The 142059-nt window shown below is 53.3% G+C and overlaps 3 protein-coding genes across 3 annotated transcripts; 2 read left to right on the top strand and 1 right to left on the bottom strand.

Moving 5' to 3' along the window:
* Nucleotides 1–41084: 41084 nt before the first annotated feature.
* BCOR (BCL6 corepressor) lies at nucleotides 41085–100334 on the bottom strand. The gene is given in 17 exon segments (XM_055701813.1): nucleotides 41085–42207; nucleotides 43378–43528; nucleotides 43738–43815; nucleotides 44984–45129; nucleotides 52072–52238; nucleotides 57921–58190; nucleotides 58520–58848; nucleotides 65087–65440; nucleotides 65840–66121; nucleotides 74189–74372; nucleotides 74821–74874; nucleotides 75573–76874; nucleotides 76876–77295; nucleotides 77297–78403; nucleotides 79330–79408; nucleotides 80953–81082; nucleotides 100256–100334. Coding segments are annotated over 16 exon segments (5304 nt in total). The 5' UTR covers nucleotides 81039–81082; nucleotides 100256–100334; the 3' UTR covers nucleotides 41085–41912.
* Nucleotides 100335–108804: 8470 nt separating this feature from the next.
* On the top strand, nucleotides 108805–110786 carry LOC129735347 (uncharacterized). The gene is made up of 2 exons (XM_055701814.1): nucleotides 108805–109638; nucleotides 110646–110786. Exons 1-2 carry the CDS (start codon nucleotides 108805–108807, stop codon nucleotides 110730–110732), a joined length of 921 nt encoding a protein of 306 aa, XP_055557789.1. The 3' UTR covers nucleotides 110733–110786.
* A 2612-nt stretch (nucleotides 110787–113398) lies between these two features.
* Nucleotides 113399–130988, top strand: LOC129735408 (translation initiation factor IF-2-like). The gene is made up of 3 exons (XM_055702752.1): nucleotides 113399–113723; nucleotides 127723–130571; nucleotides 130761–130988. Exons 1-2 carry the CDS (start codon nucleotides 113399–113401, stop codon nucleotides 129030–129032), a joined length of 1635 nt encoding a protein of 544 aa, XP_055558727.1. The 3' UTR covers nucleotides 129033–130571; nucleotides 130761–130988.
* The last annotated feature ends 11071 nt before the right edge of the window (nucleotides 130989–142059 follow it).

Here is a 142059-nt window from a genome sequence, read left to right as displayed (position 1 = left end):
ACATGAAATAGTGGGGGAGGGAAAGGGGTGAGAGAAATAAGAAGCTGAAATTGTGTCCTGACACTGCTAAGAGAAAAATATCATTTTTTTTTCCCACTAACCCCCTACAGCAATGCTTGATCCAGTATTACCCTCCTCCTCGGAAGCAAAGACTACAATGTCATGCACCACTCAGGGGTAATACTGGAGTAACACAGGAACTCATAATTGCAGAAGAACCACATCCTAAAGAAAGCCTCCCCTGCAAATGCCGAGTCATCAGAAATGCAATGCCCTTCTGCCATCATCTGCAAACAGCATCTGAAAGAGGTGTGCTAGGACCAAATTTGGAGTTGGGGCCATACAAATTCTGATGCTGATTCTAATACATCCCTCACATGCACCTGGGGAGTGTTTAATAGGGCTCAGATGTTCAGAGGTTCTTAACATCTGTCAGTCAAAGGTGTTCAAATGCACTGTGGGTACTTAAATCCTCAAAAAACTGATATGTAACCTTCGGAAAACAGGCAGAAGAGGAATTAAGGTTAGTATTTGTAATGTGTTTTTAAGAAGAAAAAGGACTGAGTAGTACTTTTAGTCCTTCATTACTTCACGCAGCAGAAAGCTGGAAGATACGAGAAGATGAACAGCAGGATAGAACTGATGTTAGTACTGGGAGTGTTGTTGGGTCATTTCTGGGGTTTTATGGCTACCTTTATCAAATAAATGGATGCATTATATGCACCATGAAGGAATAATTCTGGACAGGTGATGTTTGTTGCATCAAAGAGACACTCTCAAAGGACATGCAAAGTCCCCTAAACTTTCCAGGATTAGCGATGAGTGACCTAATTATCTCCTCCCACCACTGGTGCCTAACACTTTACAGAAATTTATGCACAGAATGTGACAACTTGTCATGAAATGCTCAACTTCATGTATCCCATTTTCCTGTAGAGTTCTCTGCATAATATATAAACAGAGGGGGGTGGGGGAAATCTCTCTGAAAGCTCCTGCCAACTCACATCTATTTCATTCTTTTCTTTTGAAAAGAAACCTATTCCAGATGGTTTATCATTAGAACTTTTTAAATCTCTGACATTATGAAAAAACAGGAAAAAAAATATGTAAGGTCAGTTCTAGCACGGCTTGAGAACTTTACATACTGAACCTGGGCCTGTACATGCATGTCCACTGCAGGAACCGGTGGACTGCCCTAGGTCGATGCAGCCAGCCATGGGATATTGCTGACAAGGCAGGATTTGGGCCAGCCTGTGACCGGGCAATCTGTTTTCCTGCCCTCAAAGATCTTACTCTTCCCAGGGCTTGGGCACCCACTGTACCACATAAGCAAATATGCTCAGACCAATGCCAGCAAGGTCATCCTTGCTGTGACCCGGTCAAGCTGTCCACGTTTATATCAGGGCTTCCATGACACTCTACAAACAATATAGTGAACAGGAGCTGCAGTATCTCCCCCTGAACTGCATGACCTCCTGGGTGTCAGGGCTGCAGCCGGGCAGACAGCCAGCATGCTGAGGGATGTCTCAAGCGAGGCCTCTGAGACAAACCTCTGCTTTCAATAAAGTGCCACAGGATTTTTAATGCCCATGCAGAGCAGGCAGCTGTTACCCAAAGGACATTCTCCACCCTAAAATTACATGGAAATTATTTGCCTCTGAACTATGTTTAGCCTACAGAGATTCAAACATATAATTCCAGGATATCTAGTTATTTGATTAAAATGCTAATATAGCCACCTAACTGCTAATGCTGCCAACCAGCCAGACTCCCTGGGGCAGCGCTGTATGTTTGCTTTTCGTGTCTCACTCTAAGCCAGAGTCTCACCCTAAATCGGGGGATCGTGATCACTGCTTTAAGCCCAGGGCTTCAACCTCCCCACCACAGTGACTCAGAAGAGCAGCCAGCTCAAAGGCTAGAGAGGATGCATGGAGATTTGCCCACTGCTTCATTCCAGGCAATTTCCCTCTCCTGCTATGAGCTCCCAAGCAGCAGGAGTTCTGAGCAGTGGTGAGTTCCTGAGGAAGGTACGCCTGGTGAGAAGGCACCCCTTCTACTGCGAAACTGTGATTTTTTAGAAGGACCAGCTAACTATGTGAATGGGTGCCATGAGCTTTCCCCCAGAACTTTTTTTAATCACCTTTTTCTCACTGTCACTACAAGACTGGAAATTGTGCCTTCCACAACCACAATTTTCCAGTGAACAACAGCTCTCATTTTATCCAAAATTACCCCTGTCCAACTTGATTTAAAATTCATAGTTTGTCATAGCTAATTATTTCCACGGAAAATCTAGGAACCAAGTTGCTCAAAACCAATAGGAAGGAACTCACTGCACATCATTTTAAGCTCCTGCTACAAACATTCTTTCATCCTACATCCTTTTCCTGCCTCAAGGTCTCAGCAAAGAACTATGCCCCAGCAATACTACGTGATTTATGATAAATAGATCTACGTTCTTCTAATGATTCCTGGGGTTTGTCACAGCTGTTATTCATTTTTTAATAGTCCCTTCTGCTGAGGGGGCACAGAAGTGATGACCATCCTGATGGTGCCAGTCTTAGTGCCCCAGCCTGACAGCAGGGACTGAGCACGAGGCTGGCAATGCTGTGCGTTTCACAGGGCCTGTGTCTGTAGAAGCTGCCTCACTGCTGGCTCCGCAGGAATGGGGAGAGAGTCTGAGAGGGTACTTTTTCAGAAGAACAAGGAAGGGAAGGATGAGTGTACATGCCTGATTAGTTACAGGCAATTAAACACGTCTAGCTTCCCCTTGCCTCTCATCCCTAACCTCCAGCCAGCGGAACAGCTCGCCTAGCAGAAATCCAGCACAGCCATCTCCCGATGCATGAATCCTATATCCCCTCTCCTTTATAACACGGTGCCTGAACTCTTTCAGCCCCTCAGCATCAAGGCATTTACATGCACTGCATACAGGAGAGTGAAGCACCTCAGGACTGTAAGGAAGGAGATCACCTCTTCTCTGATGACCGATTCTGCCTGCAGTCACAGAGCAACACCTAACCCACCCCCTGAAACTGCCACTGCTCGTCTTGAACCAGAACAGAGGTGGCTTTCAGAGATCCAGGGTTGCAAGAAATTTCTGTCACCCTCTGGTCTGCAGGCCCTTGGGGTGCCCTGGCTTCACACTGATTTGACCCAGGGCACTTCCCTTACAGAAACATTCTGTCTCAATCTAATTTAAAAACTGCTTTTGCTCCAGCACCTGCCCATCCTGACACTCTTCTTGACTAAAAGCAGCACAGTCTCGGGGGTTCTGCCATAAGCTCACTGCTGTCCTAGGTTGGGAAGGATCAGCTGCATGCCCCCTTCCTCCTGTCCTCCCCCAGGGACTGACATGTAGCCTCCTAGGACCCTATCATCCCCTCCTTCCCAGGGTTTTTAGTACTATGGCCAAGCTCTCCAACAAAAGTCTCACCAGGGCTGGGGATCATCCTCACCCACGTTCCCCATCCTGTTTCTTCTGCCACTTCTACCTCCGGGGAACAGGCTCTAGACTGCTTCTGCCAGCGAGGAACACAGCCTCTTGCTGTTTAAGGAAAGAGGTGGGTGGAGAGAGAGTCCCTTGAGCTAAGTGGAGAGGCAAAATCTGCAGTCAGAACTGCAAAAGCTGCTCCTCCCCAGCATACTTGTCCCTTCCAGGCCACAACCTTGGCCTTCTCCCCAGAATACATTTGACCCTGCTGTGTTAGACCCTTCCCACCCGAGACTCCCAGGGCATCTGGTCCATTAACACTAACAGAAGAAAAGGAAAGGTGTCCAGTACTTCACTGGCATTGCCCACCACCTGCTCTGTCCATTGAGCACCTTTCACATACAAACAGATCTGCAGAAGATGGTCACAGATCAGCCTCCCTCTGCCACTTGGGCTACTTTTTGCATCAGGAGCCCTCCCTAGTCTGACAGAAAATTCCATGTACCACAGATGATCTTTTCTGCCCTCCAGCTGCCACTGTTCCTACTACTGCCGAAGCTGTAGAGAGAGCTGGTAAGGCCAGTGCTTATTTCATTACAGCCTGTAACTCTTCCAAACAGGTTACAGGTACATGGATGGAAAAGACAGAAGAAAAAAGCCCATAGTATTAGTCTTACTACAGCACATAACTATATTTGAACATGGTCACCACCAAAAAATCACTACAACTGAACTCATTTTAGCTTTAAGTGCAGGCAAGAGCAAATCAGGATCAATTTTAACCTCCGTATTGCCAAGTCTTATCATTTTCCAAAGACCTTGTGATACCAAATACTCTTTAAAGCCTGTGTTCCAAGATTTGTGTTACATGCCTTACTTGTCAGTCTCTTTTCCACATATACTTCTGCATATTTTCTTTTTGCCTCCCTCATATAGCTTTCTGACTTTGTGAACCTCAGAGTTTCAAAAAGTAGACAGACACCTTCTTCCTCACCAAGATTTTTTATCTCTGGACTTCTGGTTTTACACTAGTTGGACTCAACAGCACTGTAAGCGCAGTGACTCAAATAAAGACAACAGGTAAACTTCCAAAATGTATTTTCCTTGCTGACTCTGATCCAAAAGCCATGTATACTGTTGTGTCAAGTAACACAGCAAATAATTGTGTTCAGATGTGAAAAAATACTGAACTCAAGGCAGAATTTAGCACACAGAAGAGGGTTAAAAAGAAAAGATAAGAAGCTGAAAGCATTCTTACCTTTTTCTAAGGTCTCTCTTGATGCCCAGCATCTCACGTCATGGCTCAGATATACCTCACACAGCCCAAACCTTCTGTCCGGCTCTCGCTGCATGTCTGTTTAGCCATCTGCTGTAAGTTACTTTTACTCAGAATAAACCCAAGTTTTACTCCAAGTTATGTGCTGTCAGTCCAAAGTATCAGCTCGCTGTGCTCAACTGTAGGCATGAGGAACATTAGAAACTATTTCCATAAAAGGGTACTAAGCTGTTATTTGATACAAGGGTCAGAGTAGAGGACATGGTCTAGATTTGACCAAGACAGAGTTTAAAAGTGGTCTGGATAAATGGAGTTTCACTGTAGAGTAGACAGGGTTAAAGGTCAGCCTTTGCAGAGAAAGAAGAAAAGAGTACTATTCCAACTAGGTAATTTCTGCAAAAAGCAGACTTATTTATCAAAAACTGAATTGATCTAGCTTGCACAACATTAAAGCCAAAGAATAAATAATAAACAGCACCTCCATTTGTCACATAGTAAAAAGAACAAAAGTGCACAACTGGGAAAATGTAATTTGGAGAAAAGTCCAATATGGAAAAAAATAAGGCAGAGTTGCACTAGCAAAATAAAACCAACCTGTGATTTATTAGCAACTATTGTGTGCTCTGTGCTGTATTTCTTTATTCAAATAAAGCCCTGTTCAAATTCCTCTGAGATGACTTTTCAGCAACATTTAGCACATTGCAAGGCAGGGCTTGAGGGTCATGAGTTCAGGAAAGGACTTGTGTTCCTCTGTCCTCCAGCCACCTGATCTGAGCTACAGACATGACTTATTCAGCTGTGGTGATGCTGCTGGTGGGAGGGAAGAGTCTGCCTTGTGCATTAGCGTCTCCTGTAAATTATCTTAGGAACAAGACCGATACAGCTACAGACTGAAACAGCATTTCAGCTGTCCTAGGCTGGAGGGAAGCTACAGCTGATGACAAGAAAGAAAAAAGCAAGGAAGAGAGAAAAATGTAATTTTGGAGGGCACGGTATGAAAATTTTAACTGCATTATTCGCACAGGCCAAACAGCAATAAAACACAAATGTGTTGGAATAACTTATTCTCCTCTGGCTTCAAGCAATGCAGGAAGAACTGCTGTCAGGTCTCCTGATGCCACTTTTTTTCCCCCCAGTTTTATTATTAGCCTCCTACATTTTCTCTGCCTTTAATGGCAAATTGCTTTCCAATCAGCATGCTGTGACAAGGCTAACCAGAGGCAGCCACAGCCCATGCAGTACAGGGCCCAGGCAGTCAGTGACAACTCCTATTCACAGCAGTGAAACCTCCGTGTTATTTTTCTTACCTTCCCTGACCCCTTGAGATCAGGGGGCCCTGACCATAATGCTCAGGCAGTGAAAAAACACAAATCCTGCTGGACTTGCAGCTGGGGGAGAAACAACCTCAGAAACTGGGAAAGGAGCTGTCAGCCTTCATTATTAATATCCAGCTGTTAATATTTAATGTCATAAAACCGCGGCTCCCTCCACAGCCTAGTCATCAGACATGCAGGGGTCACACCAGCCAAAATCCTTTAGACAGACGATTCAATGTCCCTCTGCTTTAGCTTCATGCCAGGACTGCTAAAGGTGTTCTAGACGTATCTGAGATGAAATGCTAGAAGCTTTAATAAAGACTGAGATTAAAAAAAAAAAAAGGGGGGGGGGAGGGTACGTTTCTGCCTTCCCAGCCAGATCTGCTCTTCAGTGCTGACCCCATCCACTAAGCCAAAAGGCACCTGCAGCTGGCAAAAAATGAATAGTGCTGGCCCAAGCAAGCACAAGTGTTAGTAACAGCACAGAGGGCACCTACTGCTGCAGCTGAATCTGCAGGGACAAATCACTGCCCTAGGCATGGTGTCCTGGCACAGAGGAAAAGTTTGAACACAAGGTAAAGAGAGGGACAAAATTTAAATCCTTTAAACTATTAAAGCCAGATTATGCTATGCTAGGGAAAAGACCGTCTAGTCCACCCCAGTCTGTGCTCCTGGGCACTGTGGCATGCACCGAGGGAGTGCAAGGCAAAGTGAGCTAGGATATCCTATTGTCTGATCTCTTAGCAGATGAAGGGAGACAGAGAGAAGGCCTCTGTCATGGGGGGCAGGCAAGGGGCATTTTAGTGGTTATTTTCAGAGCCTTCATCCTTAGAGCTCCCCAGACAGGTCAAACACCAATGTTGCTAGCAGGCAGGTTTCCTCTCAGTGGGAGCGGGAGTGCGTCACCTCTGCTGGCACAGAGCCATGGGTCCTGTTCCCCCCTGCAGATCCTGGGCTCTCCCTGCTAGCTGTTCCGCTTGCTCTGCCAACCTTGCCACTAAAGCTGCCTCGCAGTATTAATTTTTAAAGACTTCTTCCTCCTCCCGGGCATAGATTCAGAGACAGCTCCAAAAGCCCACACATACATACCAGCACAGCGTAGCAGCCAAACACGTCAAACGAGATTTTAAGGGAGAATGGGGGAATAAAAAGCACAGCCAGAATGTTTTGGCACGCAGTGCAAAGATAAGCGTGGCACCCCATGCTACATCTGCTACTCCTTGGCCTTCCCTGCCTCTCCTGTTTCCACCTGTAAGCTCAGAATTGATTTCTTTCTCTCTGTTTCTTTACAGAGTGGCATAGTCAGAGGGGCTGGAGCACCCAAGGCAATGAAGAAACATAAGTAATGAGAATCCTCCAAGTATGTTAGTCTGCATGACATGAAGACAGCTGAGACAGTCCACAAAGAATCAGTCAGATCCAGCAGAGCTCATTAGCTCTGGCTTGGGGCTACTTCTGCCAGACCTGGGGTAGCACAAGGTCCCAGGTGTCTTCAAGCTGTACTGTGGGCCCCAGGCCACTGCATCGGCCCAGCGCTGGGCTTTGCTGGCACTGTGGCTCAATACAGCACAGCCCCTTAGCTAGGTGAAGTGCTGCAGAGCACTGCAGAGTACAATGCAGAGATATCTGAGCGGCTTTTCAGGAAATAACCTGAATGCAGCAGTGCCCATACCGAGATGGAGCTATTAAACCTAGCTGGGACTGAGCTGACTTTATGCAGTGCCCTCAGGTGCCTCTATCCTCCAGTCCCAGCTTGTGCTTTTGGGAACACAGTGCAGAGACACCCCAATGGCCCTGCCTACAAAGCCCTCTCAGGTTTGCAGAGATTCGTAGTGCAGACGCAGCACTCTGGGAACACCCAGGGTCCAGGCCCATTTTGGTCTGGAAGCAGATAGCCATGCCCTTGCAGCACAGTGCCAGAGTCCAGCTCAGGTTGTTATGCACAAGGGCAGTTCCAGCTTCGTACCCTTGTTATGGATAATCCACAACCCAATTAAACTGCCTACAGACAGTGAGGAACTGACTGCAAGCGGATACTAAAACAGGGTGATTATGACTGTAGTGGTCAGATGTGACGAACAGGACAAGGCAAACCTCCCTTTCCACCACACTCGGTCATGGTAAAAGTGACTATTTACAGATAGTGTCTCCCTGTCTATGGATAACAGTAACTTCAGATAACTCTTGCAAACTAGGACAACAAGTGAACTCCAGGAGTTAATTATAGTAAATATTTACATAACGGCTGGGCCCTTCAAATTTAGAAGGAATAGTCAATGCAAGGACATGCCCTTTAACCATCCCATTTTATTACACAAACCACTAGGGAGGCCAGCACGGTAAGATTTGCAAATGAAGTGTTTGATATTGGCTGAGACATTAAACTACTTACCTAGTGCTATAAAATGCATAGGTACAGTGCATCATTCTTTTTGCAGAAATTTCAACCCCATTTACTTCAGTTAACTCTTCCTCTGCACTTAATGTTTTGTGTGCTACAAAGAAACACAGTACATAACCCTGAACAGACCTGATGCCACCGCTTAGCAAAATCTGACTTAAAATAAAGCTGTTTTCCCCTTTGCTGTTGCTAAATTTGGCATCACTTATGTAGATTCTATTGATGTGTCTAAACTACTTAACATCCTTGATGTTCTCCCGGTTGCTTGGGAATTGCACAAAAGATTCTGCTTCTATGCCCCATCCCCTGCTTAGTCCACACATGCACTGTGTAATTAAACCAGGTTCTGTAAGTGGTGTAATATTTTATTATCCAAAACAATTTGGTTCTCATGAGCGTTGTAGCAAGTCCTGTAATAGTAAATGCTGTGGATGCTAGAACTGAAGGTGCTGCTTGGTTTCCACCCAGGACATAATTTAAAAGGATCATGGTCTAAGTTTGGGAATCCAAGTCGGTCTCAAGCACCCTCGACGGGCAGAATTCAGATGTGCCTTGGGTAAGGTGCGATCTACACCAGAAGCAAGATGAGACACTTGGCAGCTCTCAGGAAACACCAGTTGTGGCTAGTGGCTGGAGTAACTCCAGAAATACCTGAAGACAAAGCACGAGCTGATCGTCTTCACAAGCTCAGAGTGAAAGAAAAAGGAAAGGGATGAAACACAAAAAATCCCAGAAGACATTTCCTTTTCCCCACTACAAAAAATTGCATTCCCATCTGCACAAATCAAATACAGGAAAGGGTTGCCCGTGGTTGCATTAGACATAGTTTTAGGTGGTCCATAAAAGAGCTCTTCTTACTGAAATGTTATCCCAGGTAGTATTTACTGCTCTATGACTTCCTTTCTAGAGGATTTTTGTGTTACCTTGGGGAGGAAAATGCTGAAAGGTATCATAAGTCAAAGTGCCAAAGTGTGCAGTGTAAAATTAGCTGAGAAGAGAGAATGAAGTGCCCAAGAAATGGTCAAGTTTAGCCAAGGGACAACCACTGCAAAACCAGGAACCCAAAGCACTTAATGAATGGGGGTTTGCATGCATCAGAACCTTCTGCCAGGCTGGCTGATTTATGTGACTGAGAAGGCACAGATGAACCCTCCCTCCTGAGCTTGCTCATAACATTATGGGGTAGGCTAAGAGGGTTACTCAATGTTATTACTGCTGTTGCTGTTGTTTATTTATTAATGCATCTGTATCAGAGACCGTGGCTGATCCTGGGAGTCTCACTGTGCTACGTGCACAGGATGCAGAGCAAGAAAGAACAGCCCCTGCCCAAGAGCACTCCAGGTGCTCCTTTTCCCCAGAACCGGAGCAAGATCCTGAAGCTGTCCCCAGGGACACAGATCCTCCTTTGCACTGCCATGTTAGCCACTTATTATTTCCCAGCATAAATATGTTTTATAGAGAAATAAAGTCTGCAATTCTGAAAAGGGAGTGCTTTCACACACCCGCTTCTCATCTATAAAGGCCCATGATTTGGCATCTCAGGTTAGAGTATGAAATTATGACACCAGAATTGACTTTAGGAGTTTCTGATGCTTCCTTGGATGATTGCTTCTATAACTTATAGAGACAGGGGAGCGTTTGTATTCTACTGAACACATAAATTAATATCCATACATGAAAACGATGTGGAGAGAGCAGGATTGGGGAAGGGATGAGTTTTCTATAGTATGTAACACCGAAGGAGGGCTTGTCAACAGCAGTTTCTGTTGTTTGGAGTGTTGTGGTGAGAGTCTGCAAGTGTAATGAAGTAAAATAAAAACATTTTGTACTTTACTTTTTAAAGCAGCTGAGAAATTTACAGTCTTCTCCATCATCATGCCATTTTGTGGAGGTGGGGGGGGGAATATTTACTAAACATAAATATATATTTTGATCCTGGCTGGCAGATACAAACCAGATTTTCATATTTTCACATGCACTCTGTATACTTCGAATCATGAGCAGGGCAGGTTATTTTGCAGACTAAAGAACAGACGTAAAGGTATCAGAGTCTGGCCTTATAATGCATAAGAGATTTCTACTGTTCATGCTTGCTAAAAGCTTTATTTTAGTCTGTCATGGCAGAGACAAAATTATTTGGTTTTTCTTCTTCCCTACATTTCTAACAGCAGCAATATTATATCTGTTGAAATGAAATTAGAGCAAAATAGGCAACAGAATACCCCATCCCTTGCAAATCCATGGATCTCAAAGCTTGTTAAATCCATGTTAGCAAAGCGTTAAAAGCAGAGGGGATGAAAACTCTAGCCCCACTAAAGTCAATGGGAAAGTCTCAGCAAGGGACAGGAAATGGGACATAGATTTCACCGCATCCACTGACACTGTCTTAGTTAGAAACAGCAACCAGGATGTTTCTGTTTCTCTCACCTCTGATGCAAATCTTTTTAAAATTTAAAATAAAATGTTATAGATGCAACATCAAAGAGTTGGAAACACAAAGGAAACCTTGGCCTGTTCCTGGCCCTATGCACTGGCGAAACTGTAACACTGCATGAGCAGACACAGCAGCTAAGACGCTCCCTTTGGTGCAGCACGCTGCTGTCGGATGCCGCTGCCGTTAGGAGCAAGAGAAGAACGATGTGACACGCTCCGGTGGCTGAACCAGATGGAGGCTTTGGACTCCACTGCCACATTCGAGTTCTCCCCAGATCTGATGGCAAAGTCATATGCCAATTTGTTAGTCTGGAGAGCTCAAAGCGATCCTGAGAGAAACCCTTATTCCACATAAGTCGTCTGGAGCTGATGGATGGCAGGAGCCTCAACTATAAAAATCTCAGCCAGAAACATGATAAATAGTTGCATCCTGTTAAAAATAGGCAGCAGAGCAGCAGTCACATACATTGGCTGAGTAGGAATGCCAGTCAATGACTGAACTGCCAAGGTATTTTGGCGTTCGGCTTCAGAACAGGATTTCAGGCTATTCTTGTAAGTGAACAACCTCTGTAGTAACCTGGTTTTCAGTCCACATTGAATTTCCTCTAAATACCTTAGGAGTTGGCAGAAGCAAACCCAGAGGAATGTTTTGGTTGACTCTGTTTTTTATACATAGCAGGTACTGAAGCCAGCTTCTCCTGGCCAAAACCAAGTTCTTCCCTGTGGGCATCATTTAAATTTGCTTGCTTTACCACCAAATCCTTATTTTGTATAAAGTACTCAAGGGAAAAAGTCACCTCCCTGCCTCCTCCACGAGTGTTTCTGCGTTTACTGTAACAGTAGCATATTTGCATGGCGCCTGCTGCATTGGAGGCTGAGACTCCCATAGTGCAGGTAATAAACAAATATTACTGTGAGCTTTCTGGAGCAATTCTCTCCCTCAAAAGAACTTCTATAAAACAACAGGCATTAGATTACAGACAGAACAGCAAACCTTTTAAAAAATTCTCTCAACATTTAAAACTGCAAACTAAGTACCTTGGTCACATGTGGTTTCCTCTGTATGCAGAGGAACTAATGAAAGCGTGCAAATTTGGGTCGTACACCCCAAAACTTCCTCCCTATGACACTTAAAAGTTTATCTCACTATGAAATTTCCACTTTAGCACCCCAAATCCTTCCCAAACCCATAGCCTCCACCCTGTTATAGCTTCAGGTCTCTTCCACGTTCCTTAAACAATCAAACTAGGTCATCTTTTCACCTCCACGGTGCCCTCCTCCTGTCCTGTGTGACTCCTACCATGCCCACATATGCCCTCACACCACTTTTCCAGCCTTTCAGCTTGGCAAGAGACAGCACATGCTGCAACTCAACCAGAAATATGTAGATTTGGACTGGGGAGCTGTCAGATGCCAAACAGCATGGGTAACGTCCCTCCAGCTTTTCTTTGGTGGGAGTACTAATTGGTGTCTCTCCTCTAAGTACTGCCATCGCCGCTGCCCTCTGCCAAGTTTGATTCCATGCTGACCACTGGAGCTCAAAAAGCTTATAGTTGTGGACTAACAGATAAACAGTGTGTTTGTGTAACTTTTGTGTCCCTAGGAAACAAGGCTGAGACGAGGAATATGAGCTATGTCCTGTTAGCATGTTTACAGATACCTTTCTTGCTAATATTTCTGTCGAACCTGTCCCTGACAGTCTGAGCAACTCAATGCTAGGCACTGTATAAACAGATACTAAGGCATGGTCTCTACTCCAAATAAAGAAGACGAGTATGAAAACCTATACTGTTCAGCTATTAAAAATAATGGCTCTTGTAAATATGCAGTGAGGAATAAATTGCACACAAGCATGGCACACAAACACAGGGACAGCTTCAGGCTGGGGTCATCCATATCTGATTAGCTGAAAACAATGATAGATCCAAACTTGTCCTATCTGAACTCAACTTTGAAAACACACATGGCTTGAAAAAGGTATTCACAGTAGTTCAAATGCTAAATCCAAAGCCCCATCCACTAGTCAGGAGGAAACACTAATGAAAGGGGTAAGACTTAAACCACATCCCTTGTACAGCATCAGCCTCCCAACTTCATACTTCCAACAGAAGTTTATCCTCTCTAGAGACTCACCACTCCACTGCCTCGTCATTAACCATCCATCATACTTTCCTTAATAGCCATGGGTTCAGGACACTCATTGGCAGTGTGAACACTTGTCTCAAAACTCCACTTGGTCCAGACTTGAACCTCTATGGGTACAGCCTCTCCTCATGCTGCTGTTTCACTTCACATTTCCTTGGAGCAGAGACTGGCATCTTGCTCAGCTGTAGTTCAGGAAGATGCCTTACCCGCAAGATCACAGAGATAGCAAACATCTTATCTCTAATATTTTATCAATCTATATAGTTGTGATAGGCTCTGACTGGGATAGTCAATAACTTGATGGTCAGGCCACTTTGCTAGAAGTGATCTAGGTCTGCCCAAATTAGGCAGGGTGAGGCTCTGGAAACAAGTCTTCCATCTGTTAAGAGATTGCTCTAACCAATGGATGGTGCGTGGAACTTGCCCGCAAGCTCAGGAAGTAGCTAAGTGGGGAACACGGGTCTCTCAGCCTACCTTACTAGATGCCTGAGTGCGTTAGCTGCTATGGGCCTTATTTTAAAACTCTGCTATGTGCGTGAACCAAATCAGACTGGAGTTGTTCTCCGTCAAGGCTCTGCAGATAAGCAGGACACTCAAACGCCACCTTTCTTTTTCTTTGCTGCGTCAAGGAGGGGTTATGTAACTTCAAACTGTGCTGATCAGGGCATACAAAACAGACCAAGCCCTTCCCACAGAGTGTGCCTTGGCCGTCCCGGGAAGCTCTAGCATGCGTGCTTGGCTCAGTGCCAAGCCCCTAAAAGAGCTCATGTCAGTTACCAACATGAGTAGAACATAGCTTCGGAACTAAGATTCCTGGTTTGCAAAATACTGCCATGATGCCATCCAGCAAGTAGCTAGAAGTTAACTACACACATTGCAACAAAATGGACATGTGAAGGTTCTCCTCACTGGTTAATATGGTTTGTGGTGTGGTTTTGGGGTTTTTTGAAGGAAATAGGTTTTGGGTGGGTGTAGAAGACTTGGCAGTGAAGTATCAGGAAAGCAAGTCAAATAAGAAGCAGTAAGGACTTTAGGTTTTACATCTCATCTTGAATCCCAGCTTTCCTGCAACTAAATTTATGGGGAGGGGTGTGGAGAGGAAAATCTGCACCTATTTATTTCTGGAAGTGAGGATGAAGTCGTTATGGCTTGCACGGCATGTTTGCTATTATGAAGCTGCAAACAGAGCTACAGAAAGGGCATTTAGTGGGAAATATTGTCAGCTGGCAGTCTCGGGCACTTGAGTACCCTCCATAACATGCATAACAGAATCAATTTAAACCTAGTGAAAGGGACATTGTCTGATAAAGTAATTCCTCTTTGAACACAAGATGGCAGCCTTAAATAAATGCAGCCCCGCACAGCTTTTAATCTTACACATCATTAAATTCCTAATTTACACATTATGTTTTCATGGGCCAACCCATAACTCATTAGTGTTGAACTCATGAGTTGTAAAGACCAACACACTAGACAAATGCTGGTTTCTTTACCAGCTTTTCTTTGGGAGGCAGTTCTCTTTTAATTCACCACAGAGCCAAACTTCAAATTCAACATTAAGAAAGCTTTCTGATCTTGTGTGCTTTGTGCATGCTCTACCCCAAAGAAAAACCTCTCTGATTACTGCTCTGTATCCACAGATTTTACTGACAGAGGGTGGAATAGGGAATGAGGAATACCAAGGTTTTTCTCCTTGTTCAAGATAGTCAAGTTCCTTGGAAGATACATCTTTTTGCGCAAGAATTTCAAACAGACCTTGAAGTCAAAAACAAAACAGACTGCAAAATGTGTAGGTTTTGGAGTTTGTCTTCCCACTTTCCCACAAAATTTAACACACCAAATAATGTTTTGATCTGTCTTTCCATTCTTTTGTCTAGGTGTTGCCTGAAAGAAGACAAGTCACAAGCACCATCTGAAGAGGAAGGGCTCCATGGTGCTCCAATACCACAACACTAGAAATAACTATACCAGAATGGGTGGTAATTGCAAGAGAAAGGCTACAATCACTTTCTCTGCCTTGGAAACTATGAGTCATAAAATGTCAAGCGTAGAAGAAGTCTTTGCAAGACACCTGGTACCACTGCTTTAATATTACATATAAGAACATAAATGGATATTGGAGCAGGTCAGGCCAAGGGCCCTTTCAAGCCAGCCCCTGGTCTTGATTTCCCTGTGCAGGCAGTGGCAGTGGGGAAGTGTGAGTCACCATGTGTGGCTATGGTGAGCAGAGCAGCAAGGCAAGGCTTGAGGCTGTTTGCTTTTCCTGGGCTGGGCTGCAGTTTATCATGGCCGTACGGTCATTGGTCTGCAAGAGCAAGCCAAGGTCCAGCAGCCCAGGGCCCTGTGTGCCCTGTTGGAACTGGGCTGAGTTTCACAGATGGCCAGGAACTGCTCATGACAAGGAGAAGTTCATGATCATCCCTTTCCACCACAGTTGAGCAAGTTGCTAGGGAAAGTCAATATTCCTTGGGGGAATGTTCTACTGTGCCCAAGAAAAACCACAAACCTAAGAGCAAGTAACATTGATGAGGAGAGAGGAGGAATATACCCACCTCAAGTGTAAACAGCTAACAGATCTCCTCCTCATCCTCCACTAAGCCAAGGGGAGGCTGTCCACAACACCAGCAGAAGAAATCTTCATGCAAGTCCTCATCTATTCTCTTGCTAGTCATGCCTCCAGCAGCTTGCAGCACTTGCACCGCTGGACACCTTACAGACCCTTCAACCCTTTTAGAGAATAATGGTGTTGACACAAGTCATCTGCTCGGCATCTCCTTGTAGCTAACTTCTTATTCTTGTAAGATGGATGTCTCGACCCTCACCCAGTCCCTTTTTCTATTTGTTTTATTACATAAGCGTTCATTTTCTCCAGTGTTCTTTATACCTCCTTTCTCTTTTATTTTGGTGGAGGCGAACATATAGTTTTGTTTATGATGAGTGAATGTCCAGCTAAAAGGGGGAGGTCTCTAGAGAAAGACATAACAACCAGGCAAAGTATCTTTCCACTGACACCACTTTCCCAATGGAACCTCCCAGTGAACTTGTGGATGGTGAAGGACAGCCAGTGAGTGGCAGATAAAGGGACTATGTCTCTTTACAGAGAGTAGACTACCTGTGGAAGAACATGAGCTTGTTCTCAACACCAGCATCAGTAGGTTTTGCTTTAATCTCTGGCACAGATTGTCAGTATGACTTAAAATCATACTGGGCTTCTCTATGCTTTAGTTTACTCCTAGGAGAAACGGGTCTAGCACTTGGAGCATTTATATGATGGTTCCACTTCATGCTCCTGCAAACACATTGAGACTTGGGGACCCAAGTTGCATTCTGTCCTTCCTCTACATCTTGTCCATTAGTGATCACTCTAGAGCTCTAATGCAACCCCCAGCAACATCTGTGCAACCTCATAAGGCCATAATTTTAAAACAATGGATTGCACAAGCATACCGGGGAGGGTTGGATTCCTTTTGTGGTTAAAGCATAGCAGGAGGCCCTCAGAGATTTAGGTTCCATTCTCAGCTCTGCCCGATAGTTTGAACAAATCACTCCATCTTGCCAAGCTTCCAGTTCCCCTTTATGAAAGGGGAGCAGCACTTAATGGGGACGGCTATGAGGATTAACGCATGTGACGTGAAGGAGGTGGGGGTTGTATTCTTAGATGTGTAACAGCGAGTACTCTCCTTGGCTTGCCAAGTCGCCTGTACTCCTGCCAGAGATGGGACACAGCCTCCAGAGGGTGGCAATTACAGCACCGTCAAGTACTGCAGTGATGTGTGGCACTGCGAATGGTCACCCCTCCTTGGCAGAGCACCTCTCCAAACAGGGCTGAACCACACAACTGCTCCTGGGTAGGGCAGTGCCCCTGCAGGCAGCCCAACCCTGCCCAGGCAGCTCTGGGCAGCTGCAGAGCCAGGGCGGCTGGCGGGCTCAGTGCCTGCTGCTGTGCTGCCACCTCTGCTGCCATAAGCACGGTGGTGGGGCTCAGTGCAGCCAGAACGGGCCAGCACCCTGCCTGCGCTGCCCCACTGCTTGGCCTGGCTGTACCCTGCCTCTGCCACCCACACCCTGCCTGGCCTGTCCTGCCTGTACCACACTGCTGCCCATGCTGCTTCGCTGCCTGCCCTGCTCAGGCTGCCCACACCCTGCTCACATTGCACTGCTCCTCATAACCTGCCTGTGGCACTGCTTGACCTGGCAGTGCTGCTCCCCCAGAGGCTCACAGAGAGCCCCTAACAGCCTTCTGTTCCCCTACACACACCCCAGTCCTGCACAGCCCCTGTCCAGCCAGCCCCCACCAACTCCTCCAGAGTCAGCACTTCCCAAGTGCCTGCCCCTGCCACTGATATCCACACACACAGAGTCAGCATTATAAACCTTTCCATGCACTCCATCACAGCTCACTCCTGTGGGCACACCCCACCTGGCCATATGGCCCAGTGGCCCTCACCTCTGCACACCCTTTCCCTCACCCACAGCCCCTCTGCAACCTCCCATGTGCCCTCTTCCCCTTGCACCCCGCCTCCCTCACACACAGGGCTTGGACAATCCTTTACACAAGGGCCAGCCTCTGCAAGCCTCACCAGAATATAAACAAGACATACCCTTCAGCTACACGCTGCCAAAGACAGCACCTCACAGCATGCAAAGTGCTCCTTCTCTTTTGGCCTCCTTTGCATACCAGAGTTACTCCACGCCCTACGTATACCCCTTCACTCCCAATATAGAGCTGAAGCATGCAAACACCTGTAGATCCAGAAGCACGAACAACAGAGATGCACATAATCCATCTCTTACAGGCAGGAAACTGACTGGAAACACAGCAAGGTAGTGTGATCAGGCCATTACTAGCAGGAGGCCTAAAAACCCAGTTACAAGCCAGCATGCTACCTTTTAGGAAATGTTACCACTCTTGCAACTGCATTCACCTCAGCCGCATACCAGCTCCGTTAGATGTTGTGTCACAGAGTCTTCATCTGTACTCACCAGCTGCTGGTACCCCATCAATGTTTACCATCCAGGCTGTTTGTAAACAGTGCTGTAGCGGACAAACCCTATGGCAGAAACAAATGCTCTGAATCAAATGTATCGGTCCACCAGTCTTGCTCTACATACACAAACACACAAGTCCTGGCTCCAGGGCTGGGCTGCATGTCTCCTATAGTTCTATACCTGTATATTTTACAGACAGTACATACTTGATAAGTATCCCAAATATAGCCCCTACACTTCCACAGGAATGACTTCCAAAGCTCTCTGTGCAGCTCAGGCACATCCCCAGGAGTACATCCACACATCCCATATGGATTTTCACATTATCCAAGTCAATAGTGCTCTACTGGCAGGGCATGTTACATTGCGGTTGCCAAATCAAGAAACAGATCCCTTAGATCCTATTGGAGGTAGATGGAGTTTGCCCAGAATGAAGACTCAGACTACTTAGAGTTTTACTCTGCTTAGTGATTTGTCCACCTGTATTTAACAAATTAACAAAAAAACATTGAAATATTTATTTTTATTTTTGCAGCAAAACATACATCAGGATCCCATTGTGTCTGACACTACTGAAAATAAAGAGCTGACCCTTGCACCACACAGAATATATCCTAAGTAAGCAAGAAGACACAACAACCAGTAAGTACTGGAGATGATGGCATTATGCAGAGCTGTTCTGTTCTTTCCTCCTGCCTTACCACATGAATTTACTCTCCAAATCTCTTACCATTGTTAACACTGCAGCGGGCTGCTTTATGCCTTCTTGCACTTTGGACACTAGGAAAAAACTTTTTTTTTTTTTTTGTCTGTCACACTGGTGGCATAAGCAGCTCTGCCTTGGTTTTTTCCCTTGCTTCTACCTCCAGCTTCAGGGCACAGATAGTGTCTTTGGTGGGATTTTACCCTACTTTATGCCCTCTCCGTTGTCACAAGGTCAGGTCACTTCCTTGCAAGTGACCTGCTGTGGTCAAGGTTGTTTTCCTTGACCTGGTTTATTGCCTTCTGAATGTTTCAGTGTTTTGACTGTTTCTCAGGTTGAGCACAGGATGTTTGTTGCGCTGGTAAGAGGTTAGTACTGTGAAGCCTAGAGAGTGATATATGGATGGTTCATGCTTTCTTTTGGATTTAATTTTTCATCCTCTAGTGCTCTGTGGTGAAAGAAGTGTTTGCTGCTTGCCTAGGGAGACACCTGACATTTAGACTTTATCTTCTTTAAAGGCTTGGGCCAAAATTCTCTTCTCTGACTTTGGGAGTGGCAGAAAAGGACACACAGTTGAAGTGAAGGAGGGGACAAAGTGGGGTTTAATGGCCTTCTGATCCCAGACTGCAATAAGGAACTGCACAGCCCTCTGCCAAAAATCAATAGCTCCAATATAAAGGGGGCTTTCATCCCCCAGGCACCTTGCAGAAACTCTTCAGTCCCATAGTACTCCTGGGCCTTGTGGTGGAAGAGAAGAAAAGAAAAGCAGCTTGGGCTGCTATGTGGTGTGCTGCTATGATGTCCTAGCCAGGGGAGTGCCCAGTGTCTGGTTTTGGAGCTTTCACAGTCCCTGCACACCCAAGTAGAATACGAGGGCTGAAGAAAAGGAAAATAATCTTCCCCTTGAATACTTTGTGCTTAAACTCAAAGCACTGAAATGCACAGGGTTTCCTTTTTTTTTCCTTTTTTTTTTTTTTTTTTTTTTTTGGCTGAGACCTAATTTTGCATTGTCCTAACCTGATTTGTCTGCCCCTGCCTCTGGCTGTAGCTTATGTCCTGAGACAGTAATGTTGATTTAACAGAGACAGATCTGACAGGAGCAGAAAGAACAGGGAAAGGAGACATTTCTGGAGACAACCCTCCAGTGTAAAATAGAGAGGTGTGTGAATCTTCCCATCTCCAGGGGCACTGGGGAGCAATGATCTCTCCCTCCAGAGCACTTCCAAGAACTAAACATGCTGGCTTTCAGCAACTCGCTCCTTAGCTGCTTATACCTGGTTTGCTAGATGGTTCTAACACCAAGAGATGCTATGGGTATAGCTGGTCTTCCCATAGCTCTTCATTCCTGACTTTCCCTATTCCAACCAACCACAGCAGTAGAGGACAGTTCTGAAGGGGAGGGCAGCTCTGTGGGGCATATGAATGGTTGAGGATGGGTCAAAGATGCCAGGAGAGGTTTCTTCTGTGAATGGAAGGTTGAAAGTTCACGTTCCCCACTCCTAAGGCACAACCATCATATAAAGTTACTTTGCACTGCCTGTGCCCACATCTGTGCCTTCCCAATCATTCAGATATCTGAGCTGCAATGGCTGATGGTCCATTAATAATTATAGCCCCCTTGGCACAGTTGCTAAAAGTTATGAACTTTCTGTAAATGGCACTGTTTTATAGTTGTTGGAATAAATGCTGCTTAGCTGGTTTCCCAGTTTTAGATAAGGATTTTGTGTCTTCCTTGATGTGCTCAGTGTGAAAAGGATCAGTATGGTTGCATTTTGTGGTTGCCACTGCTGGCCTCCCTGTGGATAAGTAGTAACTGCTTGCAGAACTTTAGGTGAAGATCTTCCGCATAAATCTTTTATTTCATCAAGTATGATAGGCTATAAAAGTTAGACCTGCAGCTTTTACTCCTATGCAAGAAGGACAGAGTTATGTTCGGTCCAATTCTCTTTTATTAGAAATTTCACTAATGGGTTCTATCTGTTGGGTGGCTTCTTCATAGTATGGAAAGGCTGGTGAGGTTCATGGTAGGGAAAGGCTGGCGAGTTTTCCTTGTCATGCTTTGAAAGGAGGCCTGAATGTCCTTGGTCTGATAGAATTTAGAGTGTGTTTAATTTCCATGTCGCTGAAATAAAATAGTATTTGTTTTAGAGATTTTGTGAAATACTGTTGTTGTTTTCTAGGCTGACCTTTAGAGGCTCTGTATTGCCGTGGCAGTATGTTGCTATGGGGATCAACTCACATGGGTGAAAGCACAAACCAGTACATAAAGATATACTGGTGCTTTATGCTGCACATATTCAATGGTGCTGTAAATTGGAAACTGCTCCCAGAAATCTGGTAGACTGACTCATAAACACATAGGGAGAGCCTGCTTCAACTTAAATCCTTTTTTTCCTATATTTTCCCGTATTGTTTGGTGAGGGCAACTTTTTCGTAAGTTAGTCACTTATTTTCAGTTTCCTCTAGCAAATCTAACTTGAAGCAAACTGAGGATGAGTCGTGGAGGAGTTAGATTAAGTCAAGGGTTTAAGCTATACATATCTACGATGCAATCAGTAGATATGTATAGAAGTTCTTCTCTTTTTTTTAATTTTTTTCTTGTTTTTTGTATTTTTATATCACCTGTAAGTTAAAAGTATGTCAGTGGTTAATTCCTCCTGGAGAAATCCAATACAAATTCAGAAATACTTTGCTGTCGGACAGATGGCTGAAAGGAAATGATTAATCTACTAACCTTGGATTTAGGAGATATGGATTTGAGTCCCTGCTTGCTGCAGATTTTCCATGTGACACTGATGCATAAATATCCTAGAATATGGCACTAGCCTCTGTGCCTGAGTTCGCAGACTGTAAAATAGCATCACCCTGTCTCTCAGGGCGAGGTGAGAAGAATGAAGGCACATGGCCTCAGCTGGGTAATCCTGGCTTCTTTACAAGGAAGGCTGCAGGTCAACAGCAGCAGGGTGAGCAGAAGATGCCTGGGGCAGTACCTGAAGTGTGCACGGGAGAGAAGCTGATGGCAAAATACTTGGTTACAGTTCTGGAGTGGTGTAGACATACATTACAAACCAGGGCTGTTGGATGCTGTGAGGATGGGTACCATACAAGCACCTGGCAAAAGCAAGGCTCTTTTCAGGAAGTTATAACATAATTTGCAATTGCTCATGCTGATGCAGATTTTTCTATAGTTTCACATCTTGAGGCCACGTCTGTTCTGTATGGGCATAGTCAGCACCAGTGACCATCTCCCAAGGGAGTGTCTGAACTGGAATGCAGCCATCCTGAAAGACAAAACATCATTAGAAGGTTATCTGAAGAAAACAGGCACGTGCTCCTAATACCCCTACCTGTTCTCTTTCTCCAGCCCATATCTCATATGCAAGCTCTTTTATACGGACCGAAATATTTATCAGTTCCTCAACTATTCTGAAGGACAGACCCAATATTTGCCAAAAAGCTGTCCCCTTCTTTGGTACCCTACATGCAACATGAGACACACCATAGGCTGGTTATAGGCACCACATCTACTCTTCCAACATCACCACACAACTCAAATTCACAAGTCCCACAGAAGGAGTCTTTGAATGTGGGGCATACTTGTTAAACACATGTAATGACCCCTCTAGTGACGCATCTATAGGGGAGAACAGTTCCTGTTTGTTGCTATGCATGCTGTCTTCAGACCAACCTAAAAAGCAGAGACAAAGGCACACAAACCCAGTATTCCACATAGTACCTCACATATCTTCCATGAAAGCACTCTCCCCCCTGAATCACGGCTTCTCTCTGCCTTTTTGATGAAAAATCCATCATCAAAAGTATTTATTTGTTTTAAGTGAATCCAGAAACCAAGTCTCCGAGCTGCTGTCTTTTGCAATTTCCTGAGCCAGCCCCACTTCTCTACACAATTCATCATCGCTTTCTTTGTGCTCTGCCTGCTCTACCCCCAATAAACATTCAAAGACACTGAGTACAGGCCTTAAAAGTACACAAGCCTGCACATGGCTGTCTCTACACATCCTGAGGCTGTATAGGCTGAATTCTCTAGGATTTGGAGCTTGGGGGAGGAATGCATCCAGCAGACATGTCACGGGAAGGGGCTGTGAGAGGTATTGGCAGGGTTGAATATAAAGGCTGATATGTTGGAGAGAAAAATCACAAACATTCCCCAGCAACTGGGATCATGGTCCATCTCCAAGAAGGGCTTCACATCTGGGAAGAAACTGCCTGTGGGTAATTGGGTTTGCTAGAGTTGCCTCTCTAATTAATAAGTGATTTGACTTGGAGATTGGAAATAATAGTTGAAATGATGGCATAAGCACAGGGGCATTGGGGCTGGTGCTGCTGTAGTATTAAGAAAGGACTTTACTGCACAGCCTAATGACACTATATGGCAGTTTGAGGAATGTGAAGTTGTTTGCCCAGGAGACCAACAATGTGATAATATTGGCATATAACCTTCTAGTATTTGAGTAATTAGTTGCTTAGCTACTTTGGATAGGTCATTATTTTGCAAACTGGAAACATTTGCAAGTGGTGATATTTTCCTCGGTATGGTGAAAGAGCTAAACCTATTCTGGCAGTGTTCAACTCCTAGAAATATATATGCATAAATTGTTTCTAATGAGACCATCTGCCTTTTATAGCCCCTTTGGAACTAAATAGTACCCAAAGACCACTCTGTCTTTTAGATATCTGTGGTCAGAAAGGCTGCTCCTGGCAATAACTGTATATAGTTTTTTGCAGAGAGGCTTTTTGATTCCTACATTTCAAGACGTGTTTGTGTGTGTATGTGTGTGCACACGTGCATGATACTGCTTATATTTGTTAAAATTATTAGAAATCACTGGCCCAGATGTCTTAACAGATAGCAGCTGGTAACTCATCTACTAACTTAGTATTTTCAAAGGTAACAGAAAGTCCGATCTTTCACTTACAGGGCTGGGGGGAGCTTTGCAAATCTTCTTCACCATGTCGGTATCTTCCTGTACGTGCAACTGCATAGTACTATTTTAAAGGAATAGCCTCAATTTAAAATCACTGCTGAGTCACCCAGACTCAGCATCTCAAGCTGAAGCACTCAAATTTTGACCCTCGTACAAAAACTGTGCGATGTGCAGGGCACTGTGTACTCACAGCTCCCACTGAACTCAGCCTGTCCCCCCGCAGGTGGGACACACACAGGGGCTCGGCACCTCTCCGTCTCCAAGCAGCAATCGTCCTGCTGCCCACATCAGGCCTAGGGAACAAGTTTCTTCTTTTACTTGTGTTTATAACCATACACCAATTACTACAAAAATAATATGGTAACCTGTAATTCAGCGCTTGCCTCCTCCTCACCTTCTCCTGGCTGGAGCACAGCAAGTGAGGATAGAGGAGTCAGGTGCTTTTCTTCACAACTAGTTTTCAGTTAAATCCCCTTTCAAGTCCTCCTGCAGCAACACAGACCTTTAAAAAGCTTCCACTGAATGTTTGTTTGTTTGTTGTTTCACTCTGTGACCACGTGGATGTATTGGCATTAGTCTGAGGCTTCATAAAGTCATACTGCCTGTGGTTTCTCTCTAAATAGTCCCTGTGGTTTCTGTCTGAGGAGACGGCCTTAGGTCTGCCCAGGGCAGAGCAAACCTGTCCCACAGCGTTACAGGCAGCACCAAGGAGCACTGGTACTGGTGCAACAGTGACACACCGCTGTCACCTGGGTGTGTAAAAATAGGCACTTTTGTCCTGGTGACTTGAACGTGTGCAGCATCGGCTCTGCTTGCCCCAGGGAGGTGTCTCCCTCCTCTCGCGCAGCCTCACGCCCACAGCATGTCGCCTGTACCACCTGTGTCCCTCGTCCCGCTCCCATCATGGCGGCAGGCCCTGCCACACGCACAGGCACCCGGTGGCACTGCCGTCCAATTGCAGCACCATGCTGCCCAGCCAGCCAGTCACAATACCACGCACACCTCAGAGCGGACCAGTCAGGGTCAGCAGCGGGCAGGGGAGGCAAGGCTGGCAGGCAGGTTATCATGGCACCTGCCCCAGTGTGGCAGGGACTGGGGGCTGGGTCCCCTGGCAACGCGTGAGGCCAGATGGAGGCCTGGCCTCTGGCCCTGCCCTGACTGCAGCTGGGCATACTGGGCGCGCTGGGTACACTGGACACACTGGTGAGCAAGCAGTGTTCGCTTAGTGAAATATCTGGTGAAGGAGGTGGCACACTGGGCCTGTGCAAGGGAGAGGAGGAGGCACATGGGCCGCAAGGCAGGGACACAGTGCTGCCACTGCCGGGGCACCCGGCTATTGAATGGGGAGGTCACCCAGGGACTGGCTGCCTTGAGGCAGGTCTGCAAACCTCTCCTCCCTGAGGAGGCCCTTCCCCGAAGTGAGCAGCTCCAGCCCCTCCAGAGCCCTCAGGCAGACGCGTAGCCTGGACAAGCCCACAGTCAGGCACACCGGGCTTGGAGGGGCCAGGGAGTGGCAGCAAGTGAAGCCAAGCAGCTAACCTTCACCTCACCCCAGGGAGAACAGTAGGAAAAGGGCAAAAGGAGCCAGAAAACCTAGTGTAGGCACAGCCTTGAGCCTGTTTCAAGATTAGCTCAACTAAAAGCCATCGGTGCCCCTAGGACAACTCACGGGAGGGGTTTTTCAGGGCATACCTGGTAGGTGACCAGCCCTGAGGCAGGCAGATGTTTCCGTGATACTCTGTCTTGAATTAAATATTATCTGCCAGGTCATGTTAATTAACATTCCATCTGTCATAACACAGCAGGGTAGTGAGCTGAGGGGGGGAGGATAAACACTTTCCTATTCGCTACCTGCTGTTAATTGGTGGAGGAATTAAATAATAAAAAAAGGCTGCACTCTTTTTAAGGGTTGGTGAATCAGTTCTTTGTGGTAACTCTGCTGCTTTGGGTGAATCTAGGGCCTCAACTATATCCAGCATTAATCCAGAACTTTAGTCAATGAACCTAGTCCATATTCTCGTCTTAATTACAGCCTGACAGTAGCCGTGCTTCGTACAGCTCAGGACAAATGCACATTCAGGAGGCTTAGGGTTGTTATTTTTTCAGTCATCATCTCTACACCCCAGGAAAAAAAATGTCTCCCTTTGAAATCTCACTTGCCCTATTTCCTCTCAGAGGAAAGTTTTTCTGGGAAGTTTGATAAAACTCCTTTGGTGTTTTTAGAGCTGTAGTGCTTTGAAATGTATCTGAACTTTCCTTTAGAGAACTTTTTCTTTTTTTTCCCTTTTGCCCTTCTCAGCTCAAACACACTGCACAATTGCTTGGCCTTGTTGTGTACCTGTCTGAGGTAGGTTAACTAGCATAATAAGAATATCGACAAGTTAGTGTCTTGTCCTATTTTTTTTAATATGGTGAAATCCTGTTTCCTTTTCTTATCTGAAGCATCCAGTAGTCACCACAGACTGTGATGTTTTAACTTACTTTACAGATAAGTATTTGTACACCCCATTGCAAGGGATAATATAACACATGGGAGTTCTTATAAGGTAAGTAGCTCTGCACCAAGTGTGTCCACCGCCACAGCCATGCCAGTTGTGAGAGAGAGTTAGTGTGATCCTGCCTCATGCAGGCATATTCACATCACGCTAACCAGTCATGGCTAACTGCTGAAGCTACTTGTTTTGCTCTTTAGCAGGGCTGTTTTTGTAGTTTTATCCAACAAGCTTTACCGCTACATCTGCATTCACACTGGAAGAGCTTTGCTGCTACAGAGCAGTGGTAGTACCCTACCTACAAAGCACCCCGATGCAGATACCATGTGACTTAGCACTAAGAGACAGCTCTGACAAAGAGCTTGGTCCCTGTTAGTCTTTGTTCCTGTGATAATGGGATTTTCAAGATACGGGGAGTGGGGAGACTGTTTACTTTTTTTTTTATTTAATGGCTGGACTTGGTTTTGGTATTGTTTCCAGTGAAACACACTTTAAAGCAGAACTTTGTTCTTTTCTTGATGAGTTTGTTTGCAAATATAGAGTCTCTATCAGCAGGCCAGGTCTTCTGCAAATATGTGACTTGGTGTGGTTAAAGACCATCCATACACAAATGTTACCATCTGGTTTGTAAACCACAGCCCTGGGATCAGAGGGGGACTTCCCTTGCAGCTTTTGTCAGAGCTCCAAGACACCTTCCTCTGGACTAGGTCACAGCTCTGAGCTGTAGTAATGTCATTACACATCTTTGTGCATTTCAGTAAAAACAAGCAGAAGTTCACATCTTGATCAAGGAAAGAAAGCAGCTGTTACATTAAATCAACATGAGCAAATTGCTTCTGTTGCATTGAGAATGATGTGGCCAGCATCACATGAATGAAATGCTATGTGCATGAAAGGACATTCAACCACAGGCAGGAAAAATAAAAGTTCAAAAGAAAATGCAAGGCATAGGCAGAGCAGGGTCTGCAGAACTGGGTGATCAGAGAAGGACAGCAGGTGAGGAGCAGGGATGAATCTGTGGGAAGTCCAAGAGCATGCGGGGTTTAGTCCCTTTCATTGTAATTGTAATTCACTCCTGTGACAGATCCCCTGGAGAAGCAGGAGAAGTGACAAGACAAATGGCTACATTCATTTTCATAGGTTTGGGCACTGAAGGGCAGAATCCGAATTTGCAGAGTAGTTGCTGTCTTGTGGTATTTTGCAGGGTAGGGGTACCAGTAGGAATTTTTCTCCTTATCACCTCCAACATGAGGTGGACTCACCAGAAAATACCAGAGTGTGACTAATATCAGAGGTGGACAAAGTGGTTACATTTTAGAAGACGTCTTCTTTGTGCTGCTGTGTATCATGTCCGTAATGAATCTGAGAGGTTGATTACAAATGCCCTTGACTAGCAGGTTGATTCTGGACATACACTTCTGGCCATGTTTGTGACACAGGCCCACCACTCCACCTGCAAGCAAGCACTGCATGCATCCTTGCCTCGTCAGCCTCACACTGGGCAACTGAACAGTGACAGGTGAATTTTTGTCATTGGACAGGGCAAGACCCTAAACCACTGGGCTGCCTTCAACACCTCTCTTAGCAAGACCTACATTTCAGGCAGAAAGAGAAGCAAAATGTTACACAGAGTGCGTGTACAGACTTCAGCTTTGCTTGATCAGCCGATTGCAGCTATCAAACAATGCAATCACAGTCCCACTAGTAGCATTAATGGGAAAACGTTCTTGCAATCAGCTTTCTGAAGGTTAAACTGGTAATATTCTATCTTCTACCTACCTATATGTAAGCTGTGAGATGGTGGGGGTCTATGTGTGCTGTGTGTATCTGCACATGGGGACAGGGTTTTTCTTTAGTTTTTCAGCCTCAGGTACCCTCTTTTGGACATTAGGAATGTAATTGGAAGTTTTTCCAGAGAAAAATTGTATTTATTTCTGGCGTCATAATGAAGTCATGAGGGAAAGTGTCTTCACCCCCACATGCCAGTGCAGACAACACACAGACTGCTAGAAATAGCAATCCCTCCAATAAGCCCTGGTGTTGAAATGTTACATAAAGCACAATGATTGGCAGGATCCTCTCTTTGTGTTCCCCTTCTGCCTTTTCTTCCTGGTCTTCAGTTTCAGATCTATCTCTGTAGTGCTGCTCCTTTCTGATTTTACCCTCTTTGCACAAAGACTGTTTTCTTTTAGAACTTGTTCCTGTTCCCTGAACTATTTTTACCAGTTCCACCTCAGTCTCTTCCCCCTCTGACTCATTGCTGGGAATCCTTGCTTGGATCATTCCTCCTTCCCTCGTCCCCACAGTGTCACTCCTCTGCTAGAGGTCAGAGCATGCGTCTCAACTCCTGACTATAAAAAAAAGGGATATCTGGGAAATCCAGTGCCTGGGGATGGATTGGCGGTTGCTCTTCCAAAGGCAGAGCAAACAGGCTTCCTTAGCTTTCACAGGGATTAGCCAAAGTTCCCATCACTCTCATGAGGGTTCTACACCAAAAGGGGAAGTGTTCTTAGTGTTTGTGTTTGGTCCCTTTGCATTGTCCTTTGGATGTTAGGTGTCTGCCAAAAAAGACTGGGCACTGTGTGGTAGGTAGTGTGTTTTTGACACCTGTGTGTTCAGAGACAGGCTACCTACCAGCTTGTCCCTGGAGCTGACCACCTTCAAAGCCAAAACTGTTTCTTGAACCTGCCTCCCAACATTGCTCCTGCAGAAAGTTGTTCTCGTCCTGTTAATACATTTTTTAAAGGTAATAAATTTCCACTTCTTTTAATAATTCATTTTCATCTGACCGGATCCCAGGTGGGTGTTTAGGCTCTCACTTTCTCCTGGGACTTTGTGGATGGCAAGGAGCCTGTAAACCACACCATATAAAAATACTCGTGCTCACACACCTGCCTTTAGCCTCCCTTGCTGCCCGGGAATTGCTCATTTGGCTGGCTGGCTCCAGCTGCCGGTCGGCAGAGGTGCTCAGTGAAGCTGTGTCTTTAAGAGCCGCATCCTTTCCCAATGCCATGCCTTTGGGGTTGTGCTCTCCCTCCCCCAGACCATAGATTCCCTCTCTGCAGGATGTCAGCTGTCCTCCTTGTCTCCTCCCTTCAGTGGGATGGCTTCCTCTGCTCTTGCTGTGATAAGAGTTTGTTTTCTTCTCCAATGTACCCTGGGCTAATACCACGCTCTGCATTTTTCTGCTTTGATACCTGCATTTATGTTCTGGTTTCTCTCCTGGGGCCATACTGCTTTTCTTTTCTCACCCAAAGCAGCTCTGCTGTGTAAGGACAGTTATAACTAATAGCACTGGGCTTCATCAATGAAGCAGAGTTCAATTTACCCTTTGCAGAGATCATAAGGAACTGGGCACAGGCAAGAAACGTCGGGCTAAGATTTATGTGGAACTGTTTGTCTAAACGGGTTCCCTACTTCCTGATTTCCATGGAGTGAGGAAACTGCTAACATCTGCTCTGTGCCTGATACTGCCTCTGATTCCACCGATAGAAACTTTTCCCAAGAGACAAGAGCAGGTAAATTCCCAGGCTGGTGGGTTGGGTCTTTTTTTATATCAAGGGCTCTTTTCCCACCAGGGACAGAGGTACAGGGTGTGGGTTTGCTCTGCAGCTCCTGGCCACACACAGCCTACATGAGCGGTGGAAATTCTTTGCTCCAGGCAGCTTGTACACCACTTGCTCTATGAAGGAAAGGGCAGACACACAGCTTGAGGTCTGCCCGTGGTGGGCATGAGGGCAGAGGAGCTCTTGCTTTGCTCAGGCACTGTGCATTTTAGCATGGTCTGTCCTCTCCAGAAACTCCACTGTGGTTTCCATTGCTGCTGTTGTGCAAGACTAATGTGAGATCTGATGCTTCCCTTGCCCGAGCTGAGGCAGCCCTGTCTCCTGGAGAACAAGCAGCATGCCCAGGGCAGGCTGCCTGCTGCTGGGCACTCCCTGGGTTTGGGGCTGAAGGAAGACTCCAGCAAGCTGCAGACCCACAGAGACTCCTACACCCAGGCTTCAATCAGAGAGAAATTCCGTGTTTTATGGCTTTCTAAATGTGTGATAAAGCACTTATGTATCACATGTGGCCCCCTACATGGCTGTGCAAGTGTCCCGAGATTTTACTGTGAGGATACTCTTGCCTTCAGATGGAAGAAGGAGGTTGAAACTGATGAAAATAGGCTGACTTTATACTAGCCCTGTAACAAAATAGATCGAGGAGAATGCGTTAACTTTTGTTTTATTTAACTTTGCCAACTTTCAAGTCAGCTCTCAAGCACCCAGAAGGTTTTAGAAAATGTTTAATCTAACTCAGACAATTTCCTGAACTCCCTAACTGGACCACCCCATTTTCTGAAACACTGCCAAAAGGCCGTAGTTACTCGTGGGCTCTGGCGTGCTGCTCTTTCACAACTTCTTGCTGTCCTCTCACCCCCACCCTCAAGCCGTTGTGCACGCCTTAATATAGTCCAGAAAGAGGAACCTCCTAGACCTCGCTGTCAGTGCCTGATGAAGTAAGCCCTGCTGATAGCCACTGACGTGTTGGCAAACAACGGCCCCAGTGCGCTTCAAGGCTCCACGCAGCGTGAGCATGAGCACACAGCCTGCCTGCGCTAGCCTGCCTGCTCCAGGTGTGCCTTGCCCACCCTCCCAGCATGAGCTGCTGATCTTGCCGCCTGTCCCTAGGCAGCCTGGGACACTCCCTGTCAAGGGTGTATGGGACAGTGGTGTAGTCTTTCTTTACTCTGGCTCATATGCCAGATTTGGTGTCCTGATGGCCCGTCCAGCAGCCTCTGCCTGTGTTTGGCAAAAAGCAACAGGGGCTGTATTTCAGGGTGATAGGGCAGATATGATGAAGAGTGTCACCTCTCTTCTCTCACCTTCCTCACCACTGCACACCGAGTCTATACAGCTGTCCCAGGGCAGAGAGCAAGGAGGGGCACACATGGCACACAAGGATGCATGCTGATGCCAGAGCCCTCAAAGACGCAGCTTTCAGATCTTAAAAATTATCTATTTTTCTGGCAGAGCTGGAGCATAGCACAGTTTTAAAAGAGCTGCAGCTCATTGGGATTTTTAGTCACTCTCCCACTGAGTGACGCTTGCTGTCTGGGGACTTACCACCATGTGATAAAACTTTCCTCCTGAAACTTAGTTTCCTGCTCTTCCCCTGTGCTTCCTCTGTTGTCCACCCACACCACTGACTCCAAGTAAGGGCAGCAAGCTCCCTAGAGCTCTCCACCACCTACTCATCACCCTGCCATCCTTCCTCCCCTGCCCGCTTTCCCTATCCCCTCCTGGTCACAGAGGAGGTGGGATGACGGGAAAACTGGCTCCGCTTTTCCAGGGATTTCTAGAGAGATTTGCTTTCTTTCCCTGGACCTGGACCTGACTGGCTCATCTTTAGGATTTTTACTGGAAGAAATGTCATTTATCCACAAACACAAGTGAAATAAGAAGTTGGGGGGGAAGAGGATAAAGACAGCAGTAAGAAAAGTGATGAATTAAACTGCTAGGGTCACACATCTGTCTGCAGCTTCTTGCTGGCTGAAACTGGCACAGAACTCGTCAGAAGCCATGTGAAGCCCACGGGGTCAGAGCTATCCCCGCAGCACAGCCCTGCCGTGGGATGCTCAGTCCCAGCATGTGCAGGAAGAGGGGTGGCATTCCCAGCTCCCCAGGCCGGGCTGAGGGGAGGCAATGAAACTTCTAGAGCATAGGGCTTTCCTCCCCTCTCCCCCGGAAAGCAGCTTTGCTGCAGAGGAAACACTGCCAGTAGGGAACAGCAATTTTCTCAAGGCAAACTTTTGCCAAGGGCGAGGGCCTTCCTGGGGACAGAGCCATCTGGGACTGGCAGGGTTGAGTTTTGCATAGATGGCTGGCTTTCCTTGAGTCTTGTCGGTGTCATGCAGCTCTTAGGAGGTTGAACCTCCTGCTTGCACATGCTGGAAGGCTCTGCTCTGAGCCTGATGGCATGCAGGGTCTTCCACAGCTTCAGAGTCAAGGAGTTATTGCTCAGATATAATTTCCCTGTCCTTCACAGAATTATTGCAGGAGGGAGAGGATTAACAGGTATGCAAATCACAGTGGGTGAGGGAGGAAGGGTGAGCTATGCTAAAAAATTAATAAATGCCACGGTGGTATTGCTGTTCAAGCTCTCCGGTGCCTTTTTAGAAAAACTAATGTGTTTACAGGGTGACTGCAGGCCTGATGGGAAGAGGGAGCCAACCTTCCCCCTCCTGGCTCCTGCTCTGGGTCAGGTAACAGGATCTCCTACACAGCTGGGGCTAGGAATAAGCAGCCAGCACACCCCTGCACATGCGCACACACACACACACACACACACGCACGCACACACGCACACACAGCACAAAACTGCAGGATCTCCTGCATCAGATGCTCAGGGCTGCTGCATGCTGAGGAGGGAAGACAGCAGATGATGGCAAGAGCACAGCAAACGCCCCCTGTTAGGGCAGCATCTGAGTGAGCAACCGAAGGGTCTCCCCAGCATGTCTGTCGCTACTGGGACTGACCGTGGTCCCTGACACACTGGGCTACATTGAGACATTATGTCATGCTGCAGCCACACTGCATGCCTGCTTCTGCCGTCTGGCTGTCATCTGTGAGTGGCCAGCACCAGGTAGCAACCTGGGGTGAGTGGGTAGCTGAGTCCCTCTACACTGGGTATCTCCCCAGTTGCCCCGTCCAAGCCCCCAACCCCCTGCCCAGGTCTGATTTAAATGGGAGGTAGCACATCTGCATCCCCATCTCACCTAACCCAAGAGAGTACTCACTGTTGAGGGGGGGCTAATGGCAAGCTAGAGTGATTTGAATAAGTCCCTTAGTGCCCGATTTCTAAATAAATCTGCTTTAAATTACATTGATTTATGATTCACGTATTTTTATTTGATCAGTCAGCAGTGCTGCAAAACCTTCAGGCACTTAAGGTGTTTCTAATCTCCCTGTCCTGTTGTATGGAGGTGCTGCTTGCAAAGGTTTGGTTTTAACCCCTGAATCCACCAGCCACTCAGCCAGGACCGGGCAGAAGCCTGTCTCCTGTCCTCTTACTGGGGCCATCTCTTTTCCTGGCTCTTGTACATCATGGTAGCCCAGTGTGATCATTGCATAGATTATCCAGCATCTCTGAGGTCCCCTGCTGTCATACCCGAACACTTAACATGAAACTGGGATGAGGATATTTTGGACACTGGCTGTGACAATACACATCTCTGGGTGTTTACATTTTAACATTTGTACCAGGAAATCAGCTCTCTCTGTGTCACAGGGTTAGACAAACACCTGATAAAGAAATAAACCTGTCAAATAAATTAACTTTACAAAAAGATCGAGCCCTGCATTAAGTCTCCATTGTGAATTTAAAAAAAATGCCTTACGCCTTCACAAACAGCCTGCCCGGGATACCACATTTCTCCACGCTTGGGAGCCCCCACAGCAGCAAAAGGACCGTCCTTGGGGCTGTTTTGCTGTGATTTGGCACCAGCTGCCGAGCGGACCGGCTCTCCTCCTCCTCCTCCTCCTCCTCCTCCTCCAGCACTGACTGTGTGAGGGATGGAGCTGGCTTACCTTGCTCTGCCTCCAAAGCAATGCCCAGGTCCCCGCCAAGCAGTGAGAGTTACTGCAGGTGAAGTTAAGGTTAACACTGAGCAGGAAAGACTGTAATGTTGTTAGAAACTTAGCCGGGTGTTTGAAGCCCTGGCAAGGCAAACACGAGCTGAGCACAAGGCTGTGTTTTCAAGATGATCTGTAGCTGTAGAAATAAGCCTGGGAAGGGGCTTTCTGGATTTCTCCAGCCTGCGCTGCCCCGGCCACAGCTCCTGCTGTGCTCAAAAGATAGCCCAAGCCCGAGTGCTTGGACAGCAATGGGTTGCTTTCCTCCTGACAGCATTTGTTTACTATTAAATAACCTTGAAGACAGAGACGCTGCTTTGTGTCCACAGAACCATGTGCACAGAACCAACCTGGTCTGAGCCACTGGCTCCTCCAGAATAACACACCCTCCCTGCGATAATGTTTCCCAACAGCCAGAGCGGTTGTTTGCCGCTACCCAGGGTTTTGGCTCCCAGACTCACAAGGCATCTTTTTTGCTGCAGTATATTTGCATCTCTTTGTTGACTTTGCTAATCAAGCTCACTCCTGAGCCTTTGAAAACTAGCAAAGGCACACTGGCTCTTCGGGCAAGGCAGCCATTTCAGGAGAGGTAACCCCTTGGGGACCAGGCACTTTTGGTCACTAGACTGTTAACGGCTGTGTGGGGAGCTGGTGGATGGGCTGAGCATCCAGGCTCCGGAGGCACTCACTCACCCAACAGAGCCAAGGTAATGCCACACTGCCACCAAAAGGGCAATGCTTCCTTGCCCATCTCTGACCCCTTGCCCTGCTGCCACAGCAAGGCAGCACCGCCTCCTTGCCTTGCAGGGGGCTGGGGTGCTCTCCCACCCTGTACCCCCGCCACCCCGAAGGTCTTCTGGGTCTGTCTTCTGCTGGTTTAGTGAGTGCAAGCAGCCCATGGCAGGAGCAAGGGACGTCCCCAGAGGGGCGCCCCCCACCCAGCAGCAGCGGTCCCTGAGGCAGGCCCAGCTCATCACGTAGCCACTGCCATTGCTGCCCTGCTGAGCTGGTCCTGCATCAAGGCGCCCCAAATCCCCTCGGTGCTCACAGCAGCCAGTGGGTAGCACAGGTAGGTCCCTGGGCTGGGGAAGCTGATTCGGTTAGGGCAGCTGGGCAGTGACAAAGCCACCCAGGGGGCAGAAGGATGAGCTCCACTCTGCACCCAGCTCCCATCCCATGCCTAACTCTGCCCACGGGTTGGCCCAGTTCAGAAAGGAGAAGTTTTATGTAGGCTGGAGCATCGCAAAGATACTTAAAGTTGATAATTTCCCTTAAGGTGTCACAGAGAGGGGATATATTATATCCAGCTTCAAACTATTTGTTTCAGCTCCCTTGGTGCTTTATGCCACCGGTTTCAGCATTTCAGCAAGGGAGCCCGAGCCTGGCCCCACGGAGCGGTCAGACACCAAACGCCCATTAGATTCCTGTGGTGGTGGAAGAACTTCTCCTAAACAAGCACCCGCAGACCACTGACATAACACGTGGCAGTTGCAGCCCAGGTCTCCCCACTCCCAGTGCTGGGCTCCGTGATTAACAGCAGTGGTTTGAGAGCAGCCAGGCCAGGCTGTTAGAGAAGAGTCCCTTCGGCGCATGTTGGCTCCAGTGCTAAATTTGCATACTGTATTTGCCAAGGGTTATTAGTGTTGATCAGCTGTTAAATAATCTGCCCTTTTCATTTCAGGAGGCCTGTCAGGACTTGCCTTCGCGTAGGCTTTACTTAAACAGGAGTTTTATGACATATTGGAAAAGGGTTTTCATTAGGGAGCCTTTTCCTTGAAATTTCAACAGCTACAAATACTAAACACTGTCTGACATCACAAGCGCCTGCCACATGTGTTGCCTAACCCTCTACATCCTTAGTGCATGGAAAAGGCTGAAGCCACAGAGCAGTGGAAATCAGGCTACAACCCTGTTGGCACCCCTTATTGTGCCAGGGAAGGACCTGAGAGAGGAGATGAAGATAAGGACAGATCCCACATCAGAAAATTAAATTATCCCCTGTTGGAGAAGGGCACTGGGAGGTTGCTGTATGCAGGTTTTTGAAATAGCCTCACCCGACTCTGTACCTGAGGGGATATAGTCTTTGGGGTGACTTATGGCTGTGTTTCACCATCCTTCCTTTTAGCTGTGTCTCTTCAGGGCTACACACCCTTTGCAATTAGCCAGCGACAGGAGCTCCTGAGCCTGGGGAGGCTGGGAGCATGGGCCAGCAGTTCAAAGGGGGTGGCTTGTGACTCATAAGGAAACAGAAGCATGGGGTAAGAACCGCATTTGGCCTCATGGTTAGGCAGCACCGTCAAAGACCTCTGCAAAGTCAAGCCAGGAAAAAAAATAACTTGAGGACTGAGGGGAACTTTGCAACAGCCAGCTGGTTCCCACACATGTAATTATGCCCAATACCCTACAAATTGTTAGAAGAGCCAGAAAGGAATGAAAAATACAGATGGAGCAGGGACCTGAAGAGAGGTTTGCTATGCACGCTGTCTAGCCTCAAATAGCCTGATAGAAAATATTGTGCTGCTTTGTGGACAGCCCCACACTCCACATCTCCCATTCCTCCTGCCTGCAGACTTTGAGTGGCTGTTGAGCTCCAAGGGCTCTTTGTCCTGGTTTCTTTGGCACAAGGGTCCGCCTTGCCCACCACTTCCAACCACCCAACTGCCCATGCTGGGGGCCAGAGCGCTGCTCTCCTCCTCCTGGGGCTGAGCCATAGCTGGTGTCAGGGCGGTACCTGCAGGGAGCTCCAGCCAGCAGAGATAAAAGGGAGTCGCTGGGGACCCTGCGGACCCTCGATGGCCACATTTCCCTCAGCCTTGCCAGAGAGGTGTGAGTAAGATGAGTGTGGCAGCTGGCAGCGGGTACGGCACCAGGCACAGTCCTCACTTTCTCTCCCACCACTCCTCTAGGGGGAAGAAACAAAAGCAACTATGAAACGCAAACAATTTGACTGTAACAAACCGTAAAACACAGGATCAGATCAGCTGTCTGCCCATTGCTCACCTCACTGGTAGTGACTTAGTTGTGCTTTGCTGGTACTGCCTGCATTGGTCATCAGGTGACAAAACCAGCAGTTAGAATTGATTAATTGATTTCTACATTAAACAGGTAATCCTGCTCAATTATTGGCAGGTTTGTTAATGGATTACTATTTAAATGATTCTGACTTTTTTAATTACATGTTATTTTATAGATGCACATTTACTTAAAAAAAAGAGCACCCCTTACATCTATTAACATATTAAAGAGAAAATAAAACATTCAGGCTGATATAATGCACAATGTGGCATTACTCTGGGTGCTTCCTAAGCTAGGGAAATCTTATTTGTTTAATAATAAGTTGGTCATGAATATGCAAATCTGTATCAGTGCAGTACCTCACTGCTGTCACTATTAATGAGTTGCAAATTAATGTGACAACAAAAGGAAAATCTATTTAGTGGCAGATTTGTGGTTCATACCTGGCTCAAGAGTGCAATCGTCTACAGTTGTGTTGGTCTGCTGGAGCAAAATCTGCACATGGTGTGGACAAGGTTTGCTTCAGGGCTGGCAAATCAGAAACAAACAACATACCGCCTTCACCCCCAAGGGTGGAAGGCAGCGCTGGTCCTAATGATCCATCACACTTAACTTGCAGCAAAATACAATCTCTTCACTCTGCAATCATGGTGAACCCATGCAAAGCACACTAACCAGTAAAATGCAGAACTAGCAAGACTGATGTAGGTGGGAAGACAGCGTGGACATCTAGACATGGTACTTAAAGAGAACTTAATTTTCTTCAGATCTGCTTGGGGATTTTTTCCCCTGACAACACTACAAGCTCACAAAGCAAAACTTGCTGGATTCCAGTCCCTTTGTTCTTCTGCCCCCGCTTCTAGCAGAAATGCAATAGTGAATAAGCACATTTAGAAAAGACCTAATATATATCTTCACAACTGTGGCAATCAACTCTTCTGTCTTGGGCAGTGATGCCAAGCCCTCTCCTACCAACACTGGACCATACTGAAATGAAAATATGATGCTCTGCAAACAATTTTAAACTATGATACTGTTTTTTCAGTTAGCTTGCATCTGTACAAACTGAAAGTAGCAATCTGTGCCTTTTTCCTATACAAACTGGAGAAATGATGCTGAACATTTACTAGCAGCCCCACCGAGCCTGGGAATGGCAGCTGCCTGCATTTACCACCCCTTGACACCTTGTTCATATTAATGCACAAACCATGGGTCTCATCTATAGTTTTGTTATTTAACACAGAAATGAAGGGAGGAGTCAGCTTCAAGCTCTTTGATTCATGGGGTGAGCTTGGCCCCTGGGAGCAGTTTTGAAGACAATTTCCATTCTGCTTCTGTGATCCTGCAAGCTAGAAGCTGGGTCAGGCTTCCAGTGGGCATCTGGGCTCTCTCCTTTTAGCAGACTGCTCCCCACAGAGCACACACAAGGGCCAAACACCTCTGGCCCTTGCTTGCCACTCACTGGTTCAATGTCTTTGGAGCAAGTCTCCATCTAGGCCACCAGAGCAAAAGGGGGGAGACAGCAAAGCAGAAGAAATGAGAAGTGTCCAGAGGGAGAAATAACACAACAGAAACTCCCAGGGCCAACCCTACTATGCAGAACCCAGTCCACTGCATAAGGCAAGGGAGGAGTTCAGTATTTTGCATCCTCAGCAGCACCGCTTACCTCAGGAGAAACTTCCCGGCACTGCTGATGCTGTGACCCCCCCCCTCCCTGCCAGGCAGCCAGCCTAGAGCCTCCTGTTTCCTGGGACTTCCCAGCCAGCACCAAGTAAAAGTTTGACGAAGGAAACTCCCTTCAGCGAGGCTCACCTGGCTGCTCTAGCTGGAAATGGGTTGTTTCCTATTGCAGCAGTGGTTCTTTAACACCTCCACAGGGCAGCACAACCTCCCAGCCAGAAAAATCCAAGTGATAAGCAGGGGAAATTCAAGAAAACGCTTTGGCTTGGGCCCCAACAGCATCAGCGCTGCACTTCCACCTTGCAGAAGGCAGGACACAGGATTGGCAGGGTTTTACTGTCCCCAAAGGCAGCGTTTCTGTTTCCTTTTTTTTTTATTAAGCTGGAGCAATGCCAGTGGTGTGAAGCAAGTATCTTTGGCCCAAGGAGGATGCACAGGAAAGCGCTTTAAAGGAGAGCAGCATGAATCCAGAAGCTGAAATGCTGAACATCAGCCCCAGCCCTGCCCTGCCATGCTGGCTGGAGCTAGCTCAGTCCCTGGCTCTGAGCCATGCACCACCCAGCCAGCCCCGGTGCTGGCAAGGCAGCCAGCATTTCGACTCCCCTGCCTATACTCGCTGTCACCAAGTTCACTCCCTGCCAGCACACCACCATCTCTCCTCTTCCCAAGGTAACATTCCCCCAGACTTGCCTACTGCTAAACTACATATGCAGCCAGCCTCTCCCATGACAGACTCCCCCAACCCATCCAGAACAGGGTCGGCCAAGCCAGCCTCATGCGCCCAGCAGCACAGGATGCTGCCCTACTCTGTGGAACCCTCCATGCTCTCTCAAGCACCCTCGCACATTAAAGTCTTTTAAGAAAAGTACATCCTAGAAGATAAAATGGTTATGTCAAGGGGCAGCACTGCGATCAGGTGTTCCCCGCCATGACCCTATTTTTAGAGCACAGACAGGCCTCAGGGCAGGCACACACTTGCGTTACAACAGCATGAGGCCGTTACTGTATTTGAGCACAGATGCGAGTGCCAGCATGGAGAAGGCCCAACTGTACTACTCAGTGGAGATAGTGGAAAACTGACTAAGCGGAGATGTTTGGGGAGCACGTGCTCAATGTCATTGGAGGAGGAGCTGGCCAAAAGAGGAAGCTGCGTCAATCTTCTATTTGCCTTCGGGGCACAGCGAGAAGTGAGGTGTCTGCCATGCACCCCTGGAAGCGGTATGCAGGTGATTTATGCTCAGCTCAAACCATCCAAGTGTTAGGCAATTGATCAGATAAAGGTGCCCGTAACAATTGTTTTTAACGTTCTTCCTTGTCTTAGTTTTTCTGCCCCACATCTGTTTTCTGGGAAAACCAGGTGGTAAAATCAGCTGCCACTGGAGAGCAGGGATGTCTGTGTTTCGGTTCCTTGCAAACCTGAAGGATGGCTTAAAAGGAAATCCAGGGTGTGCGTTAAGCCATACAGGAGAGACCATCATCACCCTTATCCAATGTCTGGAGAAAGAGGTCAGTGGTTGCATTAGGACTAAAAATTGTCCCGTGCAGAAAGGGGACTTCAGCTGCCAGCAGCAGACAGCTGTCAGATCCCTCTCTTGCCTCTTGGCTCAGCTACAAAACCACCTTACCCCCAAGAAGCAGTCCCGTGGTAAGCCACACAGTACAAACATTTCACAAAAGACTCGAAGGCAATGTGCCACAAGAGGCATCAGCTCTGTGTCTTTCCCTCTCAGGCACCTTCAGGAATGAGGCATCATTCTTCCTTACCTTCAGGATGAGGATAATTCACACCCTTTCTTAAGCTCCCCCAAGAGCAAAGATTGAACCCACAGTACGCTGTCCATTAAAATCAAGACCTCTGAGCCTCACTGCTCCAGATGGAAAAACTTTTTCCCAAATGCTTTTCTCAGATGGACCAGATGCTGAAGACCCTTTTGGTGGGTGTCCTGGCCCTCATCAGAAGAGCAGCACAATTTAAACATCTCAGCTTGAAGCATTTGGCTATCACAGGACATACTCCTGTTAAAAACAACCCCAAAGCAGAACTTAAAAAAAGAGTTTGGGTTCACAGCAAGAACATCTTTCCACAAGGGGAAGGGCAGACCCAGACCCTTAAGAGAGGGCCTGCCCAAGCCCAGGGAAACCAGCCTCTTAGGCACAAGTTCCTGAGTTGTGTAAAAGTGACATTCTGGTCACTGTCCCTTTAGATACGCCCCCGCAAAGTGTGCTCACAGCTTTAACGCTCCACATTAAAACTGAAGCATTTACCCTGGTACGATTTTCCTCTGCTCTGCACATACCACTGAAAAGAGAATTCAGTCAATTCAACTTACAGCAATGACAAAGGAGGAAAAATAATTGAACCTATTCACAATTCTTTAAGTAAAAGGCAATGCAGAAAGTATTGTGAATACCACTTTCAAACCTCTATCCCACAAAAGGCGCCCGCCCAATGTTTTCTTGTAACCTTGAATTTAGAAAGCCAACGCAGATTCTACCTCAGATTTCATCAGCTGCTCGCTGGCACCTGTGCCAGCTCTGCTCCGCTCAGAGAACCGCTCATGGAGCCTCATTTCATAAACATTAATGAGTTGGAGCTCATTTCGCATCCAAGCACAGAATTAATGGGAGTCACTTCAGCCTCTTCATTTCTCAACAGTTTTATTGCCTTTAAGAAAATTTTTGTAAAATATAAATACAAAGGCAGGAGATTTACTTACAAAGTTAAAACACAGATCTCAAACATAAACACACAATTCAGAAAATTTAGTTTATGTACAGTTTCAAGCAACTTCAACATATGTTAGTTTTTCAATATTTTACAAGGTACAGAAAAAATAGTTCAAAGTCTTCTTTAAATAAAGAGCATAAAATGTTTAAACATATATAAACAATCCGGTTTGATGTGTGAAAACTAAATTTCACAGCTTTTAAATTAGGATATAAAAGTTCTTACAATTAGTTGATGCGTATGGATATGGTTTAATTTATATTACAAACTATTGAATTATATTCAATAGTGCTTACCTGGCCAAAGCAGGTAATTCTGTAAACAAAAAAACAAAAATAATATCACCAAGTGCCTTACCGAATTCTATCTCCCAAACAAGCCACACGACTTTGATCACATCACCTAGAAAAAAGTATGTTCTGTGTAATCAGTGCTTTGTATGAAACAAAGTCAATGTGTGTGTGTTCTTTAAAAAAAAAAATGTGTTCCAAGTAATAACAAACTTATCCCAAAGCCTGTGTGCATTTAAAGAAACATTATATAACAATTTTGTAAAAACTGATTGAAGTTAAAAAAAAATTCTTCCAAAATCCATCCAACTGGAATTCAGATCTCTTATATAAAGGAAAGATATTTTCATATTTAATAGTGTCCTTTCTTTACAGAAACATTTTCATTTGAACACATATACATAAAGAAGTAACTGTATAGAGCACTGTACATTAAATGGCCTGATGGTTCACCAGAGGATGTCGAAGGGAGGGTCCTCATGCGGATGCAACCAGTGAAGCGAGGAGCCGAGCAAAGTCTTGAGTTCGCTTGTAAACTCTACCAAGTCCAACAGCTCTTTGCTCTCCGGGTTAAAAGCTTCAAGGTCCATAGCGCAAGAGAACAACTGGCTGAGGGAAGTCTGTTTGTAAAACTCTGCCTCTGTGATGGTGACAACTTCCAAATTGGGGAAGTTGCAGCGGAAGATGCGAGATGACATTTTTAGCCTCTTCACCACGTCTGAGAGCAAAAGCCAGTTCCGTGGTCTGTGGAAGCAAAGGAGAAAGAGGCTCCAATAACTGACATTCACTCATGGGCTTCTTGACTCTTCACCGTATTGCTGTGACAGACCCTCCCCGACTGTACCCACACAAACAACGCCCCTGAAATCAAGGCCATCACCCACAGGGTGGAATACAACAGATGTGCAGGCGTGTACATATTTACTCACAGTACCACTGCCTGCAGCTTTGGGGAAGGAGGGGGAGGTACTGGAGCCTATAAACCCAGGGTTCACGAGCACACGTGTGTGTCTGCAGCCATCCTGAGACGGCTGCTCATACAGTTAAAGGTTTGCCTGGCTGAGCCTGACTCTCATTTAGCAAGGTAGAAGATGGCTTAGAGTTATAACCAGAAATTTCAGCACCTCTGACTTCCAGAGATGCCGATCTTAAATATGCCAACAGAGGGTTGTTTTTCTCAGATTAAGAATACATTTTTTAAAATTCATTCTTCATACTTGTCCACTTCAGAGAACTCATTACATCCATCACTCAAATAATAAAAACACGTTAAAACCTGCACTCCTAAAAGATTAATATTTAAAACTATTTTTCCCACATCTGTCATCAAAATTGGTGCAAATGACAAATGGTAGCTATTTACAAAGCTAATTTATAACTTGAATACAACAGATAATAAAATTTTCCAGGTCTCTGCTTATTATTAAGTATCATAGCATCTTCTGTAAGATGCTCATTTGTTTGATCCTATTCAGAGCTTTAAACCAGTTTTGCTACAAAGACCAGAACACCAGTAACAATGTCATTGCGTCATCCACAAAAGCGCGCCCACTTAGCAAAACAGAAAAGCCTATTAACTAAAATTGAAAACACCTTACAAACAAATTTAAGTGCTGCAAGCACTTGTAGTTTGGGATGTTATACCAAGGTGCCTGCATGGGACAAGGGAAGGAATCTGTGTTCAAACGTCACTCATCCTGCTCAGGAGTATGGCACTCAAACCGCAGCCCTGACAAGTCAGCCTCTCCCCCTCTCACCTCCTATTCGCTTATTCTAAAAAAGCCTGGCAGGTAACGGAGTTGCGCTGTCATTCACATTACATAAACACAAACTTTCCCCCACAAACACAAACATCTACCATCCCAAGTAGACCATCTCCGCTTTTTTTACGCCAAAACCTGTATTTGTTCTTACCCCTGAGAGAGACACACTTGAATGTTGTAACACGGCAAGGGAGGCTCATCCGAAAATTCAAATTCAAACACATCGCTAAACCCATCTTCATCTTCATCACCTGGGCCGGGAGGATTTGCCAAGATGTCAAATCCAGATTCATCTTTTGGATCTAAATAAAATTGAATAAAGGTGCCAAGTCAGCATTGAAGAGACTGTTGCAGGTCTTGCTTTTTCTTCCAATAACGTGATCTGTAAATAAAATCAGTTTGCTTCCTTCCTAGCTTCCTCCGCCATAAAAACAAAACAGCCCCCACCCTCACATACTGCATGTTTTGAAAGTCTCCGCATACAAAGAAATAAAGGATAACATTTGCTCACCACACACAGAGCTGCCATAGAAATCCCAGTACAAACCAGGGTCATCAACACTTCGACCTTGCAGGTCAGTTAAATACTCTGGAGAGGAAAAAACAACAACAAAAACATACTGATGAGAACAAAAAGCTGGCAAGTGTAGCAGACCGTGTGTCATACAGTCTGACTATGCATCTTCCATACCTTCCATCAAAAATCCCCATACCATGTTCGTGATGCACATGCTATAAACAACAGCATATACATAACATTCTCACAAATATTCCTGGAATTTACTTTTCTCCTGCATCCTTTCTCCCATCTCAACAAATAATGACCCATCACATCAAATAACCACCCCAAGGTCTAATAGCGACAGACCCAACCTGAAGTTTCAGAAACCGAGAGTGGCAGTTTATTATTGTGAAAGATAGGATGTACCACACTTTTTAGCCTGCACAGTTAGTTATTCTGGACACCAGTTTGGGAGTTTTCCCACACAGATACACTCGGAAGATATAGTTCTTTTCTACAGACATAATTTGGGAGATTTGCTAGCTGAGTTGATGAAAAGATACTGGAATTCAAGATGCTACGAAGTCCAAGATACTGGACTTTACTAAAAGTCATGATACACCTATGCACTTTCTACACTGCACCATTTGAACAGGTAAGTAGATGAGTACTTAAACTCATCCACTGTGAGCACTGCAAACATTTTCAGAGCTAAGTTATTAGGGAATGCAAGTATCTTTATCCAAAACTAACAGGAAAAAAAAGTAAAACCACGTTAGAACATGGACATGTTTAAGCACAAGAGCCTTTAAGAGCATTTCAGACATGAGGCAGAACTTGCAAAAATACAAGTACTGAAAGGACAAAAAGCAAGACCACAGGAAACCAAAAAAAAAAAAGAGATTATGTTTAACAAACAGCTATTCAATTTGGCAAGTTTATTTTCATTTCAAGCAGAAAACTGAAGGCACTGAAACAGCCTGCTGACCGTCTACCTATCTATCAAATCTGATAGTGCCGTAATCCTTACGACTTATTAAGAGTTTCAATTAGAAGGAGCCTCCATGCATGGGGGCTGCATGCTTCCCACCTGCAGCCACTGCGTTTTCACAGGCAGAGAGGGAATTACTGCAGCCTACCCTAACACTACTCCTTGGCATGGAGCCGTCCCCACCAGGCAACAAGGACTATGGGACCAGGGAATGTCCCTCCACTTGCCACGACCAGCAAAGCCCCACATAATGTGGCCACATACCTGTGAGGAAGGTCTCCATGAGCTCACTGTGGGTCATTTTCACAATGGTCCTCCCAGAGTAGGTTGCAAGTGTTGGATCAGCACCATAAGACAGTAACAAGCGGACAATTTCCAAGTGATCATTTTCAACTGCATCATGGATTGGTCTAGGGGGAAATAAAAAAGATCATAGTGTTACGTTTTGACTCAATAGTATTATGCAAATGTGTCTGACAAGAAACTTCTGACTTCAGATCAAAGTTATTTATAGCAAATAACACTATTAATACAGCTGCCAATCACCTTATTGTCAGTTTTACTTGCACATCATCCCCTCCCCTCTTTGTCTTTTCAGAGTCAGACTGCTCAGGGCAGATATTGCTGTTACATCTATTCATTGCCATACATATTTCGAGGGCCAGTAAAATAATTACAGCGCTGTAACAGAAAGCAGGAGTTTGCATGAAGCCTCACAAACGTAATTTTGCTGCAAGTCACTCCACTGTTCCAAATCTCTGCCAATTCAACAGCGCGCTGTGGCATAAGGCCTCATCTAGCTTGCCTCTGGGCAAGCACGGAGATCAGTTACCCAAAGCTCTGAAATTATGTACACAGAAATAAGTTATGAAAATTTGCTAGGAATTACACTTCTGCGCTATACCCTCTTTAAACAGTACTTGTGAACATATTTGCAGCACAATCCAACCCTTCTACTCAGAGAACTGAAAAACGTGTTATTTTAAGTCCAGTCCACCCAGAAATTAACGCATTTTACACGGCATGAGCAATCTATACAAGCTCAGACATAGATTTTGTGAGCCTACAGAAGGATTATTCATTAATACACATGCCTGCAATTCCAGGTTTAGAATTCCTTATCGCTAATTATAAATCGCATTAACTTTTGCCTTTAAAATTGATTATACGTAACAGGGAGTTGTCTGGAAGTAGAACATATTACCCTTCAGACTAATGAAGACGTGTTAAAATCCCATCTTTTCCTTAGACAGTGATGAGCAGGGAACTGAAAGTGGAGTCAAATGCATGGCCCGTGATCATGCAGCTTGACTCTATACCCCTTCAGACTGCCACCACCACTGCCCCACAACAAGGCTTCCAAGCTCTCAAGCAGATGTATTAAAAGGCAAAAGAAGTAAGCGAGGACTGTAACTAGGACCGCATACTGCCTTCCTAGAAACCTTTCAGAATGACATTACAAGAATGTCATCTGGAAGCACAGACAAGCAAAACCCTCGGCTCCATCTACCAATCTGCCAAGCAACACTTGGGTAACAACCAGGGCTTAAACTCCCTCCTGCAAAGAGGCCAAATCCCACCGCTTCTGCTGCACGCAGCAACGGCCCCGCCATGTCACCACTGCTCTGGTACAGACTGCCATCCACGTGAGCTCAGGGCAGAGCTCCTTCCTCTGCAGGAGGAAGCAGGTCAAACCAGTCAGAAGAGGAAGGCACACGACCATATTCCTATCTATCACACAGCACTGCTGGTAGCAGGGGGGCTCTAATCCATCTCAGAAAGAATATTCCAACTGTGTTTACTCAAAGTACTTTCCAGTAGGCTGTGACTTAAGGTGATTAACATCTGTCACACGTGAGGCACTCTTGCTTGCCCCCATCTTGCTGGAAAGCTGCACGCAGTTTTGTTTTTAACATATGCATCCTATATTGACACAAGAAAGGTGCACTTGGGAGTTTGCAGCTTGATGGCTATGGAAAGAGGGCTTACCCCACACTGCCAGCCTCCTGCGCACCCCCAGGCAACCAACACAGTGAACAAGCAGGTGACCCCCAAGCTGCTGAGCGCAGTCCTCAACCCAGCTCGTGCCACCCCTCAGACCCCTGGCACCAGAGCATGCAACATGTGTACATGCACGTGCATGTCAAAGCCCAAAATGCTGCTCTTTGGAAAGCCACTTTCAAATTTTAAGACCAGAGAGGTCTATGAGGATCAGTTACACAGGGTCAGGATATCCCTTCTCAATTTCACAGGGAGTGCTCTTAACATAACACCAAAACTATGTGATGCCCTTGAAACAGAGTGCTGGACAAGCCAGCATCCCTGAGGTTCCCTGCAAGCCTCACCCTCCCACCTCCACCTACTGACTCGGTGCTTCCACACAAGGACTGCTGCAGCATCACGTGCCTATGCAGCACCCGGCACATCCAGGATCTGGCCAGGGCTAAACATCCCAAGTGATCACAAAAGGTAACGAACAACAGGGGTGCTGACACCAAGGCTGAAGAAGTATTGGGTGTTTCTGGCTGCCAGCAAGCATCTGAGGGCTGAGCTGTGGGGTCATGACATTTTGAGCATCTACAACAGGAAAGATCAGCCTTGCTGCAAACCCTCCAGTCCCCCACTGGGCATGAAGCATCCCTGGCTGAAAGTCTGGCAACAGGCAGCATGAACAGATGAGAGCTATGGCTGCCGCCAAATGCTGGGGACGCTTTTTCCCCCCCCACTCCTTTACTTTACTTGAGTCTTTAATTTTGAACTGTGTTCCATTTTATTTTAAATCCAGAATTAGGATTTTCTGGTTTGGGGGTGGGGGTGGAGAGTGTTGTTAGTTTACTGGTTTGTGGGATTTTTTGTGTGTTTTTTTTTTCTTGAACTGACTTACCTAAGTGGCTTTTGAAGCAGTAATGAATTCAAGATGATCCCTTAACTTATTAAAAACAGCATCTAAATCACCACGCAGTGTTTCAATCGATTTAACAACACCCGGATGAGTTTATTAAAGGGCGCCTGGGCATTCTGTGGGAAGGAAAAACGGCAGCGCCTGGGCTGTAACCCCGGGATGGGATTCCCTCTCCCTTTCTACGTGTCACCCAGCCTGGTTCAGTGGTGCAAACAGAGGCAGTGGTAGCAGGGCAGGCAGCAGGGCAGGCAGACCCAGCTTTGTCACCTGCCAGAGCACAGGGAGGCCACCCTGGGCATGAGGCAGGACTTTATAGAGGCAAGGGGGAGGAAAGGCGCAGTAAAGCCGCATGGAAGGAGGAAGAACAATAAACAGAAGGAAGAGACGAAAGGGAAGAAAACACTGGCAAGGAGCAGGGGGAAAAAAAAAGGAGATTCCCATAGATAAGGCAGGGGGAAAAAGGCAGTAACAGAGCACTGACAGACTCTTTTACAGGCTAGCACAGCTCCTTGGCAAGCTCAAGAGCAGGACCACGCAAAGGCACAGCTACTTGTTTGCTTCTCCCACCAGGGCTGGCAGAGGAGGGAGTATTTTTCAGTCTTGGAAGAGTTTAACCATCCTCTTTGTAGGATGCAAAAGTGACTATTGGAGTCGGCAACTCTTTCAGATGTGAAAAAAAAGAAGATCCCTGGGAGTCCTCTCCTGAGCTGCTTTGCCCATATAATCTTTTCTGCCCTCAGCATGGTGGAAATAAACGCTCTCTATCCCTAATGATATAGTTAATGGTAGAACAGCTCATTTCTAAAACAAATACTTCAAAAGGCCCCAGAACGATCTGGGGACATTCGAAAGCTGCAATATCCTACAGGAGACACACATCCCAACCCTCTCTTGTGTACTGTCAAATTCTTCCTACTATTTTTACCACTACTAGAGTTAGGAAAACATTTCACTGGGGGTTTATCATTCCACCACCAAAATTATAAACTATTTAAGCCAGTCAGGGTTTGCTCTCAGCCTTTCAGGCACCACCAGAATTTTCCTCATTGCAGTAAGAGGTCTCATAACTCGCTGAGCAATACCGTATCTTGGCATCTTATTTTTACCCCCATCTACTCTATCATGCAACGCTGCCCCATGGAAGAGGCAAGGCACAAGTTACAGGAGGGCAGCTATGCCGGCTGCCTCTTCTTTAACGCAATTAGCTGCTGGAGGGTATTGCTCTGCCAAGACCAGCTGAAAGGACACAGGAAGAGAGCCATCTTGGCATGGTCCTCCCAGGGAAAAAATAAAAAAGGCTGAGCTCATCAGCCGCCAGCAAGAAGGATAAAGCAAAACTGGCTACAGAGAATGAATCTAGCAAGCTAACTCTGAAGCAAAGGAGAGGCCTCACTAACAGGCAGGAGATGCCTGTATTTTTGGCATGCAGCTTTGTTTTTGAAGTGGTGCCGGTTCAGCTAGGGCATGCTGTGGAGGCAAGAGGAGAACAAGGAGATAAAGCCAAATACACTGGACGACCATCCTTGCTAATGTCAGGCACTGGTCATCGAACCCCCTTGTTGAGCTACTGCACTTACTGGGGTCCTGTCAGGGAAGGAAAGCCTCACCTCTTAAGCACAGTCTATTATTATTTATAGGTAAGACGATTAAGAGCCCTTAGTGGCTGTGGCACCTCTGAGACAGGTCTTAAAGATCTCGCCCTGTTCTACAATAATCTTTGATTAGCCACTAATTCAGCAGCAGAGTGCTTGTGTATTCAGGGTCTGCAGGCACTGCACTTGGAGAGCCACCATCAACACAGAGTTTAAGGGGAAAACCACAGAAGACGGCTGTACTTAACCTGACCAGATGTGCCCTTAACAGGGCAGAGAGGGACACTGTGCACTGCAGGCAGCAGTAGGCATGCAGGCAGAGCCCCAGCGCTGAGCTGAGGGTGAAGGGAAGGATTGCACCATACCTACACACACCCACCCCACCCCCACCCCGATGCCGTCACCTCCTTGCCCAGCCACTACAGTCTAGTGCTTTGTTTGGTTTTGGGTTCACCAAGGTTTCTGATAGTATCAGGAACCAGAGGCTGACAGCCTACCTGATCTACTGAACTCACAACAGACTGGCTGCATAGGTACATAAAAGGCAACACCAGAGCAAGAGGGTCGGGTCTTTGCTTCACTTTCAAAACTTGAACACACACATGCAAAACCACCACTTTGATCAGAGCACCCACAGCACTCCAGGTAGGACTGAAAGAAGAGATGCACACTTTGCAAAACTCTCCTACATCATTCACATTCACATGGACATTTTGTTCAGACTGAAGCCATATCCTCACTTGTCACAACTTTTCAGAGTGCCCTCCAAAAAGCTGACCACAGAGGCAGCTGGCATCCAAGTGACACCCCAGGCTGTCACATTAACAAAGGCAGCGTATGCAATTACATTACAGCTCGTGCAATTACATCACTCCTCTATGTGGATTTACACTAACTGGCTGAATCAAACTGAACATCCACTGTTACTGTCTCAAGACTTGAGAGCTTCCAGCGCTACCAGAAATACCTTTGGCTAGTGGGCTTGTGAGATGGTGGATGGAGGGGACAATAAGGCACATTCAGCGTAGTTAAAGAAGAAGGGGAGGGGAAAAAGGCTTTGATTTTTTTGGATTTAAGATTTCAGTATCTTACTTATTAAGAGAAAAATGGGATTTGTCTTATGAATGTCATGATTTGCTTTACAGAGACAGGGAAGTCTGGCCCTACCAAAAGGCAGTGGATAACACTCATCAGAAGTTCCTTACAGAAACTTCTGCTTTCCGTCCTCCCCAACTCAGGGCAGCTAGACCATCTTTCATCTGTGCATTAGATGCGTTTTGGATTCACACTGTCTGTTAGGCAGCTTTTCAAACAAAAAATAAGTCTGCCATCAAAAAGGAAAGGGAACCACAGGCTGAGTTCTGACATTACCGTCTATGATCAGATCATTACTATGTTCATTTCTAAAATGCATTTTCCCCCCCAAAACAACTTTTCAGGGCACACAAGCCAAGTTTCTTTCTTGAAGATCGGCTCCATCTGTGAATCGAAATCAAAGGTGGACTCTGAACTGGTGGGTGATTAGGACCGGTCTGAAACTTCCTGGGGTTAATTTTCTGTATAGCTTATTCCAGCAAGTGAGATAAAAATAATGTAGGGTTCTTTTTATGGCAACTTGCCACTGCTGCATAGGTCACGTATGAAAGCTGAAGACAGCACAAAATGTGGGGCTGTTTGTCAGTCTAGAGAGTTGAGACTTCTTACAAAGAAGTGGGAGACAGAAGGAATCTGGCAATCCAGCCAGAGCTTCAATGTTTCTCCAGAAACGTTTCCTTTGGGCCATGATGGGCCGGTAACGACTGACCATTACCACCATGAACTTCGAATGGACCACCCTAGCTGGCCCTCTTGGGACTTTTGTTTTCCTGACTCCTCCCTTCCCAAGTTAATAAATAAAGAGCTTAAAAACAAAAGAGGTAGACTCTTAGTCATGCTAATTTCACCTGCCTATTTGGATGGTGATTGTGAATGAGATAAACCATTTAAGATAACAAGCTGCAGGAGCTTCACAGAATACAAAGTGACCTGTCCCCAAAATGCATAGACTGGATAACATTCTGCATATGCTAAGGACAAGTGACCCCAAGGTCAGCCCCACAGAGGTGGTCAACGAGGTACTTCAGGAGATGTACATGCAGCATTTCTAGCTCCACAAAGCAAGAAAGAAAAGCTTACTATCTATTCTGCAAGCACAAGAACTCAGCACCCCTACTATTCTATGAAGAAAACTAAAAAAAGCTAATTCGGGATAAAAAAAAATCAACCCAAAATATCAAAAGAGCAGATAGTTTTAACAGTTCCACAAAACAACACTTTTATAGAGCATATATAGGACTTGCACACCCAATCACTGCAAGAGCCTGAAGTGCTCTTAAAAGCAACCCTGCTAACAAGGCAAAGCCCACTGTTGTGGCACAACTCGAAGGACTCGGAGAACACACAAGCAGGGTTGCACCTCAGGTAATGCTCCTTCCTGCCCTGTCGCTGGCAGTTTCACAAACTCTTGAAGAAAAATAAAGCACAACTTATTAAAATTCCCAGAACAACAAAAAAAAATTACACCAAACTCGAAACACAACAAAAGTGTGCCCCCACCGCTATATTAACTGGAGAGCACAGGAAGTCACCGAGTCCGGCACGCTTCTGCCCAAGGACCAGCAATAAGGAGGACACCATGCAAGAGGACCCTGGCAGCATCTGACCTGCTTTGGGGGTTTCATGCAGGACGGGGGATAAGGGGAGGATAAAGGAAAGACATAAAGAGAGAAGGAAGGGGCACTTCCTCTCACCGTCATGGCCTAAGAAACCACTGCCTGGTGGCTGTGGCCACCCAGTGCTGGGCCAGGGGTGCTACTAACCTGGTTCCATCCTGAGCACTGCAGTTGACGTCAGCCCCATACTCGAGGAGATGCCTCACGATGCTCAGCCAGCCTCTGGCACAGGCCTCATGCAGGGCACAGTAACCCGCGTTGTCGCGATGATTCACATCACACACCTTGTTTTCCAAACAATACAGAACCACTTCCTGGAAACAGGAGGAAAAACAGATACATCGAGTTATTTCTTGCTGCAGTGATGCACAGATTTCTCTTCTTAAAGAGCTGGGGAGCCTGGGTGGGTGGGTGTGGAAGGCAAAAAGGGGAAAACACAAAATCCCTGTGATATGCCTAAGTTACCCTCTTTGAGTCAGTCAAAAGGAAAACGGGAGCCATTGAAAGCCGTATTTATTCAGGACACAGAGCAGAGACCATGGCTTTCCATGAGCAGATTAGCTTGGACAAAGTGGCACCAAGAGCTGTGCACCCTGCAGGGACCTTCCCGCAGCCCCCAGTGTCAGCAATCGTCACAGAGAGGGAAGGCACAGATTTTTCAGACAAAACTTGCAGCTTTCCACTTCTCAAAACTTCCATGCATAAAGCTAGCAGGAAGGTTTTACTAGTACATCTGCATTTTTTAGCAGAAAATTCTGCAAGCACAACAGCAGCACAGCCGACGTCAGTTTGATTTTAAAAAGAAAAAGTGCATGACCCGAAACAAAACACATTTAAGACACACAAAGAACGGTTTGCTATTCACAAACAAAAAAAAGCCCGGCTCTATCAAGATCGGGGAAATCCCATTTTCACCCACCCTGGTTTTCTGCATGCAGAACTAAAGCCAGGCGCCAGGTTCCAATAACGAGCCCGGCGCCGTGGGAAGCCATGTGAATTTAACACAATTCATCTTGCAGTCAAATATACCACGGTCGAGAGCCTAGGCCAGACTCAGCTCTACGCTGTTGTGCAGCCTTGAAACAATGACTGCTCCATCACTCAACCAAAAATTTAGGATGGTGCGAGTCTTCCTTGATTTGTGTCAGATGCAAAAGAAAAAAACCTACCCATTTCTAAGTGACACTGTACATATAAAATAGCCCCTGCGTTCCCAGATTAGCAGCAAGCCATTAATTTTGCATTTGCTCCTCCTGAAGGCTGAGTGACATCTTCGCCAAGCCAGATAGGGCATGGAGAAGGCAAGTGTTTGCCTTGCCAATACAAGAGAATAAAACAACTGCTGGGTGTGATGCATTTATTCTTCCCGTTTTGAAATCTACCGGAAAGCCCGCAATAATCTGTTCTCTGGGTATACCTGACCTGAGAGCTGGTATCTAGGATACAGCATGAAGCTGCTCTTTTAGCAGGCCCTCACTAAACAAGCTGAAGTGGGGAGCTAATGAGCTGCCCCGTCCCAGGCACCAGAGCATCCCCCTCACCTGCCACCGGACCACCTACACCTGATGCACCCATCGGTTTAACCTGGGATCCCCACACACCCGCCTCCCAGCAAACAGGGGGCTCTTCATGTTCCTGCTTACCAGCCCGAAGCCCAAAAATCAGTCCAGAATGGATGCTTTTTACCCTGCACTTCCTCAATCCCATAAGAAAGGGCTGTGCAAAATTATACCCTGGAGGTATGAATTTTCCTTCAAAACCAGACCACCCCGCCAGGCAAATTAGCAGATGGATATAGGTAGCAGAAGCAGCTGCCATATTCAGTTCCACTTTTAGCATGCAGTTACCATTTAGAATAGATTCTGCAACTCAAAATAAAAGCCCTTTCATCTATTTTTGTAAAAAGGAAAGGCTCGTCGTAGGGCAGAATACCTACTACTGGACGAAAAGGACAATTTTGTCGGGCAATTCTGTGTTAAGAGGCTATAAGAAGAATGTCATTAACCACAAAATGTAACCATAAAGACCATAAAACTCTACATTGTTAATTAATTAAATGCCTCATTAACTTTTTTTAACATGATTTATTCAATTTTCAAAAAAAATTAAGCCATCGCTGCCGAATACAGGAACATGTGGTGCCACAAACACACTTTTGGTTTCATAAGCATCTCTCACTAACATTAGAGAAAGGCTGTGAAAGTGCCACAGGGCAATTTAATGTCTGTACAGGTGCTCTATTTAAACCAGCAGTGAAAATCACTCGCAGTTAATCCAAAGAGTCAAGCTAGCACATCACCAGGCAAGATATGTGCCACCACCGCTTCTGCTGCCTGCAGTTTGTTAGACAAATTGCAAACAGTAGCGTTAAAAGGTGCATGCAAATATGCATGCTCCATCCTCACCTAACAAAGAGATGCCCTTCCCTTTACTGTCTCCCACCCATGCCCTGCAGCAGCTCCTGCCCCTTTTCCAAGGGAAGGGGTCACCATCCCCCTGCGCATCCCCCATACCCTGGGCGCACACGCTGCCACTAAGAAGCACTATTGCCCTCCACTTAACCTCGAAACATGGCCCTTGGGCAAGGCATTATAAAGCTGAGCCATAACGCTTCACCACAGCCATGCCAAGTCCCAGAAATGATGCTCGAGGTGATGCTCATTCCCAGGCAGGGTGCAGGAGCTCCCTAGGGGAGCTATGCAAGGGCAGGATGACGCTCAGCTCCTGCTCCTGCAGCAGAGCCACTGGGGACCCAGCGCCAGACCCTCGTGTGAAGCATCCCCAGGGCCAGACATTCTTCCCCTGCCTAGGTAAGCCCTGTCTTCCTGAGCGTTTAAAACGCCTGTAAACAAACACCATCTTTCCCCAACCCCTATCACACACCACATATTCCTCTAATTTCACTGCCTTCCTAGGCAAGATTTAATCCCAAATTCACCAGAGAACTTTCCAAGTCCAGTCACACACCAAAAAGCAACAAACGGCACAAAGACAGCCAGTGTTTCCTCTCCCATCAAATTCATTACGCAAGCCTTTTGTAATTTTTTTCCCCAGAAGACTCTACGCTCCCTATAATTCCCCCTTCACAAAAAGTAAATTACAGTTTTAAGACTACTATTATCTCAAGTCATTTGTTTCAAATGGGGAAAACCAAATGGATTTGAGAGCGCCCATACACTGGGATGGGTTGTTAATACCCTGATGAAGCAAGGCTTGGCGCAGAAGCCTAGCGAAGGAAAGGCAAAGCTTCCCACCAGCTTCAGCAGGGTTTTGCTCAGACCCTATGGATTTCCAGAGCCAAAGACTGTTTGCCACACTGCCGTTAAGTAGCCTTGTTAGCTGCAGCCCTACAATTTATCTGACCAGACACATTTGTCCTTCGACATTTCACTCTCACATCAGTTTTCACATGCAAAATTCTAACAGCTTGCATCCTGCTCCTGCAACTATCCGGAGCACAACTGCACCATGCGACTGAGTAGGGCAGAGGTACCTGAGCTAGCAGCACTTGGATGCCCTGTGGGTCCAGGAGCGATATATACAGCTCGTCAGCACCTTTGCATGCTTAAGGTGCCAGCACTGCCTCTGGGTTTGGGGTGGGATCTCTGCATGGCCGCAGGGCCCTGTGCAAAGGCAGGCAGGCAGGCAGGCTGCCAAGGGCAGGCACAAGATCATCCAGTCTCAGGGCAGAGCTGTCAGGGCTGCTCTGTCCCATACAGCATTCCTGCCACTGTCAGGGCTCAGTGGTGCCCGTGGTGCCAGCCACTTCCAGCTCCCAAGTCCTGCATCAGCACTCAGCATCCCTCTATAAGCTGTGGCCCTGGTGATGCAAACTCGTCTGCCTCCTCTGCCACCAAGCTGGCAGGGGGCCACTGGGCTACCCACTGCCACCACAGCAGCTATGAGAAGCCTTCATGTGCCCGTGAGCATCCAACACTCCCACTTCAGCAACGACCCCTGGCCATGGCACCGCAACCACCAAAGGCTGCTGCCCCACTAACGAAGATGGCAGAAAACAGATGTGTGCAGCTACCACAGGTCACAGATCAGCAAATTACTTTGACCCATCAGTACATATTTATTTATTTATTTCTAATAGAGGAACCTGTAACTTTTTGACCATTATAATCTTTCTGGCAGCAGCGGAAATTCAGCTTTCTGCTAACTGCGGTAGTCTAGTCACTAGCAAGAGAAACACCACAGCTACACAGCTTCCATGACTGACCAAACTATCACAGCTCAACACAGGCCAAATAAAGCCATGACAGGGTGGCACAACCACCCACTGCTCTGGGCCTTGAAAGACACAGGCAATGCTGGATCCTAGCAGCAGCTCAGGCACATGGACTGGGCTCTCCTCTCTGCCCCATGCTCCGCCAACAACAGGACCCACTGTTGTGCTATCAATGCCAGCCAAACAATCAAGTCAAACCAATTGGAATATTTAAGCCTATGAAAAACGTGGTGTTCACTTGTACTTCTGGGTGAATTCAAATCAGAAAATCAAAATCCCCAATCAGCTGATGGTGGGAAGGCATGGTGAGCACACAAGGTTACCTCAGGGTCACAGGAACCCCACCTCAGTAAGCCCTGGCACCCCCAGCTTTCTGCAACCAGCCCACTCAGGGCCAATGCTGTAGAGAGCTCCCACCATCAGCAAACAGAGCACTCGGCCCCTGCTCGAGCAAGACCTCAGCCCATCACCAAGTTTCAGAGCTGCTCACGTTGAGCTGTGTTCAATGGAGCACACCAGGCACAGAAAGCAAAATGCCCAAGCGTACTCACCCTGACACACACCACGCAGGAAGAAAATACACACCAATAGCCTGGAGCACACGCTAGACCACATTTTGATTTTGGATCCATAGGAAATGTTAGGTCCATAGGAAATTAAATCATTTACATTACGGAGATTACCATAGCAACGTTGCAACAACCACTTCTCCTTTTCCTAGCTACAGCTGAAGTGCCCTGGGTTAGAAGAAGCCTTTGTCTAGGGTAAACACAACCCTTCCAACAAATACTGTCTTCCAGAGCTGGAGAAGGCCCCTCTTCACACAAAGCTCTCCAGCTCTACAAAGGCCTTTTCGAGGTTTCAACAAATCCCTGAGGCTGGGCAGGCCCCACCTGGGCCCGGGCTGATGCCACCTTCCAGCACAGGGCTCAAGCCCAACTCTGAGGTCCAAGCAGCCCTCCCACTGCCAAGGCAAATGCTGCAGCCATGCCGAAGCCAGAAATTGCTCTCTGCAATGAAATGCCTTCTTGCAAGATGTGAAGTTGAGCAACAATGACACTCATACCTACGTGCCCCTATTTCCCCAATAAAAGCGTGCTTCAAAACAGCAGAGCTAGGGGATTCACTGGTTTCTGATTTTTGTAGCAACAGGAGGGCTGTTTCATTAGACAACATTGTTCCAGCTACGCCAAGCAGCTCTAGACTCTGAGCACAAAGCATGCAGAGAACCAAGAAGCATATGATCATGCAAGAGGACAATCCAAGCACTACATCCCACGTCATGTACCAGACACTCCGTGGAGAAAAAAAGAGCAAAAGGAAAAACCCTTCCTCTAAACTACACTTCTTCACAAATAACAAAAGCAAAAATCGTACAGCTCAGTAAAGATCACCGTAAAGACTACTAAAAAAAACCACAAACAAACAACATTAATTCTGTTTGCAGATGGTTTATATTTAAACTGAGGCAAGGGTTACCAATAAAACTTTACCCTTTGCCCGTTCACACAGGATGCTGCTTACCCTGTGTCCCCACCAGCTGACCCAGCAGCGATGGGGACCCATTCCCACAGCAACCTGTCCCAGGCCCCACATGCTGGAGAAGGGAATGCACCAAGGGGGGCGTGGGGGCAAATGTCAATGACCAAATTCAAAGCTGCTGCTTTGCAAAATTTCCATCTATGAAACTGTAAAGAGGGTTTTAACTTTTGAGTTTTTTTTAAAAAAATCATCATCCTGCAGGGCGCCGAGGGACCCTTACCTCGTACCCAAGGCGTGCTGCCCGCTGCAGCAGCGTTTCCCCCGCGTTCTTATTGACAATAAGCCTCCGCGCTTCAGGCGGCATGGGCCGGCTCGGGGTGGTCTCCTGAGGGGGGCTTGCAATCGGCAGCTGTGAGGGCTGTGAGACGGGTAGTAATGAGGGAGTCTGCTGCAGGCGATCGTACAGCTTCTGCTCATATGATTTGGCTGGTGAGGAGTCGCAGTCTGAAGTAGGCTCTGGTCGCTTTCTGACTTTCCTCGTTACCGTGACCTGTCAAAACCATTATGTGGGGGTTTTTTATCCTCATTTTCACAATACAGCGATGGGATTATATTTTGCCAGCAGAGAATTACGCTTTCCTACTCATACTTCATTTTTTAAGAAAGACCTGCTACAGCTTTTAAATGCAAGATGCCTCACCCTCTACAATAGTGCCTTTAACTTGGGTTAAGAAAAGCAAATACAAAATGTGCAAAGCATCCACAGGCGAATCTAAATGCATTCCCCGCTACCCTGCATGCATGACAGCGCATTAGTTTTAAGCAGGCTGGCTCTGCCTTCTGAGAGGCTGGTGGACAATTAAGTCTAAATAAAGATACCTTATCTTCAGCATTTTCCATATCTGTGGTGTCATCCCCTGTCAGAGATGACCTCCTTCTCCTCTCCTGCAGTGCCAAGTGTTTTGTTTTACACTGACGTTTCCCTGATGGCTTCTCACACTCGCTGTATTTCTGCAGCAGAGATGCATGTTGGAAATCCTCCTCTTCGTCTGTGTACAGCCCATCTGTCTTCCGGCTTTCTTTAATTTTCTGCTGTTTGGCAGCCAACCTCGAGGCTGGAGTACAGCTTGGCTGAGCCTGCCTTTTGCTGTTTGCATTGGTGGATGAAAGGCTCTTCATGTGCGGAGACACTGGGAATACGGGCAAGCCTAAATAGGAAGGAAAGGCATTACACATTGCATGGTGTGTTAAAAGGAAAACACATTGCTAGCACTTAACACAAGCTCCTCAACTGCTTAAGAGATCTACCAATTACATTTCCAAATCATTAATATTTTAAGCGTTCCACACTCAAATTGTAAATACCATCTTGCCAGTTAACGTTACATCAACAGCTATAATGCCCTGATAAAAATCACTATGTGAAATGCCCTGCACCGGCTGCTGGGGCACAGCGAAAGCCCTACGGTGCCATGCCGTGCCGTGCCAGCTTGGTGCTGCTGCAGCCCAGCCACCACAGGCAGAGCGGAAAGCCGCTGCTGCACCGCCTCGCCAGAGGGAAAACAACTCGCCTCCTTACCTGGAACTGCTTTATCTGAAGGGGAACCAACTCCTCCGGCAGCCTGGGCCCGGCCGGGCTTGTCCGCCTTTGGCGAGGTGTGGTTGCAGGGCAGATAGAAGGATGGTGGGAGAGGAGGGGAAAGCAAGAGAGGTGGGAGCATGGATAAGGTCTTGGTGGGACAGCAGGTGGGGGGGAACGTTGAACTTAGCCCTAAGGTGGCAGTAAGATGGGGAACATCTCCTTGGGTAGCATTTTTACTTAGAAAACAAACCAAGAGAAGGAAGGCTACGCAAGGAGCTGTCCCCACAGAAGCCTGTGCAAAGTCTCTTACGAGAAGGGCGGGGATTCCGCAGGAAAAGCCATCGGCTGTGTTTTCCCAAGAACTCCGTCCAGAAGTGAATCCTTCTGTGAGACCAGGAAGCCCTGGGACATCGGGGAACTAAGACCAGGCCTCTGCCACCTGTGGCAGGACACCGGCAGCGCCAGGTTTCCTCTGGGGATTAGCTCTAACAAGCTGGATCCCACAATGTGGGCCACATGCAAAAAGCATGATGACTTTTTTTTTTTTTTTTTTTTTTTTTTTTCCAGAGTGCAAGCAGGTTTACAACAAAACAGGGACAGGAAAGTTGCCTTTTTATAGTCTGAATTTCCCTTGGGAAGAGAATTGAGGTGACCTCAGAACCAACTCCTCTGCAGAAAAATTAAAGGTTGCTGGAAAGGAAGGGACACTTCAGCCAAACAATACCATGCCACTGAAGGGAAGGTGTAGAAAAAACCCTGAGCACTTGAAAGAGGCTCCTTTGCTCCAAGAAGTCTCTGAAGCGATCCTACTTTCAGGACAGAAGAGATGGTAGGAGCAAATATGGCAGCTCCTCAGAGAAGAGAGACCTTTATTTAGAGAGACTCAATCCAGAGCCAGTCAGTAAAAAAGAAAATAAAATCTAGATTTCTCTTGGTGGGCAGCTTCACACTTTTGCCTTCCTTTAAATAGATCTGTGAAAGCAACTCGCAGAAGCCTTTCTAGATTAAAGATGAAAACAGAAATCCCTCAGTTCTTTCAAGTCACTTTCTAGAAAAAGATGCATACCATGGCTTGCCAAGCAGATGTCAGGGAATTTACGGGACACACGATGTTGCAGATTGTTCAACAAAAATCCAGTAAGTTTTTTAGCCTTTGCAATCCTGAAGGAAGGCGCCTAGTCGTAGGCTGAGCCTACAGATGCAAGGCTGTCTTTCCAACTCTGCAGACAGCATGAAGTAAGGAGTGTTTAATTCTCCTGTTCACAACTAACCTAATTGGAGTAGCACATGAAAAGCCCAATTCCAATACAGGAGTATCATCATTATCTACTTAGTCACTTACTAAAAAAAAACAGCAAAGATGAAAAGCAGCAGCAACGTAGTCTGGTGAGTGCAAAGGGAAGTAAGAAACTGCTGCATGTAGGAAAAACCGAATAGAAAGAAAAAAGCCTCACAGGTCTGGAGAAGGACAGAAATGTCAAAAGCGTGGAGGAAAAAAACACCGGAAGATAAGCCTGTCCCAAAGAACTGCAGGCTCTGCCACACAGGGATGCCAAGGCATTAAAAGCAGAAGTTTAATCACCACAAAAAAAGCATACTCCCAGCCTGCAAGCTCCACGTAAACTCTGTGCTCCGCTTTGATCCTCCAAAGTGGTGACAGCAAGCACTAGGCTAAACGTGTGCTGCAGCTAAGAGATGGAGAGTAGCAACACTATGCCCAGGAGCTTCAAGATCAGTGACATTGCAAGGGACCAGCACTATCCAGAAAAAGCCACGTGTCGGCCCGGGAAATGCAAGACAACACAGGCAGAAAAAAGGCAAGTGAATAATCCTGGAATCCCACCCCATCTTTCTGAGCACTACATATGTGAAGGGAGAAGATAAACAAGAGTGAGCAGGAATATCCCCAAATATCCATGCGGAAAAAAAATAAACCAAAAAAACCCCAACCCCCCCAAAAAACCCAAAACCCAGCCTCCGACTGATGTGGGTTGTGGCGAGTCTGACTCAGAGCAGGACCTCCCTGCCTTCCCACAGGAGCAGGCTGCAGAGAGGTCCACACGGAAAAGCAGCTGCTGCCGCGTCACCTGAATGCTTGCTTGTTCAGCTCCCACCCCAGCAGCTGCCTCCTCCTGCTTGCCAAGCCAGCGGCTGCCGTGCTGCCTGCAACCCGCAGCAGCTCCGAGGGACAGGCAGCGGCTTTCCCAGTGGGCAAGATCCTCCAAACTCCTCTCCTTGGGGCTTTTGTTTCCACGCTGCCTGGGTTTTCTCCTCGTGCCGGGTGAGTGGCTGCAGCTCCCTGGGGGACTGTCAGAACAGCTGGCTACCACACAGTTGGCAGCACCAGGAGGTTATTGCTCAGCTGGGACCCCAGCAGAGGCTGTGTCTCCCGCCTTGGCCACAGGTCCAGGCATGTGGCACAATGCCCTGAGGTTGCAGGCATCCCTATACTCACAAACCTGCTGCACCCCAGAGAGCTAGCACAGGCAACATCACCTAGCAGGCAGGCTCATAGAATGCTCTGAGTTGGAAGGAACTTTCCAGACCATCTGGTTCCAACCCCCTGCCACAAGCAGGGACACCTTCCACCAGACCAGGTTGCTGACAGCCCCATCCAGCCTGGCCTTGAGCGCTGCCAGGGATGGGGCACCCACAGCTGCTCTGGGCAGCCTGTGCCAGTGTCTCACCACCCTCACAGTGAAGAATATTTTCCCTATACCTAATCTACATCTACCCTCTTCCAGTTTAATGCCACCTCCCCTTGTCCTGTCACTACATGCCCTTGTACAAAGTCCCTCCCCAGCTTTCCTGTAGCCCCTTCAGGCACTGGGAGGCTGCTGTGAGGTGTCCCCGGAGCCCTCTCTTCTCCAGGCTGAACAACCCCAACTCTTTCAGCCTGTCTTCATAGGAGAGTTGCTCCAGTCCTCTGATCACCTTCCTGGCCCTCCTCTGAACTCATTCTAACAAGTCCATGTCCTTCTGATGTTGGGGGCCTCAGAGCTGAACACAGTACTCCAGGTGGGGGCTCATGAGAGCAGAGTAGAAGGGAAGAATCCCCTCCCTCGACCTGCTGGCCACGCTCTTTTGATGCAGACTAGGATACGGTTGCCTTTTTGGGTTGCAAATACACATTGCTAGATCATGCTGAGCTTCTCATCAAGGAACACCTACCTCCAAGTCCTTCTCCTCAAGGCTGCTCTCATTCCATTCTCTACCCTGAAATTATTTTGGGCAGGCAACATCCTGGCTCTTGTGGTTCTGACCTGCAAGTGAGACTACAAGGAGGCGACAGCTGAAAGTCACCAGGGGAACACTTCCAGCAGCCACTGCTTGGCCACCCAGACAGCAGACACTGACTGAGTGACAGAGGGGTGACAGCCCGGTGGCAGCTTGCAATGCATGATTCCTCCCACACTAAAATCCCAGGTTGAACACAACTGGAGCAACAAGCCCAGAAGTCAGTATCCTCTATCTTCCTGGAAATGTGCAGAAACAGATGGCAAATCACCCTGTAGTTAGACTAAGGCTTCACAGGCACAGGGGCAGACCTCGATGCCCTGCTATAGCCTGCTTCTTGGGAAACAACCAGCTTCCCAGCAGCAGACTGCCACGTTCACAATCAGTGCCTGGGCACCAGGAACAGCTGTTCCCAGCCCCAGAGCAAAAAAAAAAGCTGCAAGCAACAGGGTATGTTCTCATATTCACAGTATCTGATTGTTTAAGAAAAGTTTGTGAACTAGTCCTGGGCAAGAAAGACAAGCCAAAAGTCTCCATCCCCATGCAACTTTCATGCAGAAGATGCTCTGTTGCACAACAGGGGAAAATGTCCTCATCCTAGTGAACTAAGAAAAAGGAAATTCAAAAGTTTACACTTTAACAGGGCTGGAGAAGTGTCAGCAAAGTGATATGAATGATCTCCAGTGCTTCTGCGTAATGAATTGTGAAGCATAATTTAGTCAAGTTTATGGATTTACTGAGGCTTCCAAAAGCAAGAGGTTTTTCATAGCCATGGGACAACTGAATCTGAATGCCTTTGGGAACAGCGCATAAATCTGGCGCCAACTCTTTTTCTCTCCTGAGGTCACGCGTTAGAGAAGCCTGTCACTGCCACGGGAGGCATCGTAGGGTAAAGCTAGAGCATCCTTACACAATGCAGTTTCTTGTTAGTGACCCTCGTTTAATCTCGACAAGGTATCTCTTTCTGAAAAGTACAAAGGGGAGCAGGTTGTGGGCAGAGGTGTTTGAGCCAGTACCACGCTTGCCAAAGCAGCGCATAAAGCAAGGGAGTAAGAGTCAGAGCTCCTTTTAAACCAAGTTTTGATCCCCTGCTCCATGAATCCTTTGGGAGAACCTTCCCCAGCAATAAGCATCAAAAGTTGGGGTTTTCAGCCCCCAGATAATCCTACCACGGGGAAAGATGGGTGAGGAGTTTTAGGAGAGAAGTCGATACTTTTGCCTGTGACTGCTTCGGAGATGCTATCCAGGAAAACTCTCTCACTGATGCAGGACAACCTGGACTCAGTCCTTTCCATGGCTTTGGACAAGAGGATCTTCCCTCCTCATGCTCCTTTCTTTTGAGGAGATCTCAGCTAAGCGGCAGGTTAGGCCAGCTGGAGGGTGAATGTCTACCAGTTCGATGAAGCTCCCAGGTCTGCCAAGGAGAAAGGAGCCCAAACGTCCAACTTGCAGCTTCCCCTCCCAGAAACAGCCTTTCCTCAAAAGTAGGCAAAGGATTTGGAGAGGTAAGAGGAGGAGAGGAAGGAAGAAAATTTGAAACCTTTTACACCTGAGAAGCCGAAAGAGGAGACAAGGGTTCACTGCTGTGCCCAGGAGATGTGGATTCATGACAAGGTACAGGCAATGTGCAAGGTGAGGGGGACTGGCCACATGGGCTGTGTGCTGCCATTCCCCACCAGTTCTCCAACCAAGCTATGGCAGCAAACGTCGCAGGAAAGGGGAAAAGCAGCAGAGCAGACTGTGCTCAGGAGCTGAGGACAGTGGGGACAGGAGAGCAACTGGGCCATCCCAAAGGAAAATTTGACAGATTGCCTCCATGGGATCTCTTCCAGGATAGAGAACAGGCAGAAAAGGGGGAATAGGATGGGGAAAAGGAGGAAGCAGAGCAAGGGGGGAAAAAACAGCCAGAAACAAGCCAAGGAAAGTTTATGTGCTTTGAGGAAGCAACAGCTTAGGAGAGAGCCACTGGGAGGATCTCTGCCAAGGGGCTGGGGAGTGGGGGCAACAGGGGTTTAAAGGACATGCCTGTGACAAACCAGCAAGGCATCCTCTTCAAGAAGAGGATGAGCTTTGCTCTTAAGCATATGCACTGGGAAAGGCAGGGAAACCCAGCAGTGCTGAGGGTGCTGGAGGAGTTGGGTTCCCATGATCGAGAGCTGCTAGCTGTGCTGTGCTGACACTGTTTCAGAGGGTCACAGCCCCTCCAGTCCCATGTGTGGTTAAACACACTTACACCAACTAGCAGCCTGTTTGTTTCCCCTCACACCCAGAAGCATGACTGTGCTGTACGTCCCCCCAGCTCTCCTCTAGAGACATAAACTTCATCTTCACGTTATCTATGAAAGAGTATTTAAAGCCAAAACACACACACGCACACACACACAAACACATAGTTACACACACATACACAAACACATTTTCTTGTCTGCCAAATATCAGCTACAGGGCAGTTCTTAAAGAGGAGGTGTTAGTCCTTATACAAATGGACATCTATAGAAATATATATATATATATATAATTCTTAAAAAAAAATAAAAACAAACTCTCGACAATTCCTTAACATTGGTGGCAGCATGCGTCACTGTAAATGCTAAAGCCGGCTGGTTTCCCTAGTAGTCTCTGCATACCTTGTTCATTGTCACTTGTTTTGAGGGACTCTTCAGACCAACTTCTATTGCTTTTGGCCTCTGACCTTTTCTTGGTGTGCCTTTCTTCTGTGAAGTCTTTGACCTTTGCAGTGGCCTCTGGCTGAACAGCCTCAGCTAAATCTTTCCTGCTTTGCCGGCCCAACTTGCCGGACGGGGATCTCTCTGGTGACACCTGCTGCTCCCATAGTTCCCTAAGATGCTGCAGGTGACGCTGCTTTTTGGGATGGAGCCCTGTTAATTCAATGCACACCTTCAGGTTGGTCACCTCATTACAATTGGGCTCTTCTAAGTGGTTAGAGGAATTGTTTGTCATTTCCCTCTCAGGCCAGTCATCTAATGGAAAAATAACTAAAAATTAATCAAAAAGCCCCCTCAACTTAAAACAAAAGCTACATTTCACTTTCGGGGCATATAGTCTCAGCTTTACCACCACACTATGCATTTTAAAGGTTTGCTTATTAAGGGTTACATGCACTACAGTAACTTGCACTGCTGTGGCTACAAGCGTCCAACGACTAGTGCTTTACCCTTATATACCAAGTTTTTTATATATACATATATATACACACACATATATATACATGCATATATATACATATATATAATTTTAAGTGAAATGACAGTGCTCACATTAGTAACTATCAAGTTCAAAAATGGAAACACATTAAGCCAAAGGGACGTTCCTTTCACAAGACATTCCTTGAGACAGACCAAAGCAAAATGCTGACTTACCTTTGGAGTTCTTCTTCTTTTTTGCTTTTGATATAAGTTCATCCTGCAGTTCATCCACAAAGCTTTCATTTTGGCTGCCATCATTTTGCACTCTCTCACCAGAGTGTTTACGCTTCCTGTCCAGACGTGGACATGGATGTTGGCCAATATCTTCTGTTGGCTGATCTTCCGCCTTTTCATATATAGAATGTCTCTCTAAATAACATTTCTCATTTGAGAGATCTTTTTCCTCGGGAGTTTCAAGAAAGTGACCTTGGTTGTTTTCCGTACTAGTAAAGTTACCTAAAAATTAAAAAAAAACAAACACCACAAGACCTAATAAATACAAAACAATTAATTGTGAGAAAGTTATGCTCTCTGATCTCTTCAATGTCATCTCCATCATGACTTATGGCTCATGAGGCATGCAAATAAATACAACACTGTACTTTGAAACAATTTTCATCTGGTCAGCCTAGGGCAACAGTTTTCTCAACAGTTAAGTAGAAAACCCCCAAAAGCGTGAAGCTTTATGTTGGTTTTACATCAATTTAGTAAGTAAAATATTCACAATACTTGTATCCATAGGAACATCACAATGCACTTTTTAAAATAAAGAAATATCTTTAGATATCAAAAGCACGGACCCTTTTGAGAAAGCAACCTCACCCCCTAAAACCATGGCAATAACCCAAGCTCCACTTTGCAATGAATTTGTTTTCAAAAATACCTTCTGATGATAATAAAGTATTAGCTTTTCGCTAATTCCTAATCCTTCCCTAACTTCCCCCATCGAATTGCACAGTCTGACTTAAAAGCATTCATCCCTTCTTCTGGAGATATAAATGGGATACAGAGCACGCACACACACATACACGGGAATACCACTAAGAATAGCTGTGATATTTTGCAAAAAGCACTACTTGAATCCAAGGTTATAAAAAGGCTTCCTCACTGCAAGTAACCAGCCAGTCACTGTATGTCACATGATCTTCGTCACCTGCTTTTAAAAAAGGCCTCACTTTTTTCAGGGAGTATTTCCAGCAGCAGCGAGCAGGTGAGCTTTGAAAAGCTCACTAGAAACTACTCCGAACAAATCAGCCACAAAAACACCCACGTTGCCATACTCACCCTAACTTCAGCTTCCCCTCTCCAACAGTGCTCCCCTGAACTCAAGAGACAGCTTCAGCAATTTTAAATGGATGCCTGACTTAAAATTGCACTTCATCATCATCCTGAATAGGTATTTTTTCTTGGGCTTAACCAGACTAGCCGAGGCACAGTTAGGCAGCCATGCAGTACAAACGGCAACACAGGTTAATCAGCTTCCTATTTATACTTCTGACAAGCAAGTTGCTTTTCCCACATGTTTTAGCTCTCCTGGCTGACCGATACTCTTTCTGCACATCTGCCACTGTTCAGCGAACTGTCTGTATGCTCTGTCCTACTTCCGCGCAGCTCACTGTCCATTTTCCTCTTCCTCCCCCTTGCTCTTCCTCCTCCCACTTTCTTTCCTTCAAATACCTCTGCTGGTTTCCTACCTGAACCCCTGACAGCTCGTTTCCCTTCCCTCCCCTTGATCCTCCCTGTCCTTACTCAGCCTCCTCCCCGGTACAGCCTGGCCCTCAGTTTCTGCTCTTCCCCCTCGTCAGGGCAGACGTTGCTCCCCTGCCGCCCCCTCTCCCCTGCAAGACCAAACACAGCAGCATCCAGGCACTGGCAGCCCCTGGATGTAGATGTACGCCCAACTCTATCCCACCTTATCTTGAGAGTACCTTCCTACAGCTCTGCCAACACCTTCTGGTTTCACAACCATCCTTGAAATATCTGTTGTCAGCAATGGAAAGCTGAGGGGGAAGAAAAAAAACTCTCTGGAAAGGTTTTTCTTAGGCTGAGATTTTTCTTCATCGCAACTTGGAAATGGCTCCAAGTAGCACCTAGAGTTCTGGAGATGTTTGCAGGCACCAGAAGACACCCCAGCATCATTTTTACGCTGCTTGGGAAGCTGCCTGCAGGGCTGTTTTATAAAACAGCAGAAGATATCTGGCCAAGAAAAATCAAAACAAAAGTTGACTTTTTCCAGGCAAGTGGGACACTCCAGCCATTCTGCTATTTGGCGGTGCTCCCTCTCCACAAGACTGTCTGGCCAACACCTGTTTCCTTCAAGACTTTCAAATGCAGTTTGTCACGCTTCTTCCAGCCAGCAATGCTGACATGTTCCAAAAACCAGGTATCTCAGCTTACTATGCCTCTGAATCGCCAGTGTCCCCCTGAATCAGAATGAATCTGGCAACACCCCATGCTTGCACATCTGGTATGAAGATGCTGCCTAACAGCTGTACCCTATAACCACACCAACAGCACCAACAGTCCTGTTTCACACAGCAGAAAAGAAGCTAGACCAGCCACGTTGTAAGTATCACTTTAGAAATAGCTTCTATCAGATTTCATTTTACGTTTTTAATGCAATCTGCTATTTTTTCCCCTTTCATAAGGAAACATTACACATATATGGTCTGTTTCCCTGAACAGATCAGGTAAGGGCACCCTGCCACGCTCCCGCTGTTAATAGCCTTCGTGCCTCCAGCAGTACCAGCAGCTACACACTGTGGTTCACGCCGAGAGTTGCTAGATCAGGACAGCTTTCCTGCTCCCAACACTGTCTGGCCTGAGAAAAGGCAGGCACATCCTGACCAATTCCCAGAGAAGCTTTTGCAGGGTCAGAGGAAGAAGCAGGGGGTGGGGGGGAGGCACTGATGGGCTTAATCTTTGGGGCTTGCAAAACACAGCAAGCTAATTCCAGCCTGCCACCACTGAAAGCAACCCACCACAGATTAATTCCTTCTCTATCTGCAAGCACTAGGCACAGGGATGCCGAGTACCGCTCGCTCAGACCATCCGTGTTAAAAAATAAACAGGAAGGGAGATACATGTGCTGTAACCTTGCTAACAGCTTGTCACTGTTGGCATTTCTCCGGGGCTCCACATGCCAAGGAGAACAGCACACACCTACTGAAGTTTGTCCAAAAAGCCCTTGCTGCCAGTGGCTCTGCGACACCTTTGCCTCCACTCTCCAGTCACATCCAAGTGGGACCCCTCTGCCGACCAGAGCTAGGTCTCCTCGGCCGCCGAGCCAGAAATCCCTTCTCAAGAACTGCCCCGTTGCACAGACGTCTCTGGAATCCATCCTGCTAGATGCAGTTAAAACCATTAGAGGAGCGACATCTCCACACGTTAATCCAGGTTGTGTAATCATCCTGCATCGACACAGGAGGACAGACACGACGAAGCCAGGAGCTGCACGGGACGCGTCCTTGCCTATCTGCTCCACTGCCAATACTCTCCGTCTCTTCTACAGCCAGATTTTCACCACAAAAGAACAAAGGTCAGTTGCTGTTCGGGACACAGCATACCCCACAGGCTGTCAGGCTCCACGCAGCTTGCACAGACACATCACACGCTCAGAGGTTTTTCCCCTTGGCACAGTGGCAACTGCCTCACAGAGCACAGGCTCTACTTAATATTTTACCACCGGATTCCACTCTGTCCTCAAACTGTTTTGCAAGCAACCTGGATCAGACGCAGTGTCTCCCCAAATTAAGATATAAATGGCAACATGAAGCACAGCAACGTAAGCATATCGTGCAGGCCCAACAAGGACAAGGAGACTTTATTTGCTTTTGTTCCCTCCTGCCGTGTATCTACAACACCCTTTCCTCTGCCCAAGGAAGAAAACAGCAACAAAATACTTGGGAGTTTTCGTATCATCATTATTCAAACAGTGATGAGGTAGCCAGGAACACACGATAAATGCTGAGTTCTCATAGCAACACACCTCTATGAGTAAGGAGATTAAACTCTTAAACGTGCCTCTTCCTCAAGCCTCCAGCATCTGCCAGTCTCACACCAGTGGTGAGAACCAGCATCAACAGCTCTCCAAGTACTTCTCACTGTCCTACCAAACTAGAAACAAGGAAAAATTAAGAAGATGCTTCTTCACATAGTGTTTCTGCCTGAAGCAGTATCTTCTTAGTGCACAGGTTACAATCTCACAAGAAATAGTTGCACGCACAAACACGCTACCCAAAAAAACTTTCCTTCATTTTTCCATTTTCCTGTTGCTTTCAGCTGCTCGAGACCAGGCCCTCCCACGTGAGGCAAACAAGGAAACATATCTCAGTGTTTAAGCTGCGATTCTTTTGTTCAAATAACATGGCAGCTAAAAAACAGCCTTTCCTCTTCCCTGAAGCAACCTCTCATTGCACTCACTTACGCAAGGTACCCTTTATTCATCAGAGGACAGGAATGACAACCCAAATGCTAAAACCCAGTATTCGGCATGGAGATCACAACAGTAAGAAATGCCGTAAGTCACCTTCAACATCCGATCCTGAGTATCCCATATCGGGCAGAGGAAACACAGCTCATTTAATTTTTCTCTCCAACTACCTCTGCTTGGGAGCTTTCCACATTTGTGTGGAAATGCCAAGTTCTGCCTAAGCCTACCACACTGCACAAACAAACACCATTCTCCCTGCACAGACTTTTGGGGTTTCCCCCTTTTTTTTTGCCCTACGTCCCGTGGCAAGAAGGTAATAACTGACCAGGGCAAAGGACATGTTTACTGTTTCCATCTTTCATTTGTTCAGGTATACACACAGCCCAGTGAGAAAAGAAAAGCAGGGGATTACAATGCAAAGGGATGCCAGCACCTCACTCTGATGCTGAGTATCTGCTCCAAAGGCTTTGGCACATTACACACTTTACTTTCACACATGGAAACTACTTTAACTTTTTCCCCATTACTTCATGCTTTTAGATCAGGCTTTTAACATATCAGCTTTTATTTTTCCCAGCTAAGGCTTAAATGGACAGTGTCTTCCTCCTAGAAAATTACATAAACAGGTAAAATCACATTCCCTCATCAAGAAATTCACAGCTTGTAGAATATATTCAATCTTTCACACTCGGATATGATTTTCAGTACCACTACAAAAGCTTTGTTATGGAACGGACATGCGATCATCACATGCCCATATTGATGTGCATGTCCGTGCCAATAGCTTAAATCACTTGATCTCTGAACAATCCTATGACTCATGACATATGCATCCCATAATTTATGATGTTTGTGCTATGGAAATGCACCGGAGCAGCATCGCCTCAGCAACATTTACAAGTCACCTTGGCAACAAAGCAGCTTCACGGCTGCTCTCAGAATGCCCGGCAAAACCCAAACAAGATGGGAGAGAATTAAAGCACTTCTACTTCACTCCTTGGCTTTAATTGCTCATTAATTAGCTAACACGGCTACCTCTCTTAAATCAGATCTTTATAAAAAAACAAAAGCAAAACCAAAACCCCACATTTTACCCTTCTCCAGAAGGCACGACGAAGCTTAAGAAGACACCCGGTACGGCACTGCCAAGTCAGAGGAGAAGTTTAAGGAATCGGGTATCATGCCTCCGTTGTTTGCTTCCAAAAAAGCCCATACACATGCTACACAGCTAGGAAAATGATCAAGTCCCAGGGCAAGCTAAAAAAAGGGAGTTTACATCCTATCAGATGCCTCTGTAAGCATCACCCGCCTGTGCTATTTAGCCTTTTGTTGCTGTAGTCACACCGGTAGATTTAGAGGAGCCGGGGGGCAAGCAGCTGCTAGAGCCCCCATCAGCTCCTGTGCTCCACACCAGGCACGCCCAGGCACCAGCAGAGGAGCCCTGCCAGCCGGCTCCATGCCACAATCACAGTTTTGGTTGTGGTTTTCATCTTCCCTGCTGACACCGGGCAGGTGAAGTCCTCCCAGCCAGCGTCACATCTAACAGCTTGCCAGTTTTACTCCTAAATTCCCTGCTCACACATGGAAAGGTGTGCCATTTGCTTTTAGCCAGCACTGGACAAACTCTACATAAAACAAGGTAAAACATCTTTTCAGCAGCAAAATCTTTTCCAGGAGGCAGAAAGGAAAACAGAAGAGGTTGCAAACCATCAGCTAGTTCCCATTCGAGAGCTTTAAAGCCAGCACGGTGGTTAGAAATTGGAGGGAAAGGGAAGGCAAGAGATAAGTAGCCCTGGATCTTGCTGGTGATAAACAAAGGGGAAGAGCAGGCACAGCACACTGCCCCTTTGCTAGTCACTTGGCAAAAGATACACCAAGACCTCTGGCAGCTCAAGCCCCACCAGAGCCCAAGCCATGACAGCAGAGGCATTCAAGAAGTGTGAAACTCTTCTTCCTGATTTATCAGCTGCTATCCCAAGGGGCAGGAGGTGAACCACCATGATAAAAACCTTTTACTGAGACCTGAATCTGTACCAGTAAGTATTTGCTGCTGTAGAGGCAAGCATACAGAAGAGGAGCTCCCTCCACAGAACAGATCTGTGCTTTTAGGAGTTTAGACACTCAGCCAAACTCTGAAGTAGCCTGTTAAGTCAGCGCTAATTAGTAGAGGAGAGGAACGAACTAACATAAGACTGAACATACTTCCCCTGCTTCCAACAGTTATTTAATAGTCTCAAACACATTTTAACCAGCAGATGCAAGTGCCAGAGACCTCACTAAACAATGACTGTAAGGACGCATCGTTATCATCAGCCTCTGGCAAGGATGGGAGGGGGGGTGTTTCAGCAAACAAGGGTGCTCTAACGCTTACTTTTCCTCCCTCCCCGCAGCCCCCCACCCCGAGCAGCATGCCCCATGCCTCTTCTCCCTCTGTCCTGGTTTCAGTTAAACCAGGACACCAGGACACGCTCCCTCCCCTGTGCCCATGCCTGACCCTGCACACCACCACCACCCCTCCCCCCACTCCCCCACCCGCCCCACGGACTTGTCTTGCCCCGCAGCCAGAACAACCTGATGCTCTTTCCGCTGCTCTACGCTTTCCACTGCTCTTTATGCTTTCCGTTGCTCTTTAGGGCAGGATTAGCAGAGGGCATCACCAGGGCACCCTGAGCCCTCTGAAGAGCAAGGGGGGCTGCAAGGGGAGCGCCAGGGTGGCAGCCTGCCAAGCTCTCGGCTTCAGCATGGGGACCGCAAAGGCAGTGCCTTCCTCCCCAGAGCTGCTTCAGTACAACCTGGAGAAGGGAAAGCCCACTCAGCTTCCAAGGACTCAGCCTGCCTCTCCCTACCTCCTCCACTTTCACAATTAAAACTTCCCCTTGCTGTTTTGCCAGGCCGATTTCTGTTGAGGCTGTTATTTCAGTGACAGCAATACCACAGTAACTTGATTTAGGTGAGTAACCAAGCAAGTACAATTGACCAGCATGCTTTCTGCCCAAAAGCATTAACCAAAGACCAAAACAATAATTCAAAGTTATTACATTGCCCGAACAAAATTTTTTACTAGCCCTCCTCATGAATTTCCACCTACAGAAGAGCACACTTAACCACCCAGTTACACAGTGCATGCGCACGTGCACACACGCATGAATGCACTCTACAGTGTGTTTCTTCTTGTTTTGCAACACTTTCAGCACCATTTTTTTAAGTTGTTCAAAAGAAAGCAGCAGAAGGAGGAGCTGATCCAGTCCTTAATTATACAAGAAAAAAAATACTGGGAAATGGATGGAAGCTACATGCTTACCAAGAGTTTCAAAACAAAAAGTGACTTTTCTCACATACATTAAAAACACCCTAATACCATTTATTTATTTATCTTGTTTTTAGGACAATGTGGCTCGCATACATTTCCCATAGTCCTCTGACACCTTTTTGACACAGCCTAGCGGGAGCAGCCAGCCCCATGGGGAATTTCACAGCTCCCTGCCTGCCTGTGAGGACTGGTGCCAGCAAGCCTCACCCCCCACCCCCCAACCACTGCAGCAAGAAGTCATGCAGGCAAACTAGCTTCTCATCGTTTGGAGTTTGCAGCCAGCTTTTACAGATAAGCCAGACTGGCAGATCATGTCCTTTTCCACTCCCCATCACCCTTCTGTCCTCCACCCTTGCTTTGCCTGAAAGCTGCAATGTTGGCACCTGCCAGCGCTACAGCAACTTCAGGAAGCTGAACTCCTTGCCTCTCTCTCTTCCCCCACCTCCTTTCTGCATTTAAAATATAACCTTGGACTTTTGCTTTCACTGGTTGATGTGGTACCCCATCAATTAAAAGCATGATCCCTTTATTGCAGTAACTTCAGTGACAGTTAACTACCTCCTGCAAAGCAGGTACAACAGTAACCAGTAACTTGCAGACCCCAAAACAAGCACAAAGACCACCAGTCGTGGCAGCTCCATACATGCAGAGGCTGAGGCCAGTGACTTTAACCAGCAACACTGTGAGAACATGAAGATTATGGTGCCCGTGCAGCTTTGCTGCAAGCTACCGTGGCACAGAGACACACACGCACTTCAGAAAGCCATCTAAATTTGCTTACATCTGTCATTGTCATTTTGGTCAGCAATGGCATCTTCCAGAGCGACAGACTTTGGCTTCTTTTCACTGTTTCCTTTCAAGTTTTCCCAGTCTGCCTGGCTGAATCTGCAGACCTCTGAGTCTTTGGTAGCTGTTTGGCCTTCTCTCTCTTTCATCTCCAACTCTGAGAAGCGCATCATTGCACGCTAGAAAGAGAATTGATATGAAAAAAAAAGTCTTGCGATAAAAGCTACTTCATTTACCTTACCTTATATGAAAGCATTTCCAAAGAAAAATCGGCTCAAAACCAAGGTTTCAGATAGATAGCTAGGGTAGGAGTTTAACACACCTGACTTGTAAAACAGTGTTCTAGCATCTATACGCAAATAGCGACACAATTCTTGCATATATAAATGTGTGTGTATATATATATATATAAGATATATATAAATGTATACTGTATATAAAACAAAAACATTCCATTTTGGAGGTAAAAAGAGACAAAAACAAAAACAAAAAGAAAAAAACAAAACACAAAACCGTACAATGAATAAAGACGACCATGGCCCACAAACTTCCCTTTGTGTATTTGGAAATGAAATTTAACTCAAAGGTTTATGTAAGAGTCTAGTAATAAAAATTTGAAGAACTGACCTCACAGTAAGCAGCAGGTAGACATAAAATACTGTCCTCTTGTAATCCTTCCATCTATGTAATTAAAATGGGCACTCAATGGATCATTTAGATAATTTCATCCATTTTTATAAGCATAAACCAATTCTTTTCTTAACAATGCAAAACAATTTGGCTTAACTCATCCCTTCATTAAAAGTAAAATACCTTACGGATATTCCTATACAGTATCTGTCTGTCATCCCTCAGCATCAACCTCAATACCGCTCCTACTCTTTCCTACGCGTTCGCTTGGCGTAAACGTTGCCTGAGACCCGCTAATACATGGCTGCAACTCCTCTCCATCAAACGGCATGTTTGGCATACTAATCACAACTTCTGGGTACACTTTGCTAGCTGGCACTACAGGCCAGCTGAGAAATTACAGCCATTGCTAGCACCAAGGTAACATGCATGCCTGTCCGACTCCCCTCTGTAACTGCACAAACATTTCATATGTACATTAACATTTTTATCAATCTTAGTAAAAGCCCTTCAAAGCTTATACTACCGTGTACATACGTAAAAGCCATACATACTATTCTTTACATCGCCTCACTCGTTAATGAACTTACTTTGCTATTTAAAACCGTTTCTGGAGAGTACGCCCAAGCAAAAAAATTTCTGATCTCCCCACCTGCGTTGCTTCTCTCAACTTTTTAAAACTTGACTGCGACTTGCAACAGAGAAATAACGACAAAAAGCGCGGCAGTCGTTGGACCGCGCGGACTCACCTGCAATGCCCGCTGCTCCCGGCTGAGCTGGCTGGAGTCTGCATACAGTTCAGTCGTCACACACTTGAATCGATCACCTACGTAACCAGCAGAGTTTGCAATCCTCTTGGCCAACTTAGATGGCTTGGGTTTCAATATTTTACCATCAGCAGATTCTGTGTCGTCGGCTCCATCTTTGGTATAGGTCTGGCTGGCATCGATGCTTGGTGGCGCAGTCCCCATGCAGAATGGCTTCGCGTCCTCCTGCACCTTGCCAAAAGCCAGAGCCGGAGCATCACCCTCATGAGTGCTTTCCAAGAAAGCAGGAGAAGGCTGGACTGTCACTCTCTCTTTAGGCTGGCTCACAGATAAATCCTCTTTCCTTAAGCCGAACACCGATGAACTCTGGGCTTGCTTGAAATTATAGGTTTCGTGAAGATCATTATTTCTTCCAAACTCCTCTCTCATTACAATAAAATCTCTGTGCTGCGACGCCTGCTCTACCTTGTGCTTTGTAGGGTCATTAGCCTGATTACTACTTTCCGCAGCAAAGCTGGCTTTCGTTAAGTTTGCTTCGCTTTTAGCATCTTGCTCGTCTCGCAGAAGATCCGGGAAGAGGTGTTTGTCGCTTTTGGCTGCGTTTTTACCGTGGCCAGAGTTCTGGTGCAACTTCATGCTCTTGTCACTGGGTACTTCGAAAGGCATCTTCCCACTGCTCTCCAGGAGCTCTGGCAACCGGCCCCGCAGAGCTGGGTCCTCATAGCGGACCCTCTCATGAGACCGTGACCTCCTTTCCGCCTTCTCCTCCTTATTGATCTCCAAAGCCGAATGCTGCAGCAGCATGGGGTGCACCATCCCCATCCCCAGCGCGTCCTGGTAGGTCATGAACTCCCCCCGCCCCGCTGGCAGGCTGTAGGGGAGGCCAGGTTTGGGAGCGAGGTGGCCAGGGTAGAGGCTGCCGTTGGGCAGCAAGACGGGGTGCGGATACACATGTCCTTTCCCGTGGATGGAGAGAGGGCTGATAGCTATCCCCTCTGGCACCGGGTACGGGAGGTAACTCCTGGGATAGGGCAGAGGTGGGGAGCGAAACGCCTCATTGGGCGGCAGGAAGATGGGGCTGGAGGCCAGGGCGGTCTCGTTCGCCTTGAAGTTGGCTTCCTGGCCACATGATTTGGCCACCTTACTGCTGTGTTTTGCAGGGGTGGCAACGGGCTGCCCAACGTGCTGTATAACCGAGGCGGTGCTCTCCGCAGAGCTCCTGGCCATCTTGGCGCAATCCACATTGGCATTGGGAGCTGGCGACGCCGATGCAGGCCGCCCCCCCTGCTGACACCGTCCCTGAAACACTGCCAACAACCGCCTCCGTGCCGCCCATCCTGGGGCAGGAGGAGCTCCGCTGCTGCGGGATCACCCAGTCCAGTGCCTTGTTTTTCAGCTGGACACTCTTCCCGCTCTCCTCACTGGGGCTGGGACCAGGAACAATCCAGGAGGATGGTGCCGTGCTGATAATTTCAGGCCTGTAGATGGGGCAGCTGTTCCCAGGAGAAATGGTTTCTTTCTGAACGATGTCGCTGCTGGGCAAGTGCGGCCCCGCTCCTGCTCTGCCGTGCACCAGCACCGTTGGCGTCATTTTCTTACCGTGGTCCGACTTGCTGGCAGTTTCTGCATCAACAACTTTTGCTGACAAGTCCAGCGGTTTGTCGGTGACATCTTTGGTTGGGGTCTGCTTTTCCAGGAGCGGGGGGGGACCTGCCGTCTTTCCGGTCATGGCCAGCTTTCCGCGCATGGGGGGCAGCCGGCAGAGGTGCCTCCCCAGCGTCACTGCCCTTGGGAAGTTTCCCGTTGGAGAGGCGGGAGGGTGGAAATTCACCGCCGACGTTCACATAGGGCTTTGGGAGGGTAACGGCAGAGGAGGGCGAGGTGGTGATCCTGGGAAAGTGTTTATGGAAATCAGTGTAGGCATCCCCGACCTGCGCAGGCAGGGGGAGGCGGGGGGATGGCCGGGGTGAGTGTGGCAGTAGAAGCGTGGGGTCCGCCGGCATGTTGGTGGGGGCCGGCTTGGCAGAAGGGACCCGGGGCTGCTTGCTGCTCTGGATGTGGGGGTAGGCGTGCGCGTCGACGGGGTTGCCAGGGCTGACACCCATTTTCCACGACAAGCTCTTATCCGGACAGTGCACCAAAGGCGGGATTGCTGGTGAAGCAGAAGCAGTCGAGAGCCTCATGGGCGACGCCAGCGATGAAGGGATGTGAGGGGCAACATAGTGGGAGGGAGGCAGGTACAAAAAACGTTCACCATTTGTACATACGGGCGAGTAAGCCAGGTGCTGTGGTAAGCTGTAGGTGGACTGCTGAGGTAGCAATGCCTTGTACATGTTCAATGAATACTTATTTGGTGAATCAAGGAAAGGGTATATGGTGGGTGTCGCACCCTCCATATAGGGGTTTACCCAGGGGAGCCTTAGGTAACTAGCACCATTGACACCGAGAGGACTCTGCCTGTCACCCGCAGCTCGGTCCAAACCCAGTGTCTCCCCTGTTGGGACAGAGTTTTTTTGTATTCCAGGTGGTGTTTTGTATATAGCACTGAAGCCATTCGGGGCTTTTCCAGAGACAGCTGCATTTTCTACTGCTTCAGGGGGATTAGACTTAAACTGTATCTCTGGATTTCTTTCAGGAGTAAATCCAAGCCCTGCTATCGAACTTGTAGCATCCCGTGATTTTTCCGAGCCGAGTCCACACAAGCTGGAATAGACAATACTACTGGGGACTCTGAGTCCTTCTCGCATGAGTCCAGACCTGTCCATACTCAGAGCTGCGAGACTGTCAATGCGATGTGCTGTTGTTGCATCCACCTTTACAGAACAAGAAGTATGTTACTTTCACATTTCACTAACATGACTACCGCACAAGCTACAGATACATCGGCATTTTGGAAGAGAAATGGTACCAATGCAAACACACTGTTCATTGTGGAAACATACAGAGGCTGACTGCACTGGAAAATGGGAGAACAGGAACCTACAGAGCAATATGTATCACTGGAAACCACAATACAAATGTCTCTGCATCCAAAACTCATCAGCTAGAAACAAAGGCCTGAGGACACGCAGCCTAAGCAGAAGTGGCCCAGAGACGATGCTTGGTGGCACCACTCCCATGTGGGAACCAGCTCCTCAGCCCCAGCACTGCCAGACAAAGAAGATGTGGGCTGTGGCATGGAGAGCGGGAAGAGAAGGATGGAAAGCCTCTCCTCCTCTTCCTCTAAGACCTCGCCCTCCGCTGCAGCTCTGCTCCAGGGCTCGCCACTGTTACATGATTCATGGGGCAAAGCGTCCGAGGACGCAGCACGAAGAAAGGTCTGCCGACGAACTTCTTCCCCGCTTGCTGCTCCCCGCATATGCTCAAAGAAGGAGAAAACCACCAACTTTGCTGAAACATTGATGTACTTAACGCTCACATGAACTTTTTTTGCTACACATGCTGTTATGCTGTGTGACATCATTCATAACAGAGCAAAAGAAAGAATATGACATCATAAAAAACACACACCACAAAGTCAGCAACAAGATTATACAAGATTAACAAGATAAATAAAACAAAGCCCCATTTCACTGTTTCACAGCAACTACTCGCATGTGCCCAAGCCCAGCTACAGCTGCAACAAAAAGTGTTTTAATCATTTCTCCAAATGGATCATGTAATAAGACCCAGGGGTAGGAGTCAGGGTGGAGAGGACAGGCACGGTTTCAGCTACAGCATGAAGCTATTAACTTCTTACCACACTGTGATTCAGGTGATTTTCTTCCCTCAACTCCAGTCTGCTTTTCGGTGCATCACCATCATTAACGGGAATTTTCCTATGAAAAAACAGAAGCTTACTATTTGAAAACATCCTGCATATCTCAGATCAGTACAAAATTGTACCTCCTCAATATTTTGATTCCCCTAGAGAAGTCCCATATGATAGCATATTTACCCTTCTGCGTACCCATATATAGCAACTACTTTAGAAAGCAAGGACCATTTGAAAATAAGCATAAAAGGTTTTGACACCAAAAACACACCAAGCAAATCTTAGAGCAGCCTCTTCCCACACAAGTGATTTTTGTCAAGGTCTTCTCTTTTACCCCTTGCCGTTTTCTTTTTCCAAGGAGAGAATATCCCATTTTAACCATACCCTGCTCATGTACAATCCATAAACGCTGCTGAGGATAAACTTAAAACACACACGCTAATATCATACAAACGTCAGCTGTTCCATGCTAAAGAGGGAGCTGCACATCTGTGCTGTACCAGTGTTGCAGCACTGGGACTTGTTATCACAAAAAGCACCGATAAAGAATATACCTTAGTGCCAAATTTCAAATCCCAGGGATAAAACTCACTGACATGCAGCAGAAGGAAAGTTTCAGCATTACCCAAAAGAACTCCTTTCAATCAAAGTGTTTAAAGGCACATAATCACTTTAAAGCAGAAATGTGATTTTAATGTGTTTTTTTTAACATATTCACCTTTCCTGCAAGTAGCACGTAAAATTATTATCCCTAAATAACTGAGAGGAAAGTGGGGAGGGAGAGTGCAAAAGTGAAGTGAGACATTTGGCCATTTTCCTTCAGCTTATGTTTGCAAATAACGTTCCCTGCAAAGACCAAAAACTTTCCGCAGCTTCTCAGAGGCTTTTCACACAACAGGGAGAACACAGGCTCAAAGAGAAGACAGAAAAACACTAAAACCACACAAAATTGGCCCAGAGGACTGCAGGCGTACCTGCAGCTTCTGTTCAGTGTCATCTTGCTTTTTAAAAAAGCTGCGGTTTAAGGGAAGAGAACACCAGCCAGTGCCTGCGCCACCCCATCGAGAATTATTAAGGACTGAAATTTTAATCATCAAATGAATGATATTCAGCAGGAAAAAAACGTGGGAAGGAAAAGAAATTAACTTGTAGGAGACAGAAAGGCCACTGTTCCTATTTCACAGGACAAGCTGTTGGTCCGATGAAAGGGAACACCAAGTTGCAGGCAGGAGCCTCTCTGCCTCAGAGAGTCACCACAAGAACAAGTGCACTATTTGGTTTAATTCCCCTTCACAAATAGGAAATAATAAATTAATTGTAAAAGCGCATTTAAAGGCTGCTTTGGGGAGTAATCTCTTTAAAGGGCATCCCCACTTCACTGACCCAGGTTGCCTGTTAAATAGTAAATCAGCGGCTGCTCCACCACTCTCAGGCACATCTCGTTTCTTGCTCTCCCCCATCCCCCTGCCCAGCCCTCCCTCCAAGCTGGGCTGATCTCGATGCAAGGCGGCAGCTATCTGCTCCCGTACTAGGGAAGCGAGCAAACTTCAAGACCTCACACTGCAGAATCACAGTGTGGTTTAACTTGCCAGAAGCTTAAATATTTACCTGTCTTCATTAATTCCACACATGCGGACCCTTTCATTGCTCATCCAGCTATGAACGTTGCCATACAGGGGAGTTGCAGAAAGCATGACGTCTTCTTAAAAATCGTCACTTTTCTTCACAGTTTTATATTCTATTAAAAAAGAAAAAGGAAAAAAAAAAGTTGAGCAGATTTGTCTAGGAGGAAGTGCAAACAACACGGCGGAGCAGCCAGCCTCCCTCCGGGTAATTAATAATGAATGCAGGATTGGTGCGGGGAGTGAGCTGCCTACGTTAACCGCTAAGGGAGATACCCTGCAATAAAGGAGCAAATTGAGGGCATTTATAGGTCAGAGGAGATGAATCTTTTCCCCAGCGCGCATCCAGAAAATTAAGAATCATTCCAGGCTATCAACAAATAAAAGTTTCTTCACTGCGTATCATTTCTGCAAGAAATGACTCAGCCAGCCAAGTCCCCAAACCTTCATCTCACCTAGGCTGAACCAAGGAGAGACCCCATGGCTTGGGGGAACACTGAAAACTACCCACAGGCACTCACAAAAACCCTGCATTAGGAACACACAGGAGCAGGAGTGCATCTCAAGAACAGCCACATACCGTGTGTACTAGCTATGCTGCTGATAAAGCTTTCACTCGAGGACTTTAAACTGAAGAGACGCTGCTACAGAAGGGATCTAAATAAAAACCTCCCCTTTAGCATCTGCACATGACTAACTTAGAGAAAGGGGTTAAATATAGTAAGTGGGTTGGCGAGCTCCCCACCCCTTGATTTGATTAAGCTCGAAGCCCTGGTGGCTTCTGCATCGGAGCTGCTGCTGCTGCTGCTGCTGCGAGTGCTTTCAGTAATTCAATGATGCCTGCTCACTCCAGGGAAAGAAATCATTAGCGGGCTCGCTGGAGAAGTATTAGCAGTCCAAGAGGATCGGCGCCGTGTGCAGCCGGAGAGGCAGGTGAAAGGTAACTGCATTTTCGCGTCCAGCAGCGGAGAGGAAAAGGCTTTTCCTCCCCTCTACCTTGCCTAACGCCACCTCCGCTCACGTTAAATTCTAGTTTGCTGCATGAACGAAGTGTCAGGACAAGCTGCGTTTTATTAACAGGATTATCGCGGCGCATGATTTATTCCAGTGCAAGATTTTAATTGCTCTTCGGAGGTTGAGTCGTTTCTTTTGACTGAGCTTCAGCCTGCATCCTGCTGCTAAATGCTGGGTTAATAAGTAGGGGGAGCCTTTAATGCACAGGATATCCCTCAGCTCTTCCTCTCTCACAAAAATAGAAGCCTTTAAGCGGGAGGCATGATACTCCTTTTACACACACCAGCCAGTAACGGGCGACTGACCACTGGGAGTTTAATGCCTAACGTCTCCCAAAGCATCCATGCTTCCCCAGCAAACTCATTTCCTTTGTCAGGATACAAAATATGCAAATGATCACTTTGGCATTTAATGGGGAAGAAGCCCAGACTGGGCCTTTAACACAATACTTCACACACGTTCAGAGAGGTTTAAGAACTGAAATGGCAGGAAAGCCTTGTTCCCCAACACTTTTTTCACCCCTCAGAGAGGCCTTTTGTGCAAAACTCCACGTCTGGAACAAATGTATATTAATGAAACGGCATGTTGACCCTCCTCTCTCCAGAACAGTTAGCTTTCCCTAATGAAGTCCGCAAAAATCACTGCAAGAAAACAAAAATCCGCCGAGATTAGATACCGCGCTATCATTCAAAAGGAGTTATTTCACTGGAAAGACGGTTTCTGGACAGATTTACTGGTTTCCAGATGCGCCGCTCGTAATGTTTTCAATAGAGGCAGCAGCAGCATGGAGAGAGTGATTTAGGGTTTTACGTAAGGTTAGTAGCCACCCTGTGCGCTGCCTCATCACGGAGGGACGGGCACCGGCTTGGAGGAGACAGGCCCTGGCGGCACACGGCCCGCTCCCCATGCCCCTTCCCTCGGGGGTGCACGTGGCCGACCCACGCTGCTCCTCCAAGGGGCGGCCTGCGCCCGCCCGGCTTCCTCGGTGGAAGTGTATCATTAAGATAAGGCGCAGCGCCTGAATTAGAGCCGTCAATCCCCTGACATGTGCAGATAGCGAAACGCTGAAGTTGCACGGGGGGCCCCGAGAGCTTCCCCTGCGACAGCCACAGCTACACCGGGTAATCCGAAGGCCCCACGTCCCACCACCGCCGCCACTACCAGAGGCAGGGCAAAGCCCGCCAGGGCACAGGACACGGTAGGACGTCCCAGCGGCCGTCCGGGTGGGTCAGAGCCCACGCCCCCACGGCTGCCAGCCCCTTCCCCAAAGCTGCCCCTCGGCACCCACTGCCCCGGGTGCGCGCGTGTGTGCAGCTGTAATCACCGCCCTGATGAACTTCTTGTGAACTGTTTGAAAGTGGAGGTCTGCTGAACGAGCAGCGGCGCCACTGCCAGCCATAATTTCATTGCAGCAGCAGACTTTTTAACTCTTCGCATGCCCCTTCCGTCCTCGTCCTCCTCCTCCCCTCTCCCGGCAAGCGACCACCCGTCGGAGCCGGCGGCTCGCAGGGGACTCCTGCGGCTCGGCCAAACGCCAGCAGCTCCGCAAGCCCTCGGCACTGCCGGGGGGAACCCAGGGTGTGGGAGGGCACCGCTCCTATATTTATACCCAGCTTCCGCGGGGGCGGACGCAGCCGGCCCCGTTGTGCAACCCCGACGACGGGCTGAGCTCACGGAGGAAAACGAGGACACGTCTCCCCCCTTCTTGCTCCTCCTCCCCGCCCGTCACCCGCCGAGCCACCACGAGCCCCCCCAACCGTTGTCAGCGCGCCCCAGGGCGCCGCAGCCCCCCCGCCGCCCCCGCTGCTCTACGCGGAGCGGGGCTCGGCCGCCGGAGAGCGCACGGCATTTCCTCCGGGAGGTGTCTGGCCGATAAAGCCATTTGCGGCTAAATATAGACGGTGATGCACGGAGGGGGAGACGTGCAACGCACACGCGGCTCCGCAGCGATGCCGCCGTGTGAAACCAGTTGTGAAAAGCGCCTGCAAGCACTAACCTGCCTCCCGCCGTGCCGTGCCGCGCCGCGCCGTGCCGTGCCGGGAACACCCACCGCCCCGCTCTGCCCGCGCCGCGCCGCAGAGGCAGGCAGAGACACACACCGCGCCGCTCGGGCAGCTGATTAAAAAGGGAAACGTTTGGGTCTCCCTCGCAACGTCAACAGACTTTTGGCAGCCATTGACGCCAGCAGCAGCAAAGTTTTGTTAACACGCTCCTGGCGTGGAAACGAGAAAAACCCGATGCCCGCGGGGGGGGGGGGGGGGGGGGGGGGAGGAGAAGACGACGCCGTTTCTCCGTGCCTCCGGGGGAAAGAGGAGGGGAAGGCAGCGCTGGCCGGGCCGGGGGCACCCCTCTCTCGCACCCCCAACCCCCCGGCCCCAGGGTGCCCGGCGGCGGGTGTGCGAGGTGAAAGTCTCTGTGGGAGGGGGGCGGGGGGGTGTGTGTGGAGGAAGCCCGGCGGGGCCGGCGGCTGCAGCGAGCCAGGAAGCGGGGCGGGAGGAGAATTGCAGCGGCGCACGAGTTCCCTTTTGGCGCCTTTACTCTTTTCCACCTCCGAGCTCCGCCTGGCAGCCCGCCAGTTTCCACTGCACACAAGCCACAGCGCCAGCAGCAGCAGCGCGCAACGGCAGCCGGCGGGGAGGGCTGCGCGGGGTAAAAAAAAAAAAAAAAATCTGCGAGCGCCGGTGGCACCGAAGCGGAGGCAGGCGCTTCGGCAACAACCCGGCCTTTCGGCAAAAAACCGATGCAATAAATTACCCGCCTCTGATGCCCCCCCTGCCACCTCCATCACCCACCCACCTACCCACCCCCCGTCGCCGCCCGGTTCCAGGCCACTGAAAGGATCATTTCTAGATTTGTGAAAATCCCTGCGAGAGGAGTGAGAAGCAATCGAGGACTCGTAGCGATCTACTTCGATTAGCCCTCAAAGCGTTCATCTAGCGCTTGATTTAAAGGGCAGCGCTCATACGGTATTTATAAGCTTAAATACGGGCAGCTGCTTATGAATGTGTTTGGGTACCTCGTTTATCATATACCTCCGACTTACATATTTACGACTTATAAAAAACAACGACCTGTGCCACGGATAGAAAGGAGACCTTAAAGACACTACTGCTGCACCATTTACAATGCACCATATAAAGCTCTGGCAGCAGCCAGCGATCTAATATTAGACAAGTGTTTGAAGAACAGGGTTGGCTGCGCTTTTTAAAAGCAAAACAAAAAAACCAAAAAACACAACCCCATGAGTTATTTTTTGCAATCTCCACACGGCATCACCGCTAGTGACACGTTTTGTAAACCAGAGGAGGAAGCTGCAGACTAAGTAGCCGCCGCACGGATCCGCGGATTAGAGAAGAAGTTTGACCTTTACCCGGGACGTGTGGCATTTCATTTAACCATAAAGCTAAGCACAATGCGCCAGCGAGATCGCTAAACCGATTTAAAATACATATTGAGTCATGCACGGCAGTAGTGCGTTTCGGTTTAGGCAGCGCGCAGGCAGCGCAAGGGGGTCGGCGCCTATTTTAAGGCTCCTGCCGCAGCCACCCCCGTCGTCGTCGTCCCGTCCCCCGTCGTCCCCCCCATTCCGCGGCTCCCACCCCGTCACGTGCCAAACGGCGACCGGGACTTTGTGCCGTGTAAACACGGCGCGGCAAAGCTGACCGAGGGCAGCCGGGACCGCCAAGCCAGCACCAGCGCCGGCGGGGCATCCATCCTCCCGGCCGCCGGGCACCGCCGCCCCGGGCTGGCCGCCGCGCTGCGCCCGGAGCCGGGCGGAGAACCCCCCTCCGCCCGCAGCGGGGCTCCGGCTGGGGCGGCCCCCCGGCACAGGCGGCCCGAGGTGGAAGCGACCCCGGCCCCCGGCCCCCGGCCCCCGCTCCCGCTCCCGCCCCCCCCCCCCGTGCCGCCTGTCACGCCTTGGACCCTGCACAAACAGTCGCTGCGCCGTAGCGGCAGCGGAGCTTTGCCCCTTTCCCATATGCTGCGAGGCGAATCATTGCATCGCTCTCAGCGCCGGCGGCAGCCAAAAAGGGATAAAAAAAAAAAAGTTTTCAATTAATGATAAGCCTAGGAACTGGGGAAGGGGGCGGGGGAGGAGGCCAATAAGGGAAAGTTAAAATGGCTGGCGATCCTTCAAATAACCCTGGCCGCCTTCCCCGGAGCCCACACGGCACTGCCTGCCGCGGAGCCCCGTGGGAAGTCCCGGGGGCCCCGACACAGCCTCCTCAGGGCGGCCCGGGGGGGGGCAGGCTGCCCCGGCAACCAGCGATGCCCACACCTGAAGGTTTCGGAGCATCTGCAGGGCGGGGGCTCTCGCTCCCATTCCACCCTCCACCCACCCCCCATCCCCCTTAAAACGCATCGAAGGGGTGCGACAGAGGAGAGGTTGCAAAGGCTCACACACACACACACACACACGCCGTGGGGAGGCGAGGCGACTGGTACCCAACTTGAGGTATCGCCGCATGAAGGATTTCCCGGAGATTCGCGGGAAACACCGACCCCGTCCGCAGCACCGGCCGCCCCGCACCGCCGCCCGCCCCCCCGCCCGGCCGATGCCTCCGTGTGTCCCCCGCGCACGCCGCGGCGAGCAGGCTGCTCTCTTGGCCGGGGGCGGGGGTTTCCTCCCCTGCACGCCGCACCGGGCAGCCCGGCGGTCCAGCCTGCCGCCGCTCCGCCGTGTCGTGAACGCGGCTGCAGGAGGCGGTAGAGCAGGGAGCCGCAAACCGGCTCTGCCGCTGAAACCCCCGGGCCCCCGCGTAGACTGGGCCCCCCGGCGAGAGCGCGGCCTCCCTCCCTCGCCCACCCGCCGCGGCATCTCCCTCCCCAGGCCATCCGCGCCATTTTAGAGACACACACACACTCACCCACACACACACTCGCACACACACGCACAGGAGCGAGGTTTCCGCTGCTGCTGCCAGAGACAACAGGCAGCAGCCGAGCCCGGGCTGCGAAGGAGGAGCAGCGGCAGCAGCGGGAGAGGGACACACACACACACGCACGCACGCACGCACACCCACGCACCGCGGGCCGGGCAGAAATGTGCATTTCAGGTAATTTAAGGCCGCATTCCCGGCGCGGAGAAGGGAGAGCGCAGGCCTGCGCGCCCCCACCCCATTAACCCGCCTCGCACTCGGCATCCCGGGAGCACTTCATTGTTGCCTTTATTCCGTATGGCTTTTGCTTTTCAGGAGGGGGATAGAAAGAAAGGGGGGGGGGGGTGGAGAAAGGAAAAAAAAAAAAAAAAAAAGAAAAATACCACCAAGCCAGCCCCTTCCCCCCGCCCGTCCCCCATTGTTCGGCCGCGGGAGGCTGGGCGAGCACAGCGCCACGGGCTCGCCATTCACCGGGCTCCGCCGAGCCCTGCCGTGCTCCCTCCCCCTCTGATAGCTCGGGAGACTTGGGGACTAGGGGGGAGACACCCCACACACACATTGAATACATAAGTCCCTGCGCTCCTGCGAGAGTTGGGCGAAAGCCTGCGCTCACTTCCGCAGCGTTATCCTTGCAGAAATACCGGAGCACGGCCCCCGTTTCCTTCCCCCTGCGCCCGCCGCACCCCCGGGGGGTGGGGTGATTAATGGGACGTACGCCCTTGGTTTCCCTCCGGCCACCCCGGCGCACCGCTCCCCGGCGCGGAGCCGCCGCGGCACGCCGGGCGGGGGCGGCCCCCCCACACATCCGTCGGGGACGTTGGGAGATATTGATCACGGACGACTTCATTTTGCGTAATTGCGGCTGACAGGGCCTGTGGTTCCCTCATTTACGGAGCAACAGCTTCGAGGGGCTGATAGATGGGGAGCCGCTCCCCCCACCCGCTCCCCCCCCCGCCCCGTCGCAGCCCCGCAGCCCCAGCGGGGACGGCGTCTCCGTGCCTCATGCAGCAAATGGCCGGCGCACAACAGCGAAATATTAAACTTAGGTGCCTCCATCTCTCGTTTTACCTAGCGCGGCCGGCCTGAAAGCCTCCCGCTCCCCGCAGGGCTTTGTCTGCACGGCCGCGCAGGGGCCGGCCCCCGGTGCACGGGGACCGCCGGCGGCCTCATGCAAGAAAAAGTGCCTGGGAAGTTGGGGCTGATTTCTCCCCGGGTTTGGTTTTTTCCCCCCTCCTCCTCCCAACAACAAACAAATAAACAGCTCGGTTTCTGCTAAACAATGCATAAAAATTAGCCTCGCCCTAAAGTTTATGTTGGGCTTAAAGCACTAACGTTTCTCCTTGACGGGAAACGCTTTCCCGAGCACTTCTGGAAAGCGCTGGCGAGCCCTCGGTTACGAAAGCATTATTACAAGCACCTCGACAAACATCTCCACAAGCCAGTACCCCAGCCTCGCATCACCTTCCCCAGACCTTTAGAAGAAACGCACGTCCAGGGCGGACACAGCCTGCGCTGCGCACCGCCCGTCTCGGCGTGCGGAAAACACTGCGGGGGGAAAGGAAACGCAACAACAACGGTCGGTTTTCTTCCGTCAAGAATTTAAAAAGGAAAAAAGAAAAAGAAGGGAAAGGAAAGAGAAAGAAAAAGGAAATAAAGTTGCCGGTGGCGGCGATGCCCCGCCGGAGAGGGCAGCGCGGAGGCCCCCGCCGGCCCTGCCTTCCCATCCCGGCGCTCCGCACGGAAACAAAGCAGCGAATCAACTGCGATGCAGATGGGCGGCTATGAATTTTTTGCTGCTGCTTAGAGCTTTAATTACTCGTTCTTGATCCGTGGGACTACGACACGACACCGCCAAGGTTAAAATGCCCTGAACAGCTCTGAGCAGATGTGAACGAGTTGGCAGACGCGCAAATGAGGTCTGCCTCTAAGCATGATAACAAGTGACTAATACATTGCATATCGCTGAAAGAAAATTATTTTTCTCTAATTTGCATTAGCGCTTTTTTTTATTTTTTTAACGCCAGCGACATTCCCTCCTCAGAGGCAGCAGCATAATCCTGAAAATATTACTCCGTGACTTTAAAAGATTTGGAAGGAGGCTGAGATTGCCAGTGTTTTGGCTATGCGGGCTTGTTTATCTTTCCGCCTTTGCTCCAAGGCGAAACTAGTTTCGCAAGCAGTATTCTTGCAGGAAAATGGCACGTCATATAAAACACCAGTTTATAGGAATTGATGCTAAAATTGTTGAATGACTACTGGTGCACTTTTGCCACTAATAGCACAGCGTAATCCATAAAGGACCAAGGGGACCGTCAAGGCCAAAAGAGAAAAAGAATAGACTGGAGAGAAACAGATAAAGCCAACCCATCGACCAAAATGACAAGGGTGTGGGGGAGGAAATAAGCATCTCTCCCTCCTACCTGCTTTCCACCCCAGAGCCGCCTCGTCAAAAAGACAATAGTATGTGGAGGTCACTTACTATATAAAAGTGATTCTTGTAGGTAGCAAAACTATGTCAGGTACAAATATAGGCCGGAACCCAGTTCTCCAAGTTCCCTCGACTTTCCAGAGGCTCTTCTGAAAAGGCTGGGAGATCACTTTGGGTACCAGAGCAAACTTCAAGAACAGGCAGCATTTTATATTCTATGCTTAAAAGGCAAACCGAGGAGCTTAGATGCAGAAGCTTTGAGGAGAGAATAGCTACTCGGGCTATTTATGCAGGAGGAGATTTTCACCAAGGACCTATTCAAGGGGTCCCTGCACGTCCAGGTTATCTATCAGGGGCTGCCCGCTCCAGAGGCAGCAACTTCTCCGCTGCCAACACGTGCTCGGGAGGCAAACCCGCGCTGCCAGCCGCCGCACCGTGCCCTGCCCGAGGTCCGCAGCGGCTCGGACCGGGGCTGCCCTCTCCTCCCGCAGGGCTGCCGGGACTCCTCGCTCGCCGCTCCCTCAAGTCGCCGGGGCCGCCGCCGGGAGAATTTCCCAGCGCCGAAATTTCCCAACGCCGAAGCCTGCCGGGGTCGGGCGCGGAGCCGCCCGCTCTCCCCGTAGCCTCCCTGCGCTGTAAATCAAGAGGCTGGGGGGGGAAGGGGGGGGGGGGGGGGAAGGGGGTGGAGAAGTGGGGGAGCGGCTTCTCCCCGCCCAGCGGCGTTTGCTTTAGCGACGCCGGCGGCAGGGGAGCAAGGCTCGGCGCCCTGCTGCCGCCCGGGGTGCCCGTCGAGCCCCGCAGCGGCGGGCGGTGCCTCCGGGAGCGGCGGGGCGGCCCCGGGGCTGCTCCGGCCGCAGCGAGAGCTTTTGTGTGCGAGTGCCGGCAAGGCGCAGGCTCTTCGCGCTCCAACAGCTGTCACATTATTTGCACTGGCTGTAAACAGCCTTCGCCACCCCCCCACCCCACCCCCCGAACAGAGTTAAATCCAGACTAACAATCCCCAGTTAGAGATCAAACCAACAACAGCAGCATTGTGTCTGCCTTCATTGCTCTACCATCAACTACTGCAGCTGGTTTACTCGAAACAAGGAACACCCTCTACCCACCTCCCCCGCCCCCCGCCCAGAAACGTGCATGTTCCCGGCGGTTGGTCAGGCCGAGCCGCGCTGCTCTGGGGGGCTCCGCCGGGCCGGGCCGGGGGTGTTGCTCCGCCAGCCCGATGCTGGCGGGGTCCCGGGCTCTACGCCCCACAGCGGAGAGGGGCTTCCAGCCAGCACTCCCGCTCGACGAAAAGCCTTATCAGAAGTTGAGCTCCGCTCTCGGTTTGGCTTTTGGCAAGGGCGAGGGGGGAGCCCCGCAGCAGCGGGGGGGCCGCGCTCGCAGCGCCGCAGCGCTCCGCAGCACACGGCGAGCTCGCCCCCGCGGCGCGGCCCCGAGCAGCCCGGGCTCCCCGCCCCCCTGCCCCGCGCCCCGCCGGGCCGGCGGCACCGGCGCCCGACCTCTTATCGCAGCGAACCTCCCGCCGAGGGGCCCCTCGCCGCGGCTGGCCTTGCCCCGGCCGCTGACCCCGCCGCTGGCAGCCCGCGAGCAGCCGGCCGGCAGGGACGCGTTTCCAGCCTTCAGCCCTTTCCCCCCGTAAGGAAAGAAAAAGGAAGAAAAACCCCAATAACCTAAAACACGAGTCCGACTTCACTCGCTGTACAACCAGCTGGCAGCAAAGGAGTGTACTGCACACCCTCAGCCGGCCTTTTGTTGGGCACAGCTGGAATTTGGGTGTAAACCCCCGAACCCCCTTCCCTGCCCTTAATTATTTTTGTTTCAGCGGCAAACTTAAGAGATGTGGAATTTACTGAACAGAAGCAAGGGAAAAATAAATCAACTCGAGGAAACCTTTCCTTGCCCAGCATTACCCAAATAATGCCTAGCACCACCCAAATCATGCACCTCCAAGGGAAAGGCGCAACACAGCAACTTCCTCCAAGATCTGTGTACAAACGAACCCTTGAGGAGGCCACGGGAGCTGGAAGCGCACTTTCTAGGTGCTTAGATGCAGTCTGGGAGTCGGCACCAGCAAGGGGAAACAGTTGATTTTATTGGAAGCACATCTTGGCCTGCCTCCTGCCAACGGGCAGTGCTCCCCAGGCAGGTAAGGTGCTTCACACCATGATACGGCTCCAATCGACTTCCAAGTCGGATTCGCCGACAAATGATTCCAGTATGTACTCACAGGTCAGTATCATCGACTATTCATTGCCTTATACGTAGCTAGAAATCTGCTGGCCTGGTAAAAACCACCGTTAACACAACAATGTCAGCAAAGGCTGCAACACACTCTTGTGAGAGACCAGCGATTCGTGCCTACTGAGGCTCTTTCAGCACAAAGGCTTTTAGGAGGAAGAAGAGAGAGAAGGGGGGAAAAAAGGAGGGAGGGCTCTCGTGTTTCAGGGCTGCTGTCCCCTGGGAACCAAGAACCAAGTGTAGCTTCAATCAAATGCTGACTTCTCCTCCGGGAGCTCAGTAGGAAACCTGATCTCACTAGCTCATGCTTGCCTCTATGCATATATAGGCTGGGGTTTCTTTCATACCAGCAATTTGTATAAAGACAAGAGCCAATACAGTTTATTGCAAACGAGATCTTGCAGTAATGGATCTAGAGAGATATTTCTGTAGCTAAAATAAGACAACCTTCAGCCACCTGCTCAGGGCAGGCTGCGCTGCAGCCGCCCCCAGCTCTGCACGCATGGCTCCGCTGTGGGCGCCCCTGGCGCAGCACTGCACGGCACAGCCTCCCACGCATCTCCCTGAGCCCTGCATCCTCCCCAGCTGGCAGCAGCCGCCCTAGGTTGGGTTTTTGTGCAATGCCAGGTTACACTTCCATTAAAACGTTTACCCTGGGAGATCACTTCCTGCCTGCAAGTATTGTTCCGGCTTCCCCTGCTGCTCACAACTTTAGCCAGAGCTATTTCTTTCCTCGCCTACTGTGGTGTGCAGACCCCGGGAAGCATCCACCCCTGCCCGCTGGCCCTGGGCTGCCCTGGCAGGGCAAAGCATGGCACAGCATGGGAGGTCTGCGGGGGGGGGGGAAGGCAGGCGAGTCCTCCAGGCGGAGCTCAGCATAACTTCACACCGGGCTGCTTAATTCTGCACGGGGCTTTGCTAATACACTTTGTGCTTGACTACTGAAACGGGAGGAAAGGAAAACACTGCACGGGGAGCACGACCAGGCCAGAGCAAGGTGAGCCAGGAGGACTGCAGCCTGTAGGGAAGGGTTTCCCCCAACAACCAGCTCAGCCTCCTACTGCTATGGGCAAGCCAGAGAGGCTTAGAGCACAACCCAGCATGCCGAGGCGTGGGAGCAGAAGGGATTGCCCAGGGATCAGGGATCCCTGTAGGATCTCTCCATAGCCAAGAGCTTTTGCATGGAGAAAGTTTGGCCTAGGGAGGGAATTTACACCTAGAAAGAAGAGCTCAGCCCATCCCTTCTTCTGCCATTAGCAAGTTCCCTGTGAATTTCAAGGAGAGATGAGAATACGCCCCTCCAGCTTTGATTTCACTTTGCTGTCTCTACCTGCAGCCATGCACAAATGCCATACTCAAGCCATGGCTAAATGAGCCTGGCAAAGCTCTCCCACCACCTCCAGGAGATCCCAGGCCACAAAGCCACCCCACTCCCGGGGAGCATGGGGAGAAACACAGCAGTGGGGGCAGGACAGGCAGCCCCACAGCCCCTGTTCCTTGCAAGCACAAGGACAGCCATCAGGCTGCCCCAGGCATGGGACCTGCTGCCTGTGCAAGTACAGGCGTACTTCTCTCTACTATCAACTGTACCAGGCACTACTCCAATACTCCCATGGCGGAGAAGATTGGACTTTTATAACTGAGGATACAGGCCCAAATGTTTTGTAATACGCAAATACCGAAAGACGTACAAGGCCCCTAGGTGACGTATTCCTGAGCATTAAATGAACACCTGGGATAAAAGCAAGAGCTACTCCAGCTGAAAACAAGAAGCAAAGCATGCTCTGAGAAAGAACAGGCTAGCTGGCAGTGCTGGCAGACTGCAATCCACTATGGGCCATCTGGAGGTGCATGGGGAACAACCCTGCCGCAGAGGTGCGCCGGTGCAGCTCCCAGCCGTGGGAGATTGCTTCGAGGTCAGCGGGAGCTGCGGAAAGGAGAGCGCTTTTGGCTGGAAGTGCTCTCGCTCCTCCTGGCCGAGGAGGAGGCGGAGGAAGCACAATGCCAGGCTTTCCCGGTGTAGGCTCAGCCGCAAAGCGCAGCCCCAAGCCTCCCCCTTTCCCCAGTGCTCTATTGAACACACTCAGCTCTTTATACAAGCCATTCCCAGAGTGGCTGGTGGATTCTGCGCTTTCCACTTTAATTGTCTTATCCAAATAAAGCTTTGTTTTCCTTAGCACGACAATCCCAACATTCAGGCCGAGATTTCCATTGGACAGAGGAGATATTTTATTCTCCGATTGTTTAGAGAGTCGGGGCTTACACGGAACAGCCCCGGCTTGTGTGCCTCTGCTCACAATGGGGTCTTTGCAGCCCCGGTCTCCGTCATGTAGATTCATTTTCCAGAGCCATCAGGATAAGAATCATTTTTCTCTAGATTTCATAGCTTTCCAAGTCTACCTTAGACTTTAACAAGTCTTTTAGTTTGCACCAAGACAATAAATTTAGTTTAATTTAGCTTCCGGTCTTTAATTTTAGCAGGTCCTTTTTTTGCATGCAAATCAATATGGCAATTACCATCTAAAAGCTCGCCCAGCCCTAGGTCAATGTAAATTGATCATTGTCCGCCTTCTACAAAATAACACCGGGAGTCTGTGGTGCATAATGAGATTATACTGGAAACTGTCTTTCAGATCACAAATTATATTTCAAGCTGTCAGGATCTTCTCCAAGTGGACTTCCTTGCATGTCTAATCACACGGCACCAAATCTGTCAGCTCACAAGGTAGGTTTGGGGCGCAAGGAGTGCTTCCCTGCAGAGGGAGAGTCCCAAATAATTTAGACAACAGTTTCGGAAAACAGGTACTGAAGCATGTCCTCACTCGCTAACTTTTCCAGCAGTGGGAAAGAGGAGGGGAAAAAAAATCTCCACTCGGCCAAGAACTGCTGTCCAGCAAACAAGGAAAAATGAATTTGCTGCTGGAAAGCAGCAGCAGTTTCCTAAACCCACATTTGCAGCGCGTTCTTGGCCTCCTCCTTTCCATCCCCACCTCATCTGCTCGGCCATTCAAAGGATCGCTGGCTGCCTGCTCCGGACAAACTCCCACAAAAGATACACTCCCCCAGGAGAGACGCCCCTGCCCACCACAGCCTCGGGACCTGAGGGGGTCAGGTCGGAGGGAAAGGCTGCTGTGGAGCAGGGACCGCTGTAAGCCCGTTCCCTGAAAGGACAGGAGGATTAACGGGAGCTGCTCACGGCCAGGGGAACTCCCCCTGCCTGCAGCCCCGGCCTCCGCTGCCTCCTGCACGCACACGCAGCCAGCCGGAGCGGCTGGCGTAGCTACAAGGGGTTAGCCCAGCTCCCCCAGCCAGCCCCCGCCACTCGAATCATTGCAAAACCAAGACAGAAGGCAGCAGGCCCACTCTGGCCATCAATTATTTCTAAAACAACACCAGCCTAAGGAGGAAGTATTAAACTCAGCTTCATGCTGCTCTTTCTAAGCCTGCACTAAAACATGATCTATTGCGGTGTTCAGGGGAAAGATAGCATATCGCGTATCACCTGTGCAACCCAACTACGCTGCAGAGTCCCAGCAAGAGCCCACAGCTTTGTCAAGATGTCCAGAAATCAGAGCCTGCTTCTCCTCTGTACTGAGCACCAATTTACTCCAAGCCACATTTACTCTGAGGGCAATGTGGCTGCTAGAGCTATGACCTGAGCCGGAGCAGGCCTTTTGCCCACCTTTGCAGGGGCCACTCACCGGTCAAAAGTTGAGAGACCTTTTAAACGACAGCCGCAGATTGCTAAGACTACTTTGGTATGCATAGCACTCATTATTTTGGGCTGTGGTGGCCTGGGTCCATTTTATCCACAGAGACCTGAAAGCGTGTCAACAACTTTGCGCAGTCTCGCAGCTGCACAGATCCCCAAAGTTTGCTTGTGTGGACTGTACAGGAGCCCCTGGAGCTTAGCCACCTCACCTCTGGCATCCCTGTTAAGGGGACCCAGGCTTCCTTATCAACCTTTAAAAAAGTGAATTATCATGGGATGTGGGAAGAGGAGGGGAAAGGGACAATGACTTAGAACTGCCCAAGATGCTGCAGATCCTGGCACATTCTGGTGAAGTGTGTGACACAGCGCCCAGATTGTCCACCAGCACAGGAATAAAGCCAAGGCACCAGTATTGTTTCAAGACCCAGTCCATATTTGGGCATTTGGTTCACACATCCTAAGCATCACTTTAAATATCAGAATAGAGACATTGGCCAATGTGGTTCATAATGCACTCAAATGGGAGAAGTCATTTCTGTTTGGTCTCAGATTACCAGCTTGGTCTTGCTGGGGGGGGGGGGGGGGCGCGGGGGGGAGAGAGGGAAACCCTGCTGAGTCTGTTTGCACTGGTCTCTATTAGATATGCAACAAATCTGCCATTTCCGGCGTTGCTTCTATCTAATTAGAGATGTATTTAGATGTGACGTGTAAATAAGCGCTGAGCTGCCTGCTGCCCTGGCTACGCGGACTGCTCGGGAGCATTTCCAATAAGGCTGTAGCGCCCGGAACCAGGGCTCAGACAAAGAGGAATGGGAATGGTCTGCGCTGCAGGCGAATCCAACAAAACCAGCTTTTATCTATCGCTCTAAAGCCTTAACTGCTTTTAATCTGTACCGCCCAGGCTTGCACGCCACGATCACATCTCATCCACCGAGGCCGTCTCAGTACAAAAGGAAGCTCACACGCACGCAGGGGCTGCAAATCACCTCCGGCCCGCCCCAGCCCCAGCGCAGACCCCGCTCGCCGCCAGCCCCCGCGCTCCAGGAGCTGTGCGCGCCCCCGTGGGCTCCCCGACGCCCCGAGGCAGGTCCGCCCGGCTGCTGCGCGCAGGGACAGGAGCGGCCCCGCCGGGAGCGCACCGCGGCCAAGGGCGCGGGGAGCCGCCGACGGGGCCTGAAGGCGGCCGCGGGAACTTGCACACACACACCCCACGCCCCCCCAAGGCCGGGAACCTTCGCGGTGGGGCTTCCACTGCAATCCGCGGCGGGGGGGGGGGGGGGGGGGGGGCACGGCGGGGCCGGGGGAGGCGGAGAGCCGCCGGGGCCGCCCGGCCGGGCCACCCCCGGGGCCCCGCCGAGCCCGAGGGTCTGCGGTGGCTCCCCCGGCCCCGTGGCCGCCCGACCCCGGCTCCAGGCCCTCCTCGGAGCTTCCAGAGAGAGGAAACTCCTGGGAACGAAATAATCTGGCGCTCGCCTGGTGAACTCTTTTCCTGTTGTGGGAAACAGCTCTTACGAAGCTGTTAGATGGACGGGGCAGCGCCGGGGGCCCGAGGCGCGCTGCACCGGCCCCCCCCTGCTCCGGCAGCATCCCTGCGGCCGCTGCTGCTCCCGCATCTTTCCAGGCCGGAGCAGCCGGCCTCGATCCCCTCTCGGCTTTAAGGGTTAACAACCATCGCCACCATAGAAAAAAAAAAAAAAGAAAAAAAAAAGAAGAAAAAATATCGCGGTGACCTTTTCCTCTCCGACTCCCTCACTCTCCCTTTCAGGCTCCGGTTCCTGAGCTCGCAGGGAGCCTGAGCGGCTGTCTAGACCGATCTATCACAGACGGACAAACAATACCAGGAGAAGCCCCTGCCCGGTCCCTCAGCCTCCGCCACTCACCTTAGAAATGGCGAAGAACAGAAAAGTGACCGCGGTACCATCCTCCCTGGTATATTTATAGCCTTCCACACAGCCCACCTTCATGCCTGACAAATGAGATTTTGTCTGCTCTCTCAGCATACGCTCCAATAAACACACACACACACTTTTTTTTTTTTTTTTTGTGCCTGTTTGCTTTTGGTAACATTCCGGACTCGTCCCTCCGACCTCGGGGCGGGCGAGGGCTCACCACGCCCGTGCGCGGAGGCAGGTTAGATAGCCACGGCGGGAGGGGCTGGGGGGGCGGGGGGAGCAAGGGGCGACCCCGGCCGGTCATCCACACGCAACCTCCCAACCTGGAAACTTCAATGTCCGTATTCATCACGCCCTCTTCGCACCCAGCCCCCCTCACCCGAAGTGCTCCCTGGTCCCTGCCAGCCCTCCAGGTTGCGTATTAAAGAGGTATACGGGGTGAGGAGCCGGAGGTCCAACGCTGCAAAAGGCTGGGGAATAACTAATGAGCTGTGCAGCCCATTGATCCGGTGCATACTTCCTAATTAACTCTGAGTCACCTATTTGTGACAGCAATTCAAAGAACTGCACCAGGGATAAACTGCAACCCCGGCGCGCGAAGGCAACCCGGGGAGGGGGAGGCGGCCAGGCGGGGGGGCGGGGGGGGGGTGGAATTTGCTCCTAATCCTCCTAAAAGCAATTAGGGTGAGCGCTGCGCTGGCTACCTCTCGGGAAGGAAAAAAAAAAAAAAAAAAGGAAGGAAAAAAAACCCACCCAGAGGCTCCGACAGCAGAACCGAAAGGAAATGAATCGATGTGTCGCAAGCGCGACGGCACCGGGCTCCAGTCAGATAGGCAAGCACCAGCCTCGGGGACGAGAGTAGGCGAGAGCGGTGGCCCCGAGGAGCGGCGCGGCGGGCAGCGGCGCGCACAAAGCTGCGGGGGCAGCGCGGGCTGGGAGGGGGCAGCGCGGGCGGCGGCGACCCGGGTGCGGCGGAGCCACCGGCGGGGGGTTGCGGACGCAGCCACGGGGGCAGAGACCTCGCACCGCCCGCCCCCTCTCGCCCCCAGCTTTGTTCCCGAGCGACCCTGGCGGGGCACGGCTCTCCCCGGCCGCCCCCCGCGGTAGGGCCACGGGGAGGGGGCGGGGGAAAAAAAGTTAATAGAAACCTTTGGAAAATCCGAGCTTGGCTACGTTGTGCGGGCTGGGCTTCCCCCTCCCCCCCCCCTTTTTTTTTTAATACAAACACGGATACAAAAGCTGCAGGCTCCAAAGAGTAGATGAAAGCAATGAACGGAGTTTCTGGAAAAGATTCATTAGTGGGAATTAATGCTGCGAGGAGCTCCGAAGCGATACCATTAAAGCCAGTACCCACACTTTGTCAGTTTTACACAGCTCACTACGGTCTGGGCTTTTTTTTTTTTTTTTTTTCCCCTCAGGGGAGGTGCTCTTCGCCTCCCCCTCGCCCCCTCCGCGATCACCAAACCCAGGATCCGACAGACATCGCGGAAACGAGAGAGAGGGAGGGAAAAAAACACACACGCACACGCACACATCGAGAAAGAAAAGAGGAACGTGAACGCTCCGCAGCCCTCGCCCCCGGACTCGCTCCGCGAACATCAAATGCATGCCTCATATGCTGCGCAGAGCCGCCCCACTTGGCCCCGGCTTCACAAAGCAGCCTCCGCTGCCTCCCTGCCTGGCCGTCCCCCTCCGGCCGGCCCTTTGATGGCAAGTCCCAAGCCTCCCTCCGGGTCGGTCTCTCAACTCCAAACTACATTTTAGGGCTGACTAAACTTCCGTGTCACGCCGGACCTCACGCCAGCACAGCTCCGCGCACGGGAAAGCCCCGGGCCGCCCTGCCCCACGTGCGCGGCGGCGCCCGCCCCGCCGGGGCGGAGGGAAGGGGGGGAGCGGCACCCGGGCTCTCCCGGCCAGGGGAAGGCAGCCTGCAGCGGGCTCTCCCCGCCGCTCACCTGTCCGCCGCCCCCGCACCGCCCGCTGCTCTGGACGGGGAGCGCGGGGCCCGTCCCGCCCGGCGCGGGAGCCGTCCCCGCTCCGCGGGTCGCCAGCGTTTTTCCTCGCTCGCCCCGGCCCCCGGGAGCCCCGCACCGCCGCTGCCCCGGTGCCTTCCCGATCGCAAAGTAGGAGACGACGGGAACACCGCCACCACCCCACACACAGGCGCACCGGAGAGCCGACAGCGCTACCAGCAGCCGCCAACCCCCCGCCGCCGCCCGCCCCCCCCGCCGCCGCCCGCCCCCCCACTACCCCCACCACGCCGCCCCAAACAGGCATCTTTACAACCAACTGCCTTCCAAACTTCCCCTCCGCCGCCGCAGCCCCGGAGACGCACCGGGAGATCCCTCTCCCCCACGCCGCCGCCTGCCTGCCACTCCCGCCCGAGCCCCGCTGCCCCGCGCCGTAACTTTCGGCCGCCGCGGCGCCGTCCCCGCGGCGGGGCGAGGGGAGCCTCGCGGCCGCCCCGTCACCGCGGGACCCGGCGGCGGCGCTTCCTCACGGGAGCTGTTCGCGGAGCGGTGCACTGACCTTCCTGCCGCGCCGCGGGGCTGCGGCGTGCGCGGTCCGCGCCGCGGGTCTTACACCGTCGCCTCGCCCTGCTGCTCTCCCAGGAAGGGCAGCCCCGTCGGGGGTGGGGGGGGAGAGGCAAGAAAAGTTTCCCGAGCCCCCTCCCCCTCTCCGTGGGTGCGTGTGTCGCGGCTTGCCCCGGCGCGGGCGGGCCAGGGAAGGGGTGCGGGAACGCAGGGAGCTGCGGGGGGCGGGAGCGCGGCCGCCGCCTGCGCCGACGGGGCAGGTGCCCGCGGGAAGGGCTTTGCTTCTCGGCTGGGCTGCGCTCAGCAGCGGGAGCGGCAGCCCGCGATGCTCATTCCGGCTGCCGGCTCTGGTTTGGCAGCGCCATGTTGCTGGCTTGCTCCGGGCGAAGTTCCTGCGCTGGCGAGCGCGGCGCTCCCCACATCTCGCCCGCGCCGCCGTCTCCCGTGCCCTGGCCGCCGCGGCTTTGTGTGTGTGTGGCTGGGGATTTAATTCTCCTCCTCCTCTTCTCCTCCTCTCTCTCCCTCTCTCTTTTTCTTCCTCTCCCCCCCCCCTCCCCTCTTTAGTCCGCCGGGAAAGCCGCTCTTCCTCACCTTGCCGCTGGGAGACCGGGCTCCGTCTGCTGCACGCTGCGCTCCCCTCGCATCCCCCCTCCCTCTCTCCCTCCTCCTCCTCCTCCTCCTCCTCCTCCAGCCGCCGCCTCCCCTCCCTTCCCCTCCCCCCGGGCAGGCGCTGCACCGAGGGAGCCGCCGCCAGCAGCAGCGGCAACGGCAGCAGCAGCAGCAGCGCCGCCACCGCTTTTTCCCTCTGCAAGTTTCCCCCTCCCCTGGCTGCGTTTCCCTGACCAGCCAGGCAGGGCTCGCCCGGCCGCGCACCCGTTCTCCCCCCTTGCCCTGACTAATTGATTTGCGCCCCTCGCCAGCCCCTCGCCTCGCCCGCTCCCCGCGGCTGGCACAGGTCGCTGCCGAGCTGCGGTGCCCCGGGGGTACTCCGCGCTCCCCGGCCGGCGGGGTGAGGAAAGCCGCCCCCCCGCCCCGCTGATACTCCCCTCGCTCGCTACCCAGAAGGCCAGTGGAGATCCGCAATTACCATAAAGCTCCGCTCACTCCGCTCCACCAAGCTGTCAAAACCCCGGCGGCGGCGGCGCTGCCAGACACCGCTGCGAGGCTCCGCGGCGGGTTGCGCCGCGCTGCCACCCCCCGCCGCCCCGCTCGCCTCGGCCCCGCCGCCGGACGCCCCCGCGCCTCTCGCAGCGCTCTCCCCCGCGCGCCCCGCCGCACCGCGGCGCCCGGGATCACGCCCCCCGCAGTACAGCCCGCGCCCCCACCCCGACCTGCCGGCTCCGGGATCCCCCCGTCACGCAAGGGCATCCCCGCCGGCCCAGGACCCGCCGAGGGCTTGCAGCCGTCCTTACCCCCTGCAGGGGTCATGGCGCGCACGGACCCTTTCTCCCGCAGCCTCCCACCCGCAGAGGGGTTCCCCGGCCCCGGGGCCCCTCTCTAGGCCCACCCGCCGCCCCCAACTTCGCGTGATCCGCGGCACAGCCGCGCCGATATACGCGTTTTCCCCCGGTCCGCTTCTCCGAGCTCTGAATCGGGATGGAAAAAAAGCCACTCGTTTGTCAACGTCTGCATTGCGGGGGGGCCGGGGGGGGACCTTATTAAAGCGCGTTTTCGCCTGATCCGGCTTTGGCAGCCCTTAACGCGCTTTCTGCTACGTGTGAGCGGTGTGGCAACCCGGGGTGGGATGGCAGCCGAAGCGCCGTTTCCCTCTCTGGCATTTCTACGGCTGCTTTAAGATTTCTGCCCGGGTTGTGGAGCCCTTTAATCTCCGGGTTGATAGTTATCCGCTGCATCTATTTACTTTGGCAAGGCAACTTTTGGCTCGGCGAGCTCCACTCGTAAATTTCAGGTTCATAACGCCCATCCCCGCCGATATTCCCGGGTTTGGTCCCGCGGATGCCGCGGCGCGGAGGCTCCCGGGGCGGCCCCGGCCTCAGGGCCAGGCGGGCCCTTGGCTCCGCAGCTCCCCCGCACCGCCCGGCGCCTTCCCGGGGAAGCGGGAGTTTTGCCACCTCAGCGCCGCCGGCGCCGCATCCAGCCCTTCTCGCCGCCGCGCCGTGTGGGAGCGACTGCCAGCCAAACACCGGGCGATTAACACGGACAATTCGCCCCGGGGGGGATTTTTAATCGCCACGTTCAGGACCCTGCGCGTAAAAGGCTGCTGAGACGCTGCGAGCTGCAAAAGCTTTCCCCGCCGAGAGCGCGCAAGCAGCAAGGAGGGCGATGAGTGTTCAGCGCCAAAGCAGGACTGCCGGGGCTGCCTGCCTGCTCTCCGCCGCTACTGCTTGATAGAAGACCAGGAGATCCCGAAAGTTGTCCCTAACAAAGACATCCCACCCCCCCAATCCATAAGTTTATAATCGAGAATCTAAGCCTCGTCTGGAAAAAACGTGGGGGTCACCAGATGCTCGGGGAGGGGGACACGGTGTACACCCCACACACGCGCACACCCGGGTCGTGGCCAGAGGGTTAGCATTTCATTAAACTGCCATCACGAGGCTTTAGGTTTTCGCCACGTCTCTCTTAAAAAACTCGCCCGTCTCAAAGCAGAAGTGAAATATCCACCGCCTGAAACCCGAAACTCCAGCCGCACCGCTCGGCTTCCTCGCAGGGGAGCCCAGGGAGCCGCCGAGCGCGGCGGCCAGGCTGCGGTGCCGACGGGGCGTACGGCCCCGGGCAGCGTCCGGGTTTGATCCCGGCGCGGCGGGCCACGCATCTGAAAAGGCTCGCACAGGTTTTTTTAATCTCCGATAACAAGCAGAAGGACACCTGGCCTATTACGCTGTAAAGCTATTTTTTATAAAGATGTTTTAGGGCTAGACATTAAAAGTTATTAGACTGAACACACGTGAGTTACAGGCACACAGCTGGAGGAAAGGCCTCTGCTGGTTTGTTGGGGTTTTTTTTCCCTTTCCTAGGGAGAACCTCATTAAAATTGCTTCTTTCGGTAGGAAAGCAGAACTAGCGTGTCTCCCGGCGAGGTGGCCGTAGCCGCGGCTTCCTGGCTGCGTTGATCCGGGCTTTGTCTGTCCCCACAGGTCTGGAACCGCGATGCCATCGGCCCGCACTTGTATCACAGAAGTCGCACACTTCCCTTTTCCCGGGCTGCGAACTCCGGATCACATGTGTGCGCCTACAGCGTGTGGCTGGGTGGTTGGGGATGCGTTTTTATTTTTTTTTTAACTAATGACTTCAAGTTATCTCGGGGTAAACTCGCTCCACTTTTATTTTTAAGCGTAGTTAAACTTTCTTTCTTCGTGCACGCAGTTTCCTCCGTGGAGGGGAGGAACAGACCCGCGCTTGTTTGCCTCTGTGCCTTTTTTGTTCCCCGGGTCCCCGAGCTTTGCAGCAGGAGGCTGGCGGCTCCTGGCGAAGACATTGGGGCTTCAGTTCGCTCCTCCCGCGGCCTGGCTCGGCCCGGCTGCGCGCCGCGCCGCCTTCCCCTGCCGCGGGTGAGCCAGGCACCGCCGAGCTAACCTCGGAAAATTCAGAGCATGCTCTTGCCTTGCGGATTACACCACCACCACCACCACCCCCGCTCCGGAGGGAACTGACCCCCGGGTCAGGCCGCTGCACACTGCTTTCTCCCCGGGAGCGGAGGGGGGGCTCCGCGCACAGATGCTTGGGGCTCCGCGCTGCTGCCGCTGCTGCTGCTGCCGCCACGGAGCCGGGCGAGGATGCGCTCGCAAAAACGGCTGCTCCGATAATGCTAAGTACTTAACCTCCTCGTAAAGACAAATCCATTGTTAATGGCAGAATGGGCTTCTCGCAGGAGGCTTCCAAGTGGGATGGCTTTACGCCGGCTCTCATTTACCTCCAGCGCCGCCTCTAATTGGAACACACACACACACACACTGCCCCCGGCCCGCGCACCTCAGAAAGTTGGGGGTTAAACGGCAGGAGTAGCGAGGCCGGGCCCCGGCACCCTCCACGGCCGCTCCCCTGCCCGCCAAACGGCAACCGGAGCACGCGGGTCTCCCGAGCACGGGAAATGAGAGAGAGGGGAGACAGGCGCTGCGAAGGTAAAATGAATTAATGCGAGCGAGGTGCTCAGACAGCCTGGTGATGAGTGCTAGGAAAAGCCTATAAATAACAGATCACTGTCCTAAGCTCTGAATTGCCCTGCTTGAGTGTGTCTTAAATCAGACCTTTATCATTGCTTATTGTAAGGCAGTGGAATTTAATGGAAGTGTAGAAATCTGAATAACAAAACAAGACAAGCCTCAATTGGCGTTATACAGGGTCTGCACCGCTTTCAGACCTGACACGGTGCCAGCATATTGTTACACCGACATGCAAACTCCCCGTGCAATCAAGGGGGTTTTGCATAGCAGAAGTACTATAATTTTACTTCGTAGTTCATGGCTACTCTGTTGACAGGAGATCCATTATTTTCTCTCCCTCTCCCCAGAAGAGCCCGAGACGCGCTCGGTTCACGGACTAAGCGCCGCTATCTTTCTTACAAAGCCGAATGACAAATCTCTCCGGTTGTGTTTGCTTTGCTCCGCGCCTCTTCCCCGAACCACTGAAGAGCGGAGATGCCCGTGATCCTCCGGGCCCCGTTTGCCGCTCGGACCGGACAGCCCGGGAGGGACAAGCAGGCAAACAAACACACGCACGCCTCGGCCAGCCTCCAGCCGGGAAGCTCGGCCTGCCGCCCGCCGCCCGGGGCCGGCTGCCGCCGCGGCGGGGGAAGCGCTTGCCGGCCCGTGCAGAGCTCGGTGGGGAAGGCGCAGCGCCGAGCCCACCGGGGCGGCCGCGGGGGGACGGGCTGGAGGCACGGCCCCTGCCCGGGGTAAGAAAGGGGGGCGGCAGCCCGCTGCAGGATAAGGGCAAGCTAGCTGCGAGCTGCCCCCTCCACCTCTCCCACTTGCATACCTCGGCCATTTTGTCTGCTTGCGGCGCGCCTGTGTCCCGTCCCCCCCCACCCCCCCCACCCCGCCCCCGCCCCGTCCCCTCGGGCAGAGCGCTGCTGCGGGCCCCTGCCCCGGGCGCGGGGGCCGGGCGCTGCCGGCGGCGGGGCGGGCGGGCCGGCCGGCCAGGAGGAGGTGAAAGCAGGGCCGCCGGCAGCCCCGGCCGCTCCTGCCAGCGGGGAGATGCAGCCGCTAGGCAAGGCCCTGCAGGGGAGGGGGCGTGCGCCGCACAAGTCTGAAGAGGAGTAAAAATAGCGCCGGCGAGGTTGTCGCTCTCCTCGCCTCCCCCCAGCGCGGCGGGGGGCAGCGGGCGGCGCGGGGGGGGGCTCGGCGGGGGGGCGCAGACCGAGGACAAGGGCTGAAGCCAGACAAAACCCCTGGCCCGGCCGGAGAGCAGTGTGGGAGAGGTTGAGCCTTCGACTCTGAAGGCGATGCGCGGGAGCCGGGGGCTGCGCCCCCTTTTCCCGGTGGGGTCCCTCAGCCCCGGGGGGCGCCGGCTGCGCCCCGTCTCCGTCCCTCGGCGGCCTGGGAAGGAGCGGCAGCGAGCGGCGGCTCGGCGGAGGCACGGCAGTCAGCACGCTCCTGGGTTTAAATATAATACGGCGGCCGGGGGAACCGCCATGGTTTGAAGGTGTGTTTGTGCAGACTACAGCTTGTATGTTAATAATTGGATACAGTCGATGAATCACCTCCGTCCTCCTTCTGGTTTTGTTTTTGTGTTGTGTTTTGTTTCGGAGGGGGTGGGGAGAGAATGCGAGGAGACGATGCCGTGGCTCGGCGCTGAATACCAATTCTGCACCCGGGTTCATAAACACTGGGGTTATTCACTCGCCCCAGAGGTGACAGCGGAGGCCTCCGCCGGCCTCCGAGCCCGCGCCCCGCGGCGCGGCCCCCGGGCTCGCCGCCGTGCCGAGCGGGATTTGCGCCCCGGCTGGAAGCCCGCAGCAGCGGGTGGCTCGCCGGGGTGCATACATATGAAATTGGAGCCTGCAACATCAAAGCGGCAGTGGAGCGGGGGCAGGGAGAGGCTCTCGGTGTGTACACGTGTGTACTTTTCCAGAGAAAAGTCCCTAATTTTTCAATTCGGATCCCCCCCCCCCCCCCCCCCATCACTCGCATGGCAGACACGCGGAGACATTCTTTAGTCCTGTACTTAACACTTCACAGTGTTTTTAGCAATTAAGGCGAGAGGGGGGTGGGTATAAAGATAAGCCACTTTTTCGCCCTGCAAGTGTGAAAGATAAGATAACAGTAAGCTGGGGCAAAACGTCTGCTTACAGCCTCCCCCCAGCGATTCTGATCGGTCACCTCTTATCGCAGAAAATGTTCATTTCGAAAGCAGCTTCAAAAAACCAAGGGAAAATAAAAGTATTTTCCGTACAGAAATGCCATTTAAAACCCCGTTCCCACTTCATCTCCCAACGTCGCGTCCCTGTCCCCCCCCGCCGTCCCCCCCTGCCATCGCGGTACCCAAACCAGGGCAGCAGCCGCCTCCCAGCGCGCCTCTCGGAAATTGCCAAACACGCAGGTAATCTGAGGACTGAAACCTGCCAGGCTCGGAGATTAGCAGCGCGCCCCGCTCCGCGGCGCTCCCCGGCCCTGCCCGCCCGCCTCCCCCGTCGCAGGCGGGGGATGCGGCCCGCCTTACTGGCCCCTCGCTGCCCGTAAAGCCGGCAGGGAGCTGCGCTGGGGGGAAGCCCCACGCCGGCCAGCACACGCGGCGGCGGGTGAGGCAGAACGACAGCCGGGCTGCCTTTTCCAGGTCGTTTCGCTGCAGCACCCCCGACGGCATCGGGACGGCGATGCTCCCCCGCCTGCCTGCCCCCAGCCAAGCTGCAGGATCTGTTGGCGGCGGCCGCGCTCGGCGTCGACTCGCTTATGCTTCCCCCCCGCAGCCCCCCCAGCCGCTTCCCTACCCAGCGGCCGCCCCCACGCCCCACCGCCCGGCAGGCACACTCGGAGGCCGCGGGCGGGCACGGCGCCCGACGCTACACGGCGGCGGGCCTGCCCTCCGCGGCACCGGGCAGGGCCCCACCGCGCCCGCCCCGCGGGCAGGATGCGGGCACTGCTCCTCCCCGGCCGCCGGGCAGCGGGGCTCAGTGCGCCCACGCCTGCCGCCGCCGCGGCCACGGCCGGGCCTACGCGCTGCCTCTCCGTCCCCGGGGGCTTCCCCCCGGGCCCGGAGTTCCCCCCTCCCGTCCTCGAGCCGTCGCCACCTGAGATAAGCCGAGGTGCCGAATAGGAAACGCTTCCCAACAGCTCCCCGAGGGCAAGGCGCGGCTATGCCGTGCCCTCACTGCCCTGGGAAACCTCCGCACCGGCCTCCACGCCAGGCAGTGGAGTGTGTGTGGTGTGGGCGGGTGGGCATCCCCTCATCCCCCGGCAAAGCCACATCCAGGGCCCTGCACGGGAGCCGGGAGAGCAGGGACGCCCCGCAGCCCCGAAGTGGTCGGGGCCACAACATAGCCGGGGTGGCTCGGTGGGGAGCTGAGGCGGTGGGGGGGCCTCGCCGGGCTCACCGCATCCCCCGTCTCCTCCCGCCGCCCTTCTCAGAAACCCGTCGGTGCCGCGCTCTCGAAGTGAGTGGGTCAGCAGCTGATGACAAGGGGAAAAAAGAAGAGAGCGAGCTAGCGAAAAAAAAACCCACCACCTTCCCAAACCCTAGCCTGGAGAGATTACTCATCCCCAGAGTTCCCCTAAGTCAGAGAAACTTGGCCAAGTCCCAAGGCCGAGCCGTTAGCCCGGTCTGAAGCTCCCCGGGCACCTTCCGCCGCGGGGCCAGGGCCGTAGGGCGCGGTGGGGGCGCAGGGCCGGGGCCGGCGGGGAGCGCACATCCCCATCCCCGGCGCTCTTCGCGCTCGAGTTATTGTGGAGCGTTTTATCTTCACAGTCACATCGGCAGCTAACGAAGCTCGGCGGCTGCAGCCCACACGACTTTGGTTCTCTGCATTTATCCTTCAATAAAAGCCGATTCCTTTATTAGAAACAGGAGACGTGTCTCCTACCGCCCCTATCAAATCCCAACTGGCAAGGCGCAGCCGACACCTCCCCCTCAGCCCCCCCTGCCCGAGGGGGCAGGCGACACCACCCCACGGCCTACGCCCCCCCTCCCTCCGGACCCCCCACCGCGAGCATCCCGCTCTCCCCCTCTCCAGCCCCCTCACGAACAGGGGCAGCCCTCGCCCCCTTCCAGCGGGGCGGCCAACGCCCCCTCCCCGACATCCCCCCCGGGCAGGAGGCAGCCGAGGCCAGCCGGCCCCTCGCCGCTGCGCGCCCCCCGCCCCAAACACCCCGCGCCGGCACGGGCAGCTGCCTCCCCCCCTTTCTCTCCGCCAAATCAATCGCCCCCACCAGGCGCACCCACACGACTTTCGTTCCCCTGCATTTATCGTTCAATAAAAGTCGTTTCCTTTATTAGAAACAGAGGAGACGCTTCTCCCACCGCCCTCACCTCATGCCCCCTCCGCGGGCACAGCCGGCAGCCCCCCTTCCACATCGCCCCCCGCAGAGCAGGGCCCGCCCCCCCCCCCCCCGCTCCCACCACCGCCGTCCCCTAAAAATAACAATAACAGTAATAACAATAATAACAGCCACCGTCCCCAGCAGTCGCGGCAGCCAGCCCCCCCCCCCCCCCCCCGCTTTCCACCGAGCCCAGCCACCCCCTCCCCTTCCCTCTCAAATCCCCCATCGCTAGGCACAGCCAACCCCCCCCCCCCGCCCTCCCGCCTTTCCCCAGGCGCAGCCAACGACCCAGCAAATCCCTTCGCCAGGCACGGCTCGGCCCCCGCCCGCCTCGCAGCCCCCCCCGGGCACCGAGCAGGTCTGCGCGGCGGCTGCTTGCGCGACTCCGATCGGAGCTGCCGCCGCCGCTACCGCGCGGGGAAGGTTTCCCCGGGCGCCGCCGGGAGAGCCGGTGCTCGGAGGATGCCAGCCCGCCTCGCTGTGCCGTGCCGTGCCGTGCCGTGCCGTACCGTACCGTGCCGTGCCGTGCCCCTCCTCCGCCCCGCGACTGCGGGGGGAGCGCCCGGCGGAGATCTCCCCGCCGAGGAGGGGCCGGAACGGAGCGCGCTCTGTATCGCATTAAATTAATCGCCCGGCTCCAGAGGAGGCAGGTGATTCTACCAAACACAATGAGGGGTTTGAGCGCTGCGGAATAAAGCGCCGTTCATGGGGCCGTGGGCGGCAGTGCCCGGCTCCGCCGCGGGATTGCTGGGTCCCGGGGGATCCCAGCGCTGCTCCTCGCTACTGGCCCCAGCGCGGGGAGCCCCGGCTCGGCGCACCCCACCCTCGCTCTCAGGATGGATAAAGGAAGGGCACGGGAGGGGGAAGCGGCGAGCAGCGAGCAGCCGCCCTGGCAGAGGGGTAGCAGCAGCCCTCAAGGACGGGAAACAGGGTAGGGGGGGAGCTGTAGGCAGCCCCCCGCCGTGCACCCCCCGGGGGCGGCCCCCTGGGGTGGGAATGAGCATAAGCCTCTCGCGGGGGGGCAGGGGCCGAGCGGCGGGGACCGCGCAGCCCTCAGGCAGGGCCGGGCGGTGGGGAGCGCGGGGCCCCCGGGCGGCCTCCGGGCGAGCGGTGCGGTGCGGGCGGCGCTGCCCGGGTTCAGGCGGTGGCGGGCGTTGTTTTCCTCGGAGAGCGGAGGAGGAGGAGGAAATCTCCGGTTTTTTAATGAGGGGGTGCAGCAGCGCTGAGCGCTGGGATTACACGGCAAGGAGACAGAGCTGCGGGCTGTGCGTGCGCGCAGGGCTGGTAGTCTCCGCCCGTCTGCCTGCTAATCGCACGTTTTCCGCTGTTAAAAAGAAACCAAGACGCTGTGGCCGAGCCCAGCGCTGTCTCTGTGACTGTGACATGAAAAGATGGCGCTCTCTCCCCTCCCCCAGCCTTCCTCTCGGTTTACACTTCCTCCCCAACAGCTTTTGCCTTCCAGTTTCTTTAAAACCCTCTTTTCTCCCTTCCTTCCCCCCCTCTCACCCGGCCGGATACCACAGGCTTCCCAGCCGATCGGTGGGTCTCCCTCGGTTGCGACGTTTTTAGAATGTTTTTTAATCTCTATCTCGCTCTTTTCTCCTCTCTTTTCTCGGAAACCTCGATCTTCCCCTCTCTGTCTCGCTCTTTTGTGAACTTCTGCCCTACTGGGAGGCAGTTTGCGGGGGGCGGGGGGGAATATGTGAGGAAGCGCGGGGAGGGGGTTACCCCGCCGCTTCTTCCCCCCCCCTCCCATTTCCTCTCTCTCCCCCCAGGCAGCGGGGGCAGGGAAGCAGCCGGATCGCGGAGCGTGCGTGTCGGGGGGCAGGAAGGAGGCTCCGGGAGGTGCCTGCCCGCCCCGGCGACCTGGTCACGCTGCGGCTGCCCCCGCGCTGTGGGAGCTCCCGCTGGGCGGGGGGGGAGCTGCGCTGGGGCTGCGCGGCGGTGGCAGCCCCGTCGGAGGAGTTTACCTGTCTAGAAATGTTTTACGGTGCTGCGCGCACCAAGGTGGTCCCGGCTCCCGGAGCGGGTCCCCGGGACTGACCGCGGCCCCTCCCCGAGGCAGGAGGGCTGTTCCACCGCCTTCCACCTCGTTCTCCACGTTCATCACCAGACCGTTCCAAGTGCTAAGTTGTGGGGTTTTTTTTTTCCTTTTTTTTTTAAAGCCTGCAAATTAAATTCAGCGCCGCTCTCTCCTATTTTAGTGTCTGTTATGTTAATTGCACTTAGCGCTGTGGCGCTGCTCGCCAGGGATGCATGAAGGCCTCGGAGATTAACCGCAGGCTCCTGCTCGGACCTTCCTCAGCCAGCAGCGAGTTGCGAGGGGCTGCTGGGGAGTTTGCACAATCTCGTGTGCTGTCGGGGTGTGCTGCTGCTGGCCGGTCGCTCTGAATCCGGGCCCAGCGACTCCTGGTTTGGAGGTCAGGCTGGCAGCGGCTCCCTGTGCGCCCGCAGATCTATTTGTGTAAGGATTTGCATTGCGGGAGGACAGGTATTTTTCCTCCCCGTGGATGGTAAAAATGCAAAATTAGCGCGACTGTTTCTAGGCAGAGACGCCACGATTACGTGATCTCGCTGAACCTGTCGGTTCTGCTTTCTGGAGCAGCAAGGAAACCGGACACCTTCATCAATGACTCCTGGAGCCGTTCTCCCGGGCGCTCGCCGTATTTATCACCATCTAACCCCAAGCAGCCTGCCAGTGCCGTGTCGCAGCCCCTGCCCTGCCCGGGGATGTCCGTGCGGCCAGCTTTGCCCCGCGGAATTACCCGGCCTCTCCGCGAAGGAGTGGGCATGTGTGGCCTTCCCAGACGCTTCCTTTCTCCAGTGCCTACTTCATCTATTCGTTATCAGGGGACGGCGTGTGGAGTGACTGAGCCTAATAAGTTGTCCACTTGTTCATTTCAGGAGCATTGATTTCTGGTTCCAAGGCACTCTGTTCTAGCACTGGCTACAGCTGCGGGGCATTTCGCAGCTGGTCTTTCGCCTAGACAAATATCAGCGAGAATGTGAGCATTATTAGCCACATAAATAAATCATTAACGTGCACACAAATGTTATTTTAGCATAACTTCCAAGCAGAAAATATCCCGATGGGGCAAGACGGAGAGGCGCGTTGCGCTGGACCGGCCCCGGCACAGCCTGGCCGGCAGCGGCGAGCAGGGGTCGGCGCCCCCCCCCAGCGCGGAGCCAGGAGATCGGCACTGCTCCCCCGCTCCCGATTGAACATTAACAGGGCCGGCCCGCCGTGGCACGGCCGCGGGGCCTTGCCTCGCAGACCTTTGTCTACTCTCCCGAGGCCGGGCGGGGACGGCGGGCGCTTTTCTCCCCAAACGCGACGACACTAATGAGATTACCGGCCGGCTGGCCGCAGCTGATGCCGCGGAGCGCAGAGCCCGCGGGCAGAGCCCGGCCCAGCCCAGCCGCTGCGCCTCGTTAACGCGGGGCCCACGGCAGGAACGACGTTCGCTTTTGGCCTCCCGCGAAGGGCTGCGGGCCCCCCCCGTGCCCCGGCGGCGGGGAGCGGCAGCCGCCGCCGCCGCCGCCCGGGCCGCGCTCGCCCTGCCCCGCGGAATCCCGCGGGTGCCAGTAAAGCCCTGCCTGGGAGCCCTGCCAAGGCGGGCTCGCTTTGATATGCCGCGCCACGGCCGCTCCTCCGCTTGCTCCTAATCACGCAAATGCGAGCTTGCTCCGGCACTCTGCGTAATAAATACTGAGCGTATTTCGCCGGGCTCCCAAAGTAAATATTGTATCGGAGAAGCGGGGCTGCGCTGGGAAGCTGAAATCTTCCACTTTTTCGCACTTAGCAACCGACTGGAGCGTTGTGCGCTCCCTCCCCGAGCCAGGCTCGGTGTGATTTACTTTCTGGTTGCGATGCAGATATTCGCTTGTCAGTTCAAGGGCAGGACAGAAACTGTGCAAGCGGAGTCTTGTGAACGGAAATCTCTCATTTACGAGGTTCTGCTCCACCACCAAAAGCCACCCTCCAGCACCTTTGTTCTGCACGCAGCTGCTTTTATCCGCCCAGCCCCCGCGCGCCCCAGCCGCATCTCCATCCGACCCTTCTTTCCCTGTCTCGCTCCTCAGATGGATTCCCAATCTTTTCCTGACTGACCCTGGGGGAGGCGGCGGGGGGGACGGGGGGGGGACACGACGGGGCGACAAGGGGGAGGGAGACCTAGAGAGGTTGATGATGAATGACAAGGCAAATGATAAAAGCCGAAGCGACAGCAAAAGCAAACAGAAGTGGTCTCTGCTCTCTCGCAGGGCCCAGCCCCGTCCACAGCCACGGGAGTCGCGCCTGTGCCATGAGAGCAAGGTTGGCCTCCGCAGGCAGCCCGGCTTCTCCGGGGCGAGATAAACACATTTCGGTCACGTGGCGAGCCTATACCGTGCCATGCTCCTATTTGCCTTCCCCGCTCTCTTTTCACAATAACATGCCATCCGCCAGCCAGCTCCGAGGCTAACCTCACCTCCCCTGGCGCCCGGCCAACCCGCCCGGGCCCGGCCAGTGCGGCGAGAAGCTGCGGGGCTCCCGAGGAGGCTGCACCCCGGCCCAGGGCTGCCTGCATCCCAAGCCGGGGCTGGGGCACGGTCCAGCTGCATCCCGGTCTGCGGCTTGGCCGGGGACGGGCTGGACCGTGACTCGGGACTGGGGCAGGGGGGCTGGCTGCACCCCAGCGGGAGCAGGGGCCGGGGCTGGCCGCATCCCCGGGACATGGCGCGGGGGCAGCGCGGTGTCCCCGCTAAGCGGCCGGGTGGGGGGGGGTCGCCCAGGGACCGCAGGGGAGGGGCGTGTGCGGGAGGTGCGGGCTTCGGAGTGGGGTGGAGCGCCGCATCTCCAAGAGCGACGGCCGGGCACGGAGTGGGCTCGGCTCGAGGAGGGCGGCCGGGGCAGCCGCAGCGGGACGCCAGCTTTGCCGCTTTAAAATGGCTGAAAAGGGTGTCCCCGGGCATCCCCTCCCCGGTAGCAGCAGCAGCAGCGAGCGCCGTCGCCCCGAGCACCGCGGCCGCCTGCGGCAGCCCCGGCTGGTTATGGGAACAATGAGCCACCGCGGGCGCGCCGGTGCCTCCCCGCTGCTAGGGCCGGACGGGGCCAGCGCCGCGGGGCCGGGGTGCAGGCGGCGGGGGGGGGGGGGGGGGGGGGGGAGGAGGCTGGAGCCAGCCCAGTGCCCCCCCGGCCGCCGGAGCGAGCGTGCCGTTTAATCCCTTTATCCCAGCTCGCTGGTGGCGGTGCGAGCCGCCGGGCCGGCAGCCATCCGCCATCCGCCCGTGGAGGCGACGTGCTGGCTCCGCGGCGCAGATGTCGCCGGGTGGGAGCAGGGAGCCGATCCCCAGCGGCACCACCGTCACAACGGCAGCAACGGGGGGCGGCCCCCGGGGACCCGGGTACCGCTTGGCCGCGCACCGGGGGGTTCTCGCCCTTCGGGGCCCCCGAGGGCTCCCTGACGTCGGGCACCGGAACCGTGCCCCAGCGTCCCGCTTGGGGCCCCGCGGCCTCCGTATGGCCGCTCCCGGGGCAGGCCTCGCCGTCTCCCTGCGGGAGCACGGTCTGCAGCCTGCCCTCTCTCCGGGCCTCCCCGGCGCCCCCGGGCGAGGCGAGGAGCAGCCCCCGGTGCGGTGCCCAGGTTGGGCTGTCGGCGCTCGGCTGCCCGTGCTCCGAAATCCGGAAATTATGCAAATGTCCGGGATGCTCTTCCCTTTGATCTGAACTTCCTCGGAATGATCCTTTCTCATTACGGAGCATGAAAATGCCTCTCGGACGTGTAAAGTGAACTACAGAGCTCCTTTCATCCCCTTTTGTTACCCGCACCGGGCTCGTCTCTGCAGCCCCGCATTCCCCAAACACCGGGAAAGGGGACGGAAAGGGGTTCCCGGGGGAGGCGGCGGGACGTGGGAGCAGCCCGGGCCGCCGGTTGTCATGGCGAGGCCAAGCGTCTTCCCCAGTTATGTGCGACTGATGGGTTTGTGCCCCGCTCGGCTCCGGGTTCACCTTCTCCCCGGCTGCTCGGCTCCCCGCCGACCTCCCCGCCCGCGCCCCGGGAGGCAGCGGCGCCCCGGCCGCCCCGCCGAGCCCCGCTTCCCCGGCTCGCTGATCACCGCCTGCACATCAGACGCTGCGGGGGGCAGCAGCGGCGGCGGCTGGGGGGGGTGCTCCCGCCGACGGGAGCGCAGTCCCCGAGCGACTGTGAACTCCATCTTTTGCTGCGCTCCTTACTACCTCTTGTTTCAGTTTTGATAAAACCGAGAGTGACGAGGCACTGCATGTATCATAGGTTTAGTATGTCCACGCAACCGTGGATATGATTTTCAAGACTCCCGAGAGCCATGGCTGGGATTTTTTATCTTCTTCCCCTCGCCCTCCCCTCCCCCCTTCGAAGAGATACTAAGAAAGTTTGCTCTGTCTTGAAAGCTACTCTCCGAGTAAGAAAAACATTCTGACCATTTGCTGGAGGCCATTTTATGAAACCTCAAGGAGGTTAATAGCTTGCATAATTTCTGGAATACCTTTTTTTTCCCTTCCCCGCCATTCACTCAGACAAGGCAAGAGCTCCGTAGGCCAAGCGCTCCTGTCACAGACAATGGATTCCCACCTATGTGAGGGGCCTGCACTACAAAACGGATGGACTCTGCTCTGCTCGTGCACGGTCCAGAGAGAAAGCCTGCAACATATCTGTGAGATGAAGGGATGCATGTGAAAGAGGGCACAGAGCAAGGGAGCTACCCCAAGTGCTTAGGTTGGATTTTTTTATTTTGCTGGAATTTGCAATGTTTTCTAGAGAAGCAGCATTGATGAAATTGTGCCACTGCAAAACAAAGCTGAGCAAACAGGAGAAGGAGAATTATTTTAACTGTTTTTAAAATGTTGTCGTGTTTCTTAACAGCTGGTTAACTCCAGTGCCTAACGAGCTCTTGAAAAAGAAGTTTTATTAATGGAAAAAAAAAAGGCAATCCCCCTGCTTGCTTACAATTAAATGATGACAGCTTATAATGCATTCCTTCAAGACCTCCAGTAATATCGGGGCTCAGGGGATGTGAAATACCTAATTTATAGATTTTTTTAAACCGAGAACAGAACGTTACGATCAGCTGGTTTGACCTGCTACATACCATGAGCCAGTGAATTTCAGCCACACGTTCTTGTATCAGACTCACAAACTCTGGCTGAGCTTTTAACCTGGTATTCAGTCTTGCTCTGAAGACTTTTAAGTAACAGAAAACCCACTGCTTGCCTCAGTTGTTCCTGCGATTATGTCCCCCCCTTTTTTTTTTTTTAATGCACCTATTTCTGCTCAGAATTCATAGAGCTTCATTTTCCAACATAGGATCTCATTATGCCTTTGTCTGCCACATTAAAGAGATCTCTACTATCAGAAATCTCCCCATAGAGACACTTAGGGCACTTAAAGACTATGATCAAACCAAGTCATAGCCTCCTCTTGGATAAATTAATAGATGGGATTTCTTTTAGTCTTTTGCAATAAGATGCGATTCCCAGACCTTGAATCACTCTTGTAGCTCTTTTCTGATCCAGTATTAATTTGCCAATGCACTTTTAACATGCAAACACCACAACAGAGCCAGACACGGTATTCCAGCAATGGTCTCATTCATGTCAGAAGCATTAATGGCATCATTAAGTTTACTTGTTTAAAACCCCATGCAGATTACCTTTATAGATAGCCTTAGCAATACTGACTTTATTAAAACCCCATTTAAAAAGTCGCCTGTCTTCATGCAGACTAGTGTTGTTCATCAAATTCACAACACTGAGCATCACTTGACCAAACTGCAGAGCTAGCTTAGTTTTTCTAGCTGAGGCTTTTGCAGTGCTCCATCAGCCCTACTCTTCAGTAGGGCTTCATATATTTTTCCTTTTGTCTGTAAGAAGAAACTGCTGCATATTCTCACAATGGCAGTAGCCCTGGCTGTGCACTAATAGAGAAGCACATAGACAGAGCTCCACTACACCATTCCCTCTTTTCCCTCTTCCTCTCTTGCAATGTGGAAGCCCCAGGTAAATTCCAGCAAGAGTCGGGGTAGTTCAATCCTTTCAGTGTCTGTGGTGGGCTCAGTTTTGAGACACTCCTCCCCAGATGGTTCACAGACAACTTCCATGAGGGCTTCTTCAACCACAGCAGTCCGCTTTCACACTCGAGCCCATTTCCCATCCACCTTCACATGAACATCTGCTCCAAAAGACAGACATTAAGCATGGTAGAGCTGTCCCACCAGATACCAGATGAAACATGTCCTCCAATAAAGAAACAGGAGCTGCCCTTCCTCTGCCCATCCTGGTGATATCCATCCATTTTTCAGTCTACCTCAGCTTCTCAGATAGCCTTGCTGTGCAACAGCATCATGGAACAGCAGGATCTCAGAGGACCAAGATCCATGTGCCACAGCATTAACTCCACTGCTCCAGTACCTTCTCAGTCTCTGATCTCCTCAAATTACATCAGGAAACACTGCATGCAGTGAGTGCCATTCCACCAGGTGCCGCAAACCTGGACTCCAGAGGTGGCCTGAGCTGTAGCTGAGATGCCCTGGATTATTTGAGTCAGACTGGCTCCCAAAAGCCTCAGCTGTCGCTAGGACTGCATTGTGGTGGACTTCATATAACAGGAGTGAAACACAGCCCCAAAGATCTCCTTCCGTATCATTTGTATTCTCAAAAGCAGAAAATCATACAGTACAGACACGGTCTTAGAAATGGCAGGACCTCAGCTTCATACACTATCCTTGTGCTCCTAGCAGGACTCATACCTGAGCCACACTCTTTTGTTTATTTATTTTCCTCCCAAATGATAGCTCTTTTTCCACAGGCCCAGTTGGAGAATCACATTGATCATGATGTCACAGTCGTGCATCAGACCAAAAGTGCTTTTCTGGTCAAAGGCAATCAGACTGGCCTGTGGCATCTCCTAGCTCACTGAGTTCCCCAGGCTGCTCCCACTGACACCTCTGCCCTAGCAGAGGTCGTGGTACATGCTGGAGACCAAGTAAGCATAGTGCGCCTGCACCACAGGCACCTTCTAGTGGGAAGGCAGCTACGACCTGCCCAGGAAAGCTGGTTGTCATATAGAAGTGATTCCCCATCTGCACAGAGCTGATTAAAGGGACTTGTACACTACTTACTCTGCTACTGCCTCCAGGGACATGGTGCCAATACAGCGTAAAGCCTGCGTAGCTATGCTTTTTACCCTGGGGTGAACTATGATGAAGTTCGTGTTATGTTAGAGGACCTTGAAGCTGCTACTGCAACACTCGGGAGAGGCTCAGCCTACCTGAACCAACACCAGGACAAGGGCAGCACAAGATTAAAGGTTAAGTTGCTTTTGTGTACCTGCCCCACCTCATGTTCTGTGCCGTGCAGCTGCACCACAACTGCCCCTTTAAACTTTAATTATCCACAATAAAATTATTTTTCCCATGACACATGGCACAACCCTTATGTCCTACTAGTAGCAGTCCTCCGTTTATACTTTCCATGTGCCCTCATTTTACTATGAGTCAGACACGCTTGCCCTCTCTTCCTATGACTTACACTTTCCTACCTCAGAAGACATATGTATCAGAAGATGTATCTGATGGCCCAGTTATGGATATCTTCTCATACAATTGGCATAATTCCTTTCCAAAACCACTGCTAGATAGACATCAGGTTCAAATCAAATTCTCTGTTAGCCCTGACCATGAAAAAGCGAGCACAGAGAGGTCACCTTTGTTGTAACAAAACACCCTTGAGTTGCACTTAATTCTAGTAAGCAGCACATTATCCTCACTCGCTGTACCAAATGCAATTTATAATTTTAAAAAGCAATAATAATTCAAACCATCAGACCTACAGCTTTGAGGCACTGCGTACCACAGGATGGGATTGCTTTTCTTTTGAATTTACCCTGCAAGTACACATTGCCCAACCACTTGTGACAACCTGCTCTTTCTTCCTTCCAGGCTGCTGCAGCCAACAGTACTAGGGTCTGAGCAACTGTTTTGGGGTCTGCTCTCCTCCAACCCTCCAAGGGGTTTGTCATTAGTTTTCATGGAGAGCAGAACGAGGCCGTATGTGGAAAACCAATATTGACATTTTCTTGTTTAAATATCATACATCAGAATGGGGTCATGGGAGCCAAGGCCACCAGAAAGGGTTCCCCCACAAGCTATTATTTCCTTTTAGAAAGCACCAGGGACCCAGCAGTCTCCGCTGGGCCTCACACCCACATCTCTGCTCTTCTCGGCAAGCTGGCTGACTGCTGCCAGTGCCACTTAGCAAATACAGATGTTCAGGTCTTTTTCTTTCACCACGGGTCTCACTCATCCCTGCGTGGAGGCCTGGTACTTAAACGAATAGCTCTTTTAAGCCCTCTTTTCAAGGCTATGTGAAACACACACCCCATCTGTGCTCACCTCCGTCTTTGCTTGGAAAAATCTACAGTACTTTCCTATCAAATTTGAAACAAATAGCATTAAAACTTATTTTAAAAATTAATTGAACCAATACATCAACAACTTTCATGTTTTCAGAGCCTGCATGGCCCTCGCCTGGGAAATTAGAACTGCAGGAGGGTAATTTTGCATTTAAATCAATGGAGCTCTCTTTCCCGACAAGGTTGCCTTCACACTTTGCAAAGCCAAGCAGTCCTACCAGGGTTCAGAAGAAAGGGGCCTGTTTGATGTCCTGCACCTGCAGCACACCCAATCTCCCTGGAAGGAGGGGTTCCTGAAGGGCTCTGGGGGCGTAGCCCCCCTATTAGTGCCACTCAGGGCAATGCTGTTGCACTAGGGTGGGCTACTTCCACACCTTACACCTCGGTTCCCTTCTCCTCCCATTCATCCAAGCAGCTCCTCACCTGCTGTGCCTTATTCCTTGCATTTTCCTGCTGTTGCCCATGTGAGAGCGATCCACCCCAAAAGCGGGCAGGCTCTCAAGGTGAGATCAGACACTGAGCTAGGAAAAAGTGTGTTTGGGGACTGCTCCGAAAAAGGAGCAGAGAAAGCAACAGAAGACATGCCCTTTCCCAGGGAGGGAACGGCTGCAGGATTTCTCGTTTTCTCTAAACCCCTGAACGGATTTGCTGCCAAAAGAAAGGTAATCCACATTATGTAGAAACAAAATTACATTCACATGAACACACGCATACAAACACACACTGTTCTCTTCTAACTGCAGGGTATCAGCTTTGGGAGTGGTGGCCTCAGAGAGCTGTGGCAAAGGAGCCCCTGGCTGAAGCCAGGAGCTCCCCTGCCTCCCTGTACCACCAGCATTGCTCTCCTGGTCAGCTGCTATTGTAGCTTTCGCAGTTTTGCTTTCGTTTTTTGGGCAGGCAGGAACAATCTGCCTTCTGTGCCTAGAGAGTGCCCAGCACACTAAAGCTGCTGTCAGGTAACACAATACTTGTGAACCTGGAAAGATAAAATATCACTGAAATTCAGCGTGTGTCGATTACCCTATTTATCTCTACACATCCTGAGCCTTACCCTAGTCCAAAACTTAGCCCTGCTGCTTTGTGTTTAGATGATAGCCACAGTAATTAGATGATGCAAGACAGAGTCATACCCCAAAGAGCTTACAAATCTAAACAGTGCCCAGACAGGCAGCATAAACAGAGGTTGTAAGAATATGAAGACATGGTTTACGTGGTCATGTAGAGGTCTTGAAGAGTTCCTGGTGACAGGACTTCTGAAATAATTTTTCCCCTTCTCGGGAGCATTCTGGAGGCAATAAGATGTTAGGAAGTGGTGAAAAAGAGAGACTTTGCGACCTGACAAACCATTACTGGGCAAATGACAAAGGTGGAAGCCCAGCTGCAAGAAGGCCTGCAGGCTAGCAGGGATGGGGTGCCTGCAGCCAGCTAGTACTGGCAGGAGAGGGCTGGGGTGAGAAAGGAGCCTGGGGTGCACCTGTGCTCCAAACTGAAGCAGCTTTCATACCTTTCGGTGTCCGGGCCGACTGTCCCAAGCCATTGGGGTTTGCCAGTTCTACTTTAGTAGTGTTCTCCACTGCTTTGTTTCTGAGGCCTAGCCATCACCACATAACAGCGCTTCCAAGATTTCAAAATGCCTTCAGGGCAGCAAAGGACAGCAGCAGGAGGACTATCTGAACCATTTTGGTCTGAGACATTGGGACTTTGATCCATCCAGGCGTTAATTCAATGAAAGCCAGACAGGATCAGGCTGAAACTGGCATTATGCACTGTTGGAAGCAAATCCAATTCACATAGTTTTAAGCACACGCAAACCATTTTCTATGGGGACCTGGAGTGCTTTACAAGAGCGCTTGAGGGACCAGGTGACTTTTAGCATGGTGAACTTCAGCAGCATAACCAAGGCTTAACACTGTGGCCATAGCCCTCCCCAAGGTAGGGATGACTGCAAAGGCCAAGGCAACAAGTTGGAAATGTTTTCTTTCCTTTTCCATTGCCACTGTCTTTTTTTCCCTGACTTCCTGTTACGTACACTGCTTGAAGAGAAAAGCACTGTATCCTACCATCGTGACACAAGCCTGGGTTTTTCTCTCCCTGCTAAAATGCTGGAAGTACCTAGCCAGAGAACAGCTCTGTGCAGAACCTAAAAAGACATGCGGAGACCCTAGGGCCATTTTTGCCTACCACTCTTCAGGTTGCTCAAAACTTTCAGTCCTACCTTCAGTCAGTGAACAAGACCCAGGGCTACAAGCACCAGTGGCGTATTAATACCTACACAGTATCTCTCCTGTCACAAAGCAGGGGACCTGCCAACTACACCCAAACCCCATCAGGCCCCTGGGAAATGGGTTCCAGCCACAAACCTTGCCCCAAATACGGAAGAAGGACCTCATCTCAAGCCAACCTGAAAGAGTTGTGCAGACACACACACATCCGCTGTTGTCTTGTTCTTGCACTCTTCCTTCAGGTGCTTCCTTGCCACGGGAGGGGGTGGTCCCCAAGCCCTCACTCACATGTACCGACAGGACTGCTTCCCAGCCACAGCTTATACTCTGCTTTCCCCAGTCAAGGGTTACTCTGACATCTTCACACAAGCATACACAGGGGTCCTTCTAAATGCTGTGTGCACGGGGTCTTTTGCTCTCCCACCCCACAACAGACCAGGGCTCAACCTGCCTACACATATGCCACCCCACAGCTTGGCCCCATGTGCTGGCCAGAGCCTTTCCACATCTCCCACTTCCTCCACAGCTCCAACAGCAGCCGCATCTGCAGTGCCAGAGCAACTGCTTGAGGTACAACAAGGGCACATGAGTCATTTACCTCCTAGCCAGCCCTGTCCGCTGTGCTCCAGCGGGAGCGACACAGTGCTCTTGCTCCTGGTTCTTAAGTGGCGCTCAGAGGTACAGGGCAGGTTATAGATTTTTGCCTCTCTCTGGCTTTTGGGCTTAGCAGCAATGCTTTGTACTCAGCAGGCCTCGCTGTGTGCTTGGCTGCACAGGCTGCTGGCTTGCTGCTTTCCCCCTTGGCTTCCTCTGCCATCCCCCACGCATTACAATCTCCCCCAAGGGCCAAGGCAGGAGCTAGGGAAGCAGGCTCTGTGGGGTACTGGGACTGGGAATTGCCCCAGGCTGCTGGTGACAAGCATTAAAGTAGCTGGCCTGCTCTGCAAACGCGGGGCAGTCGGGAGCAGGGGGTCGTGGTGGGCAGGGAGGTTTCTCTTGCATGACCCGGAGCTGGGGCCACCACCGGGTCGGGGGGCCAAACCACCCTGGCTGGCTCCTGTAGGGCTCCCGCGGGGCCGGGGCACAGCTCATTGCGGAGCCAGACACCGCTCCCAGCCCCACGCTGTGTTTCACAGCCTCCTCGGGGACCAGGGCATGTCTTACCGGGACGTCTGCCGGCCCCGCAGTCCTCCCGGCCAGCTGGCCCCATGGGACACCCGGGGCAGCCCTGCCCCGCTGCTGCTGCTCCCAGCGCTGGTCCCGGCCCCAGCCCCGACGGCGCGGCCCCGGCCAGCCTGCCTGCCCGGTGGTGCTGGCCTCGGGCAGCGGGTGTGCCCTGGGCTGCAGGACGTGGCATAAATCGACCCGAGCCACAAACCCGGCGGTGCACATCAACCCTGTCGTGGCTGGAGCCTGCGATGTCCCGCCTAGCTGAGGGTAGGGGGGCTCCAGAAAATACACAGTGCGTGCTTGGACTGCATCAAAGGTATTTATTTTGATTATCCCTTGGCTATAACTTCCATCGTTCCCCTTTGTTTTATAGCTGCTCAAGTTTACTTGCAGAATTAAGACAGATTTTGGGGGGAGGGGGAGGAAGGGGGTAGGAAGCCTTTGTTCTCCGGAGTGTGCTTGTCTTACTTTTGCATCATGTGGCCTGAGCGGCACCCACACACACACACCCGCCCCGACCGTATTTACTCTATCTCGAGTGAGTCCTTTGAAGGAGAGGGCAGAGTCGTCGTTAACCCTCTGCGTGCCTGCTGGGCCCTCCCGGCAGAGCCAGCCTGCCTTTGGTGGGGACGCAGCAGGTCCTGAATCCCAGAGCCGCGGGTGTCGCTTTGACGGACGGCATCGTTGTGTCCCGTGCCCCCCCCCCCCCCCAACCCGCAGCCGGTCTCCACGCCAGCCGTGCGCACGGGGAGCCGGCAGCGGTGGGCCTCAGAGAGAGCCCGGGGATACCCCCTTGATCACTAGCAGGCTAGCCTGCTTAACACGAGGTTGGAGATGCCTACAAACTCGAAACAGCTGCCGGGCTTTGCTCTGGCCTGCCTGCTAAAATACGCCGATCTCCTTTTAATCTGTTTCATATTCACAAATTAAGCACTTAGCCTAGGTAATAAATCATGAGGCAGTTTACGAGACTAGCAGGAGACAAACAAGTGGAAAGGGAAAACAATCGCCTGAAAGTGCATTCAATGTAACTAGAAAGACGCGTTCGGAAACCCCAGCCCGCGCTCCCCGGGGCGGCGGCAGTACCCCGCGGCCCCGGCCAAGCCCCGCCGGCGGCGGGGGGCTCGACCCCAACCCGGCAGCACCCGCACTTGTCCGCGCCGCGGGGCTCCGGACGGCCCGGGCTCCCGCCTTTGTCTCCCCGCGTATCGGCCGGCCGCACCAGCTCCACCTGGGAGAGACTCCCGCGGCAGCCGGCCTGGAAATAATGACTCGGGCTGGCGATAACCTCGTCTCGCACACCCCCCCACCCCGGCTCGGCCTCGGCTAGGGCGGGGGTCGTGAAGAGGGACGCTGGAAAACATAAAAAGTGCGGGCTCGCCCCACGCCGAGCCGCTCGCAAGCGCCCGCAGGGTACGTGGCGCTCCCCGGTGTCTCGGGGGAAGGCAGCCCGGAGAAGTGCCCGGAGGCTCCCGAGCGCACATGCCCGGCCGCTTCGCCCCGGTGCTGCCGGGCGCGCGGGGGGGGGGCGGGCAGCTAGAAAGTAGCGCTTTGGCTACCAGCGTTGGCCCCGGGCCTCCTTTCTGGGCTGGCAGGTGGAGGGGAGCACCACGGCTGGCGAGGGACACACACCCCCTTGGGCCACCGTCACGCTCCCCGTGGGAAGGGGCGGCGCGGGCACGACGGGGCTCCGGAGGGCAGGGCTCGACCCGAATCCCTCGGCTCCCGCGGCGGGAGAGGGGAATGGGGAGGCGGGCGAGCGTGCACGGAGTGCCGACGGGGCGCGGGCAGCAGGGGTCCAGGGCGCTGTTGCCCACGGCGGCAGCCCGGGACGCCCCGACGCTTTCCCCGGAGGCTCTCCCCGGGAGAGCCGCCAGCCACCCCGGGGGACGCAGAGGAAGGCCCCAAGACAAAAGACCTGGCGCTGAGACCCCTCCTGGCAAAGGCGCTGCCTGCCGAAAGTGTTTCAGCAGAGACTTTTCTCTCTCTCCCCCCCCGCCCCCCCGGCGGGGCTCCGCGCCGTGCCGGTGGCTCCGCGCCGTGCCGAGCCGTGGCAGAGGGGCCGTGGCCGGCTGCGGGAGGGGGAGCGGGCAGAGGAGGGCATGCGGGGCGAGGGAGGAAAGGGGGGGAAGGTGGGCAGCATCCCCCCTTGAGAGGTGAGGGGGGGGCGGTGATTTAAAGGGACTCCCGCGAAAGGGAGCGACACAGACCTGCGGCCGTCCGCCGAGTGCAATCTGCTGAGCTGTGGGTGCGAAGAGGCGCTGTCAGGGGCTATTTATCTCTCGCCGGAGCGGCTGCTCCGGTCCCCGCATCGCCCGCCGGTAACAATGGCAGCGGCCGGCAGCTTTCCACGCGCTTGGGCGGCGGAATGGATGGCGGAAGATGCCGCCGCGCTCCGCTCAGACGGGCTCGCTCATGCATCCCTCTTGGCCAGAGCCTCTCGCTACTGCCGCTCTGCAGAGAGCTCTGGCCTGCTTCCCCCCCACCCCCCGCCCTTCCCTAGTTTTCCATTTTCAGGACTTTGGCGCGGAGCCAGAAATGTCAGGAGGGGATGAAACTTGACACAGAGATCTCAACCCCGAGCGATTTCCTCTTTGCCCCCCCCTCCACCTCCCCCGCCTCGGTCCCCAGCCCCTAAGTTAACTTGAAGATAGTTTGGCCATATTTCAGTTTGAAGAGAAGGGGAAATTGCAGGTCACTGGTGCATGGTCGGGCCGGGTGTATTTTTTTAATTTAAAACGGTAGACACCGAGGCCTGAAAAGCATCTGCAGCCCGTGCACTTTAACCGCTCCTCCCGGCCGCGGAGCGGTTAACCCTGTGTGCCTCGGGAGCCCGCCCAGCGCCGGCGGCATCCCCTGCCCGGGGGTACTCGGGCCCCGTCCGGGCAGCGAGCCCGGCGCTGAGCCGCGGAGGGCGGCCGGGGCGGCAGAGCCAAGCGCCGCACCGGCCCGGCTCCCCTCCCCCCCCCCCCCACCCGCTTCCCCACCAAACTTCGGGGCTGGGTCGTACCCGTCGGCAGGATGAGGCCTCCGGCGCGGAAGGGCGGCCAAGCGACAAGCAAACCGTTGAGGGGAGCCCCCCCCCGCGCTGCTCCCCCCGCCTCGGCCCGCCGAGCCCCCGCAGCGCCGGGGGGGATGCTCGGCTGCTCCCTCTGCCCCCAGCCCGGCCACCTCGGTCCGAGACCCCCCGGAAAGCTCCCCTCGCCCCTGGCCAGCTGGGCTCGCTGATAAGGGCGGGCGATGGGCGGGGGGGCCGGAGCCGGGGCGCGGCAGGGAAAGCTCCCGAAACGGGGAGCGCAGGGAGCGGAGCCCGAGCTCACTCCGGGGAGGATGCCTCAGCACTTTCTCTATTATGCATTTCCAGCACAAGGAAAGCTAATTCCTCCGCTGAGGGCCTCAATCAGGCATTTATTTGACACTCATGATGCATGAACGGCTAAACACTAGTCTAAGCGGAGGATCAGCCGCTAGTTTATAGCTCGCGAGGTTTTTTCTGATGCAGGTGAATTATGTTGATCTCTGAATGCCTCGTATTCCGGGGGGTGGGGGGTGGCAGAAGGGGGGTGGAGGGAAAGCAAGCAAGAGGGGGGGGGGGGAGCGTGAGAGAGATAAACTTCTTTAAGCGCTTCTCCCGCACACCCGCGAAACTCTCTGGCCCGGAGTTTTGGCTGGCACCCCTCCCACGACCCTCTCCTGACCCCCAACCTTCCCCTGCGGTACCGCCCCCCCCCCCCCCCGCCCCTCCGCGCTGTGTGCTGGCCCTGCCGAGCCCCTTAGGCATCCCGGCCCGGCCGGGCCGCGCTGCAAGGCCGCGCTGCAGGGCCCCTCCACGCCGCGGCAAGGAAACGGTCCCCCGGGGGCCGGAGGCATAACATGGAGCGGGGAGAGTCACGGAGACAACATGGAGGGGGGAGAAGAAGAGGAGGAGGAGGGGAGAAACCATATGGAGCGGCAGGGAGGGAGGCGACGCGTAGCGAGTGAGCAGGGAGAGCACGGGAAGGAGCGGGGAACCGGCTGGCCGCCGCGGCCCGGGGCGCCGGGGCAGGCGGGGGCGCGCAGGCGGGGGCTGGGGGCACGGCGGGGGGGCGGCCGGGCCCTGTTGCCCGCGCTCTCCAGGGGCTGCGCTTTCTCCCTATCTCCCCCGCGCTTTCCCGGGAGCTGCCCTTTACCCACCACCACCACCACCCCCGGCCTGCCGTGGACAATTTATTTTTAATTTTTTTTCTTCTTCTGCTGGCCTCTTTCCAACTGTTGTTCCAGGACCGAAAAAAATAACAATTAAGTAGGAGTCATGTCTCGTGACTTGCACAATCTCTTCTAACGCCTGAGTTCAATTTTACACAACATTTAATACAAATATTAAAAATCAATATATCAAGGGGGTTGTTAATGAAATGTTACAGTGAGTGTGTGTCACCAGATAGAATTTCGGTGGGAAACGTGTCTGATTTAGCAAAAGCTGAATGCGGTTGTATTTTCTATCCTCCTGCTAAAAACAAAAGATAAAGGTGTTCATTAGATCATATCAAATCGAATTAAACTCTATTGGCGGGTCCCTCCAGCAGAACAGAGGTCTGAAAAGCAGGGGATGGAAAATGAATCTCAATGCATCTCTTGACAACGGAACAGGAATCGGAACGCATTAAAAATAAATCAGAGCGCTGCTGTAGGTCACAACACAAGGATTAGACTGTACTGGAATAATGGGACGGGAGACAGAAAGGCAGAGACTACCTTGCAGGTACACCCCGGCACTAGAAGGGGAAACCAGATTATTTTAAGCGATAGGTTACGCCAGGTCTGTAAGAGACAGTCTTTGCCCCATTCAGGCTGCTTCTTCATCGCCCCTTCCCTGGCTCTCGGGACTGCAGGGCTCCCCAGCTTCTCGGCATGCTGCCAACTCAGCATTTTGCAGGCTGATGGTTTTGCCGGTCGTCGTCGCCCCCTCCCCCCACCCCCCACCCCACCCCGCCCCGGCTCATTGCACCTCTCCCTTTCCTCCACCCTGGCCGGTCCCCGCTCTCCCCGGCTCGGCTGAGCTGCCCTCCGTCGGCCCGGCCTCCCGCACTGTTCAGCTACTCCCATGACCCCTCTCAGCCCTTGCAGGAGGCCTGGGGAGCCGTCTGCAGAGCGATCTGCCAGAGCGCTGGCAGCTGCCCGGGCGGCGAGGAGCGGGAGCGCCGCTGACAGCCGCCGCCCTGCCCGGCGCCCGTCCCGGTGGCAGCCCCCGTTGTCTCCGCGCCCAGCTGCGAGCCCTGCGCTGGGGGAGCGGGGGGGGGGGGGGGGGGCGGGCTCTGCCCTCTGCCGCCTGTGCGTGGGGGATGACCGTGACGGTGGAGCAGCGCTGGGAGACCAGGCCGCGGCTCCGTGGGAACTTGGGGTGCGTGGCTCGTCTCCCGAGCCTCCTCCCGGCGTACCGGGGACCCAGTCCGGGCCGTGCTGCGGTGGGAGCCGAGGGCAGCGCCGAAAAGTGCTCCCCTGCCCCCGCCGTGCCGGGAAAGGGTTGTGACCGCCGGGGCGGGGGTTACCGGCCTCTCCCCGAGCTCCGGTCCGACTTCCCCAGGCTTGGACTTCGCTCTCTGCTCTCCTGCACCGGCTCCCTTCGCCCTCCTCTCCCGAGGGCACCGCCGGGCCAGTCCCTTCGCCCCCTACCCCCCGGGGGCAGCGTGGCTTCACAGCCCCGGTTTGTCGCCGGGTGCTGAAGAGGTGGCGGTGCCCCCCAAACCCTCCCCGAGCAGAGAGACTGCACAGCCCCTACTCAGATGGGGGCCTGCGGACAGTGCAGGCCCACACGGGGCGTTAAGGCGGCCCCCAACCGAGCAGGGGCTGTGCAGCGCTGCGAAGAGGCTTGGAAAGAGACTTGTGGGGGTCTAGCGACCGGAGGAACGAGGACGCCCACCCCTCACCTAGCCCCCGGCCCCTCCGCGAGCGGCGGGAAGAGGCAAGGCGGCCGGTGCCGTTGGGGAGAGTGCGGGGTCCGCGCTGCGCGGCCGCCTGCAGAGCCGGGATCGAGCGAGGCGGCGGCGGGAGGCAGCAGGGAGGCTGGTGCGCGGCAGCCGGGAGTGCTCGGCACCGAGCCCGGAACGCGCGGCGAGAGCGGGAGCGCGGCGCCCCCGCGGTGCGGCCAGCGGTGCCGGCACCGCCGAGCTCTGCCGACCCGGCGGCGGAGCAGGAGCCCGGCGGGCACTGCTGGGAAGCCTCCGGCAGACGCCGTCCTGCCGCTTCGCGAACGGGCGGCTCCACTCCCCCTCCCTCCATCTCTCCCTCCTTGCGTCCCCGGGGCCGGCCGCGCCGCACGGCAGCGGTTAGGCGTGCACCAGCGCCAGAGCGCGGTAAACAAGGGCGGCCAGCTGCCCCCGCCCGCTGCCAGCCCGGCGGCACCGCGCCCGGCAGCTCGCCCCCGGCCCGCTCCAGTACCAGGGCCGCGGGGAAGCCGGCGCGCCGGCCCCGGAGCCGCCGAGCGTGGCGAGGTGGGGGGCTGGGCGGGGGGGGCCGGCGCTGCTCCGCGCGGCTGCATGCTCGCCCCGCGGACCGTGCCGCGGGCTCATCACGCCGGGAGCGCAACTTCTGCTCCGACCTGAAGTCGCAGCTCCTCTGTTTGTTTATTTCCCCGGCCGCGGTGGCCGGCTGCCAAGCACGCCGACCTTGCCTATTAAAAACCCATTTTTCTTGCCCTGCGCGGAGCAGCAGTTTGCTCGCCGCGCTCCGTTGTTCCGTTAAAATAAAGCGCTGCAAAGTCTGCTCGGGGGTGCGGGGGGAGGGGGCGATGGGGGTGGCGGTGGATCTGTGCCCGCCTCACGCGTCGCGCCCGGGGCCGGCGCGGTCTCCCGGGGTGCCTCCCGCCGCAGCCCGCTCCCGCGCCGGCCGCCGCCGTGCCCCGAGATCGCGGTGGGGCGGGGTGACCGCTCTGGCTCCCCGGCCAAACCATTTCCTGCCCTACGGAGCCACGGCCCCTCGCCGCCGGCCAAGCGGTAGCTGGGTCTGGCCGGGGGACGGCGGGCAGCGGGGCTGGGCGGAGAGGCGGCGGCGGCGGGCTGGAAAAATCAACACGCGGCAGCGGTGGCGGAGGGCAGGGGCTGATCCCATTAGCCGCGCCGAGCCGGAGCCGGGCTGAGCCGGAACAGCGGGGTCACCCCTGCCCGTGGCGCCCCGGACCGCCGGCCGGAGCGGCGGGAGGGCGACGCTCGCTATCCCCTTCCCCTGGTGTCCGCCCCGGGGCCCCCTCGCCCTTATCGGCGGCGTCAGCCCAGGAGGGCGGCGGAGGCGACGTCGCTGCCCACCCTCGAGGACGGGAGACAGACGGGTTTGTGCCGCTGGGCGCGGGGGGCCGTTTCGCCTCGCCGCTTTATTCAGCGATGGCGCTGCCCGCCGGGACGCGCTCCGGTCAGCCCGGCCCGGCCGGGCCCCGGCTCGTAGCTCCCTCACCCTTGGCACTGCCCCGTTGCGCCCAGCCTCCTCCGACACCCGAGGGCGTCCTGTCTCCCCTTCTCCTCTAGGGCGATCTAAAAGTCGTCCGAAGCAAGCTGCTTTTAGAGCAGATACAACAATAAAGTATATTGAAATAAGTCTGCGGTTGGTGAGTTTCCAGCGATACTTAATGGCACTCGTGGTAAACAGTCCCTCTCTGTGCTAGCGGGGAAAATCATCCAGACACAAGCACATTCCACCCTCTTTAGGGCTCCCTGGCTGTTATTATAGTTATTGCATTACTCTGGTGTAAGCCTTTTGTAACTAAGCTTCTATAAAGCCCCGCTTACAAGCACCCTGATTAGAATTTTCCTTGCCAGTAACCAAAGGCCACCCGCTTTCCAGTGCTATACAGAGGGAGCCGTCAACAGCCACCCCTCTGAATGTACGCTTTGTTCCTGGCAACAAGGAAACGAGTGGGCTTCTATTGGGGAGAAAGCAACCCTTCTTTTAAATATCACACAGCGAGAGCTGATGGGGCACCGGGCTCCGGAGGGGCCGTGACGGAGGGAGACAGACGCGGCGGGGTCACGGGAGCGCGGAGTGGCCGAGCCCTAATGCTACCCACGAAGCGGCTGCCGCTCAGCCGACGGTCAGAGGATCATCTGGCTGATCCCGGCTCAGGGGCGGGCGGGGACGGAGCCGGGGCCTGGATGGAAAAGAAAAGGAGGGCGCCGGATAATGGTTTCCCAGCGGCGCACACCGCTCCGGCACCCTGGCTTCCCTCTCCCCAGGCGTCGGGCGGGCAACGGTTCGCCGAGCCGGGGCGGGCTCTGTGTGTGTCTGTGTCTGTGCGTGTGTGTGAGCCGAGCGCAGGGGACGGACGCGACCTGCCGGGGGGCCCGCCCGGCACACCAGCACCCCCTCTCACCCGTCCCACCGCCCCTCCGGGGACACCCTGGGAAAGCAAGCGTCGTGCGGGTTAGGACATCGCCGTTTCTGCAAACACGGCTGGTCTGCCAGGCACCCCCATCTCCGGGGACGAGGATTTCCCCGGGGATGAAGATTTCCCCGGGGACGGCGGGAAAGGAGCCTGGCTCCCCCCGGGAACTCCCCCGGGCGGCTGCAGCCCGGCCCACCGCGCCGGCAGCGAGCGAGCGGGGAGCGGGCAGCCGGCCGGCCTCCCCCGGGGGGCTCCGCAGCCAGCCCGGCTATTGTGAGCGCCCGAGAGTCCGTCTCGCCGGGTGTAAGTAATTACTGTGATATGTCCAACATGTATGTAAGTGACATTACTAAGGAGGTGAGAGCTTGGCGCTCAGAGGGCCGAAATGCTGGGCTTTCGCTTTCGTTCAGGATGTGTGTAACAGTCTTTTCTCAGCTCGCCTGATTTTTAACTTCCTCTAAACCTCTCTTTTTTTCTTTGCTCGGAGAGCAGCAACGAGAGACCCGAGAGGAAACACGCTGCTGCTGTGCAAAATGTGGACCATGTGTGGGAACTATTTACTCAGAGTGCAACTGCAGGCACCAGGCGAGGGGGCTGGCAGAGCCGGGGGGCGGTGGAGAGAAAGGCTACGTCTCTCTCTCGCTTCTCGCCCCCCCCCCCCCCCCCGCCCCATGTCTTCCCTAAAGCCAAACCACGTCGCTGTGTGTGTGTTACGGTGCGTTTTACTGACTTCTCGCTGGGCGCGTGTTGGTTTTTTTCTTTTTTTTTTTTTTTCTTCTCACCAGTCCAAGGCTTTCCCGATCTGCTTTTGTGCTGACCCACCATAAGCCTCCGCGGGCAAAGGGTTAAATCTTCGGAGCCGTGCAAGGAAGCGGCCGAGTTTCAACAAAAAAAAAGGAAGAAAAAAGAAAGAAAAAAGGGGAGGGGGGGAAGGAGTGGGAGCGTGAAGAAGCAAGCACAGAGAGGGCCGCACGTTCCCTGATGGTCCTTTTGGCTGCTGTAGAATAATAAAAATAATTAATAACAATAATCACCACCCTTTCTTTTCTATTTGGCTATATCAGGAAGTGCCTCTGGCCTTGAAGCTCCCTATTACCTCTCTTCCTCTCCCCCACCCCCCTTTCCTGGGAAGTGAGAAGAAAAAGGTCTGCAGCTGACAAATATTATCCATCCTTTTCATCGATCGGAGCATATACAGATGTGATAGCTTGATGTACGCTGCAAACCGGCTGATCCATCGCTTTCTCCCTCTCTCGCTGGCTCTGGTTCGGCCCCCTCCTCCCCCTCCCCCTTTGTTCTCCCCCCCCCCCGCCTTTCCCTCTCTCTTTAAATAGATTTCAAGGCGCTGCCTGTTGGAGAGCAGCTCTCCAGAGAGAGCGAGCTATTGCTTCCCTGCCGATAGCCTCCCCCCTTCTCCGGTTTCCAAACAGAAAACAATCCCCGGCCCGAGGAACCTGTGCTGGGGATGCAGGAAGGAGTTAAACCGGCAGCGAAGAGCGAGATAAGGAGGCAGCTCCCTGCACCATCTCTTTCGAGCCCTGTGTAAAAAAATAATCACAAAAAGAAAAATAAAAATACATATCGGTGCTCTCCGTCGTGCACCATCACGTGGGGAAGGGCCAGCTTGTCCCGGGCCACCATCCGCCCTGGCTCCTGGCCCCGGCGGGAGCTGTCCCAGCCCCGCGCTGGCCGGCGCAACTCGAAGCGAGCGGCTGGGAGGCGGCTGGCGGCGCGGAGCGAAAGGGTTAAGCCTCCCCTCCACCGCCCTCCTCTCTCGCCAGAGAATAAGCGCTCGCACGAAGCGTTTCTGGAGAGGCAGGCTGCGAGCAGGCCTTTCGCCGTGGATCCATGGCTACCTCACCGCCTGTCAGTGCCATGATGGCCCTCCCCCGGTGCCCCGAGCGGTCAGCACGGGCTGTTAACCGGCACTTGCAGTCAGTTTCTCGAAAGGTTAGCCAAGGTCCCCGGTTCTTACAGACGGGAGGCGTTACGAAACCGCCTTTGTATCTGCGTGCACTTACATAAAAAAGGCGAGGAGGAGGCGAGGGAGAAGGGAGCAGCCCCCCCGGGCAGGGAGCGAGCCGGGCCGGTGGGCTGGGGGCTCTCCTCGGGCGGGCGTGGGACCCCCACGGGCATCTCCCTCCGCAGATGCACCACACCACCTGGCCGGCAGCTCGCCCTTGGAAGGGCTGGGGTGGCCCTCGCCGCCAGCCCCGCCAGCCCTGCCCGGTGCTGGAGAGAGCCAGGCGGCGGCGGGGCTGCCGAGGCGAAAATGGAGTGGGAGGAGGGAAAAGTGCTATCCGGAGAGCTGTTGTGACAGATGCTAAGCCTTGCCCTACGCGTGCTGGTGAGAGAAGGAGTTAAAAGCAAGCTGCTTTTTCGATCGAGCTGCTTCCCCGAGCGTCGGAAGGAGCGGCTTGCTAGAAAGCCGTCCATCAGCAACCAGTCCAACCTGCCCGTGATAATATGCGATCAACACCAAATCACCCCCGCTAGGCACGATCCATCATCGCTACGATGCAATGGGCCCTTGTATGGATGTGTCTACACGGGGGGCGGGCGAGGAGAGAAGGGGAGGGAGCGGAAAAGAGAGAGGGAGAGCTGTGTGGATGTGTGTGCGGGGGGGGGGGGGGGGGGCGCATCATCCACCGGAATGGGAATCGCCGCCTCCCCCGGCTCTCGGAGAGCGGAGCTGCCCGAGCCAGCGGAGCCGAAAGTTGCTGGGCCGGGGCTGAGCGGGGAGCCTGGCACACGGCCCCGCCGCGCCTCCGACTGACATCAGCCTCCCCTCCCCCCTCCCCCCCCGCTCCTCCTGGGCAAGCTTGACTGGCGTAAAATTAATAATTAATAGGGTGAAATTGATTAAAGGGCTGGGCGCGCGATAGGGGCGCTCGGAGAGCCCTTCGCCTTCCCGGCCGCTCCGCATCCGCCTCCCCGCCGGTAGGGGCCCGGGAGCGGGGACTGGCCGCCGCCGCCGAGCCGGGGGAGCTCCGGGGCAGCCCAGCCCGAGCAGGAAGGAAAAGGGCGGCGGGGACCGGGGAGGGGGAGGAAGGCGGCGGCTGCAGCAGCAAACCCCGCTGGGTGGCTGGCTGTAACCGAGATCGGCCGCGCTAGGAGCAGCGGCGGCGGCAGGCGGGGGCTGGCCCGACTCGGCTCGGCGCAGCTGGGTGTGTGTGCGCGCGTGTGTGTACAAAGCCGGGTCCCGGGAGCTGCCCGAGGGCGGTACTCGGCACCACAAGACCAGCCCCCCCTCCCCCCCCCTTTTTCCCTACCGCGATCACTCTCTGCCACGGAGGGAGTGGGGAACCGCAGGGGACGCGGCCGGGCCAGCGCACGCCTCAGCCTCCAGCCCCGCGGAGGTGGGAAAGGGTTAAACGTTGGAGGGCGACGAGGGGGGGGACGGGGGATGGGGAGCGAGGGGAGGGGGGATGCCGAGCACAGCGCTGAGCGCAGGGAAACCACAGCGCACCTGGGCTCGGCTCGGGAGCCGGAACGAGCCGCCGCCTCCTCCTCCCTCTTTCCCTCCCTCCCTCCCTCCCTCCCTCCCTCCTGCCCTTCCACCAGCTCGGTGCCTGCCTGGCCCGTTTCGCGGCCGTATCCCTGCAGCAGCGGGAGCTCAGCTCCTCTGTTCCTATCAGCTGCTCCCTCTAACCTCAGTGACCCAGATAAGCACGGCTGCCTCCCACCCCCGCCCGGCAGCGTGCCGGGGGCTCCGGCCCGGCTCCCCACCAGCCCTCCCTGCCCGCTGCGCCGCCTGCCTCCCCGCGGGGCCGCCCCCGGCCCGGCCCGCCGCCTGCAGCCCCGGCGGGCTCCTCCCGGCCCGGCGACTCCAGCCCCGACCTTCAGCGGGGGCAGCAAACCTGGGCCGGCGCCCGCCCCCTCGCTGGTCTCCCCCCTCCTCCCCCCCCCCCCGCTGCCCCTCTCGCACGGCTTGGGATCATTGTTAGCCCGAGCCGCGCCAGCCCGCCGTCAAAATAATAATTAAAAGCAAAACAAACACCCCGATCCGGTCTTTCCTGGACACGCGGGTCGGAGTCACCGCAGCCCAAGTGTTGTTATTCCCGGGCTGGAAATAGCCCTGGCTCCGCCCTGGACAATCGCCTGTCAGAGGCCTCTTCTCTCCCCTCCCTGGAGGCCCTGCCCTGCCCTGCTTTATTTACTTTTGAAGTGTCTGGATTGATGGAGAACTGCGGACGGCACTTTCCTCCCCCGGCTCCCTCCTGCACCAGGGCTCCACCGGAGCCTCTTACCGCACCCGGCGCTCCGCGCCAGCTCCGCATGACCCAAGATAACCCGGCCCCGGGGAGGCCGGGGCGAGCGGGGGAGGGCGCTTCACCAAGCCAAACAGATCGATCCGTCCCCAGCCGCCGCGGGAGCCCGGGACGGGGGGGGGGCCGGAGGGGCCCCTAGCAGCGGCGCCCGGGCGGGAGAGGGGAGCCGCAGTCCCCGCCGTCCCGGAGCGCCCCCACCCCCGGCTCGCCCGCCGGGGAGGAGGGGCGGAAGGGAGATCGCGGCCGGGCCCGTAACGACACAAGGGATAAACAGCAAAGTTATCACCAGCCGTGACCAAAATAAATGCCTGTGATAAAAAAGCACTGACAGGATGATCCATTACGCGGGTGTCACTGCCTACAACGAGGTTCAATCAGATACGCCGGTTGCCGTGGACAACGGGGGAAGCGGCGGTACCGGGCTGACGACTTTTCTGGAGGGGCGGGTGGTGGTTGCCATCAGGGAGGTGACACGGCGCGATCTGCACGAGGGTGGCCCCGGCGTCGCGGGAAGGGACAGACCGCGGGGGCCCCCCCGCCCGTTTCTCCCGCGGCCGCCGCTCGCCCCGCTGCCCCTACAACCGGCTGCCCGCCCGGAGGCGGCCTCGAGTCACCGACACATCTCTGAGAGGGAGAGGTGCGTTCTCCCCGCGGGCGGCCCCGGGGACGTGCGCCGTGCGCCCGGGGAAGCACACCCTCCCGTCTGGGATGCCGTCGGGTACCTCCCCGGTTCATGCCCCCCCTTCCCCCCCCCCCCCCAGTGTGGGGCCGGGAGCGCGGCTCGGCACGGTTCCTAACCCCCCTCCTCGGGCGCCCCGCGTCCCTCCGCAGCCCGGCGGTGGAAATCAATGAGCGTTTGTTCCGTGCGGCGCGACCGTCTTCTGAGCGATGCCCTGTTATTAGCAGGGGAAGGGGAAGGGGGAGGGAAGAAAGGCTCTCTGCGGGCTCGGTGCTGCACGTCCTCGCCTCCGGCAGAGCCGCCTGCAGGTGCCGGAGCGGGGGCAGCGGGGGCCGAGCTGGCTGGCAGCGCCGCCGGGAAGAGCCGTGCCCCGGGGCGTCGGGCTAATCGCACGGCAGGTCAGCTCGGCGGGACGCCGGGGCCCCGGGCGGTGCGATTCATGAAGGCTCGGAGGCAGCGGGGACAGGCTGCGGGCCAGTGCCCCTTGTGCCACATTCCTCAGAATCGGGCCGGGCCGGGCCGGGCCTCGCCCCTCGGCGGGCGGGGGCGGGGGCGATGGGGACAAGGTCCCTGCGCCAAGCGGGGTACCGCCCCCTCTATCCCGGCCCCCCCTCCCGGGAGCAGGCAGCCTTTGGCAACGATCGTGCCCGAGGTGGGGGGACTGCGGGGCACAAGGGACACTGTCCCGTCCCCCCGTCCCCCCCCCGCCAGCGGGAGGAACGATGCCGGGGCCGTCCCCGCCGGTGCCACGGTGCGTGACACGACAGCCCCGTGCCTCCTCGGGATGAGAAACTTCGCGGCTGCTAGCGACGGGTGGCTGCGCCGCCCGCAACGCATCCTCCGGTCCCCAGCTTCCCCCCCGAGCGTAAACGCATCCCCCCCGCCGCCGCCGCCCCCTTCCCGTCACGATTTAATGCTTTTCATGTTCTTCGGCAACTGCGTTTCCGCAGAGAAACCCCGGCGCGCTCCCAGCTCGGCTGCTCAGCTGTATTGTGGCGAGCTCAGGCACAGCCGGAGTGAATCCATTACGCCTCGATCCTACAATACAGGTTTATGCGGATACCCTCTGATTTACATTTAAAACAGTGCACAGGCATTGTCTGCTAGCCTGAAAAGAAAACACAGCCCCGTAACTTCAAATGACCTTCAAAGCAATGCAATTAACTCTCGTAATTATCGGTACACGCCTTTTAGAAAAAGACACAGGTGCTCGCGTCGGTGCTGTTCCACCTGGCTAAGCAGCCTCATCCTACCAGGGAATGACACCTCCACCCTTTGCAGTCCCCAAATCTGGGACTCGCTCCGCCGTTCCTACATTTCGAAATCTCCCCTCATCCTCCCCTTCCCCCGCCCGCCGCCTGGGCTGAGGGACAGCTTGCTCAGCGCGGCGAGGCTTTGTCACACTGCCACACACACCACCACGTCGCTGGCTGGTGCCGGCGGCGGGCGGCGTGTTTTGCTTTCCCGGCTCCCACAAAGCGCTCCCCTCCCGCCGGCCCCCGGACCGCAGGCCACGCAGAGCCGAAATTTAGGTTAATAGGATGGGCTTTGATCCGTGGTCCCCTTCGCCCTCCCCTCACCCCGAACGACATCGATCCGCTGCATTTACTCCCGCGCCGACCGGCCCCCGGTGCTCCCGCAGTCACGCTCTGCGCGACCGGAGAGAATAAATATCCCCGAAATACCGAGCCGGTGGTGGCCCCTGGCCCTGCCTGCCCCGGCCCCGCGGCCGTGGCGGTGCGCACGGGTGGCCGGTCCCCGGCGGCTCAATGTGCAGTGTCATGATGGCTCCCACGGCCCGCGGGCAGCACCGGGGGCGGCACCGGGGGGCGGCAGGGACGCGGGCGGCTGAGGGGGCGGGGGGGGGAGCTGTCGGCCCCGCAGAAGCCGCCGCCCCCCCTCCCCTTCTCCCCTCTTGCACACACACACACACACACACGCACGCACGCACGCACACACAAAATAAATAAATAACGAGGCGGCTGGAGCCATCTGGGGTTGGATGGCTTCTCATCTCATTACAGAGCATTAGGAGAAACAGGCAAATATACAGCTATTAAAATTAATCGCCTCGCGCTGTCAGCTGAACATAATGGAAATTATTTATAGGCTGCCTACGATGCCTTTCTCGTCACGGAGGCTCGGTGTGGAGAGGCGCACTCACGGCTCCCGGCACGGAGAGGCGTGCGGGGCCGTGCGGGGGGCGCCGGGCTCGGCTCGGCGCGGCCCCGGCCAGCGAAGTTTGGGATCTGGGGGGGGGGCGAGGGAGGGGGAAAAGGCAAGGAAAGGCAAGCGGCGGAGGCGCCGCGATGCACGCGTCAGGGTGGGTTATTTTCAGGTGACTGGAGAGGAAGCGGTGGAGGCACAAATAGGGCAAAACGCGGTGCTGGGGCCTCCCCGGGCTGCTCTGGCGACGCGTCCCCGGGGCGGTGCGAGGCAGGGCCGGGGGCAGCGGGCGGCCTCCTCCGGAAAGAAACCTCCTCTGGAAGCGGCGGCGAGTCCTTTGCAGGCACCGTGCGGTGCGGCGAGGGCACGCTGCGGGAGGGGGGCGATGCACTCCCCGAGCGATCTGCCTGCAGATCTCTGCTGCCAGATGAAATGTTGTCAGCCCTTCCGCTTCGGCCGCTGGAGCGGGTTTCGGGGCTGTTTGCTTCTGCTCCGGGGGAGACGGGAGTTTCTTTGCTTGGGGAGAAAAAAAACCCCAAACCAAACCTAAACCCAATCGTCTATGCCAAGCAGAGCTGGCCTGTTTTTCCGACCGAGAAAGTGCGTTTGGGAAGCGGGGAAGCGCTGCCCGTGCATTTCTCCGCTCCGTCCGGGGCTGTTTGGCCAACAGCTCGCCGGGGCGAGCCGCCAGACCCCCACAGCTGCGGGGCTCGCCGCGCTGCTTTGCTGGCGTGAGGACTGCAAGCCCCCTCCGCAGGGGCCGGAGGAGGCAAAGTACGAGTGCCACTGGCAGCGGGAGCCGCCGCAGCAGTCCGGGTGGCACCGGCTGGGACGGGGGGAAGGTGCGAGAAAGCCCGAGCGGGAGGCTGAACGCGCAGCTCCGCCAGGCTTGAGAGGTTAATAAATACACCCGTCCCCACTCCCCAGCCCGCCTGAGGCTAAGACTCGCAGCTCAGCGGGTAATTGACAGTCTCAATCCAAAATTGAAACATGTGTTAACAACAACGCCACGCATCCTAGGAGCTACCCGGGAGATCGCCACCTCACGGTCTTTATATATTATTTGAATCCACCGGAGGAAAGTGTCACGAGGTTTTCAGAGCACGTTTCACCCCTACCTGTAAATCAGCTCTTATCACTGCTGGCTGCTCAGACGGAGCCAGCCTCTGCTTTATAGCGCAGGAGGAGGAGAGCCATTGCTCTCTCGCAGCGCCGTTTCCGTGCCACCTCCAGGCGAAGCCCGCCGGCAACCCCCGCCCGATCCGGCCGCTTCCCGAGGGGACCCCCCGCCCCCCAAGGGTGAGCTTATACGGTGGGGCAGCGCCGGCTCGCCCGTGTTCGGGAGCGGCCGAGGACGGGCACATCTGAGCCCCCGCCGCCGGGGCTGCGCGGCTCCTCGGCGCTCCCGCACGGCGCGGCGGCGAGGACGTGGCTCCCGGGGAGTGCGGCCGCACCACGGCCCGGCCCGCATTCCGTGTCCCTCTCGCATACCCCACGCCCAGGCAGCCCCCCTATCCTTGCCAGGGCAAACAGGACTGGTGTCCGTGTGTCGTGTCGTCGTCCCTACCCTCTCACCCCCCGCCAACGTCCTTGGGCGAGTGTCACACAGCTGCAAGCGGGAACCGGTGCCGGTGCAGCATCTTTCCCATGGAGTTACCCGTGTTTCTAGGATCGGGCAGAACAGAAGCAGTCCCTCGCGCTGAGCTGAGGGCCTCTCTCTCGGCAGCGCTCCAACAGCCGGGGTTGGCTGTTCTCTGAGGAGCAAGGAAACTGGGGTTCCCCCCTCCCCAAAACCCCTTTAAACCGAAACCCCTTTAAGAGCCTATGCTGTCCTCGGCAGGAGGGATCGGGTCGGGGCAGGGAAAGAGCAAACTTGTGCCGCAGTAGTTGGACGTGCAGAGGCAGGACAGCACTGGCAGGGTTCCCCGGGAAGGGCAGGTCTCCAGGGCCTCCCACCGCCAGCTCCATCCCTTCCCCCCGCCGTTGCAATCGCCCCCTTTTCACACCCGCAGCCTGCGCGAGGAGCGGCCTCCGCTGCCGGGGGGGTGGCAGCAGCTCCCCCTGCCCCCGCAGCTCGACCCCGCTCGGGAGGGCTGCTGCCTGCGAGCCCTGCACGGAGGTCACGACCAGCGGCGCAGGCAGATGGAAAATCCCAGTTCCTGCCTCACATAAACAAGGTGGGGACGGGCAGAGCGGCCCTGGGCGCTGCGCGGGAGGGGAAGGGCGTGGGGTCCCTCCTCCATGGCCCGCTGCCCGCTCAGCCACAGCTCTTGCCCGGGGAGCTCCCTCCTCCGGTGGGCAGAGGCCGCGCTGCAGTGCGCGGAGGCGGATGCTCCGGGGGTTCTGTCCGGGGAAGGTACGGGGCCGCCGGCGGGAAGGGACCTCCGGGGGCGGTCCCGGGAGCGGGGGCCGCCCGGGCAGGGCGCCGGCACGGCAGCGGAGCAGAGCTTCTGCCCGGCGTCCTCGGTCCCGCGGCGCGCCCGCCCCCCGCGCCGCTCGCAGCTCTCGCCCACGCGTGCACTTACACGCACGCACGGTGAGTCACACGGGCACGCCGCCTCTCGCACACCGTGTCACGCATACGCTCCGTGTGGCACACACACAGCCTCTTTTCGATGGCGCCGTGTCACGCACACGTTCCGTGTCACACGAACATTGATTCCCACGCACCCTCGCTGCCTCTCTCGGGGAAGCACGCCAGCTCTCACACATTCGCTGCCTCTCTCACCCGGGACACACACCGAGGAGCTCGCATACAGCCAGACTCTCTCACACCCGGGCTCTGTCACACGGCCACACACGCTCACGCTCCGGGTTTCCCACGCAGGCACACGCGCGCCGCCTCCCTCGCAGCACTCTCCCGGTCCCCCACGCACATCGTCTCGCAGGCGCTCGCCGCCGCAGGCTTCCACACACTGAGCCGCACGCCGTCCCCGGCTGCTCCCCGGGCACGTCGCCACCCACACACCCACACGGAGCCTCCGCCGCTCACGCCCGGGGCGACGGGCGGCCCCAGAGCCGTGCTCGGCCGCGTGTATGCGCTTGTGGGAAACCCGAGGACCATCCCTTCGGCCCCTTTGGCAGCGCTCCGCCACCACCGCCGGGCCAGCTGCGCGGCCCCGGTCCGGAACAGCTTGTGTTTGTTCCCACCAGACGGGAGGGCGGGGGGGGGGAGGAAGGGTCAGCCGGTCCCGAACCGCGCAGACCGGGGCAGGGGGCACCGCGGGGCGCGGGCAGCGGCGGAGGCTCCACCTGCCGCGGGGCATCCCCGTGGGGGGACATCCCCCCCCCCGGGACACCTCCGCCCCGCTCCTCCTTCGCTGCCACGCTTTATTTCACCCCCCCTCCCCCCACCCCCCAGCCCCGTCTCCCCCCGCTTCGTCCCGTCCCCTTCCAGGCTAATACTGCGGCTGTGCTCCGGCCCCCGGGCGGGTGGCCCCGGCCGAGGCAGCGCCGTGCGCTCGGCGGCTGCGATGTGCGTGCTGCCAGAGCCAGCCAGGGAAAGGCCAACAGCGCCCGAGGCGCGGGCAGAGGTATCGGTTGATCTCTTGGCAGATCTGAGAGCGGTTTGGCCGCCGCAGCCGGGAGGCGGGCCCGGATTATTCATCACGGGCGGACGAACACAATTCCTCCCCCCCTCCCCCCCCTCCGCCAGCCCTGGATATTTTGTCCCGGCCGTGCAAACAATATTCAACTTGTATCCTCTTCCGTGAAGGCACCGGGAAGCCGGCGGCTGCCAGGAACAGGCTCCCGTGCACCGCACGGCAGCGGGATCCTGTTTCCCTCGCAGCCAGCGCAAAGCGGGTTCTCCGCGGGCAGCGGACGCTTTCTGCCCCCGCCCGGCACACGGCGGCGGCCCCCGGGTCCTGCCAGGCGTCCCTGGCGAGGGGGTGGCCGCCGCCCGGCTCCCGGCCGCAGGCGAGGGCCCCCGGCGTGCAGCCGCAGCTTTGCAAACCGCACGATCGCAGCTCTCGGAGGGCGGCGCGGAGCTGGCAGCCAGCGCTGCCTGCCCGTGCCAAGCCGCGGGCACAGCGGGGCTCGGCGGCCCCGGGCGCAGCGCTGCGCTCACCAGCCAAGGCCGAAATAAAAGCCAGCTCCGCAAGCGCCCCCGGGGTTTGCCTGGCGCCGGTTTCCCCTTTTCCGCCCGGCAGCCGCCAGGGAAGAGCGATCCTCGCCCCAGCGGGAGCCACCGGCGGCGCGGGGGGGGGGGGCGGGGGGAGGAGGGGGGGGAGGAGAGCTCCCCTGGGCCCCCCTTGCCGACCCCGATCCCGCGGAGCCCAGCGGCAGCCGGGCTTCCCTCGCCCCCTATTGGAAACCGCCGCGCGGTGCGGGGCCGCGGCCATGGGGGTTCCCCTACACGCCCCCCTCGACCGGGCCGCCGCCTCCGGGCGCAGGAAACGTCCCCGCCGCGCTCAGCGGCGAGCTGCGGCTGCGGCACAGCCCGAGCGGGGCCCGGGGGCCGCGGGCGTCCTTCCCCTTCCCTTCACGTTTCCCTTTCCCCTTCCTTTCCTCGGCCCCCCCGCTGGGCCCCCCCCGCGAGCGCACTCAGCCGAGTCCATCTTGCTCTTAAATCAAGCCGGGATATTTAAAGCCTAAGTCCCGGTTCATTTTCGTCCTGGACCAAAGGCGCTGGCTACTTATTCGGGCAGCTATTGAAATACCTCCCCCGACCTCC

The sequence above is a fragment of the Falco cherrug genome, chromosome 2 (genome assembly GCF_023634085.1).
Source record: "Falco cherrug isolate bFalChe1 chromosome 2, bFalChe1.pri, whole genome shotgun sequence".
NCBI lineage: Eukaryota > Metazoa > Chordata > Aves > Falconiformes > Falconidae > Falco > Falco cherrug.
The sequence above is the reverse complement of the archived record's forward strand: the minus strand, read 5'-3'. Positions and strand labels throughout refer to the sequence as shown.

What these genes read in the sequence shown, in the direction of transcription:
- LOC129735408 (XM_055702752.1), top strand. Translation starts at nt 113,399, where the DNA reads ATGTCGCCGGGTGGGAGCAGGGAGCCGATCCCCAGCGGCACCACCGTC. An exon ending in GCCCCCGGTGCGGTGCCCAG is followed by an intron (nt 113,724 to 127,722) that starts GTTGGGCTGTCG and finishes CGGGGCGTTAAG; the next exon opens with GCGGCCCCCAACCGAGCAGG.
- LOC129735347 (XM_055701814.1), top strand. Translation starts at nt 108,805, where the DNA reads ATGGGGCCGTGGGCGGCAGTGCCCGGCTCCGCCGCGGGATTGCTGGGT. An exon ending in ACAGGCTTCCCAGCCGATCG is followed by an intron (nt 109,639 to 110,645) that starts GTGGGTCTCCCT and finishes GACTGTTTCTAG; the next exon opens with GCAGAGACGCCACGATTACG.